General features: G+C 41.2%; 5 protein-coding genes, 1 long non-coding RNA gene and 1 other non-coding gene across 14 annotated transcripts; 3 read left to right on the forward strand and 4 right to left on the reverse strand.

Moving 5' to 3' along the window:
- Positions 1-528: 528 nt before the first annotated feature.
- Positions 529-12,466, forward strand: Ptger4 (prostaglandin E receptor 4). The gene is made up of 3 exons (XM_070041089.1): positions 529-1,029; positions 1,551-2,488; positions 10,554-12,466. The coding sequence occupies exons 2-3, from the start codon at positions 1,610-1,612 to the stop codon at positions 11,157-11,159; spliced, it is 1,485 nt and encodes a 494-aa protein (XP_069897190.1). The 5' UTR covers positions 529-1,029; positions 1,551-1,609; the 3' UTR covers positions 11,160-12,466.
- Positions 12,467-22,685: 10,219 nt separating this feature from the next.
- Positions 22,686-52,271, reverse strand: Ttc33 (tetratricopeptide repeat domain 33). Of its 5 annotated transcripts, none has more exons than XM_070041094.1 (5): positions 52,038-52,271; positions 47,388-47,609; positions 34,280-34,361; positions 33,179-33,310; positions 22,686-25,474 (listed from the first exon to the last, which is right to left on the reverse strand). In XM_070041094.1, the coding sequence occupies exons 2-5, from the start codon at positions 47,606-47,608 to the stop codon at positions 25,121-25,123; spliced, it is 789 nt and encodes a 262-aa protein (XP_069897195.1). In that variant the 5' UTR covers position 47,609; positions 52,038-52,271; the 3' UTR covers positions 22,686-25,120. The 5 variants fall into 5 exon arrangements, with proteins under 5 accessions (XP_069897195.1, XP_069897192.1, XP_069897193.1 ...); XM_070041091.1 differs by having other exon boundaries at positions 52,088-52,270; XM_070041092.1 differs by having other exon boundaries at positions 51,976-52,065.
- A 4,357-nt stretch (positions 52,272-56,628) lies between these two features.
- On the reverse strand, positions 56,629-85,681 carry Prkaa1 (protein kinase AMP-activated catalytic subunit alpha 1). 3 transcript variants are annotated; one of them, XM_070041095.1, is made up of 10 exons: positions 85,552-85,681; positions 76,682-76,823; positions 75,029-75,122; positions 74,573-74,617; positions 70,654-70,798; positions 69,015-69,102; positions 65,810-66,034; positions 62,703-63,189; positions 62,460-62,586; positions 56,629-60,306 (listed from the first exon to the last, which is right to left on the reverse strand). In XM_070041095.1, the coding sequence occupies exons 1-10, from the start codon at positions 85,676-85,678 to the stop codon at positions 60,062-60,064; spliced, it is 1,725 nt and encodes a 574-aa protein (XP_069897196.1). In that variant the 5' UTR covers positions 85,679-85,681; the 3' UTR covers positions 56,629-60,061. The 3 variants fall into 3 exon arrangements, with proteins under 3 accessions (XP_069897196.1, XP_069897197.1, XP_069897199.1); XM_070041096.1 differs by lacking the exon at positions 85,552-85,681 and adding an exon at positions 83,314-83,387; XM_070041098.1 differs by lacking the exon at positions 74,573-74,617.
- A 16,288-nt stretch (positions 85,682-101,969) lies between these two features.
- Rpl37 (ribosomal protein L37) lies at positions 101,970-104,724 on the reverse strand. The gene is made up of 4 exons (XM_070041099.1): positions 104,619-104,724; positions 103,784-103,919; positions 103,497-103,581; positions 101,970-102,049 (listed from the first exon to the last, which is right to left on the reverse strand). The coding sequence occupies exons 1-4, from the start codon at positions 104,619-104,621 to the stop codon at positions 101,980-101,982; spliced, it is 294 nt and encodes a 97-aa protein (XP_069897200.1). The 5' UTR covers positions 104,622-104,724; the 3' UTR covers positions 101,970-101,979.
- Positions 102,128-102,205, reverse strand: LOC138840825 (small nucleolar RNA SNORD72). The gene has a single exon (XR_011376232.1). It is a non-coding gene; the product is annotated as a small nucleolar RNA SNORD72 (small nucleolar RNA).
- On the forward strand, positions 103,861-108,629 carry LOC138840749 (uncharacterized). Of its 2 annotated transcripts, none has more exons than XR_011376215.1 (3): positions 103,861-103,945; positions 104,028-104,721; positions 104,927-108,629. It is a non-coding gene; the product is annotated as an uncharacterized lncRNA (long non-coding RNA). The 2 variants fall into 2 exon arrangements; XR_011376214.1 differs by having other exon boundaries at positions 104,945-108,629.
- Positions 108,630-109,943: 1,314 nt separating this feature from the next.
- On the forward strand, positions 109,944-121,586 carry Card6 (caspase recruitment domain family member 6). The gene is made up of 3 exons (XM_070041100.1): positions 109,944-110,410; positions 115,840-116,337; positions 117,765-121,586. The coding sequence occupies exons 1-3, from the start codon at positions 110,119-110,121 to the stop codon at positions 120,176-120,178; spliced, it is 3,204 nt and encodes a 1,067-aa protein (XP_069897201.1). The 5' UTR covers positions 109,944-110,118; the 3' UTR covers positions 120,179-121,586.
- Positions 121,587-134,581: the final 12,995 nt, after the last annotated feature.

A 134,581-nucleotide genomic window follows, 5' to 3' on the forward strand; every position in this document is an offset into this window, starting at 1 on the left:
ATACGCGCACACACACGCGCGCACACACACACGCGCACACGCGCACACACACACACACGCGCGCACACGCGCACACACACACGCACACGCGCACACACACGCGCGCTCGCGCACACACACTCGCGCACACCTGCCAGGGTAGGGTCCCACCCTAGATGTTGCCAACGGTGGGTAGAAAGTACCCCCTGGGAGCCGCAGAATGGAGGAGAAAACCAGGCGAGGGGAACCAGTGCAAGCCAACTCCCCCACGCAGCACGGGGGTCTCCTCCATCCCGGCTCTTGAGCCTGGGAGATTCTCCCCCCCACCCCCCCCACCCGAGAGGCCCCCAGCCGCGCGGTTCCCATCCCGCCTCCCCCGCCCCCCGACTCCGCCCGGCTCTCTGCGGGAGGACGGGGGGGGGTGGGGAGGACGCGCGCTCCGCCCCGTTCCCCGTCAGCCAATGGGAATCCGGGCCGCTCAAGCCCGACTCCGCCCCCACCAGGGGAAACTTGTGCGGGGGAGAAAAGTTTGTACAGACGCTGCCAAGCGGAGCCGCCGGAACCCCAGCTACGAAACCCCGCCGCACGCGAGGAAGATGAACAGCCCCAGGTCCGAGCCCCAGGCCGATCGCACACCGAGCCGACCCCGGGGCCCCGCGAACGGCCTCCGCGCCAGCCGCCAGCTGCGGTAGCCGTCCGTGCTCGCCCGCCGCCGGGCGGAGGAGGGCGGCCAGGCCGAGGACCGACGCTGCGCGCCACCTGCTCGCGCGGCCGCACACCTGGACGCTGCCCGGGGAGGGCGGGCGGGCGGGGGGCGGTGCACCGCCTCTGCGGGCTCGCTCGGCGCCCAGGCTGACACTCACCGCAGAAGAGAGAGGAAGGGAGGGGGGACGCAGATCAAAGAAGAAACCCCAGCCCCGTCTGGTGTGATCCCCCCCGACGTCCGGCTTGGCTCTTGGCGTTCTTTGAAGCTCACCGCAGTCCCGGAGCCTCCCTTGGCAGTTCCTGAAAGCCGGCTCGGGGCGGGCCGAAGGCTTGGCGAGGTCCTCGGTGAGCGAGGGGCTGGAGGTGGGGGGCAGAAGGCGGGCTGGAGGAGGGCTGAACGCGGTGGGGGGTCCCCCCGGGGCGCAGCGCGCTCCCGGTGAGATGGCTGGGAAGCCACGGGGGGGGGGAAGGGGAGGGTAGACAGCGTGGGGGTCGGGCGCGCCCACGGGGGACCCGACGCTCGTCCATCGCTTGAGAACGAGTCTGTCGGGAAGATCATCCCCGCCGCTCCCCGCCCCACGTCCCCCACCACCACCACCCCGAGATGCTTGGGCGCTGGAGGGAGTTGCGCTGGGTGGCCGAGGCGGGAACGGCAGTGATCGGCTGATACATATTCATGTCCGCCCAGGGGTGCTGCTGGCTGAGAAAGGAGCCGGGGGGGGGGGGATCTGGCTGCGGATCCGAGCGTCGGGTGCCCTAGCTCCCCGGGTCTCCTCTCCCCCGTGGGAGTGCTGCCCAGCCAGGACTCCGACCCCTTGACGGTGGTCGTTTCTGCTCACGGCTTCTCCCTCCTCCCCCCTCACCAGCCCCAGACCGAACTCGCCCCGCACACGCCCGGGTCGCCCCCACGCCGCCGCCCGCCGTCATGTCCACGGCCGGGGGCAACACGTCCGCCTCCCCGTCCGCGGCCGAGCGGCTCAACAGCCCGGTGACCATCCCCGCGGTGATGTTCATCTTCGGGGTGGTGGGGAACCTGGTGGCCATCGTGGTCCTGTGCAAGTCACGCAAGGAGCAGAAGGAGACGACCTTTTACACTCTGGTGTGCGGCCTGGCGGTCACCGACCTGCTGGGCACGCTGCTCGTGAGCCCGGTGACCATCGCCACCTACATGAAAGGCCAGTGGCCCGGGGAGCAGCCGCTGTGCGACTACAGCACCTTCATCCTCCTCTTCTTCGGCCTGTCGGGCCTCAGCATCATTTGCGCCATGAGCATCGAGCGCTACCTGGCCATCAACCACGCCTACTTCTACAGCCACTACGTGGACAAGCGGCTGGCCGGCCTCACGCTCTTCGCCGTCTATGTGTCCAACGTGCTCTTCTGCGCGCTGCCCAACATGGGCCTGGGCCACTCCCAGCGCCAGTACCCGGGCACCTGGTGCTTCATCGACTGGACCTCCAACGTGACGGCCTACGCCGCCTTCTCCTACATGTACGCGGGTTTCAGCTCCTTCCTCATCCTGGCCACCGTGCTGTGCAACGTGCTGGTGTGCGGCGCGCTGCTCCGCATGCACCGCCAGTTCATGCGCCGCACCTCGCTGGGCACCGAGCCGCAGCAGCACCACGCGGCCGCCGCCGCCGTCTCGGCGGCCTGTCGGGGCAACCCGGCCGCGTCCCCCGCCCCGCCGCGCGTCAGCGACTTCCGACGCCGTCGGAGCTTCCGTCGCATCGCCGGCGCGGAGATCCAGATGGTCATCCTGCTCATCGCCACCTCCCTGGTGGTGCTCATCTGCTCCATCCCGCTGGTGGTGAGTGTCCTGGGGGAGGCGGGGAGGGAGGAAGGGAGGGGGGAGACCTACTCCACACGCCCCCTCCGCCCCCCACCCCGTGTGTGGGTTCCATACTCTCGGGGACCGTCCCTGCTGGCCTTTCATCTTCTCGGAGCTCCCGGGCTCGCTGGGTGAGGGGCGGAGGGGAACCGCGCAGAGGCTGCTCGGCGTCAGGGGGGCCCATCTCCGTGGAGATGGCAGAGGGGTGGCTCTGTCGGGTTCTGGGGGTGCGTCTTGCATTCTGTCGCTCTGTAGAGCTAGAAGAGAGATCGGGTGCTTTTCAGTCTAGTCCGACTCCTTCACTGCCCCAGAGGAAGGGAGTCGCGGCTGAGGGCAAGCCACCCGAAGCTGCTGCGCTGCGTTCCCAGTCCTCCTGGTGACAGGCCTGGGAGGACATCTTAATGCACGCAAATGACCATTCCTGTGTGGAGTGTGGCCGACACCCAGGGTTCCTTGGTCTTTCGACATACCAGGAACCAAGGGTTTCTTGAGGGTCCTTTCTGGACAGGCTGATGTGCATGGGGTATGAAATTTGAATTCTCAGCAACCCCAAGGAAAGTTCCCTATGTTCATAGAGAAACTGAGGTGGAGGGATAGTTCTTATTTATTGCCGAGTCAGAGTCCTGTGGTTTGCAGGGTCTAAAGTTTATCCAGCTCCAAACCCTGCTCCTGTATCTCACATCCTGAAATCCTGCCACCTGTGTATGGCTTCTAGAACATTGCTCAGTTGGGCCTTCACTCAGCGACTGTTGGAGTTTTAGTTCATTTCATCTTAAGGGTAACACCCTCTTTAAAATTGGCATTGAGTTTGCTAAAATATTGTGAGCAGAAAAGTTCAAACTCCTGCTAGTTTTTCCACTTTGCCTATGCATTATCAGATTGCACACTCACGCACGCGTGCACGCACACACACACACACACAAAACAGATGGGCAAATGAACGCAATTTTTCTTAGAATTTATCTTGAAAGCCACTATTTTGTAGTTTTTTCGTCTCTCAAAACACTACCTTCCTGGGGATTTTAAACTACCAACTGAGGATTTGATAAAGTACCAACTCAATAAATGTAATGGACTATTACTGTTTTCTTTCTTTTATTAATACTGTCCAGGGATCTTTGATGTAAAAAATATTCTATCTCTGCTGAAAGTGAAGGTACACGGAAGAACTCAGCAATGGCAGAGCACCAGCTTACAGTAGCTTCTTGCAAATTTGTATAAACAGAAGTAAATATAATTAACCAGAGGAGCCTTCAAGCCCTTCCAGAACCCAATGCACTTTGCAGAGTTAAGTCACACTCGAGTCACATAAATATATTTTACTGTCTATAAATGTCATTTGCTTTATCTTGTTACGCAGAACAGCATGAGATTTTGAGGGAGTCTTAGGTTTTGCCAAACACTAAAGTGACAAACTGAATGTGTGTTATTTCCAGAACATTCACTTGAAGGTACTGAGGACTTAGGGCTAGGAGGCTAGCAACATGCACGTAGTTTCTAAAGGCTTTGGTTCTCACACAGCCACCAAGAAAGTTTTTCCTTTTGCATCTGAGGATTCTTTAGCATCTGTTGATTGAAGTGGTAGACCTGGCTGGAAGGCCATTTGTGACAGTCTCCAACATTATTTGACTATCCAGTAGTAATAAGTGGTTGCAATTATATTTCTCATTTGCCAGTTGGCATTTTCCTGAACAAAAATACCCTGAAAGCATGTTAGTAACATGTGCTAAACTTTAAGTAATCTCAAACTGCAATTTGACCACTTGTACTTTGTGAGATATTTTTTAAAAAATCATAGAAATAGGAGTGGCTTCAGTTTTGAGCCTTTACTTTGGATTACTAAAATCTCATTTCACAATCACTTTAAATGTAAATTAATGGTAAGCAATGGTGCATAACCCTGCCTACCTACACACCCACAATTCGGCAATTACTGAAAGAATCAGAAGGGAAACTTATTCACAGTTGTCATCTTCCTTGGCTTGCTTTTAAAACTTTGCTTCCCTCTTCCCCACATTTTGAAAGTTTCTGAAGTAGCTCAGATTTAAAGCAGTTGTACTTGTTTTGAATACCGCAGGCCCCATTGGATGGATCCCATTTGAGGGAAATCAGAACCTTTCAATCATTTTAAAGGATTTTAAAGGGCTGCTAGTCCCCCAAATATAGGTTCCTTGGAATTTCAGAAAGTTTGACACAATGTAGAAGAAAAGCAAGTAACAATAGAAACACAGTCAAGTTTTTGTGAACTTTGCCCAAGAAAGAGGCTCTTTAAGTGCCTCTTGAAGATAGTTGATATTGAGTTTATTATAAAAAGTAAAATTTAATTTGTATTATACATATATATATATATATATATATATACCTCATACATCAAGCTGATATTGGAATGGAAATTTGAGAAAGGTTGAGGAATCAATTATGAATAAAAGGAATATTGTTTAAACCTACAAAATTCTCTGAAGTGAAAGAAAGCAATGAGCAGAGGATCTATAAATAATATTACATGTCCACATGTAAGAGGAAGATGATTCTTGTCATTTTGGCCCACTTTTCTATTTGCAGCTGGTCTCGGAATTTTTTTTAAACAGAGCAGAAGCTGAAGAGATGCAAGTATATGATTAAGATAAATAAAAGATATTGCATGTTTTAGGAACAGAGCAAGACAGTCTCTTAAAGCTCTGCTATTAAATACTGCAGTTTAATTTTTGGTGTGCAATTTTATAGTTACAATACTACTGCTAACATGAGAATTATAACCAGATCTTTGGCCTCTGGACTGAACTGTTATGTGTTATGATTCAGAAAGCATTGTTGCCATGCACAGTCAAGGCAAGGCTATGTTTATTACTAATTTGTTTCTTTTCTTTTTCTGAACTATTTTCTTTTAGAAGTGGGATGGCTAATTTGCTTTTATCTTCTACTTTGGTCACATAAACTTTAAATCTTTAAGAAAACAGCTTCCTGGGGGTATTTACTGAGTTACTTACTATCACCTACTCATCCCTATAAAGACATCACAAGCAAAAGCTTACAGAAGCAGATGAAAACAGTACATAGGTACTTTGGTGGAAGTGGGGGCCATTAGATAATTGAATCAATGTCAGCTGAGGGAAACTCATTTCAGTGGCTAAAAGTCATGCAGTAAGTTTGGGTACAACTACAGAAGAATCCAAAGGGTTTGATTACTTTTTTTATTAATTTGAGTAAGTTTTTTAATATTACAATTCCTTGAAGCAATGTTTTTAGTTATAATATGAAATTCTAGCCCAAATAGTAGTACCTTAAAGACTGCAGAGTAACATAAAAGTAAGGTATTTCCACATCCGATAGCTCATTGGAATCTTGAAAAGCTCCAGAAAGGAAGTAGATAGACCAGTGTTTTATTTTCCTCTAGAATTTAGAATTTTCTACTAACTACAAAGTTGTAGGTTTAAAAACCAAATAAATCTGCATTGTAGACATTTACCAATAGTTTAAGGAACTTGCCTTCAAGTATGTGGCTAGTTAGAGATCCAGTAGGAACAAAAATGAGGTGACTTACCCAGCCCAGAACATTTTCCATTATCCTTTAAGAAGAAAAAAGTAGTGCTAAGAACTTCTAGTAGCAGCTGTGTCAATTCTGGACTCTCCACAAAGTGGTGATAGAACTGAGCATGCCCAGATAATTCCTTTCTGTGCTTGGAGCAGTGAGGTAGCATAAAAGCACAAATCTAGCTGCAGAAGTATTGTGAATGTTTTAGAAAAGAAGGAAGGAAGGAAGGGAGGAAGGAAATCCTTATTAATATTTCAGCGTTCATTTTTTCAATCAGTGTTCCATGCAAACATAAGTAAGCATGAAGCTTGTGTTTTTATTTTTTTTAATTTTATTGTCAAGGTGATGTGCAGAAGGGTTACAAGCTTGTATTTTTAGTACTATGTCACTAACCATACTTTAAAGCTATCCCTTACCTGAAGTTTTAAATTATTAGAATATTCCCCTGTGGTCAAGTTTTCCTATGTAGGTTACAAGAAAAGCTGTTAGAGAGAATATATATGTTCCCTTCCAGCAATTTTGCTAATAAGCACCCAAAGAATGTGTGCAGAGCTCAGGCAGAATTTGAGCAGAGGTTTGCTGGATTAGAACACTGGGTGTTTACCTGTACAGCTTATATCTCCCCTTGTAATTTTCCTGAATTTCACCTTCTTGGAAATCTGTCAAATCCTCCTCAAGTTTTATTCCAGATTTCTTAAGCCTCAACTTCTAGTTATTGTCAAGAATTTTAGAATACTGACAAGGAATCACATGCTTACTTCTGCAGCTACTACCAAAAAATAAATAAATAAATAAATAAATAAGGACTCACTTTCAAACTGGAAGAAAGTAGTAGTGTTTATATTCCGTGCATGTTTTAGGATATTTTCCCCTCTGACTCAGAGGGTTTATTTTTTTAATTAGTAGCCCACTCTTCCAAAACTGAAAGCTGCCTGAACTTGTTTATTTGTGTAACATATAGAGGCTGTTAGACAAGAATTCCTATATGAAATTGAAGAAGTGATGCGCATATTTTCATTTCAAAGCTCATCTGAGTCCCTCTCCCTTTGGGGAGAGGAAATCAAGTCACCCTTGTAAATAATACAGAGTTTGCTGTATTTATTCAGGCATTACAAAATGCATGATGCTTTTATTAGTTTTTGTTTTTAACATTCTTTGCACAGAGAATACTGTGCAAAGCAAAGCTCACTAATATTCTTTTCAAGTAGTCCCACCAATTTTTTTTTCAGTCGTAGGGCCTGAACTCTGGGCCTGGGCGCTGTCCCTCAGCTCAAGGCTAATGCTGTACCACTTGAGCCACAGTACCACTTCTGGCTTTTTCTGCTTATGTGGTGCTGAGAATTGAACAGGGCCTCCTGCATGCAAAGCAAGCACTCTACCACTGAGCCACCTCCCCAGTTCCAATCTCACCAATTTTGACAAGGTTTTTCCCTATATTTAGAATTTTAGGGTGTGTACTCATCCTTCTGTTATCTTGTAAACTCCCCTTTACTAATTCAAATGAATTGATCCATCGTGGTATTTTGCAGTGTTGTAAGATACTCCCTCCATGAAATGCTAATCTACAGCATTTTTGTTACAGCTTTCTTTCATTCCCTTCTATAATGGTCAGAATTAATTACCACTGTGGGCGTAGGGAGCACAGGTGATTCCTTCCTGGCTCTTATCACCTTTACTTACAAAAACCCATTAACTTTTTGCAATAACTGTGACTTTTATAAAAATCACAGAAATTTATAAAATAACACCTTGTATTCTATTTTAACTGTTCAGAAAATTCTTTCCCTTCAGTAATAACCAGGGTTCCTTTGACATTGGTGTAGAAAATTATCCAGAAACAATAAAAAATCTTACAGGTGCAAAGTGTGAGGATTCCAGTCTGAGTCTTGGAAATGGCTGTTGAAAGGGCATCCTAGGGGAGAGGAATATACTAAGGACTCCTAGCTGGAGCAACACTGCCACCTCCAGGCCATACATCTCTAGTTCACACAAACTGCCATAAAACCTGATGCTAATAGATTTAAATTCATCATTCCTTTTGCCCTTTGGAGCATAATATGGGATGTGAATAAAATTCTAGACCTCATAATTTTGACAAGTTCTCAAAAATAATTCTTAAACAGAAATCTATTCTAGTGACCACCGAAACGCACCATCAAATTCATGCCAGAACCTGGGTCTGAGACCAAACTTTATCACCAACAGAGGGAGATCTTGACAAGGTCAAAACCCCAAGTCTCAGCACCATATCTGAGAAAAGTCTTATCTTCCAGCCATCTCTTAGGGCCTTGTATAGCTTCTGGAAGGGAGAAACCAAGATGCTTGGGTTTTACTAGGTTTTGTTGTCACTACTTTGTTGTTACTGTTTGTGTTGTTAACTGTTGTTACAGTTTTAAGTATGCTAAAGCACTTCTCCACCTAGAAATAGTCCCAACCCAGTTTTTACTCATTTGTCTAAAGTTTCTTTTAAACCATATATGTTTTAAACCATATATGTTTTAAACCATATATGTCTTTGTTATCATTTATTCTAAAATCCTTTTTTAATGCATCATATACAGTTGTTTATTCTAATTCATTCCTACCCATTTTTCAAAGACCAAGATAGTAAATAAATCATTTGGCCACTTTATATTATGAGAATTATAAGGGCCATGATTCCTTTCCAAAAGTCTGTAGAACCAGAAATGTTTCAGAATTTCTTGTTGTGTGGGTGGGAGGGGGTTGAGGTGGGGGGGGTTGAGGGGTTGGTTCAAGGCCTCACTGTGTGGCTAAGCTGGCCTTGAACTCACAGTTCTGCTGCCTTTGCCTCTTGAGTACTAGAATTACAGTTACACATCACAAGATATGACAAAATGTATAGTAGTTCCAGAAGAACTGGAGCAACACAGGAATAATCACTCTAAGTAGAATAACTGACACTAACACCATCATAATTTGTTCAACTTAGGTTCTAATGCCAAGTTTAGGTTTAGCTTTGCAGTCAAGTAAGTTTCCAAAACAAAGAAAAAAATTATCAAACAATAACAACAATGTCTTAATGAAGTATTTATTGGTGGACCTGTATCTGACTGCCATCTAAATTTCAGTTATTGAAGAAACAGATACTTAGCTCATTGATCAAGCATCACCCAGGAATAATCTTCTTAAAAATTGACTTTTGCAGATTAATGAAAATTATTTCTTTAAAATATTTTTGCTGTCTTTTATCTAAATTGCTGTTTTTCTAGAATATTCCTATCCTTTCCTGGTGATTCATATGAGTCATTAGTTATTACACTCTATGATAAAGCAATAAGGTCCTGAAGTCTTGTTAAAGTTAGAAATGTTTGATTCTAATTTACAGATTGAAGGTCTAGCCATGCTGTTGTGAGTTGTTCTTTCTTTTATTTTCCCTAAGATTTCCTTCCTACTTCTCTCATACCTAAAATAATTAACAAAAACAATCACTAAAGACAAATGACAATGATCTCAAAGCTACCTTTTATACAAACTACAGGTTGCATCTTTAAGTAATCCTATTGTAGTTAGAAAGTCTAGGTAAAATAGAGTGAGGGGTAAGAATCAACGTGTGAGTTATTTTATTGACACATCTTTTGTGCTAAGGAATATAATGTCAGACTTTCTTAAGTTTACACCAACCCATGCTCTTTTCAATGAATGACTTCCAGAAGGTGATGTATCATTTCATACCTCTGTGACTGCACATAGAACTCGCTGCAGAGTATTACTTACTTACTTCTGAGTTTAACAATTCTCACTTACCCATCAAAATTCAGTGCTGAGAGAAGACATGCAGGTAAAATGTACAGTTTGGTGGCTGAAGTCAAATTATCTTCGAGAAGAAATGCAGCTGGAGAAAAGGGGCTGGGGGAAGAGTTTGGGATAAAGGAATGATTGTTGACTTGAGATAATTACTCTACAGGGGGAAAACAAAAACTATGAAAGCCAAAATTAAATACACATACTATGTTCTAGTAGTTCTAGATGATAGGAAATTCTGATGTTGGTTCAAAAGTTTCAGCACCCAGGCACCTGTGGCTCATGCCAATAATCCTAGCTACTCAGGAAGCTGAGATCTGAGGACTGGAGTTAGAAGCCAGCCCAGGTAGATTCTTAATCTCCAATTAACCACTCAAAAACCGGAAGTGGCTCTGTGGCCCTAAGTGGCAGGATGCTAGCCTTGAACACAAAGAGACTCAGTGACAGTGCCCAAGCCCTGAGTTCAAGCCCCAGGACCAAAAAAAAAAGCAAAGTTTACAGCATATTCTGTGTACACACACAGCATATATGTATGCATATGTATATGTGTGTGAATGTATATATACACATATATGCATGTGGTGTATACACATTTATATGCATGTGTATATATATATTGGCTGATTGTGTCAACTGCATTTTTCTTGTCACTTACCAAAGACAGTAGTTGAGGTTGCCAGACGTTCCTTCACGCTTCCCAAGTTGTTTTAACGATCCAGTCTCAACGCGGGCGTGTCACTCACTCCGCAGGTGCGCGTGTTCATCAACCAGCTGTATCAGCCCGAGGTGGTGCGCGACATCAGCAAAAACCCAGACCTGCAGGCCATCCGGATCGCCTCGGTGAACCCCATCCTGGACCCCTGGATATACATCCTGCTGCGGAAGACAGTGCTGAGCAAAGCCATCGAGAAGGTCAAATGCCTCTTCTGCCGGCTGGGCGGCGGGTCGCGCCGGCACCCCCCGGGCCCGCCGTGCTCCGAGAGCCGCAGGACGTCGTCGGCGCTGTCCAGCCACTCGCGCTCCTTCCTGGCCCGCGAGCTGAAGGAGCTCAGCAGCACGTCCCAGACGCTGCTGTACCTGCCCGACTTGGGCGAGAGCGTCCTCGGGGCCAAGAACCTGCTGCCGGGCGTGCCCGGCGGCGCGGGCCCGGCCCACGGGGACCGCGCGTCGCTGAGGACCTTGCGGATGTCGGAGACCTCGGACTCCTCCTCCCAGGGCCCCGACTGCGAGGGCGGCGTCCTGCTGGCGGAGGAGGAGGTCGGAGGGCCTGGCCGGGAGGCGCCCGCCCCGAAGGGCAGCGCCCTCCAGGTCACCTTTCCCAGCGAGGCACTGAACTTATCCGAGAAATGCATTTAGTCAGGAGCGCGGGGGACGGGGCGCAGCACTGTCCTGGGACTAATGATTGAAACAGATCCTGTGCAATAGACACGCCCTGGAAGCACTTAGCATGCTCAGAGGGGCTCCGCCTGCAGCGCGCACACTAGAGAACGGTCGGGCTCCCGAGCACTTTCCCAACCATCCCGTTGAGGGACACGAGTCCAAAGGCGGTGGGGACTGTCACCCTGCGTCGCGCGGGGAGGGCGGTCACAACTTGATGGCTGAGCCATCCAGGGATGCTTTTTTTTTTTTTTTTTTTTCATGACACCAAGAACTTCTCGTTGGCACACATCAGAGGGCTCTATGCCAATGGACTGTGGCTGATTGAAGTGTCTCACTAAACGCATGAAATGTGAATTTTTATCATTGTAAATATGGTTTAAGGTATTTAAAGTACGTTCTTCTCCGTGAGAAGGTTTATTGTTCATACAAGGTATAATTAAATGATGGTCACCCCTCTCGTCAGCGTAACCAGCTGAAGTTGCCAATGTTGTTGGTTTTGTTTTCTTTTTCTTTCTCCATACACAACCGAGGAATTTGTGGAAGATTTGGTGAAATGAATATCTATAAAATAGATGTTTCTAAGAGTTTGGTATTACTGAAAAAATAAAAGATATTGTTTAATATGTGAGAATTGTAGTCTAAACTGTAATTATTTCGATGCTATGTAGAATAGCTTTTAAAAAAAGATTTTAGTGTCGTTCCCTTTATTTATCTAGAGAATTGTGATTTCAGAACTTAATGCCCTGGTAAATATTTTCAGTGTTAGTCTCCGCTAATTGGTACTTTATAAAATATAATGTAAATTTTTTCAACCCTTTTGTAGCTTCCCCATAATTGAAGTGTATAATACAAAAACTAAAAAGTCTAGGCAGGTTTTTCTCCCCCTGACAGTGTGCATAGTCTTATGTGCCTGAGGAATGACCTAGAACATCCTTTGAAATGTCAGAGGAAGACAAGTTGTCCTACAAAAACCTTTGAGATGTGGGAGGAGCGTGGGTGTGGTTAGATTCACAGCACTTATGTGTCAGAAGGGTTGATCAACATAAGGTTCAGCACTTGTACTCTTCTGGGTCACCTCACTGTTTGGGGTGACACCCAGTAAGCTGCACAGATATTTGGAGAACTTTTCTCAAAGAATAGTAAGCATGTTTTGTTCCTTAAAGTGTTTTTGTGAATTGCTTGGTTGTGATACAGTTTTGAGCCTGGTAATGATGATGTTAAGAAGCAGTTGTAACAATTGAAATTATTTTGGAGATGACAATAAATAAATGCATTCAATCTGAGTTCTCTGTCCTCAGTTTTGCTTACTCTTTTTTTTGGGGGGGGTCCGGTTGTGGGGCCTGAACTCTGGGCCTGGGCGCTGTCCCTCAGCTCTTCAGCTCAAGGCTAGCACTACCACTTGAGCCACAGAGCCACTTCTGGCTTTTTTCTTTTTTTCTTATGTGGTGCTGAGGAATCGAACCCAGGGCCTCAGGCATGCAAGGCAAGCGCTCTTCCACTGAGCCAACTTCCCAGCCCCCTGTCCTCAGTTTTGAAAAACTTGTATGGCTTTGTTTGAAGTCATCTTCAATATCGTTTGAATTTTAATTTTTATTCTGGAATAATTTTAAATTATTAGTAAATTGCAGGAACAGAAGAAAACATTGGATGAACTTACTGGAGAATGTTATTTAGAAATAACCATTTGAAGGATAGCCTGCATGAGTTATCCACAAAGTGTATGAAAACAGGTGCTGGACTACATTCAAACTTGCTATGGCTGAAATCAAACTTGGGATTCTCCTGCTTTGCCTATCAAGTGTTGAGATTGTACAAGTATATCATTAATGATTGGATGGGTCTGGGATACCTTCATTTTCAAAAAAGCTCCTGGATGAGACTAAACCTTCCAGTATTAGGACATACTCAACTAGCAATAATTCCTAGAAATTATTTGCAGGTTTTAAAGACCTTTGAAAAGATTCATATATATATATATATATATATATATATATATGCACATATAGACACACATGTACATATACATACATGAGTTTTTTGAGCTAGGGTCATGCTATGTATGTTATAGGTCAGGCTGGACTAAAACTCATGATTCTCTTGCCTCTACCTCCTAAGAGCTGCTTACAGGTGTGAACCATCATGCCTAGCTAGATATTTTGGAATGATATCAGACAAGCAGGATTGGCATCTTCATAGACCTACTGGCACTGTGATTTTTTGCTAAGGAAGGGAAAGTTCAGGAAAGTAACATGAAGCTTAAACTTCTAGAAGATCTTTTTCCACCATTTTTGGTGACTCCTAAAATAGCAATATTTTTGGAGAATGAGGTGTGAATAGGATTTTGTTTTGCCTCCAGGAACATAAGCAACAGGAACTACACCTAGACTTACATATACATGAATATACATGCAGCCATCACTACATTCCTGGAAGAGAAAAATGGAAGCCTCATGAGTAAGCTCTATGAACACCCAAAAAATCTTACCTGTATTTCAGATTCTCTGTTCAGAACACTAATTTAGCTTAATCATTTTTCTTTACCAGAATATTCCTGTTATGAAATTTATCCTTGCAAGACTATGGATCCTTATTCTGCCAAAGCTATATGAATATTTGTAACACCACTCATGGGTCATACAAAACATACAAATACAGTCCAGGCAGACAAGACACACCGACAATAAGCATGCATACCTGTCCTGTCATGTACCAAATGTCTGTCTGTGGGCCTTATACAGCTCACAGGCTGGACAGCTTCCACCACTGCGTTAAAGTACATACCCACTGGATGCAGGCTCACGCCTGTAATCCTAACTACTCAGGAGAATGAGATCTGAGGGTCACGGTTCAAAGCCAGGCAGGGCTTTGAGACTCTTATTTCCAATTAACCACCAGAAAACTGGAAGTGACACTGTGCCTCAAAGTGATTGGGCACTAGCCTTGAGCAAAGATTCCAGGGAAAGTGCCCAGGCCCTGAGTTCAAGCCCCATGACTGATTAAAAAAATAAACATATCCTTCAAAATGTATTAGTAGCCGGGCGCTGGTGGCTCACGCCTGTAATCCTAGCTACTCAGGAGGCTAAGATCTGAGGATCGCGGTTCAAAGCCAGCCCAGGCAGGAGAGATCGTGAGACTCCTATCTCCAATAAACCACCAGAAAACCAGAAGTGGCGCTGTAGCTCAGGTGGTAGAGTGTTTGCCTTGAGCTGAAGAGCTGAGGGACAGCGCCCAGGCCCAGAGTTCAAGCCCCACAACTGACCAAAAAAAAAAAGTATTAGTACCATTCCTATTTTTGTTTTTTATTAAATCTTGCACAAAAAAATGTATTAGTATTCTTACAAAGTTATGAATTATCCCTGCCACCTAATTCCACATTTTCATCAACTCAAAAAGAAACCACATGCCCATTAGCAGCTAATTTCCCATTCTCTTCCCTAGGCCCTGGCAACCACCATGTATCTATGGCTTTATCTGTTCCAGTCTAGACATTTAATACAAATGAAATAATGTATGTAGTTTTTTGTGTCTGGCTTCTTTCACTTAGAATAACGTTTCCAAGGTTGATTTATATTGCAGCATGAATTAGTACTCTGTCCCATTTTTTTATGGCTGAATTATCCTATATCCCTGATCCACTACATTTCATTTATCCAATTTCACTTTTTTCTACATCTTTGTCAATACTTATCTTTATATTTTTAATGTTTTTAACTATGTATTTGTTATTTGCAAATACTTGTGCAAGGGGGATACAATTTAATGTCCATTTATTTGTATAATTCGCTTTGATTAGTCACCCCTTCAATATGCCCCCTTCTGCCTATCAGTCTATCACTCTCACCAAGCTTTCTACTGTTTTTCTTATTACAGCCATCCTTGTGGTGATAGGATCTCACTATGGCTTTGATTTGCATTTCCCCAATGACTAATGATATTGAGGACCTATTCACACGCTTATAGGCTAGTTGATTGTTTTCTTTAGGTAAGTATCTATTCAAATTCCCCACTCATTTTCAGTTGAATTGTGTCGATAAGGCTGCCACAATAAGTTACCACGGATTGGGTGGCTTAAGCAACATAAACTTACATTCTTGCAGTCCTATAGGCCAGAACTCCAAAATCAAAGTGGTTTTGGTTTCTCTCCAGACTTGTCTACTTGTTTTGGCTGCCTTCTCAATGTGGCCTCTGGGTCCTCTTCCAAGTTTTATTTTTTGTTTTGTTTTGTTTTTTGGGTCCGGTCATGGGGCCTGAACTCTGGGCCTGGGTACTGTCCCTCAGCTCTTCAGCTCAAGGCTAGCACTCTACCACTTGAGCCACAGCACCACTTCCGGCTTTTTTCTTTTTGCTTGTGTGGTGCTGAGGAATCAAACCCAGGGCCTCGTGCATGCAAGGCAAGCGCTCTACCACTGAGCCACCTTCCCAGCCCCTTTTCTAGGTCTTTGTGTGGATGCATAGTTCAAGTTTCTCTCTTTCTCCATAGAAAGACACCTGGGCCTACTGGAGAGAGCTTCATCCTTACAACCTCACTTAACCTCAGATACATTTTTCAGGTTTTACTGCGAAAGGTAGTAATATTGAGGGGTTCAACAAATGAATATGGGGAGAGCACATAATTCAGTCATTGTATAACCAGTCTATATTAAACTTATAACAACCAAAAGAAAATAATTTCAATCCTTCTCCAGTCATCAATTTCATATTTAAGACTTAACAACTATGCAAGTATTTTTGTTTTTGTTGTTCTAAGTTCCTGCAGCAGGACACTTGTTCAAATCATTTACAGTGGCTTAAATAGTCTATGCAAGAAAATTCTAATTGTCTGACTGACTACTGTTTAAATACTACTTGCTCCCAATAGGATACGTTAGAAAAGATGGTGGGTCTGCTATTTTTCATGAAATAGAACTTTGACCAGAAGATAAAGTCATCAATAGTCCTTTCCCAATGACCGTCATCTCTCTCCACAGATCTCTGTGCTACAAACACAAAATCCAGGCACAGCAATCTGTACTATTAGCTATGCTTTTTGGCCTCAAATGTTAATGCAGAAATATCCATATTATACAAAGCATTCATTTTTCCTAAACTATCTCAACTAGTTTCACCATGAAGTTGTTTATCCTCTTCAATCACTCTCCCTCCATCATGAACCTTCTCCCACTGCATCTATTGCTGAGCTTGATTCTGAAATTACAACCTCATGATTGCCCTCCAGGCACAAGAGAAATGGAACTAGATAAGACTGACAGCAAGAGTAGGTGCTTGACAAGATAACTTAACATGGAAATGCCCTGTACCAGAGTTGGGGCTTTTTAGTAACAACTGGAAGCACCTTGGAGAAAGGCAGAAGTAAGACAGCAGAGCCTCTGGCTCTTCATCCAACACTGACATCCTTGTCATTCGATCATTACCTTTCCTGGCCATCCAAGCCTAGTCCCCACCATGGAAGGGAGGGCACCCCTGAGCCCTAAGCAGCTCCACACACTGAGCTCTGAACAGTTACATAATTATGACATCTTGAGAAGGGATGAAACAGGATTCAATGCAAAGGAGAAGCAAAAAAGAATTCTAATAATGAAACAGAGCTCAAAGGTAATAGCTCTGTAACCGGCCAAGAGCACAATGGAACCAGTCCTAAGCCAGGACTAGTTCTGTTCTATTACAAAAAATAAAAACCAGCACATTATTTTATATTTGGCATTACTGAAAATGTTTTAGTTGTGGAGATTTTAGTGATATATACAGGGTGGGGAGAGAACAACAAAAAACAATAGCCAGATATGGTGGCACATGCTTGTAATCCAGGCACTTGGGAGACAAAGATAAGATGATTATGAGTTCAAGGCCAGCCAAGGCTACATAGCGAAGAAAGGGAATGAAAACAGGAAGAAGGGAGGGAGAGAGGGGGAAGAAGAGGGAAAGAATGAAGAAAGGCTAGGAGAGTGGAAGGAGGGAAAGGAAAAACAGGGAGAGAAAGAAAGAAGGAAGGAAGGAAGGAAGGAAGGAAGGAAGGAAGGAAGGAAGGAAGGAAGGTAGGTAGGTAGGTAAGAAGGTAGGAAGGAAGGAAGGAAGGAAGGAGGGAGGGAGGGAGGGAAGGAAGGAGGGAAGGAAGGAGGGAAGGAAGGGAAAGAGGGAGTGACTGAAGGAGGAAGGAAGGGAGGGAGAGAGGGAGGAAGGCAGGCAGGGAGGAAGGGAGGCAGGGAGGGAGGGAAGGAAGGAAAAATGAAAATTACTGATGATAAAAAAAAAAAAACAAAGAATTGCCCAGGAAAAACAACTAAACTGAGCCCAATTATGTGTAGTAATTACAGTCATTAAACAATGAGTATAAACCGAAACCAAATTTATAATTACCTATTCTGGCAACAGGGAAAGTAGTAGCAAATATATTAGGAGAATGAATGTAGGTGAGCTACCTATAACTATAAAAAGGAAAATCTATAAAAGAAAAAAAACATATAAAAGAAAAAATCAATAATGTCAACTTAAAAATGAATACTAGCTTGTAAGATATACCCTTATAAGATATACCCTTATAACCAAACATACATGCAAAATTATTAGTCTGAAAAGACTAGTGAATTTAGAAAAATCTCAAACACTCTTGGTTAAAAGTGTAAAACTTATACAACTATTATAAAAACTGAACACGGCAGAGTGACTGACAGCAAATATAAGACCCTGAGTTCAAGCAGTGGTGGCTCATGCCTGTAATCCTAGCAAGTTGGAAGTCTGAACTCTGAGAACTGCAGTTCAAAGCCAGCCCAGGCAGACAAATCCATGAGACTCTTACCTCCAAGTAACCGCTAAAAAGTTAACTGCCAGGCACTGCTGGCTCACACTTGTAATCCTAACTTCTCAGGAAACTGAACTAAAGATTGCAGTTCAAAACAAACCTGGGCAGGAAAACTCACAAGACTTTTATCTCCAATTAACTGGAAATGGAGCTGTGTCAGCCTTGAGCGGAAGAGCTCGGAACAGCACCCAGAACCTTAGTTCAAGCTCCATGACCAACATAAACAAAAAAAGCTAGAACTGGAGCCATGGCATAAGTGCAGAGCACCAGCCATGAAGGAAAAAGCCAAGAAGAGCACAAGGCCCTGAGTTCAAGTACCAGTAGAAAAATAAATAACAGCGAATTAGATCTACAATAATTAAAGTTATATCATGATAATGGATTCAAAGACATAATATTAAGACTGCAGTACTTCCTATACAAAGTGGATTTTTACACAGCCATTGGGAAGGATAATAGTATGTCATTTGCAGGGAAATGCATGGACTTAGAACAAATCTTAAGTGAGGTAAGCCAAGCAGAGAGACAAAGCATGTTTTCTTTCATATACAGTAGCTAGATCTAAAATACCAGGACATAATAAATTATACAGGTCTCTAGGCATTCACACACAGTGAGACCAAAGGAGACCAACAGAAAGGCACAATGCCTATGTGCCTATTTGATCATACAAAATAATATCAGTGTAATCCTAGCTACTCAAGAAGCTGAGATCTGAGGATCATGGTTCAAAGTCAGCCTGGACAGAAAAGTCTGTGAGAGTCTTATCTCCAATTAACCCCCAGAAAACCAGAACTAGTGCTGTGGTTCAAGTGGTAGAGCGCTTGCCTTGAGGCTGAAGAACTCAGGGACAGTGCCCAGGACAGAGTTCAAGCCCCATGACCGACAATAATAATAATAATAATATCAAAATGAAGTCCAGGAAATGAAAACAATAGGTTTCTTTTTCACTGTTTTTATTTTCTTTCCTTTTTGTTCTGTTTGTTCATTTATGTCTTTAGAAGTAGAAGGGGAGGCACAGAAATGGAGGGTCAAAGGGTGAACAAATGCAACAGTGATACTCACTAAACATTATGTTGAAAATGAACTAGGGAAAAACAGAGAGAACGAAGGAAGGAGTAATATTGTCCAAAAAGAAATGGACTTTTTACCTGACTTATGTAACTGTAACCCCTCTGTACATTACCTTAATAGTAATAAAAAATTAAAACAAGATTGCAGTACTTCTCAAACTAATATACAGATTCAATACAATTACAATCAAAATGATCATGGACTAGATTGTCTAGAATAGCTAGACAATTGGGGAGAGAAGCTAGTAGATAAAGTCTACCAAAGCATTCAAGGAAAAAGATTAGGTTGTTTTTTTTAACCAATAAGAAGTGCTTGAATTGCTTACACATTAAAAAAAGAAAATAGCAACTGAGCTGTCGCAGCCTACCAGCAGCTTGACAACACCGTAAGTCTCTAGGCTTAGAGATTTTTTTAGCAGCTCACTGGGTCTTCAGTCTTAAAAAAGTCCATGAAGCATTATTAATTTTTTTGTTAGAAACTGGGGTAAGAAACATGAAATGCCAAGGGTTTCATATCTAAAATATACCTGGAACTCAAAAAATTAAATCCCCCAACAACAAATTCTCAAAGAAACAACTGCCCAAAAAATAAGTGGGCGAAAGACTTAAAGAGAAAATTCTCTGAAGAGGAAAGGATGGCCAATAGACACATGAAGAAATGCTCAACCTCTCTAGCCATAAAAGAAATGCAAATCAAAACAACATTGAGATACCACCTCACCCCAGTTAGAATGGCTAGAATCAAGAACTCTAATAACAACAGATGTTGGAGGGGATGTGGACAGAAGGGAACCCTACTGCATTGTTGGTGGGAATATAAACTGATTCCAACACTTTGGAAACCAGTATGGAGGTTCCTCAAAGACTCTACATAGAGCTCCCCTATGACCCAGCAATCCCACTTTTGGGCATTTACCCAAATGATCACAAACAAGACCATACTAAAGCTACCAGCATGACTATGTTTATTGCAGCATTATTTACCATAGCTAAGATATGGAACCAACCCAGATGCCCCTCAGTAGATGAATGGATCAAGAAAATGTGGTACATATACACAATAGAATTCTATGCCTCCATCAGAAAGAATGACATTGCCCCATTTGTTAGGAAATGGAAAGACTTGGAAAAAATATGTTAAGTGAAGTAAGCCAGGCCCAAAGAAACATAGGTCCCATGGTTTCCCTTATTTGCAATAACTAGTATATGTCTGAGTCAAGCAGAAAAGGTCAGATAAGTTGACGTTAGGCGAAATGAACCCCAAGATAAGGATTCAAATGGTTGTTCTTTCTCGCTATTGTTTCTAACATGTTTATAATGTACCATGTGGTTTTTTTTGTTGCTTTGCATGTCCCTCCCCCTCAGTATAACCCCTGCTTTCACTGTATTTGATGTAGATATAATTTGTGGAGGGGAAGGGAAAAAACAAATCATTTAAATAGGGATACAGGTGGACCCATTGCAACAATGAGATGTACAAGTCGTTATGTTGAAAAACAACATACAACTTTGGCCAGGGGCAGGGAGGAGGGGGGAAGGGGGGGTTCGCGGGGGGGGGAGGGGGAGGGGGGAACACAGGGGGGGGTCATGGGGGGGCCAGGAGGAGTGGGGGGGGTGGAGATGGGAAGGGATGGGAAGGGGAAACAAAGGAGGAGTCAACAATGCTTGATAAGAAATGTACTCATTACCTTGCTCATGTAATTGTAACCCCTCTGTACTGTATTTTCACAATAAAAAAAAACAGAAACACGAAATGCCACTTTATAACATCAATAGTAGCGTGTAATTTATATTTATTACTGTGTGAATTTTGTCTTATATTTTAATAATTTGTAAATTGATCTCTGATCCCAAGAATCCCAAGAATCCTCTGGACTCAAAGGAGAGTATCTCGACATCCAATGCCCGTCTCCTGCCTGGCCCCTGCTTTTCTGGACTCTTTCAATCTACTTTGGAATGAATCAAAGAGCCCAGTGAGACCACTAGTGGGGTCTTCTAGCAGGTCTCCTGACTCTAAAGACTTCACTGGAATTGGGACCATTCGTACCCACCCTTGCTGTGAACATGACCAGACACATTATTTATAATTCAGCCATTCAAGATGTACCTCTACTCAAAAAGTCCTGTCTAGGGCTGGAATGTGGTTTAGTTGTAGAGTGCTTGCCTAGCATCCGTGAAGCCCTGGGTTCAATTCTTCAGTACCACATAACAGAAAAAGCACTGTGGTTCAAGAAGTAGAGTACTAGCCTTGAGCAAAAGAAGCTCTGGATGAGTGTCCAGGCCCTGAGTTCAAGACCCAAAACTGGCAAAAACAAACAACAAAACCCACCTTTTTTGTTTTGTTTCGTTGTGGGGATTGAACTCTGGGCCTAAGTGCTGTCCCTGAACTCTTCAGCTCAAGGAAAACACTCTACCACTTGAGTCACACATAGTACCACTTCCGGTTTTCTGATAGTTAATTGGAGATAAGTCTCACGGACTTTCCTGCCTGGGCTGGCCTTGAACCAGGATTCTTAGATCTCAGACTCCTAAGGAGCTAGGATTACAGGCCTAAGCCACCAGCACACAGCTATATCTTAAGTTTATTTTTCAGGTGAACAAAAATACACTCGAAGAACTCTGCCTAAAGAAAAAAAAAAAAAAAAAACCTTTATCTTATGCCATGCCATACATAAAAATTATCTTAAAGCCTGGCCGGTGGCTCAGGCCTGTAATCCTAGCTACTCAGGAGGCTGAGATCTGAGGATCACGGTTCAAAGCCAGCCTGGGCAAGAAAGTCCGTGAGACTCTTATCTCCAATAAACCACTATAAAACCGGAAGTGGCGCCGTGGCTCAAGTGGTAGAGTGCTCGCCTTGCTTGAGCTGAAGAGCTGAGGGACAGCGCCCAAGCCCAGAGTTCAAGCCCCACGACCTGCAAAAAAACAAAACAAAACAAAACAAAAAAAACCAATTATCTTAAAATGGCTTGCAGACCCAGAGCTAGTCACAGACCTAAAACTGTTAACAGGTCTAGCAGTAGGGATAAATATAGATTTATTAGCATAGATAGAAGAAACAATCACAGAGAAAAAAACAGTCATTTATCAAATGTCAAAATGTCTGTACTTTAAAAGGTGTCATATAGAGGGCTGAGGTGGGGCTAAAGTGGTAGAACAAGCAGAAAGCCCTGAATTCAAACCCAATACCAACACAATAAATCAATAAATAGGATCACAAACAAAATAAAGCTGCAAGCTAGAGGAGAAATATTCATTATTTTTTTCTTAAAACTCAGTAAGAAACCCCAAATAAAAATGGGCAAAACATTTTAACATATATATTTCCCCCCAAAAGTTACAAAAATGTTAAGTTTCTGAAAAAGAGTTCAACAGCATCAGGGAAAAGTAAAATCACAATCAGATGCCATGAGACATCCATTCAACTGGATAAAAATTTAAAAACTAACAATACCAAGCATAAAGATGTGGAGCAACTCAAATCTTCATTTTAAAAACTGCTGTTAAATGAAAAAGGATGTAGATACTTTGGATAAGTTTGACACTTTCAAGTTTCACATAAATTTAGCCTAAGACTCTGCAATTCTATCCCTCGACTTTTATCTAAGAGAAATGAAAATGTATGTTTAGACAGAATGTATTTGTAGATAGCAGCTTTATTCATAATACAGCAAACTTCAAAGCAACCTAGATGTTGATCAATAGGAACAGCTAAACAAATAGCATTTTCTTATAGTAGAATTATACATCAGAAAGAAACTAAATAAATGAATCCAATTTTTAGAAAGCTAACATTTCAATGTAACTGGAAAAATCTCAAAATGCAAACTATTTATTCACAAATTTCACAACCAACAAACACTCATTACACAAGACAACATACCAAATGTTAAGTACTCATTTCTCAAGATACCTGAATGCCTTTTGAGAATATTTATTATTTAATAAAATAATTATTTAATCATTCTAAAGCTGACCATTCTAATCCAGGCTCTTTCTGTGGTATAACCTAGGGGAAAAATATAATACTTCTTAAGGCAAGTGCTGACTTCAACTGTGTAAAGAAAGACATAAGCATTCCACTAAAATAATTTTTTTAATCATCCTCACAAAAATGTAGGCCTAACAGTGTTAGGTAAGATTCTTTAACATACAGTAGCTAGCTAGCATTTATCTCTAATTGATAAAAAGTAATTTAGACCAATGATACCTTCCTGAGTGTCGGAAATAGTAAGACCCAACAGTTCTAAACGATTGTACTACAAAGTACAATGTAAAAGTATCTATCCATGTTAGCAATTATAGGTCATGAATATAAGTACAGCCTTTTAATAAATTATTTTTTGATGTCCCATTTAATTTCATTTGTATTTTTTTTTCTATTTTTGAGACAGGGTCTTGTATGTAGCCCAGACTGACCTCAAACTTAATACTCCTCTGTCTCAGCCTCACAAATGTTGTAATACAACCAGGCCTGGCCATAAACTACTTCTTTTAACATAACCCTCTCATACTTGTGGGATTAGACTATAAATCACATTCCAGTTTATATGTATGTTTGCTTAAGTTATTTATTCATTGGCATTATAATGATATCCTTACTTTTTTATTTTTAGAAGAATCTTATTTAGTTATTTAAATTGTAATTATTTTTTCATTTCATTGACTAGATCTACAAAAAATAATCTAGAAAAGTAATTTAAAATCATCAGCTGGAAAGTTACAAGCAAAAAGTGTTTTTACATGACCAACAAAAAAAAAATGTTTGCAGGGTTCTCTATGCTTCTAAAAATAAAGAAAATAAACAGTGATTTTGAGTGCGATAATGTAGTACAACTTGTTGACATGTCTGTAACGCCATCATCTTAAAAATGCACATTTAAAAAGTGACTACTATGGGCTAGGGATGTGGCTTAGTGGTAGAGTGCTTGCCTAGCATCCATCAAGCCCTGGCTTCGATTCCTCAGTACCACATACACAGAAAAAGCTCGAAGTGGTACTGGGGCTCAAGTGGTAGAGTGCTAGCTTTAGCAAAAGAAGCTCAGGGACAGTGTCAGGCCCTGAGTTTAAGTCCCAGGACTGGCAAGAAAAAAAAAAAAAAGACTACTAGTGGTAAAGAACTACACTGCCATGACAATAAAAAACATCATTTAACATTTACCAATATTTCACGCATTTAACAAATACTAAAGGAGATGACTACTACTGGTACAGGTAATATCAAGACAAGCCAAGAGCAAATGGCCTACTCCTGTAATCCTAGCTACTCAGGATGTTGATAGCTAAGGATCATTGTTCAAAGCTAGCCCAGGTTAAAAAAAAAAAAAAAGTCCATGAGATTCTTATCTCTAATGAACCACCAAAGAACTACAAGTGGAGCTGTGGCTCAAGTAGTAGAGAGTCGGCCTTGAGCAAAAAAATGCTAGAAGCCAGTACCCAGGCCTTTCAAGCCTCAGCTAGTACTGGCACAGAAGCACAAATCAGAATAGAAAGAAACACCAAGAATATGTACAGGATGTATACATTTGCATGCATTTTCAGGCAACCTTTCAAAGATTCTATATAGAACAAAATGATAACTTTGAATCAAAATGAATGGTAAAATTATTCAAGTTTTTTGAAGACTTAATTCAATAAAGATGGAAGCAAGAGGGATGGAAGAATAAATAATGGCAACATTTTTCTAGGAGAAAAAGAAACCATACATTCCCTTCACTATAAAACAAATGTCAATGGGTCAATACTTCAATAACTATCAAGTTATTCACTATCCAAGAATATACTTTTCAAGTTATACCTTTAAATGTAACCACTAACATTTCCAAATTAAACTAAGTTTATCAACCGAACCACATTTTTCTCAGGAGTTTAACCTCAAGTATAAATCAACTTAGAAAGCACAGTCCAACAATACATAATAATTCTACCATTGTGTTTTTATATACCTCATCTGAAGAAACTGTATTTTATGGACAAGAGTCTTATCCTCTCTCCAGAGAGTGTGTGTATCTGTCTAAATGTTAAGCAGTAATCAGATAGACATACTCAAATATCTTAAGGTGTGTTCAGCTTCATCGGGCTTTGATAAAAACAGAGTTATCTGGTAGTGTGGCACCCTCTTCCTTCTCAGTTACAGTCTCTACTGTCCCAGAAGCTGACACAATAACCATTGTTTTATTTGCTGACACTGTCTTCTGCTTCTCAGCAATTGCTGCGCACACAGCCACAATTTCATCACTTTCAAAGTCATAGTCAGGGATAGACTTGGGGGAAAACTGTGTTGCTCCAGATGGTGCTTCACTTTTTTTAACTCTTTGTGCTACCTTCTGCTGCTCCTGGAGGGTTCTTGCCCAAGAAAGGTCTTCTTGCCATATTTCAGGGTTCATCGGATAGATGTGAAGGGCTATTTGAAAACTTCGAATTGCCTAGGGGAAAAAAAAACAGGTCAGAATTTTTCATTTGTTCCTTTCTAAAACCCAGTATGCTTAAGATGATTATATGTGTGTGAGTATGTAGACTCATCGGTACATACACACTCGAATGTATTACTGTGATATATTAGAGCATTAAGGATGGGGCTGGGTGGCTCAGTGGTAGAGTTTGCCTTGCATACATGAGGTCCTGGGTTCAATACATAAGCAGAAAAAAAAAGCCAGAAGTGGCGCTGTGGCTCAAGTGGTACAGCGCTAGCCTTGAGCTGAAGAGCAGAGGTACAGGCCCATAACCAACAACAAAAACAACAACAACAACAAAAAGAACATAAAGGATAGAAGTTAGGCTTCTGCTATGACTGAGTAAATATATAAACACACACACACACACACACACACACACACACACACACACATATGAGAGAGAAAGTGACAGATGAAATGCTAACAGACTAAGAGCCATTAAAACAAAAGTACTAGTACATAAGTCTGCAACAAAGAGAATGTATTGTTCAGTTTCTACAAATTAGCAAATATATAAACCTGGGGATTTCCTGGACCAAGTCCTGATAGCATGATACCATGAAGACATACTACTGAAGTCAAGAGTTTATATCTTAACAATACTAACATTTATTGAGGGTTACTGTATTCTAGCCACTATTCCCAAAGATCTATATGTAATAACTCACATATTTTCACAATTATTCTAAGAAGTTTTTATCTTAATTTACAGATGCACAGAGATCGGTTACTGAAGGCCTGGACTAGAAAGGGGCCAGGTTGGATGCAAACGCAGGCAGGATGGCCTGAGAGGCCATGCTCCTAATTATTTGTTGCACTTCCTAGGTAAAAGGACTCCACTTCAATGTGGATTCACGGCAACCTCAGCTCTCCTGACACATTGGCTTGGACCACTCTTGGTTCTATGTATTTTAGGATGTTCAACAATATTCCTGATCTCTATGCACTTACTGTGGGCAACATGCCCTTTCTGTTTGAGAAACACTGGTTTAAGTCAACTGTGAGGTTTCTCTGAGAACATGTGCTCTATGCAAAAGATCCTTACACAAAAAGACTTATGCTGGGCACCAGTGGCTCACGCCTATAATCCTAGCTACTCAGAAGGCTGAGACTGAAGATCGCGTTTCAAAGCCAGCCCGGGCAGGAAAACCCATGATACTCTTATCTCCAATTAACCACCAAAAACTGGAAATGATGCTATGGCTCAAGTGGTAGAGCACTAGTCTTGAGCTGAAGAGCTCAAGGACAGCACCCAGGCCAGGCTCAGAGTTCAAGCCCCACAGATACATGATCTGCTCTAGGTCCTTTACAAATCATTATAAAGTGATTGACTGTAGAGAGATGGATAACACAGTTAAACAAAGCATATTATTTTTTTAATACTAAACTGAGCTTTTTTTTTTTAACTGTATTTTTGTCTTTTCTTTTTTGGTACTAGGCATCAAACCCAAGGACGCTCTGACACTGAGCTACATCCCAACCCTAAACTGGGGCAAGAATGTCAGTCTTAAAAAAACTCTTTGGAAGAGTTAAAACAAAAGAAACAGGCTATACTTAGATCAGGAGCAATAACTCACACCTGTAATCCTACTCAGCAGGCAAGGTTTGAAGCCAGCCTGTATAGGCAAGTCCATGAGGCTCTTACCTCCCATCAGCTACGGATAAAAAGCTGGAAGTGAAGCTGTGGACTAAAGTGAAGAATGCTAGCACTGTGCACAAAAGCTCAGGGACAGAACCCAAGCCCCGAGTTCAAGCTTCAGAAATGCGGTACATACACGTGCATAACATATACCCACACACAGACAAATGTGGAAGGGGAATTGTGGTGTCATATAGCAGGTATATGTTTCACTTTTCAAAAAACTGCTAGGTCATTTTTCAAAGTAGCCGTACCATTATCTATGCCATGAATAATATCACCTATCCCATGGATGATGGTAACAATTTCTCCCCATTCCCATAAACTTGTCTCCTTCTCTTGTGGGGGGAAGGTCTACCATATGTCCTCCTCTTCAGCTCAGCAGAATAAGTAGAAGAAAAAAATGTCTAGCTCCGCATTCTCCCTGGAGAAGGACCAGCTGGCACTCACTGTGTTAAATGCTTCCACTTTTACAAGAGGGAACCAAAAGGAGTAGCACTATTGTTTAGATGTACTTTGTCCCACAAAGGTTTGTATGTTGGAATCTTGGGCCTCAATGTAACAATATGGGATCTTCAAGACATGGAGGACTAGAAGGTGGCTAGGCCACTGGGGGAACTGGCTGCAGAAGCGATGAATGCTTATAGAGTGAGTTTGGTTGGTTTGGTTTTATTTTGTGGTACTGAGAATTGAACTTTGTGCACGCTGACAGAGTATTCTATGGCTGTGCTACATCCCCAGTCTCCAGGCCTTCCTTCCTGTCCTTCCTTCCTTCCTTCCTTCCTTTTGTCCCTCCCTCCGTCCCTCTTTTTCAAAACAGTCTATGTATCTTAGGCTGGCTTTGAATTCATTATGCAGCCCAGACTGGCTGACCTCAAATATGCACTCTTCCTGCCTCCAGAGTAGGTACGTGCCATCAAACATTCTTACAAAAGCAAGCTATTTTAAAAGCACAGTCCTGTATCCTAAATCCCAATCCTGTTTCCTGACTCATCACATGTTCTCTCCCACTCCCACCCAATCCCACTACGTTGCCAGCAACTATGTTGTGGTACAGAGGCAACAGGGTCCTAGAAGGCCAAATTGATGGGCCACCTGATCTTGGGTTTTCAGCCCTAAAGACTGTGAACCAAACAAACCTATGTCTTTTATAAAGTTCCCAGCCCCATACACTTTGTTATAGGAATGGAACATGAACAGAGACAACTGGCTTGGCTTGTTTCCCATGGTGTACTGTCGGGACTGGGAAAAATCTAACTGCCCAGGGACTAGAATGCAATGTTCAGGCTGACAATTACTATAACTCCTATCCCTAGTGGAGCACAGAGTAAAAGAAGAAAAACAAGACAAAACAAAACAAAACAACAACAACAAAACCCTCTACCTTCCAGTTTATGCTTGGAAAGGAAAAGTCAATAACTAGTATGTCTAATGCCCAACTTTTTTCTAGAGCCATATGAAAAGAGTGATTTCTGTCTTACCTTTCTTAGAAATCTATGACCTGGCATATCTAATCATCTAAGAAATAATGACAACAGCAGTAGGACTTAGCCATAGCTCCACCCTCTGGCACAGAGCAACCAAATGCAAAACCCTAGCTCCTTGTTCACCCAGCTTCTCCTAGAGAGGAAGAGTCTTGGGTGGAGCATCCAAAAATTCACCTTCTAAGACCTACCTTCAGTCTTGTTATGGTGTACTGACAGACCTCAAATAACAAATAAAACAAGTTACATTCATAGAAAGTTGTGAAAGGCCCTAGAATCTCTGGCCAAAATGACGACCCAAAATTGCTAACTTGAGGTTAGTAGGCTGCTTTTGTCTAACCTGTAGTCCTCAACACAAAGAGGAATAGAAGAAGAATCAGAGAAATATGTTACATATAAACAAAATAAATTTCTACAAACCAATTGCAAAGAAATGGAGTTTACAATTTACCCGAAAATTTTTTCAGAAGAATCCAAGATCAATGAGGTTGTAGGAAAATAAATAGACTTTCAATACAGATAAAAAATAAAGTACCACACAGATCACAAATTTGAAGCATTCTACACTAAAAAAATTAATAATAATAACTAAAAGGGTTTAGTACCAGATTGCAGAAAGCATAAGAAATGATCAGTAAACCCAGAAAACGGTCATGAGAATTAGTTGGTCAGAGAAGCAAAAAAAGAAAAATGAACAAAAGTATGAAGAAAGCCTAGGGGACCTATAAGATAGCATCAAGCAGACTAATATACATATTACGAGACTCTAAGAAGGCATTAAGGGGAAAGAAACAAAAATACTCTGGGAATGCTTCCCAAATCTAAAACTGATTGATATTCAGATCTACGAAATCAAATGACCTTGAATTGTATGAATACAAATAAGTCCATACAAGACACAGTATAATCAAACTATCAAAAGTCAAAGAAAAAGAGAAAATTTTGAAAAGTGGGGAAAAAAGCAACTTGTCACAAGCAAGGTAACTCCAATAAAAATATCAGCAAATTTCTCAACTGAAATCTTGTGACCAGAGGATGTAGAAGAAGTTTCAAAGTGCTTAAAGAAAGAAATCAAAGTACCTGCCAAGAATATCACACCTAACAAAACTGTACTTCAAAAATAAAGGAGAGGGGCAGGCAAGGTGACTCAGTGGTATAGTGCTTGCCTTGCATGCATGAGGCCCTGCATTTGATTCCTTAACACCACATAAGCAGAAAAAGCTGGAAGTGATGCTGTGGCTCAAGGTAGAGCATTGAGCTGAAGAGTTGAGAGACAGTGCCTAGGCCCAGAAATCAGGCCCCAAGACCAACAAATAAACAAACAAACAAACAAACAAATAAATAAATAGTAAATGAGAAAGGCCAGGCACTGGTGGCTCACACCTGTAACCCTAGTTTCTCAGGAGGCTGAGATCTGAGGATTGTGATGCAAAGCCAGCCTAGGCAGGAAAATACGTGAGACTCTTATCTCCAATTAACCACCAGAAAACCAGAAGTGTCGCTGTGGTTCAAATGGTAGAGTGCTTGCTTGCCTTGAGCTGCAAAATTCAGGGACAATGCCCAGGCCCAGAGTTCAAGCCTCATGACTGGCAAAAGAATAAAATAAAATAAAAAATAAATGAGAAAGTCTTTCTCAAACAAAAGCTAAGGCAGTTCAGCACCACTACAGCTGCCTCATAAGAAGTGTAAAAGGAAGTTCTTCAAGTTGAAATGAAAAGACAATAAAGAACACATCAATAAGAAAGTGTGAAAATAAAATTAAAAAAAAAAAAAAAAAAGAAAGTGTGAAACCTAGAAGGATTGGGATTGGTGGGGGGAGAGGGGAGGCTGGGAAGGGATGTGAAGGGTAAACAAAGGAGGAGGCTGCAATGCTTGGTAGAAATGTACGCATTATCCTGCCCATGTAATTGTAACCCCTCTGTACAGTATGTTCACAAATAAAATAAAATTAAATTTAAAAAAAAGGAAATATAAAAAAAAGTGTGAAACCTGTTGATAAATGTAAATATATGAACATATATAAAATACTCAAATATTGTAATTGTGGGTAAATCACTTCTAATTCTAGGATAAAAGTTACAAGAGAAAAGTATTAAAGTTACTCAAAATGAATCAAAGCATATCAATACAAAAATCATCAAAATATAAAGAAAGACAGCGAGAGAAAAGGCAGTTGACATAACTAAAACTAACAGAAAACATTTCTCAAAATGGCGGTTGACTATCCTTGACTATTAATCCAAAGTTGCAGCAAAAGCAGTACTCCGAGGGAATAAGTACTAACAGCTTTTAGCAATAAATAACTAGAGGAAGAAAAATGATCTCAAATAAATGATCCAATTTTGTCCTTCAAGGAATGAAAAAGAAAAACAAACTAACCCCTAAATTAGAAGGAAAAATAAATATTATGAGCTGAAATAAAGCAGAGAAAAGAAAAACAGGAAAAAAAAACTGAGTTGGTTATTGAAAAGATAAACACTCAAGAAAGTTTACCTGGATTTATCAACAGAGAAAACACAAAATCAAAAATGAAAGAGAAATTACAACTGATGCCACAGAGATCATAAGAAATTACAATGAACACTTATATGCCAAGAAAATGCATTAACTTGAAAAAAAGATGAACTTCTAAAAATATACAATTGAATTAGTAATCAAAATCTTCCAGATAAGCCAAGTGCCTTTGCTCATGCCTATAATCCTAGCTACTCAAAAGCTGACATCTAAGGAACACAGTTCAAAGCCAGCGTTGGCAAGAAAGTCCATGAGACTGTTATCTCCAATTTACCACCAGAAAACTGAAAGTGGAGCTATGGCTCAAAGTGGTAGAGCACTAGCCTTGAAGGAAAAAGCTTAGAGACAGTACACAGGCACTAAGTTCAAGAGCCAGACTGACCAAAAGAACAAAAGATTATTTACAAGAGGGCCAGAAAAATCTAAGTTACAAATTAAAACTATCACTAATAATATTTAAATGTAACATTCACCAGAAAGCTTAGCAGTCATAAAGCTCAATATGTACATGTGAAAATGGAATGAGAAATTTGAGGGTGTGAGTCAAGTAGGGAAAGACAGGGGAAGCATGGAAGAAATGACATTGATCAAGATGCACTGTACTCATAAACAAGTTGAATTGAAACTCCAGTCTACATCTACTTAAAGATAATAAAAAATACTCAAAAAAAGAAAATTTGTTTTACTTTTAACTATAAAATATAAAAGACTTATAAGGGCTGGGAAGGTGGCTCAGTGGTAGAGCGCTTGCCTTGCATGCCTAAGGCCCTGGGTTCGATTCCTCAGCACCACATAAGCAAAAAGAAAAAAGCCGGAAGTGGTGCTGCGGCCCAAGTGGTAGAGCGCTAGCCTTGAGCTGAAGAGCTGAGGGACAGCGCCCAGGCCCAGAGTACAGGCCCCACGACCGGACCCCCCCCCCCAAAAAAAGACTTATAAGACTATAAAGTAATAATTTATTTAATGACAAAGAAGTAAAAGTTGAATTATGTTAACTGTCTGGTATGTATAGTCATGCCCAAACAAAAATGGAACAACTCTAACAGCAAATTTTTATCCATTTTGCCTTTGCTACCAACAGGTCTAACCCAGACATGTTGAGAGATAGGCTGAGTATCACGTAATTTGCTTGAGTATCAGGCAAATTTAACACAATGAATTCACACATCTAACAATTCTTCCTATACCTATGTGTGGACAAAAGTGTAAGAAAATGAATAGAAATTAAAAGCCAAGTAAAATTAAATGTTAAAAGCTGGATAAAATTCCATGAATAAGGATTTTGATTTAATTTTCCTCACTTTTTCCTCACTAGGCTAAGCAACTTTTCAGTCTAAGCATGTTACCATTACTCTTCCATTTCTTTTAGGAAATCTGTAAGTAGTTTTGTCTCCATAATAATGCTATAACTGATAGTTACCACTTGCAATATGCTACCTTTAATGCTCCAAAGAACAAAGCCAAAACTCATTTATTGTCTATTTAAATGTTTTACCAAACACCAATGTTTTAAAGGTTTTTGTTTTTGTTTTTTTTGTTGGTTGTGGGTCTTGAACTCTGGGCCTGGGCACTATCCCTCGGCTCTTCAGCTCAAGGCTAGCACTCTACCACTTGAGCCATAGCACTTCTGGTTTTCTGGTGGTTAATTGGAGGTAAGAGTCTCACGGACTTTCTTGCCCAGGGTTGGTTTTGAACTGCAGTCCTCAGATCTCAGCTTCCTGAGTAGCTAGGATTACAGGAGTAAGCCACTGATGTCCAACTTAAAGTTTTATTGTTTTAATTTTCATGATGGCAAATAACTAAAACATATTCTAACCCTACCAAAAATATACTGACTCTAATATAATGTATTTATAAATCATAAAGAATGTTTATAGCTTTGATCTGTGTTCATGTAATAATTCCTTATTGTATTAATACTTTTAAGGGTTAATTTTCTGTTTGTTTTTGCACAGATTTGATAAATAGGTTGGGGGTGTAATTACAAAGATTACAAAATAAACTTAAATTTTCAGCACTGTAATAATGCAAGTTCCTTACCAGGACTATCTCTCCTAAACCAAGCTGAGCACGACCCAAAGTTTGCCAAGATTCCCATGAATGTGGATTTTGCTGAACAGCCATTTCTGCTGCATGTACTGCTGGGAACATTTCGTGAAGAGACATTAAGACCTGTATGCCAAAAAGATGAGAAAACAGGATCTGTTAGTTGTGTGTGTGTGTGTGTGTGTGTGTGTGTATGTGTGTGTGTGTATGTGTGTGTATGTGTGTGCATATATAGCAAACTACTAACAAATGAGCATATATAAACAAACATTTTCACTTTCTGGGGCAGGGGAATGCACATGTGTGCATGTATGCCAATCCTGGGGTTTGAACTCCCTGCACAATGTCCTTGAGTTTTTCTATGCTCAAAGCTAGTGCCCTACCACTTTGAGCAACAGTACCATTTCCAGCTTTTTAGTACTAGTTAACTGGCATCTAAAGGAAGGTCTTCTTATCACTGGATTCAGTGGACTAAATGTATTTGTGCTGATAAAGCATGTGTCTCCAGTTTGGATTCACCATCTTAAAAAAAATTTGTTAGGAGTACAGATCCTGCCTGAATTATAATTTCTTCCCAAAAGAAGAGAGAGAGAGAGAGAGAGAGAGAGAGAGAGAGAGAGAGAGAGAGAGAGAGAGCGCGAGCGAGCGAGCTCAAGGCTAGTGCTCTATCACTTGAGCCACAGCTTCATTTCCTGCTTCTTTTTTTTGGGGGGGGGGGAGGGGGGTTGGTTAATTGGAGATAAGAGTCACAGAGTTTTCTGCCTAATCTGGCTTTGAACCATAATCCTCAGCCTCCTGAGAAACTAGGATTACAGGTGTGAGCCACCAACACCAGGCCAAAAGAATATTTAATCCCCATAAATAATATGATTTTTAAAGTTAAATAAATTTTATTTGGAAGTGGCGCTGTAGCTCAAGAGGTAGAGTGCTCGCCTTGAGCTGAAGAGCTGAGGGACAGCGCCCAGGCCCAGAGTTCAAGCCCCACGACCGACAAAAAAAAAAAAAAAAAATTTATTTGAACGGAAAATATTTTGGCACATCAATGCTCACCAAACAAAGCACAATTTCATTCAGAATGAAATTCTTTATAATTACCTGTGATTTCATCTCATAGAGGGTAGCATCATTGGGAGTCAACTGTAGTGCTTCATCCCACTTCTGAATTGCTTCCCGGTATCTGTGGTTGTTAAAGTTACATTAATATCATATTTTTCAATAAGTTCTTTGAGAGTACTATGACCACATTTTAAACTCAAGAACTAGCCAAACACCAGTGGCTCACACCTGTAATCCTAGCTACTCAGGAGGCTCAGATGTATGACTGCAATTTGAAGCCAGACAGGCAGAGAAGTCAGCGGAAGTGGGGCTGTGGCTCAAGTAGTAGAGTGTTTGCTGTAAGGTCCACTCCTGGAAGGCCAGCAGACTCTACCCTCCTCGCATTAAAGTCTCTACCCAGTACCTGCGTTACCTAGGCAACTGGCACACCTGGAAGAGGTCACATCTGCATCCGCTGAGGTCACATCTGGATTTGATGTGACCACACCTTTCCCTGCCCATACCCTAGATAAGGCCTAGCCCAGGCCCAGACGCTCTCTTTCCCAGGCCTTTCCCAGCCAAGTGGAGTGCACACATGACCTGGTGCCAGCCCGACCGATGAATAAACCTACCCCTTACCTGAATACACGTGCGTGGTGTGGTACTTACTCAGCAACCTCTTTTAAAAACCTAACATTAGCCTTGAGCAAAAAAACCTCAGGGACAGTTCTTAGGCCCTAAAAGTTGAAGCCCAAGGATCAGCAAAAATTTTAAAAAGTTAAAAAAAAAATCAAGAACTAAGTAATAATTGCTTACCAAGAAATATCTAGGGGCTGGGAAGGTGGTTCAATGGTAGAGCACTTGCCTTGCATGCAAGAGGCCCTGGGTTCGATTCCTCAGCACCACATAAGTAAAAAGAAAAAAGCCGGAAGTGGCGCTGTAGCTCAAGTGGTAGAGCACTAGTCTTGAGCTGAAGAGCTGAGGGACAGCGCCCAGGGCCCAGAGTTCAGGCCCCACAACTAGACCCCCCCCCCAAAAAAAAGAAATATCTACCATGATACTGTCCAAAAAGAAATGTACTCTTTCATTGACTTATATAACTGCAACCCCTCTGCACATATCACCTTTATAATAATTTTTTAAAAATTAAATATCTCCTCAAAATATGATAATGTTAAAGAAAATCTGAAAAATAAAAGAATGAAAGGGAAGGACAGCAAAAGAAATAAAAAAGACAAAATATAAATAAAAAAGCTGTTAAAAATTTTTATCCAAGGTTTTGTTTTTTGTACTTTGTAAGCTGAGAAATCACTGCTAAAATATTTTTTTCTTTTTCTACTCACTCCAATATCATAATATATTCTCATTCATTTTAGAAATAGTATAAAGTACTTTTCCTAGAAATTTACAACCCACTTGTAACCCTGGGTCCTGCTACAAAAACCTAGCTGAAAGAGATAACTGTTTATAAAGTAGCCAGGAAATTTTATAATGATGCACCAGTTTTAAGTTTCTTTGTCTATAGGGGAAAGAACTATATTAATTCATTCACAATGATAAACTAAAGAATGTCTGAAATGAACAAAACCAATAGGTAAATGACTTCCACTACCACCTAGTCATTGCTGTTTTTCCCGATCAGTCTTTCTCTTAAGCTTCAGAGTCAGTCAACAAATATCTATACCCAGACTCCCAGACAGCTCAATCTTAGTATATCTCAAGCTTACCTTAATACACCTCATGCCAACTCTGAAACCCTTTTTATTTTTAAATAAAATAAACTACCACCACCCTAAGTTTTCAATGCTTAGGAGCACAGCTCCTATTTCCATGAATTTAAGCACTTATACCAAGTGTCAGGGTTGTAAACAACTAAAACCATCTGTCACAGTATCAATCATATCTGTCATAGTCCTATTATGTATTATCTTCTCTTGTTCTCTTGGATCATTTCTTGTATTTGTTTCCCTGAAACTTTTTATTTTTTGGGGGGGGAGTCATGGGCTTGAACTCGGGGCCTGAGCACTGTCACTGAGCTTTTCACTCAAGGCTAGTTCTCTACCACTTTGAGCCACAGCATCACTTCCAGTTTTCTGGTGGTTAATTGGAGATAAAAGTCTCATGCACTTTTCTTGCCTGGGTTTGCTTTGAACCCTGATCCTCAGATCTCAGCCTCCTGAGTGATTAGGATTACAGGCATGAGACAGTAGTGCCCTGCTCCACTGCTTTTATTTTAAAAACATAACCAATGCTGTTAGCAGAGATGTGGCCTAAATAAAATTGGCTTGCTCTCTGGTTTACTTCTCTCTGGTTTACTTTCCGGTGGCACCCCTTTGTCTCTCCACAGGATCATAGGAAACTTGGCATGTAATAAATCAATGGTCTCTCATAACTCACGTAGCATATCTCTTAATTCAACTTCAGTTTGGAACACACTAAAAAGACACAGCCCTGTTGCAGCTGCTGGATAGGAAGCATTGAAAGATAAACACTTGGTTTAAAGTCACTGTAGTTAATAAATGACCACAGTCTGATTCAGCCAGTTTAAAGACAACCTTACAGTATTCAATTGAACTAACACAAGGAAGGAAGCAAGGGGAATAGTCAGTCCCAAGGGTTATACAAGGGCAATAAGATAATAAATATCCTACAATAACAGCTGGTGATCAAGACAAGAAAGTTAGATAGCATGCTCATTTACCAGACAGAAATGCCAGTGTGCTTAGCTATTCTGCTCCAAATTAGATTTATCTATAGCTTCAAATTTAATGAGCTATATAGTTAACAACTTATTGATTTAACAAATATTTAAACAGTACTTTCTGTGGGCCAGGCAACATTCTAGGTATTAGAATGCTACATTCAACAAGATATAGAAGATCCTTATTGTATTTCTAGATCTTACTTTCTAAAGTACATGTATGTAAGAAGAGCAGAGGGTAAGAAAGACATAAAGTTCAAATGTAAGTGCTAGGATTTAAAAAGTAAATGGAAAGATGTGATGGTAATGACCAATGTAATGACTCAGAACAACGATCAGGAAAAGACTGCTCTAGAAAGGAACCTGAGCTGAGACTTACAAAACAACAAAGGGTGGTCATCTAAAATCTGGAGAATGTCCATTCTCAACAATGGAAGAGCCCAAGGCAGGATCAAGCATTCCATTCTCTAAAGCAAGGAAACAATCTATAAGGCTACAATAAGAAGGAAGAGAAGGAAGAGGTCAGAGGAGTGAATCAAAGTTATGATCACAGAAAATCTAATAGGCCATAGTTACAGATGTAGATTTAATGTAAGTGTGTGGGGAAAACCCAATTTTTTTAAACAACTGAGAGATTAATTCATTTACACTTTAGAAGATTAATTAAGGCCAGAGGAGGAAAATGGATCCTAAGAATTATAAAAATGTGCATAGGAAACAACAGTTACAAGACGATAACAGATTACCATAGATTAAGAAAATAAACAGTGAAAACCGAGGTGAAAAAAGATTTAGAATATGTGAAAAAGGTAAAGTTAACTGAAGGTGAACTGGACAGGAAGAAAAGCCAAAGAAAAAAATTACGAATGATTTGTATTTTGGGTGATATATAAAACAGAGCCTGAGGCCAATGCCTGCTAGCCATCTGTGTGCTAGTGGTAGGATCCCCAGGGAATCAAGAATGAGGAGAAAAGAGGAATAAGGAGAATAAATACAACACCAAGTTAAACTAGCAAAAGCTGCACAAACACACACATATGATCACACACTTTGTGAAACTTATGAAACAGTCCATTATTGGGAAATAAGGAAAAACAATTCATGTGCAGGCTTTTACTAGTACCCTGTTCCTTCACCAGTTGGAGTCTGCTCCACAAGGCCTTAACCCCAGCCCTTTAGAACTTAATTAAACAGGTCAAGTCTAGTTATACTTGTGTACACATACATTCTAATAGAGAAAATTAGAGCCTTTATATTTAGACAATCAAGTATCACCACCTAGTGGTTAAAGATACACACTGATTTAAGAATATTGGGACCTACACTGTTACTCTTGTGGAGTTATATTCTAGTCAGATATAATTTTAGAAACATATTTAAACAAAACAATACCGCATGAAATATTGCAATAACATATGATACCCTAAAGTCCACAGTATATTTACTTGGTGCTTACTAGGTACTAGGAGGCATGTTATACTTTTACCTGGGCCTACTCTTTAATCTTCCAATATTTTATAAAAAATGTATCACCATTTTACATATGAGAAACTAAAAGTGACAGAAATTAATAACTCAAGGTTTATACACACAGAAATTATAAAGTAGGACTTGAATGCAGATAAAGTGAATCCAAAATTTACTCTCAACCACTAGATTAACTATCTTCACCTTTAAAAAGCACCAAATTACTTAAGGTTCAGATGGGAAGTGAGCCAGTCTTTTAATTCATAAATCTTACATAATAAAACTGCAAAAGTAAAATAGCTAAATGGCAAAATAAATCTGAGTTATGTGTTACTGTAAACTAGGCTGAAGAAGATTCTGGTGCAGAAGTGCTGACCTCTTTTGGAAGAGGGATAACATTGACACACCTGGATCATGGCAAATTAGAGTTATCTTTCAAGTTAGATAATAAATATTAAGAGTTTAAAAAAAGAAAAATGAAAAAAAAAAACAGAGGCTGGGTACAGTGGTGCTAATCTGTAATCTCAGCACTAGGGAGGTAGAGTTCCAAGGATCCAAATTCAAGGTACGCCTGGGCTGTATAGTGAGTTCAAGGTCAATAGGCTACCTAATGGGCTACCTATGAGTTAAAGAACAGCCTGGGTCACACAGAGAAAACACTATCTGAAAAAATAAATTTAAAAAGCAGAACACAAAACTACAAAAAAAGTGAAAAGAAACTATTCTCTTCTTTATCAATTTCTCTCAATGTTTTATTCAGACACATCCTTTTCTATCACTCCAAAAATTGTTACCATCTCAAAGCTAGTTCACTGTCTGTGCACTTAATCCTTGCAAACATTTACAATTACCAAAACACTTTCAGCATTAAAACAAAAGTTTCCTAGGGGCTGTTGTGGAGGTTAGACTCAAACTTAAGATTTGTGAATTCATGCTGGTGCTCTTGCTGGATGAAGACTGGAGAGAGCTGAGGAACTGCATGAAAGAGTGGTGGGTTAAAGCAGACAAATGAGCAGGTCAGGGAGGACAAGAGCAGCTTCCTGTGGATGGCCAACTGGCCCTCAAGTGCCACTGGAACTCCTGGTTCTGCCAGGAGCTCTGCCCCTGCTACTCTGACTGCCATTCGGCTCATTCACTGTTACCTGTACCAGTTACAAGTACAGCAAGATCCTTTCTCAGGCTGAGTGACATGGTATGACAAATGTTAACACTGGCAAAGAGTACTCTGTGAGATTCCTAAGCATATGGCCTGCTTCTCCATTTTGTGAAGACTGATCAGAAGGCTCTATTAATTACTGGTTCCCTTGACATCTGGCTCTCCCAAAATTCCTAGTTTCATTCTATTTTCTTGCTTACAAGGTCCCCTAAATAAAAGCTTTGCATGTTTAATTCAGTCTCAGTGTCTGGATTTATAAAGACCCACTAGCGTAGCTGCTAAACCAACTCATTCCAGGTATTTTTTTTTCATTTCTAGCTATTCCATTGATTTTTTTTTCTGTAGTATCCAGTTCACTTCTCGTTAAGTTCATGTTTCCCTTTAAATATTTAAACAAAGCTATATAAGTGTTTTAACCTCTTTGTCCACTACTTCTATTACCTATGCTATTTTGAGTCTGCTTCTAGTTTTCTCCTGTTGTTGATGGCCTACAGCTTCCAACTTCTTGGCCTACTTAGTAATTTGGTGGTTTTGCTTTATATGCTAGGATAGCTTCCAAATGGCAAATGCTGGGATTACAGGAAGGCACAACCATGCCTGGATCAAAACAAGTTGCTAGGGCAGGTCAAGAGTAATCTTCATTTGAAAGATACTATGATCATTCTACTAAAGCATAACTCCTCCAGTAGCTCCAGTGAATATGCCTGGTAACCACTAAACAAGGCTGAAACCTGAATATCCCTCTGCAGTGTTTGACTTGGGAACTGTTCAGCTTACACCACCAGTCATGTTGCTGGACTTAGGATAGTTCCCCTACAGATGCATGGCCTAATGTCCATCAAGCTTTATATCTAGCATTCAAGTACATTATATATGGAAGGTTCATTTCATCAGCACAACATTATGAAGTAAGTATATCACACAGAAAAGGAACAATATGCAGAATGAGTAACTTGCCTAATATTATAAAACTAATAAACAGAGCTAAACTAAAGATTAAAGAACAAAGATCTAGCTACAAGCCCCAAAGCTTTTTTGCCACACCAAATAAGTATTTTACAACCTCTAAATATGGGATTTATTTTCTTCTTCTTCTTTTTTTTTTTTGGGGGGGGGGCCAGTCGTGGGGCCTGAACTCTGGGCCTGGGCACTGTCCCTCAGCTCTTCAGCTCAAGGCTAGCGCTCTACCACTTGAGCCTCAGCACCACTTCTGGCTTTTTTCTTTTTGCTTATGTGGTACTGAGGAATCGAACCCAGGGCCTCAGGCATGCAAGGCAAGTGCTCTACCACTGAGCCAACTTCCCAGCCCGAGATTTATTTTCCATAAAACCTTGTTACATAAAACAACTTGGAAGATAGGGAAAACATAGGTTATGGGAAAAGGAATGAGACACAGAATAGAGAAGTTACTTTCAAGTACTATATTTTCTTTTTTTTTTTTTTAATTGTAAAAATAGTGTACAGACAGGTTACAGTTACATGAGTAAGGCAATGAGTACATTTCCTAATGAGCATTATACCTCCTTTGTTTATCCCCTACCATCCCTTCTCTCCTCACCTCCCCAACTTCTCCCTCCCCACCTCCAAGTTGTAAAGTTTGTTTTCAACATAGAGTCGTGTACATCTCATTGTTACAATGGGTAAAGCTGTATCCTTATTTCAGCATTTTTAAAAATTTTCCCTTCCCCTCCCCAAATTAGAAAAATGTATATACAAGAAGCAGGGCACTAACATCAAATACAGTGAAAACAGGGGATGTCAAGTACTATATTTTCATGGCAAGAGAGAATGAAAGGAGTTGAAAATTTCTGTTTCCAAAAGCCTTTTGTAGTTAGGGTATAAAATATATTCTCTGAATAGTAATATTCTAATTTGGATTTTTAAAATGTATGTTTTATAGATATAATGTAGTCAACAGCAGTTAGCTCATGAAAACCTGTTATAAAATAGCTCCCCACAATAAACCAACATAATAGTTTTATAGACAAGCATTTATTGAGGGCCTAGTAAATACTACATATTATTCAAGAGCTGAATATTCAGTACAGCACATCAGAGAAAGTTCTTACTGTTCCAGATCTTACAGTCTAGAGGAGAGAAACAAATAACATAAGTAGCTAAATAAATATATAAAGGAATTTCAAAAAAGGAGAAAGACTATAGTAAAATAAACTGGACATGCTATGCAATAATCCCAATACATGGCAGGCTGAAGCAGGAAGAACACAAGTTGAAAGTCTGCCTGAATTACATATCATAACTTTGTCTCAAAAATCCAAAAAGCAGGGCTGGGAAGGATGGCTTAGTGGTAGAGTGCTTGCCTAGCATGCATGAAGTTCAATTCCTCAGCACCAAATAAACAGAAAAAGCCAAAAGAGGCACTGTGGCTCAAGTGGTAGGGTGTTAGCCTTGAGCAAAGAAGCTCAGGGACAGTCCCAGCCCCTGACTTCAAGCCCCAGGACTGGGGAAAAAAATCCAAAAAGGGCTAGGCACCAGTGGCTCACCCGTAATCCTAACTACTCAGGAGGCTGAGATCTGAGGATCACAGTTCGAAACCAGCCAGAGGAGGAAATTCCATTAATTTCCAATTAACTACAAGAAAACAAGAAGTGGTGCTGTGGCTCAAACGGGTAGAACTCTAACCTTGAGTGAAACGCTCAGGGGCAGGGCTTAGACCTGAGTTTAAGCCCCATGATCAATTTCAAAAACAAAAAACATCCCAAAAGGAAGCCAAGTACCTGTGGATTCGAGCCTGCAATCCTAGCAACTCAGGAGGCTGAGATCTGAGGATCTTTGGTTGAAGTCGGCCTGGGCAGAAAAGTCTATGCAACTCATATTTCCAATTAATGAATAAAAAGCTGAAGTGGAAGTATGGCCCAAGTAGTAAAGCTTCAGCCTTGAGCACAAAAAGATATGGAAAAGCCTGACACACTGAGTTCAAGTTCCAAAAAAAAGGAAGAAAAGAAAAAAGCTGATATGAGGGGCTGGGAAGGTGGCTCAGTGGTAGAGCGCTTGCCTTGCATGCCTGAGGCCCTGGGTTCGATTCCTAAGCACCACATAAGCAAAAAGAAAAAAGCCGGAAGTGGCGCTGAGGCTCAAGTGGTAGAGCGCTAGCCTTGAGCTGAAGAGCTGAGGGACAGTGCCCAGGCCCAGAGTTCAGGCCCCACGACCAGACCACCCCCCAAAAAAGAAGCTGATATGACAGAAAGTAGGGTTACAAGTATGCTAGTCAGACTAGAGCTTACTGACAACATACCAGAAACAGAAATCTGGAGAACAGGAAGGCAGCTATCCAAAAACAGAAGAAAAGAACACTCCAGACACAATCACAACACAAAGTTGTATAAGAACATTGTGTTGACAGGCTGGGAAGGTGGCTCCATGGTAGAGTGCTTGCCTTGCATGCATGAGGCCCTGGGTTTGATTCCTGAGCACCACATAAGCTTGAAAAAGTCAGAAGTGGCACTGTGGCTCAAGTGGTAGCACGTTAGCCTTGAGCTGAAGAGCTGAGGGACAGCACCCAGGCTAAGAGTTCAGGCACCCCAACAGACCAAAAATTAAAAAATAAAAGAAAGAATTGTGTCGGCAAAATCAAAAAAGGCTAAAGGTAAAGATCACAAGAGTTTAAATATAGCTGATTTCAATTCTTTTATTTTTGAACATGATGATAGATACTTAATATGGCCTCAAGATCAGAACATCATACCTTCTAAGTGTAGATAAAGACTATTAGATTCTATGATCAATACCATCAAAAAAAAAACTGTAAATGACATGCTCTAAATTTTATTGACTATGTCCATCAGTGTCAGTACCTGTGTAAGGAGAATTACATTTCTGGTTCTGTGTGAGAGGGGTGTACTACCAACATGAAACCCTTATTTTGTTTTAAATTTCAAACTAATGTTTTCAGAACTGGAATTTCTTTTTTTTATGCTTAGATTTCCTATTTTTCTATTGTGAAAATACTGTACAGAGGAGTTACAATTACATGGGCAAGATAATGAGTACAATCAAGCATTGTAGCCTCCTCCTTTGTTTCCCCTTCCCATCCCTTTCCATCCTCTCCACTGGAATTTCTTTTTTTTAACTTTTTATTGTAAAGATACTGTATAGAAGGGTTAGTTACATGAGTAAGGTAATGAGTACATTTCCTATCAAGCATTGTTATCCCCTCCTTTGTTTTTCCCCTACCATCCCTTCCCTCCCCATCTCCCCAATTCCTCCCATACCTCCCTCCCCGCCCCAAGTTGTAAAGTTCATTTCCAACATAGTATCTTGTACATGTCATTGTTACAATGGGTCAACCTGTATTCTTATTTCAGCATTTTGTTATTTCCCTTTCCCTTCCCATATCAGAAAAATGTATAAACATGATATAGGGCACGGGAATCAACTATAGTGAAAACATGGGTTATACCACGGGGGAAGAATATACAAAAGAAACCAAAAAGAAAAATCACATAGTACATTATAAGTACGTTAAAAACAACAGCAACAAAGATAAAACCTTTTGTGTCCCTATCTTGGGGTTCATTTCTCTTAGCATCATCTTATATGGTCATATGCACATAGCTTTTGACCTTTTCTGCTTGTCCTCAACTTATACTAGTTATTGTAGATAAGGGAAACCATGGGACCTATGTTTCTTTAGGCCTGGCTTACTTCACTTAATATAATTTTTTCCAAGCCTTTCCATTTCCTAACAAATGGGGTGGTGTCATTCTTTCTGATGAAGGCATGGAATTCCAATATATATATAATCTACTAAGGGGCATCTGGATTGAATCCATATCTTAGCTATGGTGAATAATGCTGTGATTAACAAAGTTGTGCTGGTAGCTTTAGTATGGCCTTGTTTGTGATCACTTGGGTAAATACCCACAGTACTGGAATTTTTATCTTTCAAAATTAAAACTTTTTGTTGTTGTTTTAGACTTAGTGAAATATTGCTAGCAGGAGCCAGTCTGACATGTCAGACTGATTAGAGGTGTGCAACCTGATTAAAACCAAACCTTAAACCATTTTAAAGAAAAATAAAACATTTTAAATGATAAAAAATAGTTGATTACTTGGGCAGGTACTGAGTTTTCTTGTTTTTGACTTGCTATTTCTCCTTACATTACTTTCAATAAAGTCTAATTACTTCTAGGTATTTTTAACTATCATTTCTAATTTTATTGGCTTAGAGTAACCAAACTACTGAAATTCTGGATTTTTTTTTTGGGGGGGGGGCCAGTCGTGGGCCTGAACTCTGGGCCTGGGCGCTGTCCCTCAGCTCTTCAGATCAAGGCTAGCGCTCTACCACTTGAGCCACAGTGCCACTTCTGGCTTTTATCTTTTTGCTTATGTGGTACTGAGGAATCGAACCCAGGGCCTCTACTAGATTCTTTAATTCTGCTTATTTCCCAAAGCTGTGTAAATATTAGTCTGAAACAAATGCTAGAAAGCAAAAACTTGATTATTTCACAGCACTCATCATTCAAAACAAAACATCTGGTCTAGCTGATTTTAGTGAAAAGATTACATGTTCTAACATGCAGAAAGTTATTTTGCTGGGCTGGGAAGGTGGCTCAGTGGTAGAGTGCTTGCCTTGCATGCCTGAAGCCCTGGGTTCGATTCCTCAGCACCACATAAGCAGAAAAAAAAAAGCCGGAAGTGGCGCTGTGGCTCAAGTGGTACAGTGCTAGCCTTGAACTGAAGAGCTGAGGGATAGCGCCCAGGCCCAGAGTTCAGGTCCCACGATCGGACCAAAAAAAAAAAGTTATTTTGCTCATGTACAAAGTTCATTATTCTCTACCACAGGATATTCAGAAAGAACCAATGACAGTAACCTAATAGCTTTTCCCATCTCCATCCTAGTATGGTCTAAAGAGAAGACAAAAACGGTAAAGTTAATGGATGTATAACAGGAATTTACAGGAATCTGTAGAGTAATGGATATTCTGAAATGATTTGATAAATGTGAAAATTTCATAATTGAGTTTCTTCTAGACAGAATAGTTTGCAAAGTTCTGCAAGAGAAAAATCTTTGCATATAGGACTAGAAATGACAATTCAATCTGAATTAAGATGTTACTTGGTCATGATTGCTATTTATTTTCTATCCCTACCTTCCCAATTTAAGATGCTAATATAGTACAGTTCATTGTTTGTCTTCTATTAAAATATTATGAGTAACATGAGACATAGAAATTGGTATGTTAGTTCCTTGATTTTTGACTCCTTTATGAAAAAAGTAAGAAAAAAACCTTGCAACCATTCTTACCAATTCAAGAAAATAAAGAATGTATCTTCCTTAGTACTACTCTGTATTCTTTTAACTCCTCAGACTCTTCAATATCACACAGGTAGCCAGACAGCAAAGAGTTAGGCCTGATCATCTCTGGATGATCAGAACAGTATTCTATCTCAACAAAGGGCCTACTCTGAACCTGGAGCTGGAGTATGGGTCAGTGGTAGTAAACATAATTGGCATAAAAGAGGCCCTGGATCCAAACTCCAGCACCAAAATATAAAATACAGATAGTATTCCTGCTGGTAAGATTGTGCTTTTTAAAAATCATACATTCAGTGCAAATGTATCAATAGCCTTCACATTGTCAAGTCTCTTTTTCCTAGTATATTTTCTTCTCCAAACACAAATGCTATAAGAATTAATCCACAGCACCAAAAAATAAAAAGGATTTTTATAAAAATCTGGACCTTAACAGACATCAAACAGACTGGCTTTTGATTCTCAGATCTCAGCCTCCAGAGTAGCTAGGATTACAGGCATGAGCCTCCAGGACCCTGTACCTATGGATTTTTTTCTCTCTCAGGCCCATCTTTTTTTTTTTAATTTTGCTTTTTAGTTACTTCATCTTTTCTGTAGTATGAGATAATGATCCACTTTTATTTGCATCTCTATAATAATTCTATTTTCTGCACAAAATCTGCTAAACAACTTGACTCTTCCCCAACTGACTTTCAAGAGAATGAATTTCACTCCCAATAAAATATCTAAGCAGAGGAAGAGGAAAAGAAATTCAAGAGTAAGAAATAGAGAGGAAAAAGAAACAGTTACATATAACACAAGCATAAGAACTTAGCTAGGGAAGGGCTAAGAAAAAAATGAAGCTACTGGAAAATTCCTATGCATCATGTCATATTTACTCAAATACGCAAGAATTAAATGGCAGCCAGGTAGGGTGATATACAACTGCAATCCCTGTACTAGTAAAAGTGAAATGAGAAGATTAAGAGTTTAAGAATAGTGTGGACCACACTGGGGAAAACTCTGTCAAAGAAGAAAGAAGGTGGAGATCGAAAAAGGGAGCAAGGAGAAAAAATATAATAGAGAGAGCATGTTCAATGTACACTGTAAGCATCTACAGAATTATCACAATAAAATCCCTCTGTACTATTAATGTATGCCAATAAAAAAGGAAGAAAAAGAAGTAGTAGTAATAAGTAACAAAGGATAACTAAAACCTATTTTTTATTGTCTAGCTCTGATACTTCAGGGAATGCCTATTTAACATAATACCACAAAGCTTCCAGAGTTTAGACCACCTTCTGTTAAGCAGTAAGTTGGACTGTATTTCACTTAGCATTTGTCCTGCTAGACTCAACAAAAATGAGAGGAGAGCAAACATTGTAAGTATCATACAACTATTTAACAACTTTCATTTTTCCCTGAAAATGGAATTTTCAGGTGACTCTAAACATACTACTTCCTATTATTTCAGCACTTCTACCAGATTTTTCATACATGAATTTACTGAATTCAAAGCTCCATCCCATTACTGACAGTGATGCACGTAATGTGAACTATTCTCCACAAGAACATTCTTAAAACATACCTTTTACTTTCTGCCAAGTTGGCTCCTTCTTCCTTCAGCTGCTTACTTTTCTCAGCACAGTCTTCCTGGAGAATTTCTCTCCTACGTTTAGTGGCATGAAGCCAATTCCCTTCATCATTCTCAACCCCATCCTTCTCATCAGCAGCCTCAGCTTCAAACTGCTGGGATGTGGCCTTCGACACCTTCTCACCAATCTTCCTCTTCCACCCAAAGGAAGCCATTCTGGGGGGAAAAAAATCACACACACACACACAAAACAAACAGCTTTAATATTCAAATGTGGCCAATAAAAGATAAAATAAATAAAAGATAAAAAGATGAAATTGACACCATTTTTAATAAGTGGACCTAGGCAATAATTAAGAACTGCTAAAAGTCACAAAGAAAGATGACTGGATGTTACATCATTGTACTCCCTAATGAAAACAGTATGCCACCCTTTGAGCATTCTTGCAAAGACTAATTCTGAATCAGATTCAACTTCTGCCAGTTTATAAGAAATATGGGACCAGAAGCCAAAGACTCAGGCCTATAATCTAAGCTACTCACAGGCTGAGATCTGAGATGGGGTTCAAAGTCAGTTCAGGCAGACAAATTTGATATTCTTATTTCTAATTAACCAAAAAAAGCTGGAAGTGGAGGTGTAGCCTAAGTATGTTTATAAAAGGAAACCATATCTTTCAAAAAATACATGTTATTACCTTAGAAAACCTTCAGCTTATAAAAATATTTCACATGAAATTATGTGTCAAGAATAAACAGGGGTGAGGAATGCAGGGAAAAATGTGAAATAAAATTGTTCTGAAAGGCTAACTGATGAAGACAGATGTCAATACATAGGATTCATTGTTCTTTTCATTGTTCATTTCTTTTTTCATGACAATGTCATGCCCCAAGCTCAAGCCCTAGTACTGGCACAAAAAGAAAGAAAAGAAAAATTGCTAAATCATTTGGCAGGCTTATCGGGTAAATTTTTAAAAATAACAGATGTTAAATTGTTTTGTGAATCTACAATGATATACAAATATAAGGGATGAGAAAAGATAGACTAAATAAATGCTGAAAGTATTTAACAAATATTTAATTAGGGAAAGATCTGAAAAATTCAACAATATATTAGTTGCACAGCTGGGCATCAAGATACTTAGGAATCTCTAGTGAGTAAATATTTTAAATACTATGTGCGTTCTGGATCAGAGTGTCTACCTCTTCATTCCATTCTTAAAGGAATCTGTAATCCCAAAGACATGATCAACTGACAAGCTAGAGCACTGGGAAAAACAAATGAAATAGAGAATAAATCCTAGCAGATATCAAAGTCCTTATCACTGAAATATAGATGAAATAAAGTGTACGTAATCATGTAAAGAAAGAGGAACAAGCCAGGAGATGATGGTGCCTGCCTCCTAGCTACTCAGGAGGCTGAGGTGTGAGGATCCTAATTCAAAGTCAGAGTAGGCAGGAAAGTCCCTAAGGCTCTTATTTCCAATCAACCACCAGAAAACCGGAAGTGGCCCTGTGGCTCAAGTGGTAGAATGTTAGCCGTAAGCAAAAAAGCTCAGAGACAGCACCCAGGCCCTGAGTTCAAGCCCCATAATTGACAAAAAAAAAAAAAAAAGAGGAGCAACAAAAGTTGAGGAATGCTGAAATTGGCTTGTCAAAGCTCAAGATAATGGCAAAAATCTAGAGGTATAAAAATTATGGATCAGGGATCTAAATTCTTAATAAATCTGATAAAACCAATAACTCACAATAAAAAATGTACTGTATAGGTCAACCACATACTTCCCAAAGAAGTAAAAATTTTGAGAAAAATTTGAAGAACCAATATAAACTACACTAAGAAATTTAAATGATGAAAACTTTCTACATAGACTCAATACAGAGAACAAATTTCTTCTGTTAGAAAATGACTTCTCTATCCTAAGGCAAGAACCAAGAAATGGCTAAAAACCAGTATACTAAGGAAAACAAGTCCAGAGACAGAGAGAGGTCAAACAGGGAGAAGGCATTAGCAGGATAAGAAAGATTAAAAAGTGTCCTTATATTTATGATTGTCTCTATAGGTAAAAAGAATTATGATTACAATTTTCTGGATTCAAGTTTCAAAACGAAGCTGTATTTCTTTACTAGCAATGTGTGATACCAAAGCAAAACTCTAATACTAAAAGAAATCTGATGCATTCACAAAGAAAAAACTGTCAAAGTTCAAATATGGTGAAATATGTCCACATGAAACTGATCCTGAGTGTGAGGCCACATACGATCTACAGAGCAAGTTCCGCACTAAACTGGGTTATATGGTAAGACTCGAAAGAATGAAAAATATAAACAATTATTGACTTTGCTGGTTATTAGTAACAGGAGATAAGGTGTGTATGAAAGGAAAAAGAAAGACCAAATGTATTATTTTTATTTAATAGGTCATTCAGATTCCCACTATCCTCCCCATCTTCCAGATAAAACCAACTGTAACTGTTGAAAACAGGTATAAGCTAAGGCCCCCAGTGCCTGTCTCAGTCATGTATGAAAAAAGCCTGCAAGGCCTGTTGCTTCATGCTTACATCATTCTCGCCCACATTTCTTGAAACTGGAAACTGTAACAGATCATGAAAGAATGGAAGCATAAGGGTATGAAGGCCTGATATCACAAGAAAGACAACTGTAGCCTTGGGAAGAGTCAAGAATACATTCCTTTTATCTTGCCCATATAGTTGCAACCCCTTTGTATGGTATTTTCACAATAAATTTTAAAAAAATACATTCCTTGCCGACATTAAATGGAGTCAATATTACCTGAGAGATGGGAAATAAAACATGGTTACGAATTTCATACCCTAAGCTTCACATTAATCAGAACAATTGGAGGTAATCATCTGTTCAAAGTACAGGAAAAACATGACTGGGAATGGAGCTCATTGGTACAGGACTTGCCTAGTATGTGCAAGACCTCAAGTTTGAATCTCAGAAACCCACATATACACAAAGGGCATACTAAATAGCAGAGTAAGGACTGCGTTCCAGGTACTAAGGAGGGAAAAGCATGAGAATCATGAGGTCAGAAGTCCCAGGCCAATACTTAGCTAGGTCAATGACAACTGGCCTGTAGCACTCCCATCTCCCCATAAAAAAGGATTCATTTATTGTTCCTCTAAGATTACCTCAACAAATAATTACAACTTCTTACAGAAGAGGCTGTTCTAAGCCTACAGCTAGATGCATAAGATACCAACATTTTTCATCAAGATAAGAAAGGATGGATATAAGGGCTGGGAATGTGGCTTAGTGGCAGAGTGCTTGCCTAGCATGTATGAAGCCCTGGGTTTGATTCCTCAATACCACATAAACAGAAAAAGCCAGAAGTGGCACCGTGGCTCAAATGGTAAGAATGCTAGCTTTGAGCAAAAGAAGCTCAGGGACAGAGCTCAGGCCCTGAGTTCAAGCCCTAGGACTGGCAAAAAAGAAAAAAGAAAAGAAAAAGAAAAAGAAACTATGTAAGTAAATTACTGTCATTCAGGATCTATGTTGAGCTTAGACAAAAACAGATTTGACATTATTTTATACAGAATTACATTTAACAAATGGCAAAACTTTTTTTCAACAACGATGTCGTATTCTAAATTCTAAATCCCGGTTCTCATTCAATCATCCATACAGTAATAAGAGCTTGATAAAATTACTGTCTCGACATCCTACCTCGCCATGGCTGTCTTGCGCATAACTGTGGCTGAGTAAAGTGTCTTGCATACTGGACTAAGTCCAAGAACTTGGGTCTCAATAGGAAAATCCTGTGTGGCCACAGATGACAACCACAACCTTCCAGGTAAACATATAGACTAGGATCAAAAAATTTCAAGAAAGGATTTACCCTCCCCCCCCAAAAAATATCATCACGTGGGGGGGGGAGAAGGTAGAGGAGGAAAAGAGGAGAGGAAGGGAGAAGGGAGGAAGAGAAGGAAGGGCGGACCGGGAGAGACAGAGGGAGAGAAATCCGCTCCCTTCCCTTCATTGCCAGACAATAAGAAGAACGTCCATCAGGACAAACTCACAAAGGCAGTGCAGGCTGAGACGAGCTAGGTCAGACCCGGGCTCCAGACGCCTTTCACGCGCGCACACGCGCACACGCGCACACACACACAGCCCAGAGGCCCTCCAGACGCCCCCGCCCCCCGCCCCGAGGTCCCCCCCAACCCGGGGTCCCCCAGACGGACCCCCGCCCCGAGGTCCCCCCAACCCGGGGTCCCCCAGACGGTCCGCCCCGAGGTCCCCCCCAACCCGGGGTCCCCCAGATGCCCCCCCGCCCCGAGGTCCCCCCAACCCCGGGGTCCCCCAGACGGTCCTCCCCACCCTGGGATCCCCCAGACGCCCCCCCCGCCCCGAGGTCCCCCCCACCCCGGGGTCCCCCAGACGGTCCCCCCGCCCCGAGGTCCCCCCCTCGCCCCGAGGTCCCCCAGACGGGCCCCCCAGGCCCTCCAGACGCGCCCCTCGAGACCCGTGGAAAAGAAGCTGGGGCTGCAGCCCCAGCCCGGGAAAGGTCGAGGCCGGGCGCCCGCCTCCACGCGAGGCGGCTCGCGGCCCCGACACCAACCTCGGCCCCCCTGCTCGGCCAGACTTCGCGGAAGCTCCTCCGCAGCTAATTCATGCACTCACCCCGCTCGATTTCCGCTTCTCCCTTCCGCGCACCCACAGCCCCCGGTTACCTGACACCAGTCCGTGGTCCGGTGTTTACATTCCGCTTGCCCTTTGCCACCGGAAGCGGAAGTTGTCACATCCGTGTTCCCGCCTACTTTGTTCCATCCCTTCGCGCCCTGGCCTTGGCTCCAGGGTCTTCCAAGAAATAGATGGGAACAACTGGAGAGGCCCGGGTTGTCCAAAGAAGCGGAAAGCGGGACAGCAAGGGCTTTGGTGTGCCTGTATCTTCTCCGGGACCTCACAGCCCAGCAGCCGCCGCCGTGCGCCCACACACCGCGTTGTCTTCTGGGATTTGTAGTACATCCCGGACTCGGAGCGCTTTCCAGAAGTAGCTGGAAATGTTGGGGGGCCTTAGGTGAAGGAGTGGGGAAACGAGACTGGTGGGCATGGAGCAGCGTTCCTAACAAATGTAAACGTCCGACAGTCCCCTAGTTAAGCAAGATCAGGGGTAAAGGATTAGATAGGACCCTGCCCACAAAGGGCTTTGCGACCTAACATAAAAGCTAAAGCCAGCCAAGTGCAGCAAAGGACAGAGGAAAATCTGGATTGAGAAAAGATTTGAGGGCTAATCAGAGAGCATAACAGCTGACCTATAGGCTTTTCCTGGGACTTAATAACAAAGCTGGCACATAGGAAAACAGAATAATACAACGCTTGTAAATCGTTCCCAGAAAGGGAGGAGAGGGAATGTGAATTTAATCAAAGTGCATATATATATATATATATATAATTGATATATACTAATAAAAAAAAGTAAAAGAGGTGGGGAAACTAAGAACCCACAAGAGAAAATTACAGCATGAGAGCAGCAGCTGGTTATCTCTTGAAAATAATTAAATGAACAACTGTTTCAGAAACTGAAAAACTATTCATGTATTCATAATATACTATCTGATTGCTATTCACTGGCAGAAAGTTCCTCCTATTGCCTGGCCTCAGTCCCTCCTGATATTGGAAATTTACTCTCTCCTCTGAACCCCCTTTTCCCTGGGAAAAGAATATCCATGGGAACAAAACTGTGAAATCAGAAAACAGAAAAAAAAAATATTGATAAAGGGCAAACACCTCTTGGTAAAGAAAAACCCCACCCTTTGTCCCTTCTCCACCCTTGCTTAAAAGCAAAAGGACATCTCTCTCTCACTCAAGTTTACCAAGCTGGCAGCTGTGCAGAAAGCTACTGACAACCTTGAGGCTTATCACCAGCTACACCGAGTTGCTGTATTAGTCGGGGGCTTATAATAAAAATAATTTCTGTAACAGTGTCAATAGCATTGAGAGTATTGGTCATGCTGATCAAGTCAAGATTATGTTTTGCCTATGCCCCTGTGACTCAAGGCTATGTTTTTGCTGTTTTGCTTCTGTAACCTTGCTTGCTTGCCTCAGTAACAGGGCCTTAAGCCCACCAGTTGAAGACCACCACTGAGTGGTCTCACTATGGGTGGCCTATTGCAAATTATTACATATGATATTTACCATAAAGAACAAATTAATTTGAAGGTCATATAGCTATAACCAATGAAAATGTGCCAAAGCTGCCTTACATGGCTCGTTTATGTAACTATGTAACCTAACCCTATAAAAACCCATCCTATCCTAAGCTCAAGGCCATTCTCCTACTTTCCCAGTGGTAGGAAGCGGTCCCCGTACAGTGGTAATAAAGTTCCTAGAGCCTTTAACTGGGTGTCTTGGAGTCTCTTTTGGATCCAGGATATAATAATACTGCTATACTGTGCAAAGGAAGATCCATTTTTTTTAGACTAAACTTTATCGTCCTCAGCACTGAAACTGGATAATTCTTTGTTTAAACTAAAGTGCCATTAGACTCCATGATAACCATCACCAGTAAAGACAACCAAAATTGTTTCCCCAAAAATTATTGCCTGGGAAAAAAAATGGCCCCTTCTCTTCCTTTTTCCTCCCTGCCCACAATAGTCCCTGCAGAGTAGGGGCAGAGGGAATTTTCCCCCAGGCTCTGGGGTCACTTTTCCTCCCCATCATCCCCTATATAACCTCAGTCCCACCATGAGTTGGCCCTCTTCGAGATGTGCCTCCATCTCCTGTGGGCTGGTAGTTGAGTTACCCCAAATAAACTTCTCTGCCCAACCGTGTGGCAGTCTCCTTGCCATCAACGTTTACAGTTATGAGGCAGGACCAATTAGGAAAAAATGAGGTCTGATGAAGCTCAAGGACAAGGCAGCTAAAAACATAGAAGCATACTGTATGTGCTTCAAAGAGAGACAACAGGATACATTCCTTCCTGAGAGATGCATTTCTCACCCCAAGAATTAAACTTTGCTTGGCAGGATGTATCCCTTCTTGAGAGAAATGCTCCCTGAAAGTAATGGAAGACCCCAAACAAACAACCAGAATAGTAGACAAGAGCCAGAATTTAGTATACCACCACCAAGTGTGATTGAGAGCAAAGATAACCTATCTTTGCATACTGTTAAGTCAGAAAACCTGCGTGTATCATAAAAATACCCCTGATGTCAGAAGGCTAGTGTTTCTATCCTTTGAGGGCTCCCAGACTCTGTTAGAACATACCTCCTCTTCTCTGCCTGTTTGTCTGCATGCCTACCTTCCAGTTTGCTCTATTTACTTATTCATAAAGCTCTGCTAAGTTTTCTTACCATTGTGACTTATCCAGAAATTGTCATTCTGAGATCAAAGTCAAGGACCCTAAGAGTCCCTACCTCTAAAAGGGAACTCCAGGGGCTGGGAAGGTGGCTCAGTGGTAGAGTGCTTGCCTTGTATGCCCAAGGCCCTGGGTTCGATTCCTCAACACCACATAAGCAAAAAGAAAAATAAGCCAGAAGTGGTGCTGTGGCTCATGTAGTAGTGCGCTAGCCTTGAGCTGAAGAGTTGAGGGACAGCGCCCAGGCCGAGTTCAGGCCCCACGACCAGACCAAAAAAATAGTAATAAACTAATAAAAAATAATAAACTAATAAAAAATAATAATAAACTAAAAAATATAAAAGGGAACTCCACTAACCTGCACCTGCATCCGATGACAGAACTACATCAAATTAAAACAGTTCAGCACAGCAGGGGAAAAAAACTTTACCAAAACCAAGACAATCCACAGAATGGGAGAAAATATCCACCAGGCATTCAATAAAGGATTGATATCAAGAATACATAAAGAGTTGGAAAAAACTAAACAGCAAAAGAACAATCCAATTAATAATTAGTAAATGAGCAACTGAGTCAGCTAGTTCTCAGAAGAAATACAGAGGACTATATACATGAAGTAATGAAAGTAAGTCACTTCTCATAATAGTGGCACATGTTTGTCTGAATAGAAATGCTTTCACATGGCCACACTTACTGTAAAACCAATGAAAATGCATTAAGCCAAATGTGTATGATTGGTGGGCTTCTCTGTTACGCCTCTATGCAAGTGTATGTATGTCCTCAACAAGAGGCTTGGAGGATGTCCATGGCCATGTTTGTAGGATGCACTTCCCAGCAGCCTCTGGGACAATAGTAACAGAGTGTGGTTGAGTCTATGCCACCTTTTTAGGGGCCGTTCCTAGATTTGTCAAGTAACTTCACCTTTATCCCCTCTACTCTGGTTAAGACTTCTTCCCAGGGTTTTCACACTTCCCCAATACTTCTTACTTTGGTCTGTGGTCTGATTAATTTCATACATTCCCTATGTTGTTGGTTTTATTAATTTCATACATTCCCTATGTTGTTGGTTTTATTGATTAATTTCATACATTCCCTATGTTGTTTTTTATAGACAACACATTTTTATTTTGGTTTTGTTGTGGTGCTTGAACTCTGACTCTCAGGTCTTCAGCGCAAGGCTAGTGCTCCACCACTTGAGCCACAGTCCCACTGTTGGTTTTCTGGTGGTTTATTGGAGAGAAGAGTCTCACAGACTTTCCTGCCCAGGCTGGCTTTGAACCGTGATCCTCAGTTCTCAGCCTCCTTAGAAGTTAGGATTACAGGTGTGAGCTACTGGCACCTGGCTCACAAACATCTTTTGAATTAAAAAAAAAAAAATCCTCTAAGGAGCTGGGAGTGTGGCTCAGTGGTAGAGTATTTGCCTCGCATGCACGAAGCCCTGGGTACTAATTCCTCAGTACCACATAAACAGAAAAAGCAGGAAGTGGTACTGTGGCTCAAGTGGTAGAGTGCTAGCCTTGAGTAAAAGAGTTCAAGGACAGCACTTAGGCTTTGAGTTCAAGCCCCAGGACTGGAAAAGAATCCTTTAAAATTAATGTTAGTATTAGCATTTACAAAAGTTCATTCACTTGAAGTAATAACAGCTTAATACTTTTCAAACAAGATGTTTATACAAATTTACAAATACCTAGAGCAGTTAAGTTCCCTACAAGAACCTTAAGGCTCCAACACTATTATTTTAAATATTTAGAATGCCAACAGTCTAGCAAAAGCCCTGTGAACAGACAAAAGGCTTAATGGTACTCTAATAGTACTGAGATGCTAACCAAATCCAATACTAGTTACTTACTAAAAGTGGTGGTGTAGTGCCCACGTCGCAGGACCCCCACCAAGAAGACCAATGAGAGTCAGACGTTCCGAAATGCAAAAGCAAGGTTTTATTTAGACAGGCTGCAGCTCGAGCCTCATCCTACACTCCAACACAGCGAGCCTAGGAGGAGAGCCCCAGCTAGATTTGCAGGGCTTATAAAGGCACACTACCAGGTGTTTGGATTACCACCAGGTGTTGCTCTGCTAGCTAAGATAAAAAGCAACAAATGGTCACTGCCTCAAAAATGGAGTTACTTTGACCCTTCAGTGGCTTCTTTGGCTTTTACTGTGGTTGCTTTCTACATAAAATCAAAACTAACTTGATACAAAAATGCAGCTCATGTACTGTATTTCATATGTAGGTACATTATTAAGAAAGGTGCAAAGATGGCTGTGAAGAGCCTATTGCTCGCCCACTTAGTTTTCCTACAGTTTAAACATTGTTACAAGAAAGTTTTTCTTTTGCAATTTTCCTCCATTTCAATTGTATCCAGTGAAAACATGTGAATGACAGAGCTCTAGTCTACCAGAAACTGTTAGTTATGTTGTATGTAAAATTTCATTCATTTTGCCAGAACCAAATGAAAGCAGAGAGGTGGAAGGAGATTCTTTACGAATGGACTCAGACAACACATATTCTCCTTTCCTTGCAACAGGACCACTTGGGACACAGATGCAGGGTATTTCTTCAGGTCGAGCAACAAAGCCACCACAGTCATTCCAAGTGATGTCACTGTAAGTTCCAGGATGCCAGTGCAAGTTGGAGGATGGAATTTTTATATAAAATTACCTAAAACTCCAAAACACTACAAAAGCATCTTGAGAAAAAAGTATAATCAAAGTAAGACCAATCGCATTTATTTCACTGAAATTATTTTAAATTAGATACGATATATAAGCTCACATATGCCTCAACTTGATAGAAAAGTTCCTGTCTGCGAGAAATCAATTTTAATGGCAATTTTTTTTTACACATCAGTAAAATCTGTTACATTTAAAACTATGTATACAGTACTTTTCTGGCAAAAACCATATACATCTTTCAGTTGTCAAGACAAAGTAAAAATACAGTTGCATAAAATCACAAAAAAATATAAATTGCTGAAAAGATAATAAAAAAAGATTAAAAATCATTTGCATTGACTCTGTTCATCTTCAGTATTAGTAAGAATCTGCAAGCTACAGTAATCTGTGAAAATTCCATTGCAACCTTGATAGACATAACCAAAAGTTGTCACTTCAAATACTAGTAGCTTAAAAAAGATTTTGCTGTAATAGTTCACATTTATACTATTTGTACAAGTGCAATATTCAAATATCTTCAAAATAAAACTCAGTAAATCAAAATAACTTATAAAAGAAAGTTTACAAAATTAACAATTTTTTGAAGGTCCTAATTAACTGGTTCCTCCTTTTGTCCCTCCCTCCCCACAACTGTTGGTAGAGATATTACTTAGTTCTATATACAAATCTGTAACACTTTTTTAAAAAATGCAGTCTTCTGCTCTTAGCATCAGAAATAAAATGCTGCAGTTAGCGTTAAGTAAAACAAACCCCACGCAGAGGGCCACAGACAACATAGTTTTGAACTACTATTTAAATGGAACTTCCATTATTTGTACAATTTTCAAATTCAAAGAATAGAAGACAAAATGAATCAAGATTTTTGTTCTGAATTCAGTGCATGAGGCTAGAGGTACTGGAGTCACCATAAGCTAGGGTCACCCTTTACGGAAGCTTTGGTGACACCTGAGTATATTATCATCTGCTTACCTAAGTGCTCACAGTTTTACAACATCCTAAAATAGTGGAAAAGAAGATAGCAATATTGGAATAGGAAAAGGATTAACATCTACAAAAAGGATTTTGCTTTTGTTTTGTGGTGCTAGAGATCAAACTTAGGGCCCTGCACATGCCAGGCAAACACTCTTAACACACAGCTATATCCCCAGCACCAATTCCTTGAAGTTAAAATAGTATAAGGCAAATATGGGTGATATATTTTTTTATCTACATACATAATATAATGTCAGTTTTATCTGAGGTCACTTTAAATCAATCATTTTCAGCTACTATGTGTATTACATGAGAGGGGAAATAAATATCTAATCAGAGATCTTTAGGAGATCAAAGCATTAAAGAAAAATAATTAAAACTTGAACCTTTGACCAACTAGAAGCATGGATTTGCTCCCCATTTTACAAAAATACAATGTTAATCTAAAATGTTAATACCAAATGTAAGGTGCAAGCTTTAATTCTTTTCTAATTTGAAATAACCAGTTAAAATAGAAATTTTAAGGACAAATGAAATCTAAGTATGAATATTAGGGAAATATAAATTTCATAGCAAATTCAGGGGATTTTTAGAATATTTTAGGAGATGCTTATTTAGAGGTGATAAATATGTACACATCTAAACGGTTCAAGAGACACACACAAATATATGCATAACTAGCTTTATCGTTATACATACGTAAATATGTGTAAAGAAACTATTAAAAAGTTAACTGCCAAATCTAAGTAATATACATACATCTCATCACCCTACAATTTTTGAACATTTCTAAAAGTATTTGTTAAAAAAAAAATTGGGGTGAAAATGCTATCTTCAAATAAAACACTTATATCCAAGAGCTTAAAGATTCTAAAAGACGTTTCTTTTATGCACTGAATCTATTTGTCAGATATAGGATTAAGTGATTCGAAATTTCTGCATATATTCCATATTTACTGACATGATGAGCAAGAATTTGTGAATTTGGCAAAAGCAACAATTTATTTACAGTTTATGTAACTCAGCTCTTAAAACTAATAGAACATTTTATATACAGGGCATAGGGGAACAAATTTTAAGATTAAACTTAGGGCCCATATCTACGTGTATGGGACTTACCAAGCTAAAGAAAAATTTTAAATTGATTCTACTATCTGATATGATCTACCATATAATGTAGAATTTTAAGGGAGATATGGGAGAAATCATCCAAACTCTTAACTACTACTGTGAAATACTAGCTATTTAAGGAACCCAGAAAACAATTATCAACTGTGAAAGTCTACGGAGTCTAGGCAAGTATTTATTGAATAAATTTATAAAGCAAATATAGAACACATCAGCATGTAATAACACATGAAGGCCTTTATGGTAAATTAATCATCTAAATAGCCCTGTGTACACCAAATATAAAATAGCCAAAAATCAAGTGAGCCTGAGAGATCTATAATTCATTATATGTTATGTATATGCCTACTGAACAATAAACAACAAAATAATCTTAATTCATTTCTGCACATGAGGCTGTAATTTTCAGTCATGTTCCAATCCCTGTGCAAATTGCATTTCAAAAGGCCAATCTTTAGTTATAATTGTGTGTATATGTGTATATATATATAAAACTTGATTACAAATGGAAGCATTTGGCTATTGTTTATTATGCATGCTTATTGCTATCAAACAAATAAGCAACATTTTAGGTTTATTGTGCAAGGATTTTAATGAGATTTGCACACATTTCAAAAAATTCTATTGTGTGACTTCCGGGTCTTGGAGCTAAGTCAACAGGAGAAGAGTCAAGTGAGGTCACAGATGAGGTAAGAGAAACTTCTGAGGATTTTCCTTGGGCCTCAGCATCTGAGTCATTCCTTTGGCAAGATCGATAGTTGCTAATTGATCCTGATCTCTGTGGAGTAGCAGTCCCTGATTTGGCTTCTGTAATTTCATCTGGGCAAAAATAAATTGCAATTTATTAGAACTTATAATTTTTTAACAATACTGAATTTACTTTTTAGTAGACTACTGACACACTATCCAGAACACAATTACTATAAATACCTTCTCATTGAGATAAGATGCCTAAACTATTTACCTTTTAATACACAAGTATGTACTCTTTTGTTGCTGGTGGTGGTGGTTGTGGGGCTTGAACTCAGGGCCTGGCACTGTCCTGGAGCTTTATCACTCAAGCCTAGTACTTTACCATGTTGAGCCACAGCCCCACTTCCAATGTGCTGGTGGTTAACTGGAGAGAAGACTCTCATGGACTTTTCTGCCCAGGCTGCTTTTAACCCAATATCCTCAGATCTCAGCCACCTGCGATTCTAGCTAGAATTACAGGCATGAGCCACCAGCACTCAGCTTCACAGCATGTACTTTTGAAATGGACAATCAAGGTTTAGTAGAGTCTAGTGATTCATCAGTCTTGCAATCTAAGTTTAAGAGCCCAAGGTTTAATAAATAGCATTCTCACAATAATAGCTCTTTTGAAGTCACAAAATCAATTCACTTGGAATAAGGATCTTGGAAATCATCGTATTCTTAATTTTTAATAAAAAATAGCAAGATAATAAGTGTGAAACTCAAGTCTACTAAGTTTAATTCTGTGTTTTCACACTTGTTCTATCTAATCGTATTTCATAGAAGAGATCATAAAAAAGCATCACTTGTAGAAACAAAATCAAATATAAACGTAGGAGTAGTCATTCAGCTGGTAAACCTATGTGCTAATAAATCTAAGATTGCAAATTTAATCTAAATACAATGGAAAAATAAAACCTATTTCATACCCAAAACTATTATTCTGTTAGGAGACATAAACTAGATATCAAGATAGACAATCAGATTGGCCAGTATCTCACAGCTCAAACCTGTTTTTCTTATTAGAAAGCAACATAAGGCACTATCTTTGAGTTGTAAAAAGGGAAAAAAAGCCAGGTACTGGTGGCTACTAGCTACTCAGGAGGCTGAGATCTAAGGATCATGGCACAAAGCCAGCTTGGCAGGAAAGTCTGTGAGACTCTTATCTCCAATTAACTACAAAAAGCCAGAACTGAAGCTGTAGCTCAAGTGGTACACTGCTAGCCCTGAGCAAAAAGAGCTCAAGGACAGCATTCAGGTACTGAGTTCAAGCCTCAGTATTAGCAAAAAAGAAAAAAGAAAAATCCACAGATGAACCCCTCTAATCATTCAATATAATCTTTCAAAAATAATGTATCATAATATCTTATCTCAATGAACAAAAGCCATAACCCCCATACTTAATTATGAAATTATTTAACTGACAATAATGATATGTGCCTGCAATGCTAGCACTCAGGAGGCTGATGCAGACCAACTGCAAGTTGAAGTCAGATTGGGCTACATAGCAAGATCTTGTCTCAAAAAACACCACCACCAGGTGCTGGAGGCTCAAACCTGTAATCCTAGCTACTCAAGAAGCTAAGATCTGAGGATCAAAGTTCAAAACCTGCCCCGGCAGGAAAGTCCTAAACTATAATTAACCACCAAAAAACTGGAAGTGGTACTGTGGCTCAAAAGTGGTAGAATGTTAACAGAGCTCAGGAACAGAGCCCAGGCCCTGAGTCCAAGCCCTACAAATGCCTCCCCACCCCAAAAAATTACTTAATAGAGGAGGAAGAATGATGAAATGGGTGACATCGATCAAGACGCACTATATTCATAAACTGATTAGCTGAATGGTAACTCTTTGTACAATTGCTTAAACATAAATTTTAAAAAATAGTAAGAAAGCTGAAAAAATTTATTAGTAAATACAGAAACATTGACATTCATTTCTAAATATTTTATCTTTCTTCATACATACATACACACACATATTTATCAAAATGAATTCCAGGAAATGGAAATAAAAATAAAAAACGAACCATACAACAAAACAGAAATGTAGCCAAAAACTTTAGTATGAAACTGTATCTCAGCTTTAAGAATTTTACCAGATGATATTAAAGAGACACTACTCAATAAAATTATAGTAACAGACTTACAAATGTCAATACTGCAAAAAATTAAAGACCAATAAGACAAGCTAGATAACAGGTCTGATATATCATGTTCACTGTTTTGTATGATGTACATACCATCAATACTACGGAAATCCAACAAATAAGTTCTACTATCCACTTGGTATAACTGTAGACTCATTTTGGAATAGGTGCTTGTCACAGGATTCTTCCTTCGAACACGCAAATAATATGGGTTTACAACCTAGCATGGGATGTGAGCAAAAACAAGGCCAAAGCAATTACTCCATAAAACATTTTATAGAGCACAGGTTTGTTTGTAAAATGTGTTAATAATCAGAATATTTGTTCTTTTCCTACCTTCCATTCATAATCCAATTGCTTAATTGCTCTACATACTTCTGCCATGATATCAGTTGGTCGACTTTGACTTCTAATGCCCAAATGCCATTTTGCTTTCCTTACACCTTGATGTTTAGATTTCTGAGGGTTTAATTCATCAAGGGTATGGCGTGCCCTTGGTGTTTCAGCAACCAGGAATGGTACTCTTTCTGGATGGGGCCGAGTTAAATGGTGATCATCAAGAAAAGAATCAGGTGGGCTTGTTGCCAAGTAGAAATCTTTGGCTTCGTTCATAATTCTCCTGTTATCTATGATTAGGTGATAGGCAACAGCCAGAGGGTCCTGGTGATTTCTATTATAAAGGCAGCTGAGAACCTCCTCTTCAGAGCATTCAAATTTTTCACATACTTCTTTTAAGGCTTCATCATCAATCATGGTTGAACTATATGATGGGTCTTCAGGAAAGAGATATTTGGGAAGGTCCTGTTTAAACCATTCGTGTTCCCTGAAAGGGGAAAAAGTTGTACAGTTGGGAGAAGAATTCTGAGTAGACTCAAGATTGAAATTAACAGCTGAGAGGAATTTAGGGTATTTATACTTATACTGTGTTACTAAAATCTTTCTAAAATGAGATTGCGATTCTAGTTCACAATTCAAAATGTTTTGGCCTTCCTCTGATTTTAAGGATGTAAGAATAGGAAAAGAAATGTTTACACCTCAAGCTTTAGAACAAATGACAAAGGCAAACACTGGCAAAGTACAACTTACTTCCAACTCAGAAAATAGTGTCTTCATTTTAATACCTTTTAGTAAGCAAAAACAATTTAATAAAAATATCAAGAAACATACATTAAATTCTTACTGTGTGCTAACTTTTATGCTTAATAGTTGGTATATATTGTCTCTCCTCATCCTCAAAATAATTCTATAAAGTTAACAACATACCTTGGTCCTAAATTAAGGACTGAAGTTCTAGTCAGTCAGGAAGTGGCCCAAGGTCATGAAGACAGTAAGTAAAGTCAGACTGCACCCTGTTCTGTGTGACTATTTCCACTTTCTTAACTCTACACATAAAGAGTATTTTTTTTTTTTTTGGGTCCGGTTGTGGGGCCTGAACTCTGGGCCAGGGCGCTGTCCCTCAGCTCTTCAGCTCAAGGCTAGCGCTCTACCACTTGAGCCACAGTGCCACTTCCGGCTTTTTTTCTTTTTGCTTATATGGTGCTGAGGAATCGAACCCAGGGCCTCAAGCTTGCAAGGCAAGCGCTCTACCACTGAGCCACCTTCCCAGCCCATAAAGAGTATTTTTTACTTGAGCTATGGTAAAAACATTCTAGCTAGCTTAAAAAATGAGAAGAAAATACTCCAAAGAGTAACGGTTAAGCTAGATGCGGGTGGCTTACGCCTGTCATCCTAGCTACTTAGGAGGCTGAGATCTGAGGATCTTGATTCAAAGCCAGCCGGGGGCAGGAAAGTCTGTAAGACTCTTATCTCCAATAAACTACTCAGAAAACTGGGAGTGGTGCTGTGGCTCAAATGGTAGAGCACTAGCTTTGAACTAGAGCTGAGGGACAGCATCCAGGCCCAGAGTTCAAGCCCCATGACCGACCAAAAAAAAAAAAAAAGAGGAATGATTATTATGGCTATCTTCTAAGTATTTGTTATTCCTTTCTCTTTTTGGTGCTTTTCTAAGTCTTTCTGTTTTGTAGATAAAGTGTTACCACACAGCTCAGAATACTCTCATACTCTTTTGCTCATAATTTTTTTATTGAGATTAAGTGATTACATAAATTTCACAATAAGATAGTGATACTTAAAAAGTCACAAACACATTCACATTTTAACCTTCATGAGGCAAACTGTCATTATCGTGGTCTATAAAGTTTGTGAATTCTATGGGTTTTGACAATACAACTATTTCTTCCACATCCAGTGATATGTACATTTGTTTCCTTTTGTTTAGTGTAAGCTGTTCCCTCTTTCCCTCTCTCCCTCTCATTCCCTTCCTCCCATCGCTGTCCTTGAGTTGCTCAGTTTGTTTTCATCAATGTCCAAGTGTACTCTCATACTCTTGGTCCTCCTACCTCAGTCCTAAGCACGTATACCACACCTTGATTTCCATATATTTTTTAAAATATGTAAATAAAAAGCAAATACACTTCTCAATTTATTTTAGAAGATGATTTATTGTTTTCCTCTGGTAGTAAAATCATACCCTGTGATTAATAATCTCTTTATTAGTTTGACTTTTTACATAAGGTAATTGGAAGAACAAGCTTCAAGCTCACAAGCAAATCCTCCCTTCTCCTTGGTTACCTTAATGCTTTATTTATCTTAAGATCTCATATCCCATAAGTGGATGCTAAATCCAAAATGTTAGGTGATACAACAAAACTAACAGGACTTAAGAAACAAAGAACTCCCACTCATCTGGTCAAACCACTACTAAATATCCCCATGCTGCTGATCACATGTATGGTGTATAACATGTGAACACTGTTATATGTTGTAGACTGTGATAGACAATTTGCTCCAGGAAAGTTAGAATGAACTTGTGACTTTAAATGAGCATCATTATTCCACAATACTGTGAAATTCCGGAAATTATGAATCACTTAATCACAACCAAAAAAAAAAAAAAAAAAAAAGAACCTCGGGGAAGGTAGGGAGGGAAGGGATGGTAGGGGGAAAACAATGGAGGGGGTAACAATGTTCAAGAGGAAGTGTACTCATTACCTCACTCACGTAACTGTAACCCTCTGTATAGTATCTTTACAATAAAAAAAAATAAAATAAAAAAGATCTCATATCCCTATGGTTTCTTTCTTCCTTATTCTTTTCTAAGAACTGTGGGTCTAGAAATTAGAAGAATTTCTCAAGGAGGAAGAAAATGAATAGAAAAACAAAATTTGCAGCAAATATTTTTAAGCCTTCATAAAAATGGCTCCCTTAAATTTGAGAAGCAGATTTTAATCACTTCTGCCTTATTCCCTTACTCAAATTAGGTTGAGCCCTATAAAACACAACAAACCTAATTTCATGAGATTCAAAGTACACTACTAAGAAAATCCATCTATCTTTGATTAAAATTTTCTCATTCATGAAAACTATACAATAGTTTAGATTACCTGATATCTTTTATTGTGGCCCTCTTCATGGGATCCACCTGCAGCATATGCTTCAAAAGGCTAATCACAGAAGGATTTAAGTATTGAGGGGTATAAAAAATCCCATCACATATCTTTTTAAAAAGAGTTGGCACATGATCATCATCAAACGGAAGCGTTCCACATAATAAAGCATAGAGAATAACCCCACTGCTCCATATGTCCACCTCAGGGCCTGCATAGAGTCTGTAACAGGAAATACCAGTGTTATTAGATAATTGTTAATAATACTAGTTAAAATTAACCAATCATAAAGAAAATATTTCATAAAGAAGATTTTTATCACAATAAAAAAGATTTTTATAATTATTGCTATTACATATAACTATCTTAATCCCACAGTATTATTTTTGAAAACAAATGTAAATAAGGTTTGAAAGTTATAGGACACAACTTAAATTCTGTCTGTTTTATATTACCATGGTGCTTAAATGGTTCCTACCAATAGGGTGAAATCTCAACAAACTGATCAATATTGAACTTAAAAGCAGTTTTTTTTAAGTTACAGAGATTAATTTTTTTTTTTTTTTTGCCACTCCTGGGGCTTGAACTGAGCAGGGCCTGGGTACTGTCCCTGAGCTTCTTTTGCTCAAGGCTATCATTCTACCACTTGAGTCCCAGCACCACTTCTAGCTTTTTTTTAATGTGGTACTGAGGAATCGAATTCAGGGCTTCATGCATGCTAGGCAGGCATTATACCACTAAGTTACATTCTCAGCCCAGATCAAATTCTTTAGTAATAAACCCTGATGCCATGTCTCCCTAAGAACAGGACACCTCGACTATGGAAGGAAGCTGGTTAAGGAGCTCACAGAATATTTTAAACACTCATTTGCAGTAGACTGTGACAACTTTCTTTCTTTTTTGCCAGTCGTGGGGCCTGAACTCTGGGCCTGGGTGGTGTTCCTCAGCTCTTCAGCTCAAGGCTAGCACTCTACCACTAGAGCCACAGCGCCACTTCTGGCTTTTTCTGCTTATGTGGTGCTGAGGAATCAAACCCAAGGCATCATGCATACAAGGCAAGCCTGAGCCACCTTCCTAGTGCCTGTGGACAACTTTCTTAACATACCTCAGAAACTAAATCACCTAACATCTTACTTCAGGGAGAGGGAAAGAATCCCTTAAATTATTAAAATAAATTGCTGAACTGATCAATAAATATTCCTGTGAAGGTAAAAGTTGCCATTCACTCAGACTGATATCCAACTGGACACTGGTGGCTCAAGACTATCCTAGCTACTCAGGAGGCTAAGATCTGAGAATCATAGTTGAAAGCCAGCTTTGAACTCTATATCTCCTATCTCCAAGTAACCACCAGAAAACCAGAAGTGGAGTAAAAAAGCTTAGGGACAGTGTCCAGGCTCTGAATTCAAGACCCAAAACCAATTTAAAAGAAAAGACAATCCACATTGAGAAATCAAATTTCACAATAGTCCACTGAAATATCTATATAATCATAACACATTTCATCTTTATACTGTCCCCAGTTATATGGGTCTTAAGTTGTTTTTTTTTTTCTCAAAAGAATTAAGATAGACAACAAAAATGAAATCATTTTAAAAAGAATTCTGGACCTGAAGTTAACATAAAAATATGATGAAACTTGGTAAGTCTAGTTATTCCAGCCTTATGCACAACTATGCCTTTACAGAATTATCTAGGCAAATAAGCTTAGGAAAATACTTTGACATCAAGTTACTTAGCATGGGAAATATTTAAAGAAACACAAAACAAAGAAATGTAGTTTGGGGGGCTGGGAAGGTGGCTCAGTGGTAGAGTGCTTGCCTTGCATGCATGAGGCCCTGGGTTTGATTCCTCAGCACCACATAAGGAGAAAAAGCCAGAAGTGGTGCTGTGGCTCAAGTGGGAGAGTTCTAGCCTTGAGCTGAAGAGCTGAGAGACAGCGCTCAGGCCCAGAGTTTAGGCCCCATGACTGACCAAAAAAAAAAGAAATGTAGTTTGGAAGAAAAGTTACTAAAAGTTAATTTACAGGGGCAATGATGTAGCTCAGTGGTAGAGTCCTTGCTTGCCTAGGCCCTACATTCAACCCAATACCACAAGAAAACTAAAATAAATAAATGTTAATAAAAGTTTATCTGACAGCTTAAAAAGGTAGCTCATTATAAAAAGCTAACAAACAGGTTCCATTTTTAATCTCAGTAGTTTCACAGTAATAAGGAACAAAAACTCTTACAAATTAAATTTTGTTTCCAACTTTTTAAAAACTTCTACTAGGGGTTTGGAAGAACAGGGAGAGAGCAAGCGAAGTAGTGACAATGTCCAAAAAGAAATGTACTCTTTACCTGACTTATGCAACTCTAACTCCTTTGTACATAACATAGCAACTGTGACTCAACCTGTAGAGTTCCTGTCTAGAAACCCCATGACTATACCCTCCCTCTAAAAAAGCTATACCAGAAAACTGTTCTCATGTTCTCAATGCTAGTAGTCAGAAAATTTATGGTCAAAATTCTTACAATCTTAGCCGGGCGCCGGTGGCTCACGCCTGTAATCCTAGCTACTCAGGAGGCTGAGATCTGAGGATCGCGGTTCAAAGCCAGCCCGGGCAGGAGAGACCATGAGACTCCTATCTCCAATAAACCACCAGAAAACCGGAAGTGGCACTGTAGCTCAAGTGGTAGAGCGCTGGCCTTGAGCTGAAGAGCTGAGGGACAGCACCCAGGCCAAGTTCAAGCCCCACAACCGCCAAAAAAAAAAAAAAATTCTTACAATCTTGTAGTCTACAAAAGATTTAAAGAACAAAAATTCAGCAAAAATAAAGCCTTACTTCTATTTATTTGCTATTTGAAACAATCTTGATCTTACTTAAGTGGCTCAGACTGGCCTCAAACTCTGAATTCTCTGCTTCTGCCCCTTCCCAAGTGATGTACCGCCATACATGTCTGATGTTATTAGCAATAATACATTAGGGCACGGCAACTTCTCAAGACACTTTTTTTTTCCTACCAGAAAACTTAAAGCTACTACAAAATGCAATCTATTTGAAAAAATTTAAAGTTACACATTGCAAATCTACACATTGCATTTTTTACTCTTCATCTAAGTAAATAGTAAACCATTTCTAACTAAAGACACCATAAACTAAAAAATGTAGAAGATTACACAATTATGAAAGTATTAAGGACAGGAGGGTGTAGAATACTACCTTCCTGAAATTACTTCTGGAGCAGCATAGTTAGGTGAGCCACAACTTGTTCTTAAAAATTCACCATCTGACATCATGTTTGAAAGACCTGAAAGTGCACAAGCACAGCTATTCAAGATTTCCAAGGAGAAAAATACCAACAGATCCCCATTAAATAAAGTACGTTAAAGGAATAGATCAGTATATTGTTTCTTTCATTAACGTCTTATAGTCTTTATTTCCAAATATCCTGCACTATGCCCTAAAATGTGCAATCTATTTCAATATTTAAAATTAGTAGAGATAAAAGTTTAATGTGCCAGGTGCCAGTGGCTAAGATCTGAGGATCACAAGTTCAAAGCCAACCTGGGCAGGAAAATCCCCATGAGACTCTTAATCTCCAATTAACCACCAGAAAACGAAAGTGGCACTGTGGCTCAAGTGGTAGAGTGCTAGCTTTGAGCTGAAGAACTAAGGGACAGCGCCCAGGCCCAGAGTTCAAGCCCTACAACTGACAAAAAAAATAAAGTTTAACAAATACATGTTATTGGTTACTTTACTTACTAGAATAAACTTGGCATGTTTAAAGTTTTATTAATGTAGAAACTGCTAGGGAAAAAAATCTCAAACATGAACAGAAACACAAAAACAAAACTGTAATACTGAATCTGAAAGTTCTCCGAAAAGAAATCTTTGCCCATCAAAAATGTGCTGTTAAGACAATCATGGCAGCTTATGAATAAGGAAGTTGAGTAATTTAGCCAGTTTCAAAACAACACAATGACAACAATGACAAAAAAAAAAACACAAAGGTTTAGATGGAACTCTTCAATATACACCGAGGAAAACATTTACAATTTTCTCTGATTTGAATTAAAGCCAACAAAAGAAGAATGTTTCAGTTTCCTTTTTCTTTTACATTTAGTAATGTCAATTTTCATAGAAATTAAAGAAAAAAGTTCAATTTTAATAATAGAATGGGTTTATTTTTGAGCCAGGGTAGGCTTTAACTCAAGATCTTCCTCCCTCTGTCTCCCAAAGGGCTGAGATCACAGGCATGTATCATCAAACCTGACTCTAAAATGTTCCTTAAAAAACAACAGATTTTATTTTATTTTTTATTTTTTTGGGGGGGGGGGAGTTAGTTATTTCCTCTTTATATTTCAGAAGTTCTTTGTTAATGATATCCTTCTTTCCCTAAATTTTCATGTTTATTAAACATTTACCAGCTTGAAAAGACAGGTTTTTAGTGTGAAATTCATTTTTTATCATTTAAAATATGTTAATATTTTATAATTTTGTTCATTTAATTGACCTTTTGGTTCCCAATTTTTTAATAATGCTATCTCATTCATTTTCTTTTTTCTCCATCTATTATCTAAAGAATATACTGGAAATATAGTGCTTTCTCTTTTGCAAATAATGCTATCTTCAAATTATCTTTCCTTGTGTAACTATTTTATAAAAATCAATTCTGCTTTACTGTTTTTGAGTGAGGCCTGCTTTAGCTCCGTGCCTCAAACTCCTCAAAGCTGAGATTACAGGTAGGTGCCACAACGCACAAAATGGGGAACAGTATTTCTCTGTTACATAAAAGCTATCTGAAGAATGTTATAGTCATTAAACCTAATGACAAATGAAACTATAAAAATATCCTTACCAAAATCAGCTATCTTTGCATTCATGTGTGCATCAAGCAGGACATTTTCAGGTTTCAAATCTCTGTGAACCACCATATGCCTGTGACAATAATCCACACCAGAAAGGATTTGCTGAAACAGACGTCGACTTTCTTTTTCATCCAGCTAAAAACAAATGGAAAAGTATCTTAAATGTTGTCTTTTAAAAGGCATCCCCCTACCTATGCCTTCCATCCTACAAATACTTAAATTGCACGAAACCTTCCCAAATGAACGTTGTTCATGAAACACTTCTGATATGGGGAGAAAATAAACACACACCAACTTGGCTTTCTAATCCTTCCATTTGCATAAGACTACATTTCCCAGGTTGCCTTCCTCTATAGCCATTTTCATGAGCTACTTTGAGTAGTTTCCATTTTTACCTGAAACTAGGAATGTTTCTGCTACAAATTATAATTGTTTACTGCTTCATTCTCTTGCCAAATATTTATAGAAAGCATTCAATGTACTACAGCTGCAGATATGATATAGTAAAGAGTAAAACAAAGGCCCTAATCAAGTGAACAAAAATAAAGCAACAAACAAATACAACATCAAGGATGCAGTACTCTGAAGAAAAAGAATGCAGAGTAAGAGTACAGAAAGTGATGCTGAGATTTTAGATCATGAGGAAGAAACAGTTAGGTACTATTAATGAATTACTAAGCACCTTATTATTACACATTGATATAAACATGTTTTAATTTTAACAAATGAAAAACTTTATTTTATACAATAAAGAAATATAAAAGTATCTTTAATGTACTTACTGAAAAAAATACATTGCAACTTCCTTTTCAAAAACCTTTAAAAACTTCTTTGCTTACATTATATTTCTCCACACATGTGATAAGCACTTACTCCTCAACAGTTGTATTTAATAAGGAAGCTATTAATCCTCTAAGCAAATAGTTCTCATATGCAATTTTCTAACAGGTTACAAATTAATATTCTAAAATCAGAATTCTATACCTTAAATGGCATGGATAATCCAGGAAAAAAAGACAAAATACTAATTTCCTTTGAAAGCAATATTATAACTACTAATTTAAGTATTATAAGATACCCTTCCTCTAGGAAAAAAAATTATTATTATTCTAGCAATGTAACCCCTTTATCTCTTCAACTAGAAGTTTATGGGGGGGAAAGTATCTAATAAAAAGTGAAAAAGCAGGAGAATTTATAATTGATGAAACAAAATACAAGAGGTAAAATAATAACGATGTAGGCTACAAAAACCAAAAAGCATTTTATTCATAAAAATTCAGCACAAAAGATAAAAAGAAAATATCTGTAAATGAAGATTAGGCAAGGCAAAGCATATTTCCAGTTACATATCACAGACCTAATCTTTTGCTCGCCTTGAAAACCATTAAAATGACAAAGCAATAAAACAGGCAGGTAAAGACAAAAAGAACCAGACAGACAGCAATCTAGAGCAGCTACAAGCTGGACAGAACATAAAGACTGAGCCACAAGAGAAAGGAAAACCTAAGCCTACAGAGCTAGACAACAGAAATAAACTCATCTATTCCAGAATCCTAGAAAGGCTTAGAAATTTGAGTTTCAGAAACTTCTGAAGGCAGAAGTGAGGGGTGGACTACAGAGACAAAACTGGTTGAAGGAAGGAGCTTTGAAACTCACCCCTAATGGGGAGTAAGACCTGTACTTTATCCTAGTAAGGCTGAACCATTTCTGATCTCAAGGATACCTAAGTAGGCATGAGGCCTTGTGAGGAAAATGTGGGTTAAATGAAAAACAACATCCTAACTACAGAGACTGGCAGCCCTCTTCCATTCCAGCTCCTACAGATCTGACTGCTGACCTACAATCTTCAAGAAAACTGGAAAGTTTCTTCTGCAGTAACTATCAGATCTAAGGAATAGTTGTTCTTATTGACATATGAGAAGTCTCCAACAATTCAATGTTTGGGAAGGACCGCCAATGAATATGCTCCATCAATATGAGCTTGGCATTTAGTACTTCACTCTTAAATATTAGTGGATAGCCAAGAATTGCCATTTATGTGAGGGAGAGTAAAGAACAGAGAAAAATTAAAATAAATGAGAAAGAATGGTGAGCACAGAAGGTTACAGAAACAGTGCAAGGGACCAAAAGACAACTTTAAAAAAACAACAACAACAAAAACTATCTTTCACCAGATAAGGATATTAAAAAAGGATATTTTAAAAAACAAACTACTTATATTTTCAGAAAATAACAATGCCGCTTAAATATAAAATATGACAGCTGAATTTCAATGCCTAAGACTATAGAAGGCAAAATTGAAGAAATTCCTACCATGGAAAAAAAAACAAAGAAACAACAACAAAAAATCAATGAAGACAAAAGATAGGAAATAGTATTAATCCAAGTTTTGCTTGTTTATACATCCTAGAGGATGGGGATAAGAGTTAAAAAGACTGAGAAGGAGAATACCTGCAATGGAAATGAATCATGACAAGAAAACAATACAATTAAAATAAACTTGGTTAATGAGTTGCTTCTGATTAAACAGCTATGCTATGTAAAATGAATAAAAAAAATTAGATTAAGAGTATGAAACTTGTTTTCTCAGTACTAGACACAGATAGGCGTTTTAGTGCCTGGTAATAGTAGCTCAGACCTGACTACTCAGGAGGCGATATAATCCTCAGGAAGAAGATTACAACTAAAGCCAGCCCAGACAGAAAAATCTGAGAGACTCTCTCCAATTAGGAAACAAAATGCTGGACTGGAGCCCTAACTCAAGTGGTAGACCACCAGCCATGACTGAAAAAGTCATGAAAGCGCAAGAGGCCCTGAGTTCAAGCCCCAATACTGGCACCAAAAAAAAAAAAAAAAAAAAAAAGGAGCAAAGAGGAGAGAGGGGAGGGGAGGGAAAGGGAGAGAAGGGGTATATCAGGTAACCTGAATATAAGAAAAAGTGTGGGCTGGGTGCTGGTGGCTCATACCTACAATCCTAGCTACTCAGGAGGCTGAGATGAGGATCACAGTTCAAAGACAGCCCAGGCAGGAAAGTCCATGAGACTCTCATCTCCAGTTAACCATTGAAAAGGTCATAAGTAGAGCTGTGGCTCAAGTGGTAAAGCACTAGCCTTAGGCAAGGAGCTCAGGGACAGTCCCTAGGTTCAGAGTTCAAGCCCTAGGACCAGCAAAAAGAAAAAAGAAAATATGGCCAGCCAGATAGCAACGGTTCATGCCTGTAATTCTAGGTACTCAGAAGGCTGAGATCTGAGGATCACAGTTCAAAACTAGCCTAGGAGGCTGGGAAGGTAGCTCAGTGGTTGAGTGACTGCCTTGCAAGCATGAGGCCCTGGGTTTGATTCCTCAGCACCACATAAGCAGAAAAAGCTAGAAGTGGTGCTGTGGCTCAAGTGGTAGAGCACTAGCCTTGAGCTGAAGAGCTGAGGGACAGTGCCCAGGCCCAGAGTTTAGGCCCCCGGACCAACCAAAAAATAAAAAATAAATAAACAGCCTAGGGGGAGGTGGGAAGGGAAGAGATGGTAGGGGAAAAACAAAGAAGGAGGTAATAATGCTCTATAGGAAATGTACTCATTACTCATGTAACTGTAACCTCTCTGTATAATATTTTTACAATAAAAATATATACAAAAAAATAAAAAATAAAAACCAGCCTAGGGAGGAAAGACTGTAAGACTCTTATCTCCAATTAACCACCAAAAAGCTGTAATGGAGCTGTGAATCACACAGTAGAATGCTAGCCTTAAGCAAAAAAACTCAGGGACAGAACCCAGGTCCTGAGTTCAAGCCCTAGGACTGGCACAAAAAAAAAAAAAACAGGGTTAGTATTCAATTTTTGTGTCTATTAACTTATTGTTTTATGTGTCTACTAAAGTTCCTTCCAGTTCTAAATTCCTTAAGTCTAATTCCTACCTCCTTCATCGAGCCTGTTCTTACTATTCCAGGTACATCAGATTTCTGAAACCAAAAAATGAATGCAATTTAAATGTGGCTAGGATTGACCAGAAAGGCCTAGATCCTTAAGAATTTAATAATATATTTTATAAGGAATAATTATACACAAGAAACATACTAAAAGCCATTTATATGCCTCGACAGCATACATCTGAGAATTATGCGTTCTGGGGTCTAAATCCAATTCTATTAATAAGTCATGTGTCCTTGAGTACACGTATATATTATGAGGCTCCATATCCACATCTCTGTAAGTGAGCTTAACAGATCATCAAGTTGTTTCTAGCTCTAAATAACCTACGATCCTAAACAGTTATTAAGTAGACCTCTTAAAATTGCTGTCTGACATTCTGATACTAATCAGGAATAAAGGAACTTACAAAATATGTACAGGTTTAAATCAGAGCTGCTTACCCTTCCATTTTTACAGATATAATCAAATAGCTCTCCTCCTGAGACATATTCCATCACCATGAAAATATCAGATGGTGTACTGATGACCTGGTACCTGGTGAGAGAAAACATTATCTACTAATATTAAAACATGAATATTAATTCATTCCATAAATATTTCCTAGGCACCTATACCAGGTATTGTGCAAGGAGTTAGGAAAACTGCAGGACATAAACCAATTTTCTACTTTTATATTGTTGATGTTCCTAGAGGCAGAAAGCAGTGAATAAGTGAGCAGTCCCTTAGAGCAATACAGCAAATTCTTCTGCACAGAGCACTTGAGGAAAGCCTCTAATAATGTCACACCTGAGCAGAGCTTTCTGGAAGTCAGGGAGCAAACTATGCCATTATCTGGGAAGAAGTGAACCAGGCAGAGAGACCTGCAAGAGCCAAGGCTCCAGATGACAGCCTGCTTGGCATGTTGAGGAATGAAGGTAAGAGCAAAGTAAGCTGGGAGAGAAACAATGTAGAAGCAAAGTTATAACTGAAGAGAAAAGGACCAGAACTTTAGAAACCAAAGAGGCTTTGTCTTTTCCTGAACTCAAAGTGAAAAGGTCTTTAGTGGTCATGTGGATACTAAAAGGATTACAGGGCAGCAATGTGAATTACTGACTGAATGGTAAAAGTGGAAGCCAAGTCTACTGCCATAGTCTACAAGAGGAATGAAGGTGACTCATATCAATCTGATGGGGAGAAAGGACTGAAAAACAGAGCAGAAACATATTCTGAAGGCTGAGATGAGATGGATGGTAGCTGGTGAGAGAAAGAGAAGTTAACAATGGTTTCTGAATTTTTGTCCTAGATAACTGGAGATGAGATTTGAATATGTACAGTTTGAAATGCCTCATGGACATCCACATGGATATATAAAGCAAGCAGTGGACATAGAGGATTGTAAGAAATGTACACTTACAAGTCATCAGCCTACAGACAGTACTTAAAACTACTTTAATAAATGAGAAGGGGTGAGAGTTAAATATATTTTCAGTATCACAGTTCAACAAAAAAAGCTAAGCAGCTTTAAATTACAACCTACCTAATAAGCAAAATGAGCAATAGGTAAGTTATCTATGCATCCTACAACTGGTGACTATAAAACAACAGTAAAATTACTGTCCTTTGAAACGTTACATCCTAATACATTTTCATTTGTACTTCCTACATAAGCTGTAGAAAAAAAACACAGTGAGAGGAGGGGATCCTTTCCAGTGTATTGTGTCTAGCAAGACTACTGAACAGCATATAGAAATGTGGAAGTATGGAATTTTTGTGCTTAGCCGTCCCCCTCCCCCAACTGCAGTTGAAGCCAGGGCTTCAGTGCAAGCTAGGGAAAATTATTACTAGCAAATCAGTTATTCATTCTACAGCACAGAAGCAACTGAACATTATCAGATAGGTATAGAAAACAGGAAAGAACAAGAAAAATAGCAGTAATATGAACAAGGCTAAAACATGTGGATAAGGGTTAAATACATGAACAGGAAAAAAACTTTTCAAAGCCCTGAAGAAACAGGAAGAAATGTCACTCCTTTTTCTCACTTGTCAATTTAAGTAGGTTAACAAAATGGATTTAAAAAAATGAATGGATTGGAATTAAAATAAATTGAGCTTACAATTTAATTATATGAGGATGCCTGAAAAGCTTGAGGTTTTGAATTTCTCTGCGGATTTTTCCTACCACATCAAGGCTTCGAATCTTCTGCCGATTGAGTATCTTCACAGCAACTTTATGCCCAGTCAATTCATGCTTGCCAACTGTAGAAGAAATAATTTTATAAATTAATAATATATTTAGATGTATTCTAAAAATAGTTTTCATACTCAGAATATACTTTTAACAGATTTGACAATATCCTGTGAAAAGCAGAGGTGAATAAGATTCAAGTAAGGTATTTTGCTATTTTTCTATTTTTTTTTTTTGTCGGTCGTGGGGCTTGAACTCTGGGCCTGAGCGCTGTCCCTCAGCTCTTCAGCTCAAGGCGAGCGCTCTACCACTTGAGCTACAGCGCCACTTCCGGTTTTCTGGTGGTTTATTGGAGATAGGAGTCTCACGGTCTATCCTGCCCGGGCTGGCTTTGAACCGCGATCCTCAGATCTCAGCCTCCTGAGTAGCTAGGATTACAGGCGTGAGCCACCAGCGCCCGGCTATTTTTCTATTTTTGAATTACAGATCAAATCTGGAGTCAATCCCTCCACACTTGCTTAACCTGCCTACAATTTCTCACAAATTTTTGTGGCTCTGTTTCAGCAATGCAAAACTCACTAATGTTATGAGGCTTTATCTTCACAGAACCCAAATAATTTTTGGAGTCCCATATAAAAAGAACCTGGCATGTTTCAGCATTCTAGATGTTCTTGAGAGTGACAGGGCATTAATGTGCACTATCATGGGAAGATGGTGCAGGTGCATGGGAAGATGGTGATATGTCTTCGTCTAAAAAGCTTTGCAAGAGTATCTCAAAATTGAATAATCTAACATATCTTGTCTCTTGGAATAGAAATAATTCTTACTTACCTACTTGTGCTCCCTTTCTAAGTCTTAGTAATTTAAGGCCATCAAGTTATATTCTTTTCCCTTATTCTTATTTAGGAGCAAAAACATTTTCCTTTAACCCAATTACCAACATACTTTCAATATTAAATTTTCAGGAGCATAATATTTATTTTAAATGTAGCATCATATACCAGGTACCGGTGGCTCACCTTATAATCCTAACTATTCAGGAAGCTAAAAATCTGAGGATCACCAGTTCAGCCAGCTCAGGCAGGAAAATCCATGAGACTCTTAGCTTTACTACTAGAAAAAGCTGGAAGTGGAGCTGCAGCTCAAGTGGTAGAGTACTAGCCTTGAACACAAAAAGCCCAGGGACAGCACCTAGGGCTCAGAGGTCAAGCCCTAGGACCAGTACAAAAGAAAAAGAAAAAGAAGTATCATACAACTTAAGAAACACCTATATTACGGCCTCACAATAAACCTATGGAGCAAATACTACCCTACTTAATAGATTAAAAAAAATACTGCAGCTCTAAACATATCTATAATTTGTCAAAGTAAATTACTGTGATCAAGTTGGGCCAGACCTTCTGACTAAAAGTCTACTAATGTATCCTCCCTCTCCACACAACCAGCACCAAGTAGTGAAAAGGAGAAATACCTTAGCACAAAATCAGAAGCACAACTGTTTTCTCAAAACTGGGCTAAAGATTTTATTTGTGTTTGTTTTTTGTTTTGTCGGCCGTGGGGCTTGAACTCTGGGCCTGGGCACTGTCCCTCAGCTCTTCAGCTCAAGGCGAGCCCTCTACCACTTGAGCTACAGCGCCACTTCTGGTTTCCTGGTGATTTATTGGAGATAGGAGTCTCACGGTCTCTCCTGCCTGGGCTGGCTTTGAACCGTTATCCTCAGATCTCAGCCTCCTGAGTAGCTAGAATTACAGGCATGAGCCACCAGCGCCGGCTCTGGGCTAAAGATTTTACATTGAATAGACTTCACTGCAGTCAAACTAACTGCTACTTCATAGTCAATCAGTGAATGCAGTAAACAGACTATGTCAGGAATATGTACGCCCAAAGGATGAACCACCTCTTTTTAAAGCTAAAACTTAACTCTCCAGATGGCTACTATTTTACAATGTAAAACTGTGGTAAACAGGCATATAAGCCATAGAAGACTAGCTCCTCACCCACAGCAAAGGCTACTGGCACTCAATGTCTGCCTAACAGAGCAGATTAATCAACTGAAGATTAGCTAACAATCATGTTATTGCTGTCCAAAGGGAACTTTGTCTAATTATAGAACATTATAACAAGTAATCTTCTATTCAGATATGTAATCCTAAAGTAAAACAAGATCATACATTGAAAGGTAAGATTTTAATAGGCTGGAGAAGACACAAGCAAGTATCTACTAAATATATTCTAGTTACCTAAGCACTTCCTTCCCATTCTAAAATTATTTTCCCTATTAAGAGTGTTAGGGGTGAGAGGTGAGCTTATGAAAGATGAAGATCTGAGAAAGCTACCTTTTTTGTTAACAAACATTTGAGGCATACCAAAACCCCTGTACCACCAGCCAGCTTATAAAGCATTCCAGATACAAGAGAAGCCCTGAGTGACTCCTCCTAGACACCAGCTCCTTTATCTCTTCCCAGAGGTAACCACTATCTTTAATTTACTGTCTGCTTATTACCTGTTTACATGTTTTTGTTATATAAGAATGGATCCATAGAGACCTATATCCACCTAATATTTGATAAGGGAACCAACAACATAGGACAGAATAAAGACAGTAAATGGTGCTGGCAGAATTGGCTATCCATATACAGAAAACTGAAGCTAGATCCTTTATATCACCCTGCACCAGAATCAATTTTAAATGGATCAAAGACCTCAATGCAAGGCCAAATACCAGGAAAATATTACTACAGGAAGAAGGGAAAATACTAGGGTTCCCCTCTGGAAAGCAGTCTGGAAGTTCCTGAAAAGACTAAACATTAGGGGCTGGGAAGGTGGCTCAGTGGTAAAGTGCTTACCTTGCATGCATGAGGCCCTGGGTTCGATTCCTCAGCACCACATAAGCAAAGAAAAAAGCCGGAAGTGGCGCTGTGGCTCAAGTGGTAGAGCGCTAGCCTTGAGCTGAAGAGCTGAGGGACAGCGCCCAGGCCCAGAGTTCAGGCCCCACGACCGGACCCCCCCCCAAAAAAAGACTAAACATAAAGCTTCCCTATGACCCAGCAATTCTCCTCCTGGACATTTATCCAGTAGACCATAAACAAGGCCATACTAAAGCCATCAGCACAACTATGTTGATTACAGTATTGTTTACCATAGCCAAGACACCGATTCAACTCAGATGTCACTCAGCAGACATATCAATCAAGGAAATATTGTATTATATACACAATGGAATTCTTTTTTTTTTTTTGGGTCCAGTCGTGGGGCCTGTACTCTGGGCCTGGGTGTTGTCTCTCAGCTCTTCAGCTCAAGGCTAGCACTCTACCACTTGAGCCACAGCGCCACTTTCAGCTTTTTTCTTTTTGCTTATGTGGTGCTGAGGAATCAAACCCAGGGCCTCAGGCATGCAAGGCAAGCACTCTACCACTGATCCACCTTCCCAGCCCATACACAATAGAATTCTATGCTTCCATCAGAAAGAATGATATTGCCCCATTTGTAAGGAAATGGAAGACTTGGAAAAAATTATATTAAGCAAAGTAAGCCAGACCCAAAGAACTACAGGGCACATGGTTTTCCTCATTTTTTGCAACTGGAATGTGCCTATAAATCTACAAGTAAACACACTGGATGGTGAAAATACAAAAACATACACTTGGGACTCATATAAGATCCTAGACATTCACACTTATGAGACCCAAGGAGAATATTCTTAGGAGTGGATCAAAAAAGTTCAATAGCTATGGGCATTTGATCATATAAAATGATGTTTATCGAAATAAACTCCAAGAAATGGAAACAAGAGGTTTTATGTTATGTTGCTTCTTTTTTTCTCTCCTTTGTTACTGTTTTTGATTTCTGTACCTTTTGTCTTATATGTAAGTTTATCTATTTAGGGGAAAGGAAGGGAAACACAGAAATAGGACAAAGAGTAAACAAATGCAGCAATGATACTCACTAAACAGTATGTTGGAAATGAGCTATGAAACTTTAGGAGGAGGGAAGTCAGAAGGGGAAAAACTGGGAGAATGAGGGAGAGGATGAAACTATTCAAAAGGAAATGTACTCATTACCTGAATCATGTAAATACAGTAGCATAGCTCGGCGCGGTGGCTCACGCCTGCAATCCTCAGGAGGCTGACATCATGAGGATCATGGTTCTAAGCCCAGGCAAAAAACCATCAGAAAATTGGAGGTGGTGCTGTGACGCTGTGGCTCAAGTGGTAGAGTGGTAACCTTGAGCAGATGAGCTCAGGGACGGTGCCCAGGCCCACAGTTCAAGCTCCAGGACCAAAAAACAAAAAACAGTAACACTTCTCATGGTTATTTTTACTAATTTTACTTATTTTGAAAACATGACTACATTACATATAATATACCAAAATCTCCTGCCACCTTGGTTACCTTTCCTTGAGTACTCTATGCTGTGTATTTTTTAAGAAACAGACTGTATTATTCTCTTAAAAATACACTTTTGTGAATGTGTGTGTGTGCGCGTGCGCGCACACATGCTACTGGGGGCTTGAAGTTAACTGTCTAGCCACTGTTCTTGAGCTTTTGTGCTTGACTCTACCATTTGAGCCACAGCTCTACTTCCAATACACCTATTTTTGAAATATATAAGCAATTCATTTACTGAAGACACAGCCAGCTCAATAAAGTGAACATCACCTCTAGAAAAATTCACAAAAACTGCCAATTTAAAATTATAATAAGATTAACTATGTGTGTGTATGTGTGTGTTACTAGAGTTTGAACTCTGCTTTCTAGGCAGCCACTCTTGCCTGCCTCTTGAGCCATACTTCTAACCCTTTTTGCTCTGGAACATAGGTTTTCACTTTCTGCCCAGAACATGGACAATAGTCTTCCTATTGATTTTTTTTTTTTTTTTTGGTCACTTATGGGGCTTGAACATTGGGCCTGGGTGCTGTCCCTGAGCTCTTCAGATCAAGGCTAGTGCTCTACCACTTGAGTTACAGAGCCACTTCCAGTTTTCTGGTAGTTAATTGGAGGTAAGTTTCACAGATTTTCCTGCCTGGGCTGGCTTTGAACCATGATCCTAAGATCTCAGCCTCCTGAGTAGCTAGGATCACAGGCATGAGCCACCGGCACCAGGCTCTATTTATACTTTTCTTGATGGGTAGATTGATTCATCTATCACCTCACGCAATCTTTGTCAGTTGTGAGGCTTGAACTCTGGGCCTGGGCACTGTCCCTGAGCTCTTCAGCTCAAGGTGAGTGCTCTATCACTTGAGCCACAGTGCTACTCCTAGTTTTCTGGGGTTAACTGGAGATAAGTGTCTCAGGACTTTCTTGCCCAGGCTGGCTTTGAACCTCAATCCTCAGATCTCAGCCTACTGAGTAGCTAGGATTACAGGTGTAAGTCATCAGTGGCACCCAGCTTCACCCATCTTTTTCAGATGAGAGGGAGTCTCATGTACTTTTTGTTGTTGTTGTTGGTCCTGGGGCTTGAATGCAGGGCCTGGGCACTGTCCCTGGTCTCTTTAGCTCAAGGCCAGTGCTCTACCACTTTGAGCCACAGTTTCATTTCCTGTTTTCTGGTGGTTTATTGGAGATAGTCTCAAGAACTTTCCTGCCCCTGGCACCCTGATCATCAGATCTCAGTCTCCTAGGTAGCTAGGATTACAGGTTTGAGCCATCAGTGCTGGCTTCTCATGCATTTTGTCTAGGATGGCATCAAATCTAAATCCTTCGGAGTCAACCTCCCTAGTGACTAGGATTATAGGCATGAGCTACTGTGTCAGCTAAAACCTCTTTGTTCATCCGTATTTTTATAACTAAGAGAGGGTACAGAAAGAACTTGCAAGAACCTAGGCTGACATCTTGACAACCAGAAGAAAAGCAATACTTCATAAATAATTCAGCATAATCCCAAATTAACCCTTATTTTGTTTAAATTTTCAAAATGATGTTATTAAGGAGCCAACTTCTTTTAACCTGTAACAATAACTAAACCACAATAAATTTACAACCTCCTCTTCCCAACAAATTAAATGTAACCAGGAATGACATACTGACAAGTATCATATTTTCTTAGAGATTCCATTTCTTTCTTTTTTCTTTTTAACTGAACTTGGGACTCCAAGTATTCTACCACTTGAGGTACACCATTAACCTATTTTTTAATGTAAAATTTACTAATTTGTACAGCCATTTTAAATCATCTCTACTGAAATATATGGCAAATCTTATTACTCCAAAGAATTACTGTCAAGCTAAGGCTGGTGTTAGGGCTAGGAACATTACCATGGCCTTCTCCCAGAGCCTGTATTCTCATTCTCTATCACTAATAATACACTAACAATCCACATTTCTTTGTAGATACATGTCTACCCTCTTGTCTACTCCTATTCAAGTACTTGAAAATAAGATGCTCCTCCAAACGTGCCTATCCAACGGTGGATCACATCCATAAATTAATTGCCACTTTGTATCCCTGGCCAAAAGGATCTAAGGAGTCAATAAGACTCACAAACAAGGTAGGCTGTTTCCTGGCTAAACAGAGGACAATAGGGGAAAAAAGGAGTGTAAGTGAGAGGTGGGTTCTCTTACTTGCTGGCAAAACTGTAACAACTGTCAATTTTAAAATTCTGAGGCTACACATGGTAACCCAGTGCTTGGGAAGCTGAGGCAGGAGGACCATTAAGTTCAAGGTCCGCTTGAGCTCCATGAAGAGACCCTGTCTGAAAAGTAAACGATAGTGAACTGGTTGAAGATTTTGACCAATATCAACTAATACGTTTTTGAACAGATATAATTTTAAACATAAAAGTCTCTGGTACCCTAACTAATGGACTCTCTTATTTGGGGAGTTAGTTGACTTTGACAGAATATAGTATTTCATGAGAGAACTGGCTGGGTGGAGAAGCGAAGGTTAAGGAAAAGCAGAGTCACTGGATTCATGTCACCATCGCATCACAGACCAAATCCATAAAATGAAGGTTTTCTTCTTCCTTTCCAAACTGCTGTGCCAAGAGCACTTCTCCATACAAAAAAGAGACCTAAGACCACTCAGGTCCTTATCAGGAAAATGAGATGAATGTCAGAATCTAAGCAGAACTTTCAGAAAGGTGGAGGGCCTCAAAACTGCCTCATCAGGATTTTCGGAGCTCTAAGGAGTATGTCTTACAAACTAAAAAGCAGTTCATAACTGCTAACAAGAAACATCATAGCTAAAATTAAATACTTAGGAGGCTGAGGCCAGGAAAATTGCAAGTTGGAAGCCAGCAGCTAGCCCCGGGGAACACAGCAAGACTGTCTCAAAAATAAATACGTAAATAAAATTACACAATGTGACTTAGTGGTAGAGTGCCTGCCTAGCATGCATGAAGCCCTGGGTTCAATTCCTCAGTACCACATACACAAAAAAAGCAGAAAGTGGTGCTGGGACTCAAGTTATAGAGTGCTAGCCTTGAGCAAAAGAAACTCAGGGACAGTGCTCAGGCCCTTAGTTCAAGCTCCGGGACTGGCAAAAAGAAAAAAAAGAAGGGAACAAAAACATGTTGCTGGACTAACACAAACCCATCCTAACAGCTGTGTTACCATCCCCTGGCGTACACTTCTTCTTCCCTACATTTTTGACCTTGCAGATTTTTAGAAAAAGGTTTATGCATTTATTTGTTACCCTGTGGACTATGGCCATTTTCCAGTTTTATGAAACTCTGGGAAAGGGCAAGAGAAAAAGAGGGCTCTCTTCTCTTTTGAGCTAAAATCAGAAATGTTTTCTTTAGCTCTGGGAGGACAAGCGTCCGTTAATTCGACGCATCGATTTCCAAGAACTTATCCTTTTGAGTCAAATATTTACTAAGAGCTTACTCTACGCAAATCAGAGATTTTCACAGCACTATGCACGGTTGTTCCCTTTGATATCACCTCCAAGCTTCCTTTCTCCAACACCTCAATAACCACGTGCAGTATTTTGAAGATGAAAACTAAGAAGTATGCCTCACGAAGCTTGCAATTAAAACTTTCTTTTGGAGGGGGTGGGGGAGCAGGAAAACTGCAAGTGTTTGTACCAGGGAGCAAGCCCGTTATTTCGGAATAATACGGGTGTTATTACATAAGAATCTGAGATTCTGCATTTTTCTTAGTCAATTAAAAAAAAAAAAAAAAGGTGTGTCTCGGAGTGTTTCCTAAATATCCCTGAAAATGGGCAGAAAAATCAGCCGCATGACCGGACCAGGAGAGGGGCAGAAGCCAGCCGCAAGACCGGACCAGGAGCGGCCCCGCACCCTCGGCCGTCGCTGACCGGCTTGGTGCACCGCACGTCAAACCCCCCCAAAGGAAAGCTCCCGGGCGCCGACAGGACCGCAGGCAGAACGCCGGCCCGGCGGGCCGCCCGGCCCGCTGCGCACGCCCGTGGACGCCCCGGGACCGAGCCGCGGTCCGTTCCCACGGCGGAGCGGCCTGGCTGGGAAGAAGACGCGGCACGCTCAGGAAGCCTCGGGGACGCGCCGAGGGCCGTCGGGGAAGCGAGGGGCTGGCCCCCGGCCCCGGGCTCGGCCGACGCCCGCCCGCCCGCACCTGGCCGAGATCGCACCTGGGGCCGACCCCGCCCCTCGCCCCGGGCGCCGCGCCGCGGCCCCGCCGTCGCCATGGCGACCGCCCCCGCCCCCCACCGGGCCGCGCCGCGCCGCAGCCCCGCGGCGGCCTCGGGCTCGGCGCCCTCCGGACCCCGGACGCGGGGCGCCGAGGCCGGGGACGCGGGGCGCCCGGGGAGGATGAGCTGGCGCTGGGGAGGAAGGCGCTCCGCTCCGGGCGGCGGCCTCGCCTCGCCCCGCGGGTCCTCACCCTTCACTTTCCCGAAGGTGCCGACGCCCAGCGTGTCGCCCAGGATGTAGTGGCCGATCTTCACCCGCCCGTCGTGCTTCTGCTTCTCGGCTGTCGCCATCTTCCTCCAGGAACTGAGTCTGCGCATGGCGCCGCGGGAGGGGGCGGAGGGGGCGGGCAGGGCCGGCGGGGGCGGGCGGGCGGGGCGGGGGTGGGGACGCGGGAGGGCCGCGGCCAGCCGCCGCCCTGCGCCGCCCGCGCCGGGCCCGCAGCCGGCCGCTGGGCTCAGACGCTCCCCCTGGCGGGGCGGGCTGCGGGGCGCCGGGAGGGTCCGCGGGAGGGGCGGCGGCGAGGACGCGGGAGTGTGTGCGGGAGGGGCGGCGGCGAGGGCGCGGGGAGGGCTGCGGGAGGCGGCGAGGGCGGGGAGGGGGAGGGCGTGCGGGGGCCGGGAGGCGGGCGGCGCCGCCCTAAGGGTCTCCGGGAGGGGCGCGGGTACTCGCACCCTCGCCCCGCTTCCTTTCGGCCCGAGCGCCCGTCCACCTGCACGCGGGGAGGGAGTTTCCCCCTCGTTCGCTGGCTCCTCCGGCCCCGGCGGCGGTCTCTGCCCTCCGGGGGTCCCCGCAGCACCGCCGGGGAGTCAGGTGGAGGGGTGCCGCTGCGGCCCCGGTAGGAAGGGCGGGGGGAGGCTCGGTCAGGGCCGGTAGGGTGCCCCTGAACTCGCCGGGCCGGGGACACCGCCCTGCGGGTGTCCTAACCTTGATCTTGTGTGCTTGTAGGAATTCTAGAAGCCACCGGAGTTTTCCCTTCTACTTTTCCCTCCTCCCACGACCGGCCACTCAGTGGCTGTTGGGCGCCCGGACAGCCCCAGCCTGTGGTCGCGACGCCCTGGGAGCTGCTCCGGTCTCTGTTGTGTTGCAGGTCGCAGGCTGCAGGTGCGGTGTGACAGCGCGGGTACTCGGACCGGTAGGGCTTAACGTGTACTGAAATTTGTGTTTTTAGATTGTCAATGAGACACTTTTTCCACCTTTACCGCTGCGTCCTGCAGATCATTTGACAGATGTTTATTGTATCCGCAGTAGACCTCGCCCCTTGTCTATATAAATAGAACCGTAACATTCCCTATGATATCTAGGGAACGTAAATTCTGCTTTTTTTTTTTTTTAGTAGAATTTTCAAGAGAGTTGTTTGTTACTCAGTTCCTCTCATTTGAACTAGGGTCAGTAGGCAAAAATTCACCTTCCACGAAATAGTATCAAAAACAAAAGACTGAAAATGCCATTTCTTTAATCCCAATGATAATTAACTCTCCTTTGTGTTTATGAAACCAAAGGAACATACATTTAGCATTGTTTAGGCCCAAGGAAAGTACTGCATGGGGAAAGAGAAGTCCCAGTCTTGAGCTTAGAAATATATCCTAGGTATGGGCTGGGAAGTTGGCTCAGTGCTAGAGCGCTTGCCTTGCATGCCTGAGGCCCTGGGTTCGATTTCTCAGCACCACATAAGCTGAAGAGCTGAGGGACAGTGCCCAGGCCCAGAGTTCAGGCCCCACGACTGGACCCCCCCCCCAAAAAAGAGAAATATATCCTAGGTAGACCACAGTACAAACAGCCTTCCTTGATGAAGTTCTACTACATGACAGACTACACTTAGAAGGATTAAAAAAAAAGAAGAAATCTTTGATTAGTGATCTATTTGGGCAACGGGCAGGAGAATCAACACATTCCTCACATCCACCTCCTTGCCTTGTGAGTTTCTGCAACTTGGGCCTCTGGTGTCACTACCAAGCAGAAATCTTTTCCAGGTTCCATGGAGGGGGTGCGCCAGAAATTAACTTTTGACTTCACCAACCCCTGAAATAGCATCTTAAATTCCTTCAAATTTGCATCATGTCTAGAATTTGTATTAGGAAGTTTTTTACTGTTTGTTTTAACCTAAAGAAAAGAAAATAACCTCATCTCTGTGCCAGTTAAAACATTAAAGCTCTTGCAAAGGTCCAAACTGAAGGTGAATTTTGCAAATTTATTTGCAGTCTCTGAAAATATGAAGAATTAAAAATGTAATGCCTTGGAGTGGGGGTGGGGGGACAGAAAAATCAGCTTGTTTTCGTTTTGTATTGTCCGATCTATTTCTATCTAATAAACAGAATTGAAAGCATTCTTGGAGGAACAAAAGGCCTGGAGTAATAGATGAGAAAGCTCGGCGGGAACTTAGTGGTCTTCTTATCTGTCTTACCAGACTCCATTTAAGCAGTTCAAACTGCTCAGTTTTTTAGGTGTTTTTTTTTCTTCTGGTTTTTGTTTGTTGTTGGTCGTGGGGCTTGCACACAGAGCCTTGGCACTGTCTCTGAGCTTTTTTGCACAAGGATAACATTCTACCACTTTGAGCCAGTGTCACTTCTGGTTTTCTGGTGGTTAATAAGATCCATGATCCTCAGCTCTCAGCCTCCTGAGTAGCTAGGATCACAGGTGAGAGCCACCAAGCTAGCCTTTTTTTCCTTCCCTTCCTTCCTTCCTTCCTTCCTTTCTTTCCTTCCTTCCTTCCTTCCTTCCTTTCTCTTTTCTTTCTTCCTTCCTTTCTTTTCTTTCTTGCCTGTGTCCATTTTATTTCTTGTATCTGTCTTTTCTCTTTTTCATTATTTTTTGAAGGTTTCATGGAAATTTCTTCTACCCCCTCCAAATCTGCTCATTATTCAAGTATTTGTTAATCTGCCAGACACTTGCTAATTTTATTTTTGAAAAACATGAAAAGTCACAGTCCCTACCTTGGAGACAGAAAGGTCTACAGTAACAGTTTTCTAATATTTCTCCACCCCTAACCAGCAAAAGTAACATTCACATGGCTCAGTATTCTCCCAGGATGGAGGCAAAGGTAGACTTCGGTTTACACATGGCTCTGACCCGTCACAACTCTTTCCCCCTATTAAAGCAAAGTGTATTGGAATGTAAGTGGGTAAGAATGATAAGTAACTGAATCCACTCTAAGAGTAGACAAAACAGAATTGTATGCAAGCTTGAATACTTCCACTTTTATTAATATGAACAAAGTATGTGCTTATGAGGACATACCCAGATGACCCATTACTGTGGTGCATCATCTCCAGTCTCATGGAGGGTCTGGGTCATGGACAGCTGCTTCCTTTCCAGTCCTTTAGGGCTTCCAAGGGGTTGTGCCTCCTCTGAGTCTTTCTGAGATGTTACGAGACTTAAGATGGATTTTACATGTCCCTAACATCCATCTCTAAATGTGATGGCAGAATTAAATAATCTGTGTACTGCATACACTTCTAATGATTCAGCCTAGTATTTCCTTAGCTTCACTGAAGTTACATCGTTGCTAATACTTGATATTGATGTTTTCTTTTTTTCTTTATTGTGAAAATACTGTACAGAGGATATTGATGTTTTCTTAAACTTGTTTTGTGTTTTGTTTTTGTCATGGGGCTTGAACTCTGGGCCTGGGTGCTGTCCCTCAGCTCTTCAGCTCAAGTGCTCTACCACTTGAACCACACTGCCACTTCCAGTTTTCTGGTGGTTTATTGGAGATAAGAGTCTCATGGACTTTCCTGCCTAGGCTGGCTTTGAAACTTGATCCTCAGATCTCAGCCTCCTGAGTAGCTAGGATTTACAGGCGTGAGCCACCAGCGCCCAGCCATTAATATGTTTAAGAAGGGAATATTAAGAGATGCTGTTTTTACTCAAAGAAAATGTGGCTGGTGGGGGGAGGGTAGGGATGAGAAAACTTGAGGAGGGCATTCCAGGTTGTAGAAAATAACATATGCAAAATTGGAGGAAAGTAAACATTTATTTAGGAAAAGCTAAGGGTTACAGTGAAGGATGGAATCATCCTTGTAGAAACAGGCCCAGACTTTCCTCCAAAACCTCAGCACACTGTTCATTTCACGCATCTCCACTTATGAGTGGGTGGGTAGTTAGTCCTGGCTGGGTCTGTACTGTTATTAAGAAGATGGCAACCCTGTCCCCTTTTCACTTGATTACAAAACAAATAGACCTATTCATGATCAAAACTATACAAAGCATACTAATTTGTCAGAAGATTTAAATCTTTTAACAGTCCTTTCAGTTAAGAGAAATAATATTATTGCATAGTTGGGCTGGGAATGTGGTTTAGTTGTAGAGTGCTTGCCTAGCATATGCTGACAAATTGTTCCTTTAGGTTAAGGTCATCAAAGAGAATAAACAGTCATTTAACTGTGCAGTTTTGAGTTGTTAATAGAAATACTCAATTACACTTTGGTAATGCAAAGAACTGAAAAACATGGGGATGCCTTAGCTGATTATTTGGCTCTCCAGACTAGTAATTTGGTGTTTTTCAAACCAATATTCTTCCAAAACTTGCTCAAACTTTATTTAAGTGGAAAGGTAGAAAAAGTGAAATGCTGGAACAGTATCCCAGGAAGCAAAGACTAACTTCTTAGCAGTTAACAGGCATACGACCACAAGGTTTTGACAGCCTTGTGGTATTTTTATCAACTATTTTTTAGAATGAACCTCTGTTGAACGTCCTTCTTGTTTTTCTTGTGGCTAGGCTGGTGAGGGTTTGAAAAATACAGACATAATGGTCTACTTGAATCACTACCTTTTCTCCCCATCTACTTTTCAACATATCAAGGGTACATCTTGTCAACATGATGTATTACCATTGACCTTGGTTGCCTGTCTGAGGTGATGTTTGTCAGGTTTTTCCACTGTAGGTTACACTGTTTTGCTGTTCCAGTCTTTGGAAGGATTTCAACAGTTAAAATTCATACGCAAAGGAAGTGGTGCTGTGGCTCAAGTGGTAGAGCGCTCGCCTTGAGCTGAAGAGCGCAGGGACAGCACCCAAGCCCAGAGTTCAAGCCCCACGACCGACAAAAAAAATAAAAATAAAAATTCATACGCAAAGAATCCACAAATAGACACCCTTTTCTTCAGAGTTTCTAAGTTGCATATCTACCCAACACTCGGGAGTGGGGATACAGAGGCAGGAGGATCAAACTAGGCTTGCCTGGCACCAGTGGCTCATATCTATAATACTAGCTACTCAAGAGACAGAGACATGAGAATCACAGTTTGAAGCCAGCCAGGCAGTAAAGTCATCATGAGACACTTACTGCCAATTAACCACCAAAAAGCTAAGATAGGTTCCTGTGTAGAGAATTAAACTTGAATGAAAACACCAAGGAAGAACTTTCAGATCCCAAGTTCAAACCCAGTACAGGCATATGTACACACTCGCTTGTATATGTGCACGTGCACACACACACACACACACACACACAGGCCTGCACTACATAACTACATAGGGAACTCCCTTTACAGGGTGAAAATCAATATAAATTATTTAGATTTTCTATTACAGATTTTGTCTCCTGTGTCTTTTGTACTTATTTATTCAGTCAGTTACTTTATAGCAGTGGGGAGTCATAGATCTTTTATTCTAAAACTATTCCAGCTTTGGTTACTGGATGGAGACCCTTTTGGTGGTTCCTGCGTCCCTTGATATCCTCTATACACAATTTAGATAGATTTTGTTGTTTAACACTTTATGCCTCTATAAGATGCTCTAGGCTCATCTTATGTGTTTCCTGCCCTAGTCTTAGAATTAGCTATTTCTCCAAGGAGTCTTTTTTTGAAACCAAGATTAAGACTGGGTGCCAATGGCTCACACCTATAATCCTAGCTACTCAGGAGGCTGAGATCTGAGGATCGCAATTCAAAGCCAGTTTGGGCAGGAAAGTATGTGAAACTCTTATCTCCAATAAACCACTCAGAAAACCAGAAGTGGCACTGTGGCTCAAGTGATACAGCACTGGCCTTGAGCTGAAGAGCCCAGGGACAGTGCCCAAGTCAAGTTCAAGCCCCATGACCAAAAAAAAAAAAAAAAAAAAACCAAGATTAGTCCATGGTGGCTCATGCCTATAATCCCAAAGATCTGAGGATCACAATTCAAAGCTAGTGTTCACAGGAAAGTTCATGAGACTCTTGTCTCCAGCCGGGCGCCAATGGCTCACACCTGTAATCCTAGCTATTCAGGAGACAGAGATCTAAGGATTGTGGTTCAAAGCCAGCCCTGGCAGGAAAGTCTGTGAGACTCATATCTCCAATAAACTCAGAAAACGGGAAGTGGAACTGTGGTAAGTGCTAGCCTTGAGCTGAAGAGCTCAGGGACAGTGCCTAGTCCCTGAGTTCAAGTCCCATGACCAACAAAAAAATATATTAGATGCTAAACTATTTGGGGGAGTATCATTTTTAGACCCTTTCTGCTGAAAGAGCAAATATGGCTAAGTATACAGTAACTCATAAATCTACCCAAAACTTAAAATTGTTCTATCCAGAGAATCATTCTGTCTTAGTCCATTAAAGTTGCTACTAAGAAAACACTATAAATTGGGTGGCATATAAACAACAAAATATATATATATAGCTCACAATTCTGGAGGCTGGGAAGTCCAAGATCCAGGCAATATTCAGCATCTAATGAGAGACGTTTCCTGGCTCATAGTTGACATCTATTTACTGGGTAACACGTGGTGGGACAGGTAGGGCAGCTCTCAGGGAGCTTTTTTTTTTTTTTTTTTTGGTCGGTCGTGGGGCTTGAACTCTGGGGTTGGGCGCTGTCCCTGTGCTCTTCAGCTCAGGGCGAGCGCTCTACCGTTTGAGCCACAGAGCCACTTCCAATTTTCTAGTGGTTTATTGGACATAAGAGTCTCACGGACTTTCCTGCCCAGGCTGGCTTTGAACCGTGATCCTCAGATCTCAGCCTCCTGAGTAGCTAGGATTATAGGCATAAGCCACTGGCGCTCAGCTCTGGGAGCTTTTAATGAGGGCAACAATACTATTCAAGAGGGCTTCATTTTCATTACCATATCATTAGGTTTTAATGTTGAGGTGGGTGGTTTTTGTTTCTTTGTGCCAGTCTGGGGCTTGAACTCAAGGGTCTGGGTGCTTTTTCACTCGAGTCTGGTGCTCTACCACTTGAGCCATATCTCTACTCCTGACTTGTTTTGTGGTTCATTGGAAATAGTCTCATGGTCTTTCCTGCCTGGGCTGGCTTTGAACTGTGATCCTCAATTTTCAGCTTCCTACATAGCTAGAATCATAGGCATGAGCCATTGGTGCCCAGCTAATGCTTTTTTTTTTTTTTTTTTTTTTTTTGAGTTCAGCTCCCTTCCTGCTCTTCCATTTTGCACCATGTGAGGTGACAGTGGAAAGACCTCCACTGTGCCAGCTCCATGATATTGGACTTGCCACTTTCCAGAACTACAAAGAGAAGAAATATCTGTTCTATGTAAATTACTCAGACCAAAATATAGTAAAATAGAGGGACAGAAACATCCAGAACATAGCAAGCTCTAAACCTTAGGGAAATATTCTGGGCAAACTTCAGATGTCCCAGCATTCCTACAGGGCCAGCCTCCTGCCATGGATGTGGCTTCTCCAGCCTCAGCTTCTGCTGTGCATACTGATAAGGGACAAGTAATGACCAGAATGTTCCTCAGAATGCTCCGGCTCAGGGGCAGCTTTACAGAAGAATACTATTGACAAAATTACCCCCCCCCCCATCCCCGCAATGATTCTCCTCTCTCTCCTTTCCTACCCTCCTCTGACCTCTTCTCCCTCCCTCCGCCCCTCCCTTCCCCCCCCCTTTCTGGCATTTGGCAGTAGCTAGAAGAGCACTGTATCATTTGAGCATCATGTCTTTGAAGTTCATGCAATTTATTCAAAGTGTAAAGCTTTTCAAAATTTAAAAACTGATATAGTTGGAGGTGTGGCTCAAGTAGTAGAGAGTTGCCTTGCAAGCTTGAGTCCTTGAGTTCACTTCCTTGAATAATCACAACAAAAGGAAGTAAAGGAGAGAGGGAGGGAGAGAGGAAGGAAGGAATGGAGGAAGGTCAGCGAAAGGAAGGAAGAATGGGAGGAAGAAAGGAAGAGAGTGAGCCTCTACCTCCGGAGTACATTTAACATAGGTGCTAATGATTTGGATATGAAGTGTTCTACGATAAAGGATTGATGTATTGAACACTGGTTCCTGGCACTATTTGGGGGAAATTCTGGAAATATTAGAAGGGGGGCCTAAGTGGAAGAAGTAGGTCACTGAAGGCATATTCCCTAGGGCTGAGTCTCCCCATTTCCAGCTCTAGGTTTCCTATCCAGTGTGACATGAGTAACCTCCACCACATGCTCCTGTCATCTGTTATTAACCTGACACCATTTTTTTAAGCTTCTCGATCATTTAGAAAGAAAACATTCTCAAGTAACATCATTGAAAACAGAATAACAGTTCTGATAAAACACAGACACTTTACACTATCATAAAGCAGGTATAAAGTGTTCACAGGTGATGTTCTTTCTTACCATGGGTCTAGAAACTATGAAGCCAGGAATTGTGGACAGAAATTTCTGGAACTGTGAACTAAAATAAGTCAGTCCCTCCTTAAGTTGTTTATGTTAGATATTTCTTCTTGACAATGCAAAAAGTATTGTCTCTCATTGAATATAACAGATGCATACCACCATGCCCAGCTTTGCTATTATTTTAGATGAATTGTATTTCACAAGTTAACTAAATGCTATTTTTGTGAATGACATCTTAGATTTGTGTATTTTATGAACTGCAGTTTATGATGGTTCCACTTCCAGGCTATAGATGAGTATGGATTCTATTTAATGAAGGCACATTTGGCACAAAATTCGTATTTCATGTACAAAAGTATTTTTATTAATTAAAGGGCTGCATTGTAGCACTCACTGGTGCTAGACTCCTATTACCAGAGAAAGAAAATAGATACCTTTAACACCAAGCTCTCCATGCAGTAGTGTTCTTATCTCCAGAGAGATATATATTATACCAACTGAAGTCACTTGCAATTCTAAAAGAACTATGCCATGCTGTGCTGTCTCATAGTGGTGTTCCCAGAGGGCTCTCTCTCTCTAGAGCCATCTGTAATAGCACAGTACTTCTGAGGCCTCCTGTTTCCTCTCTCTCCCCTTGGGGAGCTGCTTCTCCTCTGAGGGAAACTGCTCTAACTATGCCTTCGCTACTCTCAGGTAGTGCAACATGCACTGCTTTGCCTTCCACCTATTCACTTCAGATGGTTCTGCTCCTAAAACACTATTTGCTATTGGGCTTCTTCATTGCCCACCTCTGGTATCTGCCCTAACTTGTGGAAACTGAACCTTTCCCCTATACCACTTTCCTTCCCAGTGGCCTTTTAAAACAAAAATAAAAAACTGTCAGAGGTGGGGACGTGGCTCAAATGATAGCGCCTAGTGTGAATGATGCCTTTAATTCAAATGCCAAATAAGACCTTTCCCCAAAAGACTTATTAATTTTATTTACCTAATGACATCCTAGAATTGAAATATACTTATTAATAAAGCAGCATTTTACATTTGCATTGCTTGCACACCTATGTAAATATTTTTTAATTAAAAAAATGTTATCAGAAGTGGCACTGTGGCTCAAGTGGTACAGCAATAGCCTTGAGCTGAAGAGCTGAGGGACAGCGCCCAGGCCCAGAGTTCAGGCCCCACAACTGACAAAAAAAAAAAAACTTCCTTAAAAAATGTTACCTTTAAGTAGTTGTACAAAAGTTGCCATTTAACAAAGAAGCTTATGAATACAATATATCTTGATGGATGTCACCCCTTCAACATCCTCACCCATCCCTCCCCTCCCCACCTCTTTCCTCAGTCTTCTTAATTTTGTAGGCTATACATTGAATTATTGTTTGCATTCTCCCTCTCTTCTCCTTATCTACCCTGGTGTTTTTATGTTCTGTCACTACAGTAGGAGTGTTTCTACTTCAGGGAACTGACAAAAGAGTTACTTGTGCACATATATTCAAATGAAATATATCTAAGGACTTTGACACAGCTTTTAGATTCCTCAACCAAATTCAGATAAGGTTAAAATCTGATTAGATCCAGTATAGAATTCCAGGGGAGAGGCCAATGAAGAAATTTCCATGAAGAAATTTGAAGTGAGCAGTCCAACTTCCTTTAGTGAAAGGAAACAGGGGAGGCATCCAGAGCTTTGTAATGTGTTTTCTACAACTGTTTTGGTGAGGAGCCAAGAGTTGCTGCCATGAGATCTCCCTGTACTTCTGAGTTTGTTCTGGGCAAGGATGTAGGCCACATGGGAGAGCCAGCATGGAATAATTTCAATCCTGCCAATATGGCCCCAGAAGAGAAACTCGGGATATAGAACCTGGACATTATGTGCTAGGCAGGAATTATAAAGACTATTTTATGATAGGACTGGGACATGAGCTTGCTCAGGGCCTCAGGCTCACACTTGGCTTTTCCACTCAAGGTGTCACTGTATCTGTCACTTGAGCCAGACCTAAAAGACTATTTTGAACTGAGGTACATCCACTCACCTCATGGGAACTTCAGGTGATCTAACCCAGCAGGGAACCTCAAGGATACTTTACAAGTGCCCAGGAGAGGAATGGGGGGGGGGGGTCTGGTCGTGGGGGCTGAACTCTGGGCCTGGGCACTGTCCCTCAGCTCTTCAGCTCAAGGCTAGCGCTCTACCACTTGAGCCACTGCACCACTTCGGCTTTTTTTTTTGCTTATGTGATGCTGAGGAATCGAACCCAGGGCCTCAGGCATGCAAGACAAACGCTCTACCACTGAGCCACCTTCTAAGCCCAACAGTTTAATCTTTTGAGTCCAGCAATTATGAAGTCACCCTGCTAAGGAAGAACTACCCCCATCTTCTCACTCCTTACTACATCCTTAGTCTTTGGATCCCAAAGAATATAAACTGGGAGAAAGCTGAGATCAGAAGGATTACTGCCAGAATTTAGCTCAAAGCAGGCTCCAATGGAAAGAAAATATGAGTTACAGTCAACTTCAAATTATGGCCCATTTCATAGGCCTGACATTTTACTTATTGAAATAAAACTTGTTTTCAACGTATCATGATAAATATTCATTATCTTTCTTCTCTAACTCAGTTTCTCTTTTTTTTTTTTGGGGGGGGGTCCGGTCATGGGGCTTGAACTCTGGGTCTGGGCGCTGTCCCTCAGCTCTTCAGCTCAAGGCTAGCACTCTACCACTTGAGCCACAGCGCCACTTCTGGCTTTTTTCTTTTTGCTTATGTGGTGCTGAGGAATCAAACCCAGGGCCTCATGCATGCAAGGCAAGCGCTCTACCACTGAGCCACCTTCCCAGCCCTCTAACTCGTTTTTTGTTGGCTAGTCGTGGGCCTTAAACTCTGGGCCTGCGTGCTGTCCCTGAGCTCTTCAGCTGAAGGCTAGTGCCCTACCACTTGAGCCAGGTGCTACTTCCTCATTATATTTATTAGCTGAGCAGACATTAATTACACAAAAGATTTCATTGAGTTATTTCATGCATGCAGATGGGTCCTGAGGCTTGAACTCAGGGCCTGGGCACTGTCCTGAGTTTTGAGCACAAGGCTAGTGTTCTACCACTCAAGCCACATTCACAGCTTATGGCTGGTTAACTGTAATTAAGAATCTCATGGAAAGTTCCTTCCCAGGGCTGGCTTCGAGCAGCAATCCTCAGATCTCAGACTCCTTAGTAGCTAGAAGTACAGGCATAAGCTACTAGTGCCCATCTTACACTGTACCTTAAAATATATTTTGTTATTGTTGTACAGAGGGGTTGACATTTTGTAACTTAGGTACCTTTTAAAAATTCTTTACATGGGCAAGGACAGGAAGGGGAATCTGGGAGAAAGTAAAGGAAGGGGCACCACTGTCCAAAAACAAGTATGCTTATTACCTGACTTAGGAAACAGACACCCCTCTGTATAACACCTTAATAACAAAATTATATTTTAAAGAATCTTATAGAAGTGGAGCTGTGGCTCATATGATAGAGCACTAGTCTTGAGCACAAAAGCTCAAGACAGTACCCAGGCCTGAGTTAATCCTAGCTACTCAGTAGGCTGAGATCTGAGGATTTCTGTTCAAAGCCAGTTTAGGCAGAAAAGGCCTGTGGCTCTAGGAAGTATGGCTTGAAGTGGTAGATGGCTAGCCTTGAACAGAAGAGGTCAGGGCAAGTGCCCAGCCCTGAGTTGCAATGAGTCATCCTGTGTCCTTGTTTCAGCGTTTTGTTATTCCTCTACCTGTCCCCAAATTAAATAAATGTATGTACAAGATGCAGGGTACCAAAATCAAGTACCATGACAACAGGGGATATACCATAGGGGTATATAAAAAAAAAATCACATAGTTCATTAAAAACAACAAAGTAAAACCTCTTATGTCCACATGTTGGGGTTCATTTCACTTATCTTATATGGTCATGTGTACACAGCTTTTGAGTCCCATTCTAAATCTTTTTTTTTTTTTTGGTTGGTCGTGGGTCTTGAACTCTGGGCCTGGGCACTGTCCCTGCGATCTTCAGCTCAAGGCAAGTGCTCTACCACTTGAGCCAGTGCCACTTCCAGTTTTCTAGTGGTTTATTGGAGATAAGAATCTCACGGACTTTCCTGCCCGGGCTGGCTTTGAAGCATGACAATTCTCAGATCTCAGCCTCCTGAGTAGCTAGGATTACAGGCGTGAGCCACCAGTGCCTGGCTCCATTCTAAATCTTTAAGAACAGTTCTCCTTCACTAGTATTATGATCATTACTTCTAGCTTTCTTGTCCTAGCTCTCCACCTAATATATGGAATGTGTTGATTATTCTCATCTTTGCTATGACCTAATACCTAACACGAATAAAGAAAAAAATCATGGCTCATAGTCCATGATTGCTTGGTGTTATGTGCTAAGACAAAAATGAGTAAATCAAAGTAGGATGTAAGCCAGACTGGCCTTTAACTTGCAATCTTGAAGTTTGCAACTTGAATGCTGACACAGCAACATGTGCATTTAATACATCATAGCATTGCTTTAGTTAACTGCTAATCACTGTTTCAATTACACACTCCATAAAGATAGATATTATACTTTTCAACTAGTTTTTATGTCCCGATCTTAGCAGGGGCTCAATAAAGCTGACCAAATGAGCATAATCACTATATTGCAACTAATTACAGCACACTGTTGCCTCTTACTATGGATGACACATTTAAGTTACAGTCAGTCCCCAAAGGTGTCAGTGTCAACCGTCCTATTGGGAGAACAGGTACCTGCTATATTTGAAGTTTGGGGCCAGATCAACCAGACTTCCAATCAAGTGGGTGCGTTGGATAAGCATTTTAGGTAAAAGGCATACCTTATAGTCCCAGCTAGGCAGGAGACTGAGGCCGACTTTGAGGTCATCTTGAGAATTTACCTGTTTTTTTAATATGAAAAATAAAAGTAGGAAGGTAATGGGAGTCTAGCTCAGTGACAGTGCAGCATGCTTAGCATATACTAGGCCATGTTCAAATTCTAGCACAAAAAGTTGAAATAAAAAAAAATGACTTCGGCTCAGACATTTAAAATATAATGGATACCTTAACAGTAATTTGATAAGACTAAGTACTACTAAAGACAAACACAGAAAAACTAGGTTGTAGTGAATCAAAAGATGTTGAAAAGTGGCATGTGGTCAAAAGACAAGATAGAACAGGCAAGAATTTGGCTATTAGACCACTGCTTGAGTACTGCCACCCAGAAATTGCAGGGCTATTCAAAAATGGATAAGCAATGTTCTTGTCTTCTAGGGATTTAAGACTACTGAGTTAATGGGTATATCCTCCCAACTTCAGTCAACAAATATTGCAAACTATATAAAGTTGCTGACTAATCCTGCCCCAGGAAGTTGCTGAGTATCTGGTTCTGCCACAGGGAAAAGGTTTGGGGGCGCAGATAAATCATATGGTCTATACACATGATAAATGGCATGTAGGTGAGACAGGAAAAGATTACAACTCATAATAAATGAAGTACTATGTTCTTAGGGTCTTTATGGCAACCATCTGGCTTTGTGTGCCTTCTGTCCAAGAAATGTAAATTTATAACTACTTAGCAGGGGTTTGTATTTACTGCTCCTCAGCTTACGTAAACTGAATGAACTTCAGGATATCAGATATACATCAGATGAAAATTATAAAAACTAGAATTCAACCTGTGATATGCACACCGATTGCTTTCAATCCTGATTTAGCACAGCTCTTTCCAATTACCCCTCCATCTGCAAGGCCATTTTTTTTCCCAAGCCTCCTGAGAGGGATTACTGGCAGTGCTCCAGTAATTTCCCAATGAAACATCCCATGCCAAGGAAACAGGAACCAGAAAGAGCTAAGTTTAAATCTATTTCTCAATAGTTTCCCCTCCAAGACTGCAGCCAATGTTAAAGTATGATTTATAGACTTAACTATTGCTCACAAGCTTTTATTAGTTCATGTTGCAAAGTGAACCCAGGTAGATAGTAATAAAACCATCCTGAGCAGCCTAATTCCTACACGTTAAGAACCTGTGATACCCTAAGGAAAGCATGGTTTCTTACTGGGAGAGAGCCCCCACAGGGATCATCAGAAGTTTCTGCAAAAGTTAGGTAGCTGAGACTTGACATATGAATCAAGTTAAAAGCAGGGTTGTCAGGGACTGAGAAGGTGGCTCAGTGGTAGAGCGCTTGCCTTGCATGCATGAGGCCCTGGGTTCAATTCCTCAGCACCACAAAAGCAAAAAGAAAAAAGCTGGAAGTGGCGCTGTGGTTCAAGCACTAGAGTGCTAGTCTTGAGCTGAAGAATTGAGGGACAGTATCCCCCCTCCAAAAGCAGGCTTGTCGGGTGCTGGTGGCTCATACCTATAATCCTAGGAAGCTGGGATCTGAGGATCGCAGTTTGAGGCTAGCCCAGACAGGAAAGTCTGTAATACTTTTATCTCCAATAAACTACGTCAGAAAAAGCTACAAGTAGCTCAAGTGGTAGAGTACAAGCCTTGAGCAAGCAGCTCAGGGACAGAGCTCAAGATTGGCCAAAAAAAAAAAAAAAAGGGGGTTACTGGGAAGGTGGCTCAGTGGTAGAGTGCTTGCCTTGCATGCATGAGACCCTGCTGGGGTTGATCCTCAGTACCACATAAGCAGAAAAAGCCAGAAGTGGCTCTGTGGCTCAAGTGGTAGAGCGCTAGCTTTGAGCTGAAGAGCTGAGGGACAGTACCCAGGCCAAGTTCAGGCCCCACAACTAACCCCCCCCCCCCAAAAAGGACATATTGTACTTATAACTTGACAATCTTTATAAAAGGGGGGCAGGGGTCGGGACATGAGTTGGTACTGTTGAGATTGGTTTCAAGAATACTAAAGCTCAAGCAGATGCTGGTGGCTCAAGTCTGTAATCCTACCCAGGAGTCAGATCTGGGAATAGCCAGCCTGGACAATAAAGTCCATTGACTATCTACAGTTAACCATCAGAAGAAAGCGCTGTGGTTCCAAGTGGTAGTGTTACCCTTGAACAAAAGAACTAAGACAGCACCCAAGCACCACAAATAACATGGCACTTAAATATGCAATCATCCCAAATGGGAATTGAGGCTGCAGCTTGGCTGTTAAGTATTTTTGTCAGTTGCGGGGCTTGAACTCTGGGTCCGGGCGCTGTGCCTGTGCACTTCAGCTCAAGGTGAGGGCTCTACCACTTGAGCCACTGTGCCACATCTGGTTTTCTGGTGGTTAATTGGAGATGAGTCTCATGGACTTTTCTGCCCGGGCTGGCTTTGAACCCTGATCCTCGGATCTCAGCCTCCTGAGTAGCTAGGATTACAGGCGTGAGCCACCAGCTGTGGCCCACATACTAGCCCTGAGCAAAAGAAGCTTAAGGATAGTACTCAGACCCTGAGTTCAAGCCCCAGGACTGCCCACCGGAACGCCCCCCCCCCCAAGCAGCCCAACTTCTATGCTTACCTCAAGGAAAACAATGAAGTTTTAGAACTTAAACAGAAAAATTCAGCATTATCATAGTTTTGGATTAACTTTTATAAAAATGCCTATGTCTCAGGGATTCCATTTGGGATTCTATACTTATGCTGGGCTCTCACCTAGCCAACCTGTATTGTTTTTACTTAGCCACTCTCACAGCAAAGCAAGCATTACCCATACTAGGATGAGTAAGATTAGCTTTTTGTTTGAGTTCACCCATCTATGTCATTTAGCCTCACTGTCATTCCAGGCCTTATGTATGATTGACAGACCCAACCATCACTTCCAAGCTCACCTACTCACCTGGTTCCATTCTCCAAACAGAAGTTGTTAAAACCAAAGACTGCTAAAAATACCTTAGGTATTCAGGAGGATGAGATCTGAGGATCATGGTTCAAAGCCAGCCTGGGCAGGAAAGTCTGATGCATATCTTCAGTTAACCAACAAAACATTAGAAGAGCTGTGTTTCCAAGTGTTTTGCTAGCCCTGAGCACAAAAACTCAGGGATAGCACCCAAAGGGAGTTTAAGCCCCATGACTGAACAACCAACGAAACAAACCTTAGGACACAAGAGTTTTTTGTTGTTTTTTTTTTAAACCAGAACATTTATTGTATGGCTAGTCTTTTAAATTCTCAAGATGAACTGGATGCTGCAACAGCTGCTCTCTTAGGTTTAGGTGTTGTTCCTTCACGGAATCCATGCCTGTGTCATGTTAAGATAAAAAGTTACTTTAGCAACATCAATACATGCCTTTTAATTTCTATTTAACAATTTTTCATGAGCTTATCTCAGTCAGATGCTGAAATCAATATTGCATTCATATGTTCAGACATTTTTTGACAACATCACTGATAAGCATTCTCTTTAAGATATCCATTTTAAGTTAACTTGATATCAATAAAGGCCCCACAGTTTGACTGTACTGGCCACTGAACCTTTGTTTTTAATGAGTTCCTTATGCTATTAAGAATAGATCTGGCTGAAGCCAGAAGCCGGTGACTCATGCCTGTAATCCTAGCTACTCAGGAGGCTGGGATCTGAGGATCCCTCTTTAAAGCCAGCCTGGGCAAGAAATGCCATGAAACTTATCTCTGATAAACCACCCAGAAAATTGAAGTGGCGCTGTGGCTCAAGTGGCAGAGTGCCAGCCTTGGAAGAGCTCAGGGGCAGTGCCTAGGCCGAGTTCAAGCCCCATGACCGACCAAAAACAACAGCAACAAAAGACCAGAATAATTTCCCCTCAACACACTACCAAATGCTGACCTATTCATTTTAACTATAAATACTCAAACCACCTCTAAAGTGAATGGATTAACACCCTCAGTACAAGTAATCTTCCAGCTAAACATGCAATTTGAGAACTGCTGAATTAAGAGCATTGTAACTAAAACTAAGATTCTCAGCTGGGCCCTGTAATCCTAGTATTCTGAAGGCTGAGATCTGAGGATTGCAGTTCAAAGCCAGGCAAACAAGGAAATCCTAAGACTCCTATCTCCATTGAGCTAATAAGAAAAAGCTGTGGTACTGTGGCTCAGGTAGGTGATGGGAGTAGTAAGCCTTGAAAACTAGAAGGCTCAGGGACAGCGCCCAGGCTGCGTTCAAGGCCCAGAACCAGAAAACAAAAGCAGATTCCCAGGTAAATCTTTACCTGAACAAAACTCTTAAGCTATTTTTCTCTACAGAAATTCAAGTAGCAACCAGGAGAGGTTTTTTTTTTTGGTCTGGTCGCGGGGTCTGAACTCTGGGCACTGTCCCTCAGCTCTTCAGCTCAAGGCTAGCGCTCTACCACTTGAGCCACAGCGCCACTTCCGGCTTTTTTCTCTTTGCTTATAAAGTGGTGCTGAGGCATTGAACCCAGGACCTCATGCATGCAAGGCAAGCGCTCTACCACTGAGCCACCTTCCCAGCCCACCAGGACAGTTTTGTTTTGAAAGCAAGTAGACTTCTGGGCTCCAGAGATCAATTGTATAAAGATGCCATGACAAATGTTGGTGTAAATTACAGTGAAAGTACTAACAACCAGGGGAGCCTCTTCCAAATAATGTAGATACTTTAGTTGAACCTCACTTTCATTCAGTTCTTGCAAGAAAACACAAGCAGTGTTATCCAAGCCCTTAGAACCAGTTATAATGAAGCATAAAAACCATACCTGAATCTGCGATAGACAATTTTTAGGTGCCTCATCCGACCTGTCCCGGTAGTATTTCGTCTCTTAGCCTTGGCACTCCAGTTATCTGAAACACAAGATTCCAAATGATTTTCCAAACACGTATCTTGTTAAGTCCATTCTCTTGAAAGCACCTTGTAGGAAGTTGTATGCCCCTTCACCAATGGCATACATATGTACAAATATTTTGTTCCTCCCAAATAAAAAGTTCAAAGCCATGGCCCCATATTTGGGTGCAATGCAAACAAAAACTAGTCATCGTTACTTACACTTTCTCTTGCGTTTTGCAGGGTAGCCACATTTGCCACACGTCGACTTCTGAAGGTGGTAGGCCTTAGAACCGCAGCGGCGGCACAACGTGTGCGTCTTATTGCGACGCTTTCCAAAGGATGACGTTCCCTTCGTCTGAAGATGAACAGAAATCACTACTAGTAAGTGATGTTAGTTAAAACGCCTCTTCCCAAGAGTCGCACTGATCCGAAACCGATGTTCTTGTTTTGTTTTTTTTGCCAGTCCTGGGACTTCAACTCAGGGCCTGGATGTTGTCTCTGAGCTTTTCTGATCAAGCCTGGAGCCCTACCACTTGAGCCGCAGCTCCACTTCCCGCTGTTTTGGCACTTAGTTGAAGGTAACATTCTCAAGGCCTTTCCTGACCCGGCAGGCCTCGAACCGCGATTCTCAGACCTCAGCCTTCTGGGTAATCTGGATTACAGGTGTGAGCCACAGGCGCCGGGCTATGAAACCGACATCTTTTTTTTTTTAAGCAACAACCTAAGGCGTAGGGGCAAAGGGTGCGTGTATCTCAAGGCCCTGGGGGTGAGCCAAGCACCTCCATGAGTTGTTTCGGAGCCAAACGCCCCCAAGCCTCTTCTCACATCTCTCCGAGGGGAGAACCAAAGCAAAGGGCCTAACACGGTTCCAGCTCCGGGGCTGGTCCACCAGTCAGCAGCCATTCCCTGGGCACCGGGGGGCCGCTGCGCGCCCTTCCCCAGCCCACCCGCTCCCCTCACCCACAACTCCGCCAGCCACCCACGGGGAGCGGGCTGCGAAGCCCAGGCGCCGAGGATGGAAAGCGATTCCAAGGGACCCCGGCCAACGACTCACCATCTTGCCTCTGCCGCCGAGACCAAAGAGGCCGGAAGAGGAGGCACTTCCGCTATACCACCCTCAGACGCTTCCGCCCAGGGAACTACTTCCTGAAGGCGAGGTGCAACCTCCTTAAGTGTCCGTCGTCCACATTATGGGTCGGGTCAAGAGGTGGCGGCTGAGGCAGGCCTAGCCAATCGAGTTTCAGAATCCGGCAGGGGGCGTGGCTGTCAGCTAGTACGTCAGGGAGTGGGCGTGTCACCCCGGCTCGCCAGTCTGCTGGATCCGGGGGAGTAAGTATGGTTTTGTTGCTGGTCCCTGTTAAGGTCGCTTTTCGCCGGCAGGGTTGGCGTCTCCCCGTGGATTCGGCGCTCCGGGCATTGGTCTCATTACAGATTGGGACTGGAATCCCGTTCCGGGCCAGGTTCGTCCTCCCTTCGGGAAGGAGGCTGCTGGCGACCCTCGCCGTGTTAGGCACTCAGGGGCAGAGGTTGGACCTTGCCATTCATCCTGCCCTGTGGACCTTGTAAATAAACTTCCCTCACCGAGTGCTGTCAGATCCATTCTGCGGGGCTGGGTAGACAGAGATTGATCATTCTTAGATCACCTTGATAAATGCCATTGCTTTTATCTCAGAAAAAAGACCCAAACTCGCACAAACAACCCCCAGGCATTTAAAAATAAACAGGAGAGAAAGTCCCAATCATATAACCTTCACACTTTCTAAAGCAAACACTTCTCGCAATCTCACAAGCTAAATTTTAGAAAAATGATAGGTAGCCGAATAAGATGGACACTGGGAACCAGAGGTTCCGTTTTCTCGGATTAACCATTAGTGCCCGACAAGTAATAGGGTCTCCTTTAGGGGAAGGTTTACAAACAAGTTTGGAAACAGGCAAGTGGGAGGAAGGAGGAGTAGAGGCTAGAGAAGAAAGCGACAGGACCTTAAGTGATTGCACCAAACTGTACATCAGCTGGGTTATCTCTTGTATTTTTCTACTTTGACTAGTTGCTACAAACTTGGTTACATAAAACAATACTAGTCCCAAAGTAGAAAGTTTCACTTATGAAACTAAGTTCTAGATATCTGAAGTACAATATCATGCCTATAGTCAACAATATTGTATTGCACACTTAAAATCTGTTGAGAGTAGATCTGAGGGTAAGTTGTGTGTGTGTGTGTGTGTGTGTGTGTGTGTGTGTGTGTGTGTGTGTGTGTGTGTGTGTGTGTGTGTATTCAAGCTCTGGCTCCACAGCTAGCAGTCTCATTCGAGGCACAGCTCTGGTCAACTGTTTTGTTGATTAATTGATGATAGAGTCTCACAGACTTGTTTTGCCCTAGCTGGCTTCTAAGTATGATGCTCAAATCTCAGCCTCCTAAAATGGCTAGGATTTTTACCACAACAAAAATCATTTGTAAGGATTCTTCTGATCAGATGCACCAGAAGGATTTTCCTGGGAGGGCTAACGGAGTGGAGCACGTGCTCACTGTTAATGTATATGAGTGTGAGAGGCTCTGGGTTTGATTCCCCAGTACCACAAAACTAAATGGAAAAGTTGGCAGAACAGCCTTTTTCTTGGAATCTCTAGGAGCAAATCTGTTATAGTCCCTCTTTTAGATTCTAGAAGTTAAATGAACTTTTCGTTGTATTGCCCCCTCTACCTACTTCCTTCCTTTTTTTTTTTTGTCGGTCATGGGGCTTGAACCCTGGGTTTGGGCACTATCCCTGCACTCTTCAGCTCAAGGCGAGTGCTCTACCACTTGAGCCACACGGCCACTTCCGGTTTTCTAGTGGTCTATTGGAGATAAGAGTCTCACGGACTTTTCTGCCCTGCCTGGCTTTGAACTATGATCCTCAGTCAGATCTCAGCCTCCTGAGTAGCTACGATGACAGGCGTGAGCCACTGGCTTCCTTCCTTCCTTCCTTTTTTCCTTCCTTCCTTCCTTCCTTCTTTTCTCTTTTCTTTCTCTTTCTCTCTTTTTTTTGTTGGTTGTGGGGCTTGAACTAAGGGTCTGGGTGCTATCTCTGAGCTCTTTTGCTCAAGGCTAGCGCTCTACCACTTGGAGCCACAGCACCATTTTGGGGGTTTCTGAGGTTAGTTGGACATAAGAGTCTCATAGACTCTCCTGCCTAAGACGGCTTCGAACTGTGATCCTCAGATCTAAGCCTCCTGACTAGTATTACAGGCACGAGCCACCAGCACCTGGCAAGCTTTCTTTGTATATTAACTATTTATCTTTAATAATAAGCACTTAAAAATCCATTCCCTGAGCATATCCTACATCTAACTTTATAGTTTCCCCTTCTGCTAATTCCACCCCTTCCTTTCTCTCCCTGCCTCAGATAATCATTCTTCTGAATTTCACATTCATTATTTCTCTCCACCCCTCAAGTTTTATATAAGTTTTGTTGTTCTTTTTTCTTCTGAGACAGGGCCTGCTTTGTTGTCTAGACTGGCCTCCAACTCCCAGGCTTATGCAATCAATCTTAGTGCTCAGCCTCATTGCTGGGGCTACAGTTTTACCACTTACTACTATGCTTTTTATATTGTTGCGTGTGTGTGTGTGTGTGTGTGTGTGTGTGTGTGTGTGTGTGTGTGTGTGTGTGTGGTTTAAAAGGATGTCATGATGAGATCTTTTTGGGGACTCAGCATTTTCCCTTAATATTTTTGCAATTTTCTATATGATAGAAATTCATTCATTTTGAATGCTGCATAGATCTTGTTGAGTAAGATTTATGCATCCTGTTGACAGTTATTTAGATTGGTTTTAGGCTCCTGTGAACTATATAATTGTAAATAAAGACCAATTAAATAATTTTTTTGAGAAATCAAAACAAGAAAAAGCATGTTAATAAACACAACTTTGAGGGCTGGAAAGGTGGCTCAGTGGTAGAGGGCTTGCCTTGCATGCATGAGGCCCGGGGTTCGATTCCTCAGCACCACATAAGCAAAAAGAAAAATGCCGGAAGTGGCATTGTGGCTCAAGTGGTAGAGCGCTAGCCTTGAGCTGAAGAGCTGAGGGACAGTGCCCAGGCCCAGAGTTCAGGCCCCATGACTGGACCCCCTCCCAAAATAAAAAACACAATTTTGAAAGCTTAAAGTTAGACCAGCTATGGTGATGCATACCTGTAATCCTAGCAGTTGGGAGGCTGAGGTAGAAGAATAGTAAGTTTGAGGCTAGCCTTATCTGTGTGTCAAAACCTGGACCAAAACCCCCAAATTCAGCTGGGTGCTGCAATCCTAGCTACTTAGGAGGTTGAAATCTATCATGATTTAAAGCCAGCCCAGGAAGGAAAGCCCCTGAGACTCTTCTCTCCAATTAACTACCAGAAAATTTGAAATGGTGCTCTGCCTTAAAGTGGTAGAGTGGCTAGCCTTGAGTGAAAGAGCTCAGGGACGGTGCCCAGGCTCTGAGTTCAAGCCCCACAGCTGATTAAAAAAAATTCATCTGGTGGGCTCTGGTGGTTCATGCTTAGCTACTCAGGAGGCTGAGATCTAAGGATGGAGGTTCAAAGCCATCCTGAGCAGGAAAGTCTGTGAGATCCGTATCTTTAGTTAAGCAACTAAGAACTAGTGAAGGGTTAAAAATTAGGAACCTCACTTCACCATTACCATTATTAACTTGCTAACTGCTGACTTTGCTTCTGTAAATATGCTTGCATTCAGACCCCCTTTTTCCTGGGAAATAAAATTGGGCAGTGACTCAAGGATATTGGCCGGCCCAGATGTCCGGATATCAGCCCACCCAGGACAAGGACAGCGGTTATAGATAGTATATGTTCTTTAGTTCCAGATTAATTAATCATCCGTGGGACAAACCTTAACAATGACCACCTGGCCAGACCATAAACCGGGTCAAATGTCAACCAATTATAGACCAACCATGAGCCAATTATGGTTTTTGCCTTTAAAAATGCTTGTAACCGCTGCTCGGTGCTCCCTGTCTGCTTGGGACAGAGAGCCCGTTTGCGCAAACGCCAAATAAACTCCTCTTGCTTATTGCATCTGCTGGTTTGGAGTCTTGGTTCCTGGGGCGCCCTCCCGTTGAAGAAAGTGTCCCAGTGAGTCTGGGGTCTTTCACTAGAAGTGGATCTGTGGCTAAAGTGTAGAGACAGTGTCCAGGACTTGACTTCAAGCCCCATGACTAACAACAACAAAAACCGAAATTCAAAAAAAAAAGTTTAAAATAGAAAGTATAAATCCTGGGAGCTGGAAGTACAGCTCAATTGATGAGTGCTGCCTAGCAAATTTAAGGCATTGAGTTCAAACCCAGCACACCAAAAAAAAAAAAAAAAAAAAAGTGAAAGTATAAATTCTTCTGTAATCATATCCTCAGGGATAACCATGTTAAAAATTTGGGATATTTTTTCTAAATATAATACACATTTGCACAGATATATGCTATATACCTGTTACACTTTTAAAAATCAGATAGCTTACTGTTTTTCCGTAACAATATGAGTGTCATTATTTGTCAGTTTGAAGAGATTTGTTTCACTCTTCATGTAATATTCCACAACTTCTCCCGTATAGGAATTTAGGGTATCTTTGACTTTCTGCCATTACAAATAAGCTGTAATACAAAGTTTTTGTATGTATATGCTTGGGATTCATCTACTTATTTCCTTAAGATAATTTCCCAAAGTGGAATTGCTCTATTGAGTTTTCTCTCTCTCTTCCTTCCTTCCTTCTTTTCTTTTCTTTCTGTAGTGGGGCTTGAACTCAGTTCTGACTAGCAAGTATGATCTATCTTTCTGTTTCTTTCTCTCTTTCTTTCTCTCTTTCTCTCTCTTTCTTTCTTTCTTTCCTCCTTTCTTCCTTTCTTCCTAATACATCCAAGACAGCCAGAATGAAATTCTGGAGACTAATGTTAACATATGGGGCTATGTGGCCCAAATCATGCCTCAGCATATATAACCAGAAGTCCACCCTGTTTTTTGTTTGTTTGTTTGGGAGTATTTTTTTATTGTAAAAATACTGTACAGAGGGGTTACAGTTACATGAGCATGGTAATGAATACATTTCCTATTGAGCATTGTAGCTCACTCCCTTACTTAAGGCTGCATCTGGTCAGATTGCTCTCCAAAATTTACTCAATTCTTAGTAAATCAGTAATCTCAGTAATCTCAGTATAGTACTCAGAGCAGAGAATAAATACCTACTGCAGCCTGAAGTTCTAGAGCTGCTTCTTAAGGAGTTAACAGGCTGAATATTGATGAAAACAATTTAGCCATCCAGAGTAGGTGGGACTGGGGGTGAGACAGTCGCAAAGCTTATCAGGAAGCCTTAGAGCTGCCACACCCACACATAGCAGGAAGTAATACACAGGAAGCCAGGGTCTGAGTGCTCTGGACTGAGTGCTCAGGAGGAGAAGCCCCTACTATGCCTGTTTGTGTCCAGGACATTGACACATTTTACCTTTCCCCAGAATAAGATTACTCTGTTGTTGTTTTTAATAACTTTGTTTATCTGTCTGTGGGAATCACTTTTTAACCCACTTCCTGGTCTGGAGGAAATGGAAACAATGGCCACGGAGATGACTGCCTGGGAGTTCATAGAAGGACAACGGAAAAAGTTACTAGTGATCCTCCAGCAAGATCCCGATTCTGTCTTAGACGCGTTGATCTCTCGGAGTGTGATTTCTGGGGAGGAGTATGAGACTCTGGACAGAGTTACAGATCCCCTGAAGAAAAGTCGGAAACTCTTAATTTTGGTTCAGAAGAAGGGAGAGATGTGCTGCCAGCGTTTCCTCAGGTGTTTATTTAATACATTTCCAGAGTCAGCTCCCTCTTGGGACTTAAACCTTGGTAAGTTAAACTTTTATACTTTGGAGATAAGAGACAGGAGGTAGATTTTCTGATACAAAGATTTTAAAAAGAAAATGTTTATCAGGTTTTTCTTATAAAAATGACTATTTTCATTTGTTTTCTCCCAGAGATAATTTTCGCTGAAATATGAGGTAGGGGGTATGTTATGAATTGAAGAAGCAAGAAACAATATGTCTTGTTGGTGTAGAAGATGGTGATTTGTCCCTTCAGACTGGACCAAAATTTTCCATTGTTTTTGTGTTACCGTAAGGCACTCATAGTTTTGGCAGTGCGGTCCTGAATTTCACAGCTGGAAAGGAAGGAACACTGTGGGGGCACCCTCTGAGGGCTGCCTTTTCCACTTACTTCATACATGGTAACAATGCCAAGAATACAGAGTGTCTTTCACGTAGGATAGCCAGTAGGAAAATACAGGAATCTTTTTAATATCCCTAAAGTGCAGATCAGAGACTTCATTTTCTGCATGCTAAGAATGCCAGCAGATGGGGCTGGGAAGGTGGCTCAGTGGTAGAGTGCTTGCCTTGCATGCCTGAGGCCCTGGGTTTGATTCCTCAGCACCACATAAGCAAAAAAGAAAAAAGCCGGAAATAGTGCTGTGGCTCAAGTGGTAGAGTGCTAGCCTTGAGCTGAAGAGCTGAGGGACAGCGCCCAGGCCCAGAGTTCAGGCCCCACGACTGGACCCACCCCCCCCCCAAAAAAAAAAAAAAAAAAGAATGCCAGCAGAACTTGTTTCCTGCAACCTAGTTGTTCCATTACAATTAATGCTACTTTTTGGGAATTTTGATTATATATTTCATATGCTATTATTATTATTGTTGGTGGTGGTGGTCGTCGTGGGGCTTGAACTCTGGGCCTGGGTACTGTCCCTGAGCTCTTCAGCTGAAAGCTAGCGCTCTACCACTTGAGCCACAGAGCCCCTTCTGGCTTTCTCTGTTTCTGTTTATGTGGTGTTGAGGTGGTGCTCATGCTTATGCTAATGAGGCAAGCACTCTACCTCTGAGTCATCTTCCCAGTCCATTATTACGATTACTATTATTATTGTTGGTTGTGGGCTTTGAACTCAGGGACTGGGTGCTGAATCTGAGCTTTTTTGCTCAAGGCAAGTGTTCTACTGCTTTGAGCCACAGCTCAACTTCAGGTTTTCTGGTGGTTAAATGGAGATAAGAGCCTCATTTGGACTTTTCTGCCCTGGCTGCTTGAGAACTATGATCCTCAGATATCAGCCTCTTGAATTGGTAGGATTATAGGCATTAGCCACCGGTACCTGGCTTTATATATATTATTCTTAATGGATACATAATAATGATACAAGGTCTAATGATTGGCATATTTATTTAAAAATTCTCTTTAGCTGGGTGATGGTGGCTCATGCCTGTAATCCTAGCTACTCAGGAGGCTGAGATCTGAGGGTCATGGTTCAAAGCCAGCCTGGGCAGGAAAGTCTGTGAGATTCTTATCTCCAATAAACTACCTGAAAACCAGAAGTAGAGCTGTGGCTCAAGTGGTAGATCACTCCCCTTGAGCTGAAGAGCCGAGGGACAGCGTCCAGGCCTGGAGTTCAAGCCCCACGACCGACAAAAAAAAATCCTCTCTACTAGCTACTCTGAAATATACACAAATACTAATAATTAGATTAAAAAGTAACATAGCTCAAAGGAATCAAAATCATCATAATAGAGCTACCTTCCTGTTTATTTTAACAATGTTTACAAGATCTAGATACAGAATCAGTTTAGGTGGTATTGATAACAACAGATGAATGGATAAAGTTTGCAGTGCTGGGCTTCAGTGCTCACATCTGTAACCCAAGTTTACTCAGGAGGCTGAGGTGTGAGGAATAAGATTCAAAGCCAGCCCAAGCTGAAAAATCCATGAAACACTTATCTATGATTAACTAGCAAAAAGCCAGAAGTGGAAGTATGACATGGTAGAACACCAGCCTTGAACAACTGTACCAGTCTGAGAGCAGGAAGCCAAGTTCAAGCCAAGTACCAGCGGGCACACACACGCGCATGCACACACACACACACACACACACACACACACACACACACACACACACACACACACACACACACACACACACACACACACACACACACACACACACACACACACGGAAAGACGGAAGGTAGAGTATCATTTAGCCATAAAAATAAATTGGATCATTTGCTGGAAATGAATGGAACTAGGCATCATCACCATAAGCAAATTAAGGAAGACTCAGAAAGACAAATGCGTTTTCTCATATGTGGAATCTAGACTTAAATAAAAGTAGAAACCAGGAGTTTTTGCCTCCCAAATACTAATTATCCCAGTTACTTGGGAGGCAGACACTGAGAGGATGACATTTCAGTGCCAGCTGAGGTAAGAAAGTCAGTGAAACCCATCTCACCCAACAAGCCCAAGTATGGTGGCATGCACTTGTGGCCCCAGCTACAGGGAAGTGTAGTAAGATGGTAGTGATCCGAGGCCAGCCTCATAAAGAAACAATGGATCCGATCCAAGAAAAAACAAAGGGCTAGGGTTGTGACTTAAGGGGTAGAACACTGCCTACCAGATATACGACACCGAGTTCAAACACTACTATGGTAAAAACAAAACAAAACATGAAAGTAGAAGGGTACTGTTCAAGAAGAGGAAAGAGAAGAGTGGGAAAATAGTGGGGGAGCAAAAGAGATGAGTGGGATGAGTGAATATGATCAAAATACATTATAGGGGCTGGGAAGGTGGCTCAGTGGTAGAATGCTTGCCTTGCATGCATGAGGCCCTGAGTTCTATTCCTCAGCACCACATAAGCAGAAAAAGCCAAAGTGACTTGAGCTGTGGCTCAAGTGGTAGAGTGCTAGCCTTGAGCTGAAGAGCTGAGGGACAGTGCCCAGGCCCAGAGTTCAGGCCCCACCACCAAAAAAGAAAAAAACAACAACAAAAAAGAACAAACACATATACATGTTATCATGAAAATCCCATTTTTCGTAAAATTAATATATACTAATAAAAAATTGATAGGCTGAGTGCTGGTGGCTCATACATGTAATCCTAGCTACTCAAGAGGCTGAGATCTGAGGATCGTGGTTCAAAGCCAGCCCAGGCAGAAAAGTCCATGAGACTTATCTCCCATTAACCACCAGAAAACCAGAAGTGGCACTGTGGCTCAAAGTAGTGGAGGGCTAACCTTGAGCAAAAGGAGCTAAGAGATAATGTCTAATTCAAGTCTCATGACCGACCAAAAAAGAAATTGATAGTTTCTTGAGTGAACTATGCCTGCAGTCATTTCAGGAGAAGCAGAGGCAGGATGATCATGAGAATGAGGCCAGCCTGGTCTATGGTACTGGGTTCCAGGCCACCCTGGGAAATAGTAAGACGTTATCTCAAAAAGAAAAAAAATTATAGCTTCTTCAAAAAAAGTGATAATGGCTTTACTACCATAGCAATAGCAATAATAACTAGTCGAAGATGAGGGACAGTAACTATGGAATCTGCTTACTCATTAGGAATTACTGTTTTTTTTTCAATTTCAAGTTTTTAGTGGTTCTGGAGTTTTGAATTCAGGGTCTGCTGCTTAAAACCATTTGAGCCATGCCCCTAGCCTGTTTTGATCTAGTTTCTTTTTTTCCCTTTAAACAATGAAACTCCTAAATTTATCCCTAGGCTAACTTGGATGGTGTTCCTCCTCTCAGGACTTCCCATGTACCTGGAATTATTGGTTGACATGGGGTCTTGTGAGCTTTTTGTCTGAGCTGGCCTTAAACTGAGATCCTCCTGATCTTTACCTAGGATTACAGGTGTGAGCTACTGTGCTTGCCTTTTATTTACTCTTTCATAGGGTCTTGAATTCATGCATAGGCTGGCTTGGACCAGTCATGCTATTTATGCCTCCCACGTAAATAGGGTGACAGGCACATATTACCCCACACAGCTTCTTTGGTTGAAATAGGATCTTTCAGACTTTTTGCCCAGAATGGCCTTGAATTGTGTCATTATGCCTGACCTTTAAGAATTTCCAAAGATAAAATTTTATTAACAATGGCCCCAGGAAATCTGAATTGTGGGTCATATTACGTCTACAAAAATACCTTGTCCATAGCATTCAGATTTTCTGTGTTAATTATTTACCTGTGAATGATGTGAGAGGCTCACACTTTTTTTTGGTTATGGGGCTTGAACTGGATGTTGTCCCTGAGCTCCTTTTGCTGAAGACTAGTACTCTACCACTTTGAGCCACAGGGCCACTTCCAGTTTTCAAGTGGCTTACTGGAGATGAGTTGTGGACTTTCCTGTGTGAGCAGGCTTCAGACTGCCATCCTCAGATCTCAGTAGCTAGGATTACAGGCATGAGCCACCAGCAATAGGCTCAAACTTTTGTTAAAGGCAATAGTGTGATCCAATTTTTCTTTTTTTTGGAAATATTTAACTTTTTATGGTTATTGTGAAGGTGGTGTGCAGAGGGGTGACAGTTACATACGTCAGGTACAGAGTACATTTCTTTTTTTTTTTTTTTTTTTTTTTGTCGGTCGTGGGGCTTGAACTCTGGACCTGGGCACTGTCCCTCAGCTCTTCAGCTCAAGGCGAGCGCTCTACCACTTGAGCTATAGCACCACTTCCGGTTTTCTGGTGGTTTATTGGAGATAGGAGTCTCAGGGTCTCTCCTGCCCGGGCTGGCTTTGAACCACGATCCTCAGATCTCAGCCTCCTGAGTAGCTAGGATTACAGGCGTGAGCCACCAGCGCCTGGCTCAGAGTACATTTCTTTCTGGACAATGTCACCCCTTCTCTTGCTCTTTCACAGTTTTTCCCTCTTGTCCCCACCCACAAGTTACTATGTAGTTCATTTTCAACATAATGTCTAGTGAGTATCACTGCTTGCATTTGTTCATCCTTCCTTCCTCCATTTCTGCGTGTCCCTTTGCCTGCCCAAAGACAAGATAAATGAACAAACAAGACAAGAAAAAAACAGCAACAAAGAAAAAAACCTATTGTTTCCATTTCTTGGAGTTCATTTTGATAAATAGTAATTTATATACTCAGATGTACATAGGCATTGGGCCTTAGTGTTGCTCTTCTATGAGTATCCTCCTTTGGTCTCACTGTGTGTAAATGCCTAGAGTCTTGTATAATTTAACATGATTCGGTTTTTTTTTTTTATGGGAGGAAGCAAACTTTTTTTTTGTTGCTGTTGGTCATGGGCTTGAACTCTGGGCCTGGGTGCTATCCCTCAGCTCTTCAGTTCAAGGCTAGCACCCTACCTCTGAGCCAGAGTACCACTTCTGGTTTTCTGGTGATTTATTGGAGATAAGAGTCTCACAGACTTTCCTGCCCTGGCTGGCTTTGAACGGTGATCCTCAGATCTCAGCCTCCTGAGTAGCTAGGATTACATACCCAGCTCACAGGTCTTTTTTTTTTTTCCAGAGTTTTTACAGCATAAGAATATAGCACCTCAATGTATTGGGGTAAACAAAAATTCAGAAAATACAATTTCCTCTGATAAGAAAGAGCCTGGGAAACCCATGATCACAGAATTCTCCAGTGAGAAGCAACAGTCGTATTTGGAGACCTCTGAGTTTTTCCCGGAGAATGGGAAGGAATGCCAGACACCAAATGTCACATTACCATGTCCTGTTGGAAAAGCTGACTCTGAAGTTCCAGTGACTATTACATACTTAAGGGATGGACAGAGATATGAGGAGCCAGACGATTCTTTATACTTAGGAGCAGAGGACTATGAAGCATCTATTGGATTTCCTGAAGACATAGCCACCCGGATGGAAGAGGGGGCAGAGCACATTGTATGTGGTGGTGAGGAAGAACCTGAGTATTCAGAAGCCGTGAGGTCATCTGATGAAGAAGACCACTATGATGATTCAGAAACCAGTTTTTCGTTGGAGGAGGAGGAGAAAATTCTGCAAGGTATGGACACAGTATGTGTACAGTTAGGCAAGATCTCATCAACAAATTAATAAAGTTAATGGGAAGGACATGTCACATAATACCGGTAGAAAATCTACTCATCAGAAATTCCTTGGGGCTGGGAAGGTGGCTCAGTGGTAGAGCGCTTGCCTTGCATGCCTGAGGCCCTGGGTTCGATTCCTCAGCACCACATAAGCAAAAAGAAAAAAGCCGGAAGTGGTGCTGTGGCTCAAGTGGTAGAGCGCTGGCCTTGAGCTGAAGAGCTGAGGGACAGCGCCCAGGCCCAGAGTTCAGGCCCCATGACCGGACCAAAAAAAAAAAAAAAAAGAAAAAAAAAAAGAAATTCCTTGTACTTCCCTTCACATGTCTCACTGTGTTGTTTCTTTTTCTTGCCAGTCCTGAGGCTTGAACTCAGGGCACTGTTCCTGAGCTTCTTTTGGCTCAAGTCTAGCTCTCTACCACTTGAGCCACAGAGCTACTTCTACCTTTTCTGTTTATGTGGTACTGAGGAATTGAACCCAGGTCTTCATGCATGTTAGGCAAGCACTCTATCACTAAGCCATCTTCCTAGTCCAGTCTCATTGTTTTTTTTTGGGGTCCGGTAGTGGGCCTGAACTCTGGGCCTAGGCACTGTCCCTCAGCTCTTCAGCTCAAGGCTAGTGCTCTACCACCTGAGCCACAGCACCACTTCCGGCTTTTTTCTTTTTGCTTATGTGGTGTTGAGGAATCGAACCCATGGCCTCAAGCATGCAAGGCAAGTGCTCTACCACCGAGCCACCTTCCCAGCCCCAGTCTCATTGTTTTTGAGGCCAGATATCTAACATTGAGGTACTAGCAGGGTTGCTTCCATCTGAAGACTATGAGGAAGGCCTGTTTTTAGCTTCTGGAAGTTCACCAAAAATCTTTAGTGCGTGCGTGCATGCGTGCGTGTGTGTGTGTGTGTGTGTGCACGCTGGTCATGGGCCTTGAACTCTGGGCCCTTACCTACCTATTTGTGCCCCTCACCTACCCTATGTACCTATTTGTGCTGGTAATGGGGCTTGAACTCAAGGCCTTGTTCTCACTTTTTTCCCCCCTCACAGCTGGCACTATACTACTTGAGCCATACCTGTCTTTCCAAATATAAATCATTTGTTTAGTTTGCTATTGTTTATGTAAAAATAAAAGTATCCACTGAGGAAAAAAACTGTATCTTTCTGGATAAGGATGACTAATTGTATTGTCACATAAAGAAGTGCATGCAGCAAGTATACTGTTCTACCTTGAACATGCAAAATTGATAGGTAGAGTGGTGAAATGCGACTTTTCCTTGGTTCATATTACTTCTGCTTTTTGCTGTAAAAATTTCATTTGTTTTAATTTTAAATGGCAGTGAAAGAAAACTAGATTCTAAGCACAGCATTCACTGAATACCTTTTCCTTTACAGAAAATAAAAAGGTATTCAAAGATGTCCTGTCCTCTTTGAACATGGATAGAAGCAGAAAGCTTCTGCCAGATTTTGTGAAACAGTTCTCCTTAGATCGAGGCAGTGGTTGGACACCCAAGACTCCGGCAGACTTGGTCTGGAATTTCCTGATGAAAGTGCAAGCACTTGATGTGACGGCCAGGGATTCAGTCCTCAGGCATGAGATTCTGGGTGAAGTCGGCAAAGAGGAATTGCTGACTAGACTGGAAAATCTGGAAATGGAAGACACAGCAACCATGAATCCTCTCGATGTCCTTTGTGCCAGCCTGCTGTGTGCAGACAGCTCTTTGCAGCGCCAAGTCATGTCAAACATGTATCAGTGTCAGTTTGCCCTTCCCCTGCTTCTTCCAGATGCAGAAAACAACAAAAGCATCCTGATGCTGGGGGCCATGGAGGATGTTGTAGAGAGGCAGTCTACACAGTCCTCAGTAGGACCCACGGGGGCCAGGCAGGAGTCTCTTAGAGTTTTGAAGCTGCCTGTCATCTCTTTTGTTCGCCTGGGACACTGTAGCTTCTCCAAGTCCAAAATCCTCAACACACTGCTCAGCTCTGACCAGCTGAAGCCACACATACCCTTCCTCCATCAAGATGTGTCTGTTCCCGTACTTCCCAGGCAAATCTCGGATGGCCTGCTTGAGATAACCTGGTGTCTTCCTGATAACCATCACCTGAAAGAAGGCCTTAATATTTCCCATAAGCCTTTTGCCGTGACCAACCTTCGTGGAGATCTAGAACGCTTTTGGACACAGTTTAGTTTTGTGATGGAAGTTTCTGCAGCCGTGTTTTTTTTCACCGACAGCCTAGGTGAGAAGCAATGGGACTTGCTAATGTTTTTAGGAGAAATTGCCATTGAAAAGTGCTATTTTGTTCTCAGTCCCCAGGCCAGAGAGAGTGAAGAGGCTCGGATGTTCCAAAGGATGCTGAACTTGAAGTCGTCACAGCTATTGTTTTGGGAGGGGGAGGAATCAGGGGATAGAAGAAAGAACATGGAGGCCCTTCGAGCTGCCCTCCAGGAAGTGACAGCCTCCTCACTTAGAGGCGTGTCTGTGGAGGAGATGGCCTCCCTGGCCAGGGAGTTGGGGATTCAGGTCGACCAAGACTTGGAGACTGATCAAGGGATTCAAGTGTCTCCTAGAGAAACTGATCAAGGGATTCAAGTGTCCCCTAGAGAAACTGATCAAGGCATTCAAGTGTCCTCTAGAGAAAGTGATCAAGGGATTCAAGCGTCCCCTAGAGAAAATATAGCTAGAGCAGCTGAAGATGAGGGACAACAAAAATGTAGTCAGCTAAAAAGTTCATCTGAAAGCCAAGCTCAGATACCTTTGGGAAAATCTGGGCCTATATATGAAGTCAGCCAGAACATTCAAAATGTGCCATCTGCTCCAGTATTTCCATCTCATCAGGAAAACTCTCCCTTACCAACCCCAGTGGGAGATAACTTTAACTGTATTTCCTTGAAAGCCCTACAGGTTATGGGCTCCAAGTTGGGGTCAGAGCACAGGCCTAGGTGGTTTTGGCCCTTGATCTTTCAGAGTAGAAGCGCTCATAGAAGAGCTAAAAGTTTTGGTATTAAATCCTTCCAACCTCAGAAATCTTATTCAGGTGAAAAATCCATGAAATTATCAAGAACTCCATGGGGACATCACTTGAATGGAACATTTGGGAGACCGCCAAATTCCATCTCTCATTGTGCCTGGGCCTGGGGTGGGAAACCACGGATCACAGGAGCTCCGAGAAAGCCTGGGGTCTCCCAGGCAGGAGACTCCCATTCTACAGGCTCACCGTCAGCAGGAGCAGTAGGGACACCACAGCCTGGGCGAGCATGTGCCCCGGGAACACAGCTGATGGGAGCAGCTGGAAGAGCGATGGGAACATCAGCTCACATCCCATCTCCTCACCCTCAATCCTGTAAGCCAACAGGAGCCCTACAAAAACTGGCCAGGCCTACTTTTCTTCAAGGACCTCAGATGATGACACAGAATAGGCCTTCAACTCCAGTTCTCCAATCGGGATCCCATTCCATACCCAGGAGTAAACTTTTACCCAGCTCTCAATTCAAACCGCATCAGCTCATATCATCCCAGGTCAAACCCTCTCAGCCCAAACCCTTCCAACCTGTTCCCTCTCAAATTAAGCCCCTTCAGTCCCAGTCTTCCCAAGCTAAACCCTTTCATTCTACATCCCATTGGCTCCAGTCCTCCCAAGCCAAACCCTCTCCATCCAAACCCCCACAGCCCAAGCCCTGTCAGTTCCAGCGTGCCCAATCTAAGACTTCTCAACCCAGATCCATTCAAAACAAGTCATCCTGGAGCAGTCCTTCACAGGCCAAGGCAAACCAGACAAGAACAGGTCCCAAGAGGATGGGAAAGCATTGAAGACATTCCATACAACTAGGGAAAGTGTTTTGCTTTTAAACCCAGGTGGTTCCCATGTAATAATCTAAAGCAGAGCTGTAGTAAAGGCAAAAGATTAATGTTACTTGCATGACACAAAAAGATAAGCCAAGATATTGTTAAAGGAAAACCAGGAAAGTAATTAAGATCAAACAATAAGTAAATCCGTTAAATCTAGCCTTGTGTACTAGATATACATAAATTGAATCCAGAAATGGAAGACAGGACATAGCACCACTTGGGAAAGAATGGAATTAAGAATCTCTTATTGCAAAGTGACTATAAAAAAAAAGTTTGTCATAAAATGATGGCTGCTCCAGTGCTTGCTCAAAAATTTCTACCATCCAGCAGGTAGCCCTGCTTATATGGTTAGACAACTCAGCTTGTTTGATAATCCCAATTTGCTTGGTTGATAACACTCATTTGACTATTATAGCCATGAGTAGCAAGCAACAAAAGTAGTTATTTTGCCTTAACTTTAAAAATGGTTGATATATGTTTCATATTTATAATAGTTAAGAAAATTTGTCATGAGAGGATCTGATATATTAGTAATATCTTTTTACAGTTACATAAGTAACATAATGAGTACATTTTATTAAAAATATATCATTTGCTGTTTAATTTTAGATTTAAAATTAAATGAAAAAGGATGATTTTACAAAGTTTATAGAAAGTATTGTAATGTTTGAAAGATTCGCTCATAGGATTTATAATTTTATTAAATGCATATTGTTCTAAATATGTAGAATGCTAGTAGCATTATGTAAAAAGATATCCAATTCAAAATGATGAAGTGAAGCTTAACTACATTTTGTTTTGTTTTGTTTTGGTCAGTTTTTGGGCTTGAACTCAAGGCCTGGGTGCTCTTCCCCCGGCCTCTTTGTGATCAAGGTTAACACTCTACCAATTGAACCACAATGCCACTTCCGGTTTTTGAGTGATTAATTGGAGATAAGAGTCTCACTGGGACTTTTCTGCCCAGGTGGGCTTCAAACCACAAACCTCAGGATCTCAGTCTCCTGAGTAGCATGGATTACAGGTAGGAGCCAGTGGTGTCTGGCTTTTTAACTACATTTTTTAAATGATGTCAACTATTAACAAAGGCCACTTCATGTTGAGTGTGTTTATATGTGCTTGTAACCCACCAACTGGGAAGTTGAGATGAGAGGATCCAAGTCCACCTGGGCCACAGTAGATACCCTTCATTTGTATAATGCAATCAATATTAAGTGCTTTTAAAGTGTTTAATCTTCTGGTGGTTATTGTAAGTATGAAGAAAGAAAAGAGGTGAACTTTTAATTGTGAATTTTTGTCTCAGCCCTTCAGTTTAATAGAAAGGATGACAACAACTTCTATTCAGCTGAATTGTGCTTATTAAACTTTTGAAATATGCATTGATGTCTCTTGAAACCTTTCTGAGTTCTTCAAGAATAGACATCGGTGGGTACTTAACCACCAGTGGACTCAGAACTGGTCTGGGTTCTGCGTCTGTCAACACACATATGATCTATTCAAATTAGAAGATTTGAGGATAATTTAATAAAGGGACTATTTACAAAGGGCTGAAGAAGACATAAAAAAGCAAGTACAGAGCAAGGTGCACCACTTTGGATGTTGAAAAAGCAAGTCACCATTTCCTCCTTAACATTTCCAGGGAGAAGCTAGGAGTGTTTTTCCTGGTCAGCGAGTGGGATGGGCCGCAGGTGTGCTGGGGAATGGGCGGGGGAGGGAGGGACAGGCCCACAGCAGGGCATGATGGAGGCAGAGAGAAGGGGGAACAAGTTCACATCCTGAGCTGTTGCATTTGACAGGCTCTGGCTTCCCGTCCCCTATTTTAGTAAAGACCCACCCCCACTCATAGGCCCCTGGGTGAGAAATAACACCCAAAGATGTGCTTGACTGTTACATGCCTTTAATATCTGTTCTACTTTTCTACAGTCAGATGGAGTGAAAGGAAGGAGTAAGGGAAGAGAAAACCTAACTAAAAGAAAATGTCAGTAGATATTACTTTGATTATCATCCCACTACAATGGAAATAGATAAGAGACAGGCAGGTTTGAGGACCCAGCAGGAAGGACTTGCTTCTTTTTTTTTTGTCGGTCTGGGCTTGGGAGTCGTCCCTGCGCTCTTCAGCTCAAGGTGAGCTCTTAACGGCTTGAGCCACAGCGCCTCTTCCGGATTTGAGTGGTTTATTGGCCATAAGAGTCTCACAGACTTTCCTGCTGGCTTTGAACAGTGATCCTCAGATCTCAGCTTCCTGAGTAGCTAGGATTACAGGCGAGAGCCACCGGCACCCGGCTTGGGACTTGTTTCTTAATGGACGTTATTTTCTTTGTTTTTCAGAGCACTAAGAGGAGAAGTTGTTTGCTAAAAACACCTGGGGTGGTTTAGCAACCACCTGACAGTGGTTGAACACACTCTACAGAGGCTTTTACACACAGAAATCACGTGCAGTCCCTTCAGTAGCTCTCTGTAATTGTCTTGTATGGGTGGGCATGTGGATGCTCTGGCCCCCCTGTTCAGATACAAGCGCTTTCTCACGATCCTTCTGCCCTCACATCCTGAGGACTGGGGTTATAGCCATGCATTCGCACACCTAGCTGAGTTTTAGTTTAGGTGAAGATTTTTTTTAAATTTTTTTTTTTGGGGGGGGGGGTCCGGTCATGAGGCCTGAACTCTGGGCCTGGGCGCTGACCCTCAGCTCTTCAGCTCAAGGTTAGCACTCTACCACTTGAGCCACAGCTCCACTTCCGGCTTTTTCTGCTTATGTGGTGCTGAGGAATCGAACCCAGGGCCTCATGCATGCAAGGCAAGCACTCTACCACTGAGCCACTTTCCCAGCCCCTAGGTGAAGATTTTTGAGACAAGCATCCCTCAGATCTCTGTCTGTCTTTCTGTCTCTGTCTCTTTCACCCTCCCTCTCTTTTCTCTCCTACCCTGCACTGTTACCTGTTTAAGCAGAGAGTTCACCATTTCTAAAGAAGGACACTTTCCTATTTCTCTCATTAACCTTTTGCAAGGTATTGTGCCAGGGCCTTTCTCCTAAATGTAAGTTTCTAAATGTGAGTTCTATAGGGAACAGTGTTAGTTTGAGTGATCACTATATACATTCTTAGTGTTCCCGTGTGCTGCTTACATTTATATTTTATCTTAATTTGCTTTTTTTGGGGGCATGAATGTTGTTAGATAAATTTCACTTACAGAGAAATGCCCAGCAGGCTGATTTTGGAGACAGTCCTGTAATTCTCTGTGTCAGATGTGTTCCACTTCTTCAAGATTCCTATCTCCTGGCCGTGTGAGGTCCTCTTCTCTCACTCCTTATGGCTCTGCTGCTCTAGACTAAGAGATCTTGAGGCTCCTGAAGAAAAGAGAAAGTAAAAGTGGCAGCAATCTTTATATTTTGAGTTTTTTTCCAGATTTTTTCCAGATTTTTTTCCCCTCTTCTAACTTTAAAACTCAGAAAAAAACCCCATCAGTATACTGCCACCTTCTGGATCTTTTGAATACTTACACATAAAGTCAACTTGGATATATGAAACCAGGGCCACTTAATTCTTTTGAGGCAAGAGGCCTACCACTTCAGCCATGATCTCAACCCCCACTTAACTCTTTCTGATCCATGCTAACACATTAAACTTTGTGTGTAGTGTTTTCATTTAAGCAGTAGGAACAGTAAAATTTTTTAGTTAGTTGAGACATCATTTTGAATATGTCAAAACTATCACTTTCTTTTATGGATTAGGATGTAGATTATTTTTTCATGCTTTTATTAACCATGCATACTTCCTCTTTTGGTACACGTCTGTTCAGTTCATCTACCCATTTGTTAATTGGATTATTTTTCTTTTGCTGTTGGTGTTTGAGTTCTTTATACATTTTGATATTCTATCTTCAACTTGGTCAGTCTATTGATGAAGCTTTCAAATCAAGTTTTTTCTTCTTTTTTGTTTTTGTACTATAGATTGAACTTAAGGCCCTGTTCTTATTTCTAGATGAATATGGCCTACTAAAATTGGATCAAGAAAATGGCAGCAGCTTCAATAGATCTATATAGAGCAATAATATTGTAACTATGTTATAGTATCACCCAACCAGGAAAAGCCAGGGATTAGATGAATTCACTCATGAACTCTATACGACCTTTAAAGAGAAAAACACCAGTGCTCAAACTATTCCATAAAATAGAAAGGGAAGGAACTTCATTCTATGAAGCCAGCATTAGCATTATAGTAACACAAGATAAAGATATGACAAGAAAATGATAAATTTCTTTGATGAATATAGACATAAAAATTTGCAAAAAATATGTGCAAACCAAATTCATCAACATATTAAGATCATATACCAGGATCCAGTTGGTTTCATTCCACCCAGGCAACAGTGGTTCTCTATATTCAAATCCACAAGTGGAATACAGCCCATAAATGGAATAAAGAACAAAAATAATAACATGATTATCTCCATAGTTGCAGAAAAGGCCTTTGACAAAATCCAATATGCCTTCATGAAAAAATCCCAGAACAAACAAGAATCGGAAGAATGTACTTTAACGTAATGAAGTTTCTGTGTAATAGCTATATAGCTAACATTGTGAAATAGTTGCATTTTGGAGTAGTCATGTTGCCTTGCGTTTCCCATTCCTGGTCTTTCTACACTGAGTATATCCGAGGCCCAGTTGTTGATGGGAGGGTTTTAGTCACCTATAGTCCTTTAATTGAAGTACTGCCAATGCTTAGGCTGGACTGGGCAGTGGCTGGGTGGGTGTGCCCTGGATCTGCGTCCCATGGCTTTAGCTGTGTGGTATAGCTGGGTAGTGTGCTCAGGGCACCAGGCCCAATTTCCCAGCATCATTCAGAGAGAGAAAGTCTAGCTGGAGTGTTTTCTAGTTCCTAATGTACAGGATGGTTCTGTATATGGATTGCGGTCAGGGATCACTTGTCTGCTTTAGGTCTGGTTTTACTTTACTAGCTTCTCTTCATTGTGAACTAGCAGCTGGCCAGTGATCCAAATGCCCCTGAGTTTGTGTTCCTAGGGGCAGCAAGTCTCCAGGCTTAGGAGTATTTCCCGAAAGCATCCAGGAGTGTTTGGGAGGGAGCAAGTAGTTCTAGAATGGAGGGGAAGAACTTGGGGCCTCAGGCACTTTGTGGGTCTCAATGTATTTAGGCTCTGCCCAGCACTTAACCACTCTGTGGGAGGGACCAGGCTGGGGAAATGATGTGGTCCACGTGACCCAGACCCAGAGTTCTTAATCCTGCTTGAGAATAACCTCCAAGCAGCTGGGAGGCAGACGCCAAGCCTCGTGCTTGCCACAGGCTTGGAGTACTGTTTCACTTCTCACAGGAAAGAAGGGCCTTTCACCACTGTGTCCTTCACCAACCAAACTCCCCGTGGCCTAAAGTCCCAGTTCGAAGTCAGACAGACCATCTGCCTCTCCATGACTCCTGCCAGCTGTCCCCCCTGTGTACATGTGAAGGGTATACAGTCCCCAAGCCACGATTACTTCTCATTTTCAGGTACTGGAGTCTCAAACAATAGGTCTCTTCTCAAGATGATACCTGCCTCATGGCTTTCTGAGATCCAAGGAGCTGCATGTTTTTCTTCAGCGGTGTTGATCTTTCACACAGGAATAGTCACTGTCATGCTAAGTCCTTTAAGGCTGGCAGGGAGACTGAGCTTAGTTCACACAGCTGTCAGTCTGTCACCTGGGCCCTCTGACTTACCTTGCAGTTGTGGCTCTGGCTTGCCCTCCCAACTTTTGAGCTGTGGTGGGTTGGAGCCACCGCCCATTCTTCACTTTTCCCTGTTGCCTTTCTGTTCATCTTGCCTGCTTCTCCCCTATCGCTCCTATGCTACTGGTGAGAATCCTTCTGGGCACTTGCTAAACAGAAAAAAAAAAGTAGAAACAACAAAGAACTTCCTTTGTATAGACTTTTACCCATCCTTTGGTTTGTGCAATATTGATGATGCCACATCACAGGGTATGAGCATATAGAAGGAAGTTTAGAGGGGGACAAGTAGGCTTCCAGCTGGTCTAAAACAACTTGAGAAAAGCAGATGATAAAATCTGTTACCCCTCTGTACATCACTACTATAATCACAATAAAAACATTGAAAAGCAGATAAAGAGGTTGTTTAAAGCCGGACACTGGTGGCTCATGCCTGTAATCCTAGCTACTCAGGAGGCTGAGATCTAAGGATCGCAGTTTGAAGCCAGCCCAGGCAGGAATGGTCCATGAGACTCTTATCTCCAATTAAACACAGAAAAGCCGGAAGTGGCTCAAGTGGTAGCCTTGAATTGCCCAGGGACAGTGCCCAGGCCCAGAGTACAAGCCCCAGGACTGGCAAAAAGAAAGGAAGGAAGGAAGGAAGGAAGGGAAGGAAGGAAGGGAAGGAAGAAAGAAAAAAAGATTATTTTTGGGGGGGAGTGTGCGGCGGGTGGTGGAGCGGGGATGTGACTGGGATGAGATCCTTCTAGAGAGTTTCATTCACCAGTTTTGCTGGAACTTCCTGGGGCAGAAATTAGCATTAGGACCATACTTAATATGCAAGGAAGTTATAAAGCATAGTTTTATTTGAAGCCATCTTATGTCCAGCTTACTTTGGGAGCTGACTGACTATGTAACAAGAAGAGAATGAACATTAGGAAATGAATTTGGTCTTTGATAGAATTATTGACTAGACATTTGATAGAATAGCATCAATTATTTTAAGACACCTGTGTATGATTTACTATTATTAATAATTCCCAGCTCAGTATTCTAAAGGTTGCTATTTTTGTAGCTTGCGTGTGACTTATACAACATAGCACCTTATGTGGGCCAGGTAGGTGATGATTGGTGTGAAAGAAAATGAAGCCAGGCACTCGATCAGACTTACACATACATTATTTCCTCATCTGGAGGAGAAGAGGGAGACAAGATAGAATTCTTTTAATTAAAGTGAGCCCTAGACAAGAGAGTAAGAATACATGATTTTTTTCTTTCACAGTTATGCTTTCCATTTCACTAGATCTTTTCTAAAGTGTATTAATATATCCAACATAGAAGATGACTGTAAATATTCAACTGTGAAAAAGTTTTTGTACTTTCATTTTATTTTTTGCCAGTCTTGGGTACTGTCCCTGAGCCTCTTTGTGCTCAAGGCTAGCACTCTACTACTTGAGGTACAGTACCATTTCTGGCTTTTTATGAGTAGTTTATTGGAGATAAGAGTCTCGTGGACTTTTCCTGCCTGGGCTGGCTTTGAATCAGAGTCTTCAGATCTTAGCCTCCTGAGTAGCTAGGATTATAGGTATGAGCCACTGGAGCCTGGCTAAGTTATGTACTTTTAAGTACAGATGGAAATTTGAAGTCCAAATAAGTACTAACATAATTTAGGGGCTTACAAAATAGAATTTTAGGTGTTTTATAATCTGATTAAGCTGCTTCATCTTTGAAATAAAAATAGTCATTTTTCCCAATCTGAAATGATTAATAGGTAGATGGTCAGATATAATAATAATTAGTCTTTTTTTCCCCCTACAATTTCCTCCCTACAAATAAAAGCAGTCTTGGGTAGAAAGATACAAGACTTTTCTCAAGGATCAGTGGTTCATATAGTAAGCATAATGAGTATTCTATATGATTTCACTGGTTTAACATTCTAGTCTGTAGATGATTATTTCCCTTCTAGCATGTACCTGCCAATTTGGGTCATGTGGTTAGGCAAAAGGTTTTTCTGTCTGTATCTGAAATGAAATAGTGTTGAGAAGTGGTAAAATCGGGTCATGGATGCTCCATCATCATCAGTCATTAATGCTTTTTTTTTTTTTTGTCCAGTCCTGAGGTTCGAACTCTGGGCCTGGGTACTGTCCCTGAGCCTGTTTGTGCTCAAGGGCTAGCGCTCTACCACCTGAGCCACAGTGCTACTTCTGTTTTTTATTTTATTTTTTTGTTTTTCTGAGAGTCTCATGGACTTTTCTGCCCAAGGTGGATTTGAACTGTTATCCTCAGATCTCAGCCTCCTGAGTAGGTAGGATTACCAGTGTAGGCCACTTGGCATCCAGCTATTAATGCTTTCCTTATGGAATTGGATCAACTACCATATTGAGACTATTTTTGTTTGATCTCTCCTGCAAAGTCCTGCTTGTCTTCTGGCTTTTCCACCACGCATGGATCAGCATGTAGTCCTTACAAGAGGCCTCACAGAAGCTGGTACCATGGTTTCAGACAGCCAGAACTAAGCAAACCTCTTTTCTTTTTGAATTACCTAGTCTTGGTATATAGCAAAAAAAAAAAAAAAAAAAAAAAAAAAAAAAAGGATGCAGGTAATCTTTAAAAATCTTCCACGATTATTCAGTGGTCACAATATACAAGATATCAGCTTCGTTTTATAAAACTCATGACGTCAACCCCCGCTCCTGATGCTCATGATTGTCGCTCTGTGGGAGATTGTCCAGTCTACCTTGGCCTAAGAACATTCCATTTGCTGTATCTTACAGGAGATAATCTACTGGTAGGCCTCTACCTAGGCCTCAAATAGTGCAAGATGGTATATTTTTTTTTTCTCTACAGTCCTCCAGGCTTGTACATCCTGTTTACTTGGCACATTTCTCAGCATTAACAGCCTACTGGAAGTAGACCTAGGAGAGAGACATGACTGCACCAGAGACCAGATTGCCAGTAAGGTAACACTTATCCTTTTAAAGCAAATATCTGTTCCCACATGCCAGTGTTCCTCTAGAACACCATCTCTGGCTTCTTGCGAGGACAGACTGCTGTGCTCTGTGCCTTTGGACAAGGTGCCCACAGAATTCCTTTTTGCTCACCCGTTGCCTGTGCCACAGTAGCTGGACCTACTTGACTGACATAGCATCTGCAAGTCTTGGAGGTGGTGGCAGTGATGTTACAGTCAAGAAGCCCTTTGCAAATCAGAGGACCTGGTCACCCATGGCAGCAGAGCAAAGCTGCAGGAGGGGAGAATTGAAAGCAGAGCCATTGACATCTCTTGTTCAGTTCTGCCGTGGTGGACACAGGAGGGCTAATGCATTGCCTAGTTTTTGTTTGCTACCACTTTTCTTTTCTTTTCTTTTTTTTTTGGGGTCCAGTCGTGGGGCCTGAACTCTGGGCCTGGGCGCTGTCCCTCAGCTCTTCAGCTCAAGGCTAGCGCTCTACCACTTGAGCCACAGCGCCACTTGTGGCTTTTTTCTTTTTGCTTATGTGGTGCTGAGGAATCGAACCCAGGGCCTCATGCATGCAAGGCAAGCGCTCTACCACTGAGCCACCTTCCCAGCCCCGCTACCACTTTTCTTTACCTCTCTTTTCTTCCATAAGGGAAATATTCTTTTCAACTGGGAACCACTTAGAAGTTGCCCATCTTGCAAGATGAACTGTTTGAAGCAAAGGCCTCATGAGAGAGATGATTGGATCACAAGTAGCTGGAAATATGCTTGAAAGGGCATAAAAATTAATATGGGGAGATTTTTTTATTTTAAAAAAGAAATGAAGATGGAAAGACAAGATATAGAAAATAGAGCACATGAAAAATTGCCATGAAGTGGTGTTGCCAGTAACTCATGACAGACTTTGATTTCATGTACCCTTTCCCTGCCTGGCAGCTTAATTCATCTGTGGCATTCATTCCATTTTTTTCTTTTACTTGAAGGCTGCTCTCAGAATTGAGAATGCTTTAGAAACTCAATTTTAGTTATGGACAGTGTCATATATTTTCATATTCTTACTGAAGGACTTTGGGTGAATAGGGGTCAATTTTATCTTTTGTATTAGAAGAGTGCACAGGTAAATGGCTCAGCAGAGGATTTACTGGTTCTGAGAGTGAGAAAAGATCAAAAGTTCCCCAGCATAAGGTTCAATGAGTCTATTGGATTAGAAAGTATATTAAGTTTTGCTTGGAATAAATCACATCAATATGCTTCATAGTACTTGACTGAGGCCTCCATCAATAATAGATTGCACACTAAGAGCTTTTGTTTGATCTTTGAGATAGTGCCTCCCTAGGCAACCCTGGTTCTCCTGCAACTTTCTATGTATCCCAGGCTGACCTGGACTTGTGATCCTCCTGCTGGAGTCTTCAAAGTGTTGTGATTACAGATATGCACCACCATGCCAGCTTAGGAAAAGATTTCTCTGAGAGAGTTAGAAAGTCAGGCAGGAGTTGCAGGCTCGGATGTGGGATTGTGTGTAGAGTCATTCTTTAACATGCTCTGGCCACAAATTGTGTACCTAAATCCAGAGTTTGGGAAATCTAGCTTGTGTAAGGAAATGCTGAAATGTATCTGCTGGAACCAGGGTCATATCATCTCTGCAACAGGCAAAATGTGGTTGTAAAATGATTGAGGACCTCAGTGGGTGTCGGTTGTCTCTAAATGGACTCCCTCTTTCTCTCTCTCTGACTGTCTGTCTCTCTCTTCTTTTTGAGAGAGAGGATCTTTCAATTTCATTGTTTTTGTCAATCATGGGGATTTAACTCAGGACCTGGGTGCTGTCCCTGAGCACTCAAGGCTATCATTCTGCCACTTTAAGCCATGGCTCCACTTCTGGGCTTCTGTGGTTAATTGGAGATGAGAGTCTCAGAGACTCTTCTGCCCAGGCTGGCTTTAAATGTAATCCACAGATCTCAGCCTCCTGAGCAGCTAATATTACAGGCATGGGCCCCCAGTGCCCAGCTGAGGGTCTTTTAAATTTCTCTACACTATATAATATAGTTTATTTTTTTGTTTTACTAACCATATACTTAAAACATTGGTCTTATTTTATGAATAAATTAAGCCTTTTATGAAAAAGAATATTGTTACTGCTCTCTAGCAACAAATCTGAAAACAACCTCATCCTGTAACTCACTTAAACATTTGTGCTCCATGTAGCTTTCCTAAAGGTATATTGTACATAATTCTAGTTCATATAATAAGCTGTGTTGCCTGCCTATCTAGTTTATAATGAACATTTTTGGGTTGAGCCTGATTGTTTACACCTGTATTTTCAGCTACTCAGAAGGTAGATAAAGTGGAGGTCACAATTGGAGGCCAGGCTGAGCAAAAAATGAGTGAGATCTCATAGTAAGCTGGATGACATGACATGCATATGCTGTCCCAATCACCCGGGAATGTCAGTGGAAGGATGAAGTCCAGGCCAGCCTGTGACACCTTATTTGAGAAAATAGCTAAAGCAACAATGGGTTGGGGTTGGCTCAAGTAGTAGAGCGCCTGCCTAACAGAAGAAAGCTCTTGTGTGCACACCTTAGTGCCACTCATGCCCCAAATAAATAGAAGCATCGATGTATTAAAACAGCTTTCTCTTTTACACCATACAGCCCATGGGCTGACAGAGCACTGTGTTGTCACTCAACATCTTTGTAGCATGACAGACCCCTTCTTCGGCTGCATCCCAGTTCCCCCGGCTGGTCTCAAGGGGGGCGCCCCTTCAGGTCTAGAATATCTGCTTGGGAGTGTTTGGAAGCAGTTTGCTCTGGTAGGCATCCCAGGGGTTCTGGAAACCCCAAATACTGTAAATCCTAAGTTATCACTCCCCACTAAAGGGTATCTAGTGGAGAGGTGTGAGGTAGGCTTTCTAGTTGCTGCATTGCTGGTATAAAGACCTAATCAACGGTTACAGGACTGGGGGCAAAGGGCATTAGACCAGTGGGAGTATGGGAAAAGTCTCTCTCTCTCTCTCTCTCTCTCTCTCTCTCTCTCTCTCTCTCTCTCTTTCTCTCTCCCTCTCCTCCCTCCCTCTCCCTCTCCCCCCTCTCTCTTCCTCTCCCTTCCTCTCTCTCTCTCTCTCTCTCCCTCTCTTCCTCTTTCTCTCTGTCTCTGTCTCTGTTTCTCTCTCTCAGTTTTGTTTGCTTAATGAAGTTTGTGCAAGGTTACTACTCAAAGACTGAGTTTGTGAACAGAGCTTGAAAGCCAGAGGTGGTGGCACATGTCCATAATCCCAGCTACTCAAGTGGTAGAGACTGGGAGAATCAAAGTTTGAGGGAAAAACATGAGACCCTAGTCAAAAACCGAAACCAAAACCAAACCAAAACAAAACCCACGAGAATCAATCAAAAAGGCCAGGGAAGACGAAAATGTTTTAAAAATCTCAGGCAGTAGCCTTTTGAGAGTGAGTTTTATGGTGTTTGAACTACATCCCAAAGAGGGTGGGTCATACCATATAGGAGATAAGGGAACAAATGCTAAGGGAACAAATACTAAATGTCAGTGGAACAGAATGAAGGAGTATCTAAGCTGGAAGTGCATTCTGCAGAACGTGCTGACTGATCGAGTGTTAGAAGAGGAAAAACCCAATAAAGACTCAAAGGTGTTATTGGCTTAATTATGTGTGATTTTTTTCCTTTGGGTATTGTGTGTTAACTGTGCATATTAATGGGGTTCAGCATGATAGGTCAATGCACACATACCACATTGAACAATCAAGTTTAAGTGCCTTCCTCTTTCACTCTGATCTCTAGCAATCAGCATTCATTTTGAGGTCAATTTTTTCCTTTTAGCTTCCACATGTAGAAAAGAACATGCAGTACTGTTTTTCTTTGTCTGGCTCATTTCAAATCTAACCTCCAGTTTCATCTGACTCACTGTAAATGACAGGACTTTGTCCTACTTTATGGCTGAATAGTACACTATTTTATGTGCATTATAAATATATAACCGATATCCATTCACTTGTTGAAACGTCTTGCCTTAGCAATTGCAACTAATGCTTCAGTGAATGTGCCATGCGAATATCTCTCTGGCATGCTGACTTCCTTTCCTTTTTGTGTATATCCAGAAGTCAGATACTTGGGTATATTATATTTTAGTTTTCTTCAAGAAAGAACTCTAAATTATTGCTGAGTAGATACTCCACATTTTTAACATACCAAAATATTCACATTTCCTAATATAGATATAACCTATATATCTACAATTGTATCTGTCTCTAGCTATGAATACAGAATCTATCTTGCGAAAGAGGAGAGGTAAGTGGAGATTTTAGACACATTTAGATAAATGTCACCTTTGGCCCTTTATATAGTTCTGTTTTACCCAATCCAAACGGTTGCTGAATTTCTTCTATGAACAGAAAAGCTAACTTCTGCCTTTAGCTACAGGAGAAACTGCTTTCCGTGAGATTTCTTTGGGCCATATATTTTAAAACATTTTTGTATGACTTATGACCTACTTGTTTTATCTTTTGCTTAATAAAAACTATAATATGTGTGATTTTCAGTTGGACCTTGTGAGTATGTGAACTATACCATCGCTGTCATAATGCTAGCTGATAGAACTACAAGCTGAAGAAAAGGGTCATAATTTCTTTTTTTTTAATTTAAATTTAAATTTTTTGTGAACATACTGTACAGAGGGGTTACAATTACATGGGCAAGATAATGAGTACATTTCTTATCAAGCATTGCAGCCTCCTCCTTTGTTTACCCTTCACATCCCTTCCCAGCCTCCCCCCCCCCCCCTCCGCACCAAAGTTGTAAAGTTCGTTTTCAACATGAAGGGTCATAATTTCTGATCACATAAATTTTATTTTATTTCTATATTCTCAATACCTTGGTGGTACTGAGGCTTGAACTCAGGGTTTCAGGCTTGATAAAAAGACACTCTAATATTTGAGTCATAATCCCAGCCCTTGTTGCTTTATTATTTATTTATTTATTTTGCTGGTTGCGGGGCTTGAACTCAGGGCTTGGTCACTGTCCACCACTTGAGCCACAGCACCACTTCTGGTTTTTGAGTGGTTAATTGGAGGCAAGAGTCTCACAGGGACTTTTCTGCCTGGGCTGGCTTTGAACCACAATCTTCAGATCTCAGCCCCCTGAATAGCTAGGATTACAGATGTGAGCCACTAGCGCCCGGCAAGAGTTGGTTATTTCAATATCACAACCCTATGAGTTAGATAGTATTTCCACTTTTTAGATGAGAGAAGAGAGAGACTAAGCAAGGTATCCAACATTTGAATTCAGACTGTTAGTACACATTCCTACTAATAAAATACAAATCAGTATCTTTTGGTTTTTGTGCTACTAGGCTTTGAACTCAGAACTTCACACTCAAGTGGTAGATGCTCTACCACTTGAGCCTCTGGCTCCAATTTTTACTTTACTTTTGCTTTCAGGAAAAATCTTATTTATTTATTTATTTATTTGGTGCCTGCCCTGGGGCTTGAACTCAGGGCCTAAGCGCTATCCTTGAGCTGTTTTGCTCAACACTGGTGCTGTACCACTTGAGCCATCACTCCACATACGGCTTTTTTTTGAATAGTTAATTGGAGATTAGAGTCATATGGACTTTCTTGCCCAGACTGGCTTTGAGCCTCTATCCTCAGATCTCAGCCTTCTGAGTAGCTAGGTGTACAAGCATTAACCACCAGAGCCTGACAAGATTCTTCCTCTTTT

This window comes from Dipodomys merriami, unplaced genomic scaffold, assembly GCF_024711535.1.
Source record: "Dipodomys merriami isolate MVZ:Mamm:240054 unplaced genomic scaffold, mDipMer1.0.p SCAF_30, whole genome shotgun sequence".
Lineage (NCBI taxonomy): Eukaryota > Metazoa > Chordata > Mammalia > Rodentia > Heteromyidae > Dipodomys > Dipodomys merriami.

Coding starts and splice junctions, on each gene's coding strand:
- Rpl37 (XM_070041099.1), bottom strand. Junction 103,582..103,783: donor TGCAAAACGCAAGAGAAAGT/GTAAGTAACGAT, acceptor CTTGTGTTTCAG/ATAACTGGAGTGCCAAGGCT. Junction 102,050..103,496: donor ATTGTCTATCGCAGATTCAG/GTATGGTTTTTA, acceptor AACATGACACAG/GCATGGATTCCGTGAAGGAA.
- Ttc33 (XM_070041090.1), bottom strand. CDS start 51,106: ATGCGCAAGACAGCCATGGCGAG. Junction 47,610..51,083: donor CGCAAGACAGCCATGGCGAG/GTAGGATGTCGA, acceptor TTTTCCCCCCAG/AATGGCTTCCTTTGGGTGGA. Junction 33,311..34,279: donor TCTATGAGATGAAATCACAG/GTAATTATAAAG, acceptor TTTGGCATACAG/GTCTTAATGTCTCTTCACGA.
- Card6 (XM_070041100.1), top strand. CDS start 110,119: ATGGAAACAATGGCCACGGAGATGACTGCCTGGGAGTTCATAGAAGGA. Junction 110,411..115,839: donor CTCTTGGGACTTAAACCTTG/GTAAGTTAAACT, acceptor TTTTTTTTCCAG/AGTTTTTACAGCATAAGAAT. Junction 116,338..117,764: donor GGAGGAGAAAATTCTGCAAG/GTATGGACACAG, acceptor TTTCCTTTACAG/AAAATAAAAAGGTATTCAAA.
- Ptger4 (XM_070041089.1), top strand. CDS start 1,610: ATGTCCACGGCCGGGGGCAACACGTCCGCCTCCCCGTCCGCGGCCGAG. Junction 2,489..10,553: donor TCTGCTCCATCCCGCTGGTG/GTGAGTGTCCTG, acceptor CTCACTCCGCAG/GTGCGCGTGTTCATCAACCA.
- Prkaa1 (XM_070041095.1), bottom strand. CDS start 85,678: ATGCGCAGACTCAGTTCCTGGAGGAAGATGGCGACAGCCGAGAAGCAG. Junction 63,190..65,809: donor GCCACAATAAAAGATATCAG/GTAATCTAAACT, acceptor TTCCCCTTTCAG/GGAACACGAATGGTTTAAAC. Junction 62,587..62,702: donor AATTGGATTATGAATGGAAG/GTAGGAAAAGAA, acceptor ATCCCATGCTAG/GTTGTAAACCCATATTATTT.